The sequence below is a fragment of the Anarhichas minor genome, unplaced genomic scaffold (assembly GCF_050575085.1).
Source record: "Anarhichas minor isolate MPS153535 unplaced genomic scaffold, ASM5057508v1 ptg000003l, whole genome shotgun sequence".
Lineage (NCBI taxonomy): Eukaryota > Metazoa > Chordata > Actinopteri > Perciformes > Anarhichadidae > Anarhichas > Anarhichas minor.
Genome location: NW_027466449.1, coordinates 4,983,017 through 5,127,195, shown reverse-complemented (window position 1 = coordinate 5,127,195; position 144,179 = coordinate 4,983,017). Strand labels below are relative to the sequence as shown.

At 40.7% G+C, this 144,179-nt stretch overlaps 2 protein-coding genes across 2 annotated transcripts; one reads left to right on the top strand and one right to left on the bottom strand.

Moving 5' to 3' along the window:
• Positions 1–26,479: 26,479 nt before the first annotated feature.
• Positions 26,480–88,105, top strand: cntn3a.1 (contactin 3a, tandem duplicate 1). The gene is made up of 22 exons (XM_076102300.1): positions 26,480–26,534; positions 36,636–36,768; positions 40,357–40,532; positions 47,446–47,541; positions 55,913–56,116; positions 56,849–56,951; positions 57,287–57,471; positions 60,664–60,803; positions 65,494–65,626; positions 67,532–67,682; positions 73,520–73,647; positions 75,996–76,171; positions 79,066–79,183; positions 80,085–80,243; positions 80,444–80,593; positions 81,804–81,874; positions 82,224–82,458; positions 83,255–83,370; positions 83,622–83,808; positions 84,673–84,785; positions 85,653–85,821; positions 86,631–88,105. The coding sequence occupies exons 1-22, from the start codon at positions 26,480–26,482 to the stop codon at positions 86,720–86,722; spliced, it is 3,090 nt and encodes a 1,029-aa protein (XP_075958415.1). The 3' UTR covers positions 86,723–88,105.
• Positions 88,106–93,393: 5,288 nt separating this feature from the next.
• On the bottom strand, positions 93,394–114,163 carry LOC142960445 (band 4.1-like protein 1). The gene is made up of 23 exons (XM_076102289.1): positions 114,092–114,163; positions 113,612–113,761; positions 107,735–107,839; positions 106,611–106,653; positions 106,419–106,494; positions 105,870–106,088; positions 105,655–105,742; positions 105,409–105,561; positions 104,197–104,294; positions 103,367–103,542; positions 102,873–103,129; positions 102,549–102,587; positions 100,764–100,793; positions 99,906–100,061; positions 98,492–99,613; positions 97,277–97,327; positions 96,425–96,829; positions 95,482–95,700; positions 95,319–95,378; positions 94,996–95,085; positions 94,464–94,544; positions 93,514–93,630; positions 93,394–93,399 (listed from the first exon to the last, which is right to left on the bottom strand). Exons 1-23 carry the CDS (start codon positions 114,161–114,163, stop codon positions 93,394–93,396), a joined length of 3,813 nt encoding a protein of 1,270 aa, XP_075958404.1.
• Between the last annotated feature and the right edge of the window lie 30,016 nt (positions 114,164–144,179).

The following is a 144,179-nucleotide window of genomic DNA, read 5'->3' as shown; positions in this document are numbered from 1 at the left end:
GGGTGTGTTTTGCTGCACCCGTGGGAGTGTTTCATGATAAAATCACAGATGTCAATACAGAGAGAGAAAAAGTTCTCTGTGGGTGTCAACACCACACACAGGTGTTGCTCTATTTCGCCCTCCCGCTCTGCTGCCTTGCTTCTGACACATGAGAGAAACCAATACGTTTTAGTGGAGCGTTACAGCGAGGCATCCTGACAAACACATGATGCTTTTTGTTGTGCTTCTTATCTTCTTCGCCTCCCCTGTCCTTTCCAATTGTTCTCCCCTCTGACAACATAACTTTCACACTCCTGACCCCCCCCTGCAGTAACCCCACATGAAATGCTGCCTTATCGGGCTTTCACCCAAAACACAGTGCATTTCCATCTGCCGCTCTGCCTTGTAAAATCTCAATTCTAAAGCTGACAAACAGTGTTGAGAGGAACTGTTCATGGTTGGATGAGTGTTTTACTCCTCCATACCACCGCCAGATCCAGCCTCATCTTCTTCTTTTTTTGCAATAGTTCAGAATATTACTGTCAATTCTCACTTTCAAAGAATACAACTTCTGTTGATGAATAGAGTATTTCATTATATTTGTATTACAATAACATTTTCTCAATATTCACCATCTTGTTCATTATTGTACAATAATTTACAATGGGAAGATTTTCAATGCAAAATCTGTAAAATACAATCTACTGTACTGTCATTAATGGCATTTTCACTAAGAGTGGGAAGACAATGGAAATCAGAGAATGTAATCTTTTATCTTTTATATTGTAATAGCTGTATTTCGTTCATTGCTCGTTCTTTATTTAGTTTGGCACATTTGAGCAAATATACACTTTTGATTTCTGCTACAAAATGAAAAGAATAACCTTTTTTTTTTTTTTTAAAGCTTGATTTTGAAGCACTAACTCCCTAAAGGTTACCCTGTTATCACAACCTGGAGTACACTGCTTCATCGCAGAAGCAAGGTGACAAGTTAAACCAGTGGAAGTTAAACAAGGTTTCCAGAAGGATTTCAATTAATTTATTCAACCTGAAACTTATTTTCATAAGTTTGCTCATTGTTTGGAATTATCCTTTAATTGAAACACATGTTGCCCATTTTGCTCGAATATACAAAAGTTAAAATATAATCCTCCACCGCCTTCTGGCCCAGTCCGATGTGACTGGGCTGCCTGGGTTGGCGAGTGAATCGTGGGAGCGTAGGGCGCCTGTGTGGGAGAAGACTGACTCGTCCGCTGAACAATTGCTTCTGTTAATGTATGACCTAGTCCCTACTCATTTTTGCTAAGGGTCATTATTACTCCATGCATTTTAATAAGGGCCTGGTTGTTTGATTCATGCACTGTTGCCCTTACACACTTCAACATTTTAACCTTTGGAGTAGCTGTTTGAAAGCTGTGCTGAAAGTACACTTTATTTTTTCAATAGATAAAATATTCTAATAAAAAAATGGAGCCAAAATTCCCTCAGTAGCATTGGTTTTCAATGTCACTCTGTATATGCTCCTTAATAATATGCTGCCTTACTATTATCCCTTGTGTACAAATACAACTTTGCAGCATGAGAGAGGTACATTTGTTTTAAATGATTGTATCACAGTAGACATAACATATGCAGAAAGAGATTTCAAACAAGAAAAGGATTGATGAAATTTTACATGCAGTATGTTTTTCCAATTATCGTGGAGAGCTCGTGAACATGAAGACGTTTTTCAGATGCTAGAAGCATACAGGACAGATGATTGATACAGACACACACCGGAGCTGTTCCCCAGACTATCAACGTCTGACTTTATAGACTTGTGGAATGTTTTGAGGGTTTATACCATAGAAATCCCATTTCCCAACAGCAGACAGGAGCGCTGAGGCGGCACCTTAATGTAGTCATCGTCCACATAAATGGTCATTTAATTGGCTCTGGAGCAGGTCCAGGTTGCGATTATCCTTCATGGTTAAGTTGCACTTGATTCGATTTTTATATAAAGATGTGAGCCAGGACAATGTCAATACACCTTGTTTTGTTTCCTTCGCTACAAAGTAGCAAAGGTGAGGGGATGCGATTCGAACACTCCGACCATGTCTCATGGACACAGACGGCATTCGGTGGTTCAGTTGCGAGAGACGTGCTCTCATTGTCCTCATTATGTCACTTCTGTCATTTGCGATGCTTTTGCTAGTTTGTTTGTTGTGGGTTGTAGGAGGACTCCTCTGCTGCCACCCATGAGGGTCTATCAGTATCAAAGCAACACGTCAGGAACCTGACACACATCACAAGGCTTTCTCCAACACTGCCAGGGCTGTGCTTGGGAGTACACCGCAGTCTATGTGAAGCCGACTCTGGTGAATCATATCAGAGGGATCTAAGAGCCCTCTGCACATATACAGTGATATGGTGCAAGTGAAGATGTAGATGTGAAGGCACAAACAACTGTGTGGTGTCAGTTTATTGTCTGTTTTCAGTTTAAAGAATACAAATACAGGAGTTGGAATTTAGTTAGTATGAAGCTGATATACCCAAAGTTTTAGAAATGTCCTCAGATATTTTGGTAAGAACTTCTATTTTAAACACAAATTAATTACAATGTTTTAACTTTGGCAATATTGCTACTTTATTTAAAGTGCAATACAACTGATTGCAGGATATGTTTTACTTGAAAAGGCCACGCTTTCCAGTTTTCAGGAAGACTGCTGCTACAACAGCTGTCAGTTTTATAAAAATAAAATATTTATAGAGAGCCCTACTGTTAAAGTCTACTTTGTTATGAATGTCTACCTTGTTAAGACATCATTTTCCATTTGTGCTTAGTGTGCAAAGTCAAGAAAACATTGAAATATTACAACAACAACAAAAACTGAGTGAGGTGGAAAAGTTGGTGTATCTAAGGAGCAAAATGTGTCTCACAGTTATCCCATTGCCCCGTTGTCTCCTTCCAACTTCTTCAATATTTTCACAACAGTTGTACATTTGTTTAAAATGTATTTGCGCCACATTTGGATGGAAACTTGGGAGTGGTATACTGGCCAAATACAATTTGTATGATATCATGATGGTAGTTTGTGGTAGTACTCTGATCAGACACTTGACTGTTTTTGTACAGCTTGAAAGGTGCTTTTTAAAGCCACTATTAGGGTTAGAACCATTCTAGCCCTGTAAATAGATTTGTACTGCTATTTGAAGTATCAGCACTCAGTTATAAGGAGCATTACAGGACCATGTGGCTCCACAGCGGTTGTGACTTTGACAAATCCTAACTCTGACAGACCAAGATGACTTTTGGAACTTGCGGCGCAGTGGCATCACCTCTATGTATGGAGCAATTTAGCCATTCCAGGTTTTGTTGGAAACATCACTGCTGAGTCTCTGTAATATTGCCTATGGCTGCATGTCTGACTAATGCTTCCTTCCTTTTTTCTTTCTGTCAGTACTATAGCTTTTTTTGTGACCTGCACACAGATGCGTTCCCTGTCTTACCATCTGTCCCAGTAATCTAGGAGTCAAAATAAGCTGCTTCTGTCTCCAGAGCAGTTTCTCTAAAGGAACATAGGGAGTTATTTTTGTATGCCAGGCCCTCATCCACATGCAAGATGCCCTGCTCCTTCCAAATAGATTTTAAATTGACGTCAGCAATAAGCCTAAATTATTTCCTTGCGAAAATATAGCAAATTTAAAATGTTACGTGCTTGTATTAAAAGCAATAATTATATTTCAAGAATGGATCTTGCCTTTGTTTACTGTTTGCTTCTCTGTTTATTTGCGTTTGAGTCCTCCCCGAAGAAAACTAAAAGTACAGTCAGAAACCAAAAAGCAAATATGCAGCTATTTTATATTAGTTATTTATGTTCACGTAGAAAGTAGTGTGATGCTCGTAGTGCAGTGAAAGTAAGGGTGTGAAAGTCAAGGTGGTGGAATGGCCAATAAGCATTTACTTTCAAAGCTGGCAGCCCAATTTTAAAATTTTAAAATTTCCATTTTATACATTTTTTTTTTGAGTTGCCTAACATTATCCATGTCTTATATTTGTTTCCACATACAGATATTTAAAAATGTTGGCCATGAACATTATCTTCTTTTTCCTAAAACTCCAAAACATTTTTCTGATGAATAATAGTTTCAATTGAACATTATTTGCGGGACACGAAGCTGAAGTAGATGAGTCTGTAGAATATACCATCTGTCAACATTTGCCCTCTTATTTCTTCTGATACAAAATAATAACATACAATTCCTTCTCATTCACACACACACTTCAGATTGGCCAGACCCCATTAAGCCCCGGGAATGGCTGAAAATGTGTGATTGGACATCTTCAGCAATGGTCACACTGTCTTGAGAAGTCATTTGATTTTCTGTGTGTGTTCTGTGACCTAAAACAGTAGCAGAGGCCTCACCAATCCATCAAAAGATAGAAAACTGTAGGGAAACTAATATGTCTAAAAAAGATAAACCTAGTGTTGGCTGGGCCTCCAGACATGCAAAAATAATACAACAGTAGTTTGTCAAACCTTATGGCAGTGTTTGCTGCTGTCTTTATAGCCCAGCCCATCAGCATGTTATGCCTCAGACTTTTAAGAGGTAAATAGGACAATTGACAATTATGAACCATTTCATAAAGGAGTATTTCAATTTCTGTTGAGTAAATAACTATTTCTTGCTCACAGGAAATCACATAATTATGGTATGCTGCTTTGCTTAAAAATTAAGAAGTAATTGATACTGCAATGTTCATTTACATAGCAGCAGCATTTGCAGCACAGGTAATAAGTGCATAGCATAAATATACTGTAATCAAGACAAACACATTCAAATGCAGTATCATATATTCATTATTTAACAAACTAGCAATTGTCACTACATAATGCCACAGTATGTTGTAGTTCTATTATCGTCTCATTCCCAATTAAATGTGTTCAATGTATTCAAGTACAAATTGACTGATTTCTAATTCATTGCAAATTGCGCTCAAATATTATGAGTCAAAACACATTTATCGTAACATCCCCATTTTTAAAGCGTTGGCTACGGGTGTTTTGATAATATGGCTTTACTGGTGTAGTGTCATGGGATTGGATACATTTAAGGGAAAGATTGCTCTTAACTATAACAAGGAAACACTCAAAAAACAACATGAAAGTAGAATACGTTGTTGCCGCCTCCAGTCCCAGACTGCACCGCAGTGTGAGGAGCATTCTGGTCAAGATGAGTCAAATAAATTTCCTTTGGATCCCAGTCTGTCGAAAAGAAACAATTGTCTTTATCTGCAACTGAACACAATGAGATCTACTCACTGTGTCTACCAGTTTCACGCATGAGGATTGTTCTGCTAAATTGTTCTTGATTAAGCTGATGGTGGAGACCGACAAAGGTAAAGTCCCAGAATAACTCATTTCACCTTAACAAGTGAGCTTCACCTCATTTAGTCGACGTTAACACCCACAATTGTTGCTTGCAGAAGAACAAATGTAAATTAAAATCAAATTCCGCATTAGCCATGCTTCACTGATTTTAACCGCGCAGAGGAACAGATGGAAACTGGTGGCCACGTTGCATCGCACTGCTGTAAAGTCATTTTCCAGAGAAACACTGGTCAATCTGTGGTGAGCAGCAAAACAACATGTGTCCAACAGCTTTCCATTTGGAAACTAATGGAGCTGTTGTGTCGAGATGTTGGAGACGAGTAAACCTGAATGACACCAAAACAGCTGGTGAGGTGTGATGATGATTAACAACAAGACACGCATGCAAGCGCACGGACTCTTGGACAATAAACACACACACACACACACATATCAAACTCACTACCCTCTCAAGGGAGCACCTCCACAACCTACTGTGATGTTTTTATCATTCGGTGTTTGATCCTACTCTCCTTCTCCGTGTGTCTACCCTCAAGCCCGGCCAATTTAAGTGGCCAGGTGTAGCAACTTCAGAGTAGCTAACACAACAGCCCTCCAATCACTGCGTTCTCACCAACACCACGATCGTATGTGACAAATGATTCGGCTTTTTCGCACTCCGGGGTTGAAAACATCAAATCAGCAATCCAATTTGACCTCTTTGAAATTTTGCAACCGGCTATTGCAGCAGTTACACTGACATGCAAGAGACCTTCTCCTCGTCCTTCTCTCTGAGAACATATTTCACTGGGCTTTATACATCAGATAATTTGACACACTCGTGGAGAAACCTTTTTCGCAGCAAGCTTAGGGCGGCTGTAATCTATATTTTTTTTATAATAATGTATCAAATGTCAATGTGAAAGGGGTTGTTTGTAGTGAAGAACCTGCAGCTCCTCTTGGCTTTACGGAGCTTTATAGTGGCTGTCAGCTCATTGCTTCGCTGTCAGTTATTTCATGTGGTTTAGGTCTAACGTGTGGTCAGAGGATTTACAGTGGGTCAGAAAAAGTATTGTTCACTATGATATTGTTGGGTCAAGCCACTGACCCACAACAATGCCTTGGGGCTATACATCCCCAAGTCTGGGTTAGCCAACAGTTGATGGGACTAAATGGGGTCAAAAAGTGAGGTTATTGGGATGAACACCAAATCAAAGTCCAGCTCCGGCCTTTTGTCCGTGCTGCAGTGTGACCTGTGGCTACTTTGTGGCCGCAGCTGAACAGGAAACATAATAGGATGCGTCTGACATTTCCCACAGCTAGACACACATGCCAATCCATGCCAGTAACGACCAGTATGCCACAACATCACTGGAGTCTCCAACCAGCGCACGATACAATCACAAACAACATCTGCTTAATTGCATACCATTACATCATTAGCTGATGTTCATGTAATGAGGTCATCAGCAGAGATGTTACTGCATAATACATACCTTCTCCCACACCACACAATCACACTTCACAGCCAGCGTTGGCCGGCTCAGCGTACCACCCTATCTTATCAACCCCCGCCTCCCCATTACCCCCACCTCTCTCAGCCATTCTTCTGCTTCATTGGGTACAAAGCCACTCACGCCCCTCTTGTTCTCTACTCAAGCAGAGTCATTGGCAGTGACAAACATCATTATAATGTTCCTCAATGAGCGCTCTCTACCTTTAGCTGCATGTTGTAGCCTGCGGGGGGCTCTTCTCCTGAGTGGATCTATGTGCTGACCCGTGTTTGCATGCTCGCAGTTCAAGCGTCCACTCCAGTGAATCACACACTATTCCCTTCCCCTTCCTGCTTTTCAGAATAGTATGCATTAGCGGGAATACTTTTTTGGAGGGACTGACATCATGTAGCATCTATTTTTATTAGAAGTTAGTGAGGCTCTGGTGACACTTAAATGGAACAACATGACTTTTTTTTAATGCTGGGCAAGTTAACGCGTTAATTTCGCGTTAACGCATTCATTAATTCATTAATTCATTAATTATTTTATCGCGCGTTAACGCATTTTTTTTATTTATTATAATTTTTTATTTATTTATTTTTATTTTTTAATTGAAAGAAAGACAAGAGACAATACATAGACATAACAACAAGAGGATGACAAGAACAGTGGGATAAAAGCCAGCAAACATCCTATAGTCAGTCAGACTCCTGAAATCTAATGTTACCGTGTGTGTGTGTGTGTGTGTGTGTGTGTGTGTGTGTGTGTGTGTGTGTGTGTGTGTGTATGTCCTTGAGCCTTTTGAGATGGGAAAAAAAATTATAATAATAATTAAACTTACACTTACATTTTAGTGCTCCTACATGCTGAAATTCACGGTAAACGCATTTAAACGGCACAGATCGGGAGTGAGCGAAGGACTTTGAAAGTTAGCGAAAAGATTAACGTGAGACAACATCCGGTTTCTTCAGACGAACATCCGGTTTTCAGAATAAGATGCCAACAAAGTATGAATTATATTCACATTAAGTATAAAACATGCTACCTGCATCTCGTGAACCAAATGTTATTACCCTTTTGTTCATATAGCAGTACTTTTAAAATAAAAGTGCGCAATACACTACTTTAGAATTCATTATTGAACTTTGCCATAACAATGCGATTAATCGCGATTAATCGCAACAAATCCATGCGATTAAGCGCGATTAAATATTTTAATCGTTGCCCAGCACTACGTTTTTTTAAGTTTCTTTCCTTCTACATTTATAGAAAGGCACTGCACAGTTATTAAAACAAGTTAGAAATAGTTTACATTATACATTTACATGTAAATTTAAGATGGATGGGAGGATTGTAGGATATTGCTCAATGCTCAACTCATTCAAAGAAGGCGAATTACATGAATGAATACATATTTTTTGGGATTACACGTATTTGTCAATTGATGATGGGCATTGGCATGTCTTGCTGATTTGTATGGTGGAGACTTAATGCCAGCAGAAAAGATGATTTATTGAGTTCGCATTATATTATGTGGAGTGAAAGCTTTGATGATTTACAACACCTTGTGGAGCTGCTGCTTATTCATCTTCTCCCAATCTGGTCTCGGTATTTTTGGTGATTTGATAAACTAGTGGGTGAGCTGCCTTTTCATTATTCAAATAAAAATGAAAAATGTTTAAACATATTCTAATACCATTTTAATTCAGAGGCTATTACTACTGTATTTACATACTATGTGTGTACAGTATGTGTGTGATTATGCGAAATAAGTCCCACAAAAATTCTCTCATTTATTGGTGTTCTGCTTAATTTAAATTACAGACACTTTATAATTTAAGGGCCCTAATATGCATGAAATATTAATCCATGGTCTATTAGCGACATGCTGTCACAGAGTCTGTTGGGGGCTTAAGTGTTCATCAGGACAGAGCTGTGCTCGGAGCGAGTCTCCTGCAGACTGTTTCAAGTCTTAACGCTTCGCGTCTTTTGTGAATTTGTCATCCTACTGAGCTATCAGGAAAAATCAGACATGTGAGCAGGGTGTTTTTGTATGCTAAAACTATTATTTTCTTGGTGATTTGTAGAACCCATTACTACACGTGTAATTCTGACATCAACATTAATGTTGCTCAAATTCCGGACATGAAGTTTATATCGGTTTAAGTTTATATCTTAACACAACATGTCCTTCTTTTTGTTTGTGCATCTAACAGAGGTACGTCAGTGATATGGCTCTGGTTAGGAGGCATGTGGTGACTTTGAACTTTCCTAACCTTGGCAAGATGATGCAGTGACCAACTGTGAGGCCGGCTGTCCGTCTCTCACTGGGCCCTTTTCTTTAAGAGACAGGCCTGGAAATGTTGCCAACACATTCCTTTTTTTCTGAAAAAAGTCTAAAAAAAAAGGGAAACGCAGTCATTAAGTTATTATGACACATCTTTGTGGCCAAATTAAACCGAATGCTTTAAGAACCGCAAGAAAATTGAGACCCCTCTGTGGAAACATAATCTTCTTCATGCTGACGTTGTAACTACCTTATTAGTGCCATCGAATGTTGTGGTTCTGCTGGTCCTTTCTGGGACAGATCATGAGGAACAGATGTACCTGTTGTCAGAGAGGGGAGCCCCTCCAGGCCGGTGCTAGCTCTGTGCTCTGGGATCATGTGTCCTCTCTGTTACCAAGTCCAAGAGGTGTGTGACACATTTGTGACAGATTGGATTGCCAGGTGTCCCAGTTGGTGGCCAGGCTTTCATGTGCTCAGGCCCAGAGATGCCACATAGAGCTTGTTCAAGCAAACGCTAAAGCAGCCATTTTTAAAGTGCGGATGCAGATTTGAATGGGCCAGTGGTAACCAATGCAATGGTCTGGTTGTGTCTGTGTTTTCAGACCCCTCAGCACAATGTAGGTGCTCATTTTGGCTTTTTATCAAATTCAGCTCATTGATTTCCCTGTTTAGTGTTATTACACTAAATTACATGATATGTGATCAGTGGCATCATTTCTCTGAAATCACAAACAATATGGCGCATGTTTCCATAGTTCCTGAAAAGTAGCTGCATTGGACAATACAGTATAGCGGATTAGTAATGTGAAAACGGCTTCCCATTAGAGGCAGGGACAAACTAAGCTGCATGCAAAGTAGAAAGGTGAGATGACTCCTGAAATCTAATGTTACCGTGTGTGTGTGTGTGTGTGTGTGTGTGTGTGTGTGTGTGTGTGTGTGTGTGTGTGTGTCTGTTGGTATAGGAGACAGTACACCTGTAAGCCCAGAACTCACTGGAGCAAAGCCTATTAGAACAAGCATAAGACATATCCCTCAGACTGTGAATACACACACACACTCACGCACACACACCCTTTTCAGGCAGACAAGACATTGTACAACGCAGGCATGAATTACCATCTTGATCATACCCACAGCAGCCGCAATGTCACGCAAACGTATTGTTCTGTCTAATGCTGAGGTCACCTTCAACAAGACAACAAGTCTCTGTCTGCAACGCTGATGCTTTGTTCTAGCCACGGAAATGTATTTCTTATCCGCCGCAAATGCCTATTCATCAATTGACAGCGGGGAATCCAGTGACTGTCAAGGGTAAACTTATTTCGCCCCCTGAGGTTGTCGGGTTCGACTGTAAACACAAGGTGTGACATTCTGAAGTCCACTTAATGCAACAGCGATGCTTTTCCAAACTTTATTTCCATTCAATTCTAAAAGATTAGTCATTCCATTGACAGTCTAGCTTTTAGTATCTTGGGCTCTTTTGTGCATTTTCCAATATTTGGTGCAGATTAAATATTGATTTCTATGCATTTTGGAACACAGTGAAAAATGTTCCCTTGAGTTGGATTATATGGGGCGTTCATTTCTCTGATTCCTATATTTTGACTTGAGAGGTGAGATTATACCAAATACCACTGGTGGCCTTTAAATAGTTGAGTTATTTGAGTATTCTGCAAGCCTTTGTGAAACCCCTTGTCGTCAGCAGTGATGAAACTCCACTAACTTTCGTGCGCGCCAAGTCCTTTAAGCAATCAAGGAAAGGGGAGAAAAATAGACAATCTCCAAGAGAGTATCTCGTGCTGATTTGCTCGCCATGCTTATCCAAATAGTCTGGCTCCTTATCAAATTGAATTGGTTTATTTAAATGAGAGTGAAGTCCCTTTTGGTCAGCAGAAGATTAATATTGATTTAATCTGAAATTGTTAAATATGGGACAGATGGTGACAGTAGAAAGACCTTGAATTTTGAAACCGTTGTCTATAATATGCTGTTTTTTTTGTTGTCTGTCTTCTCTTCTGCATTGAGACGTGGTATTTGGAGACTAAAGCATGTTCTTCAGCGGACTGAGCGAGACTGTGGTGAGAAATAACCATAGTTGTACACCTCTCGCACCTCTTTACACTGTGAGACCAATGATTTGTCATGCAGCATTGGAACTGGAAAATATGTATGCTGCTCCTGCAAAATGTAGTATAATAAGATAAACTGCATGCACCCAGGGGAATACAGTAAAACGTGTACGACTTGTTGATCTAAAATGAATGTCTGTGTGAATACATGTTGTTTGCCTCACTCTAATATTTTACAAATTAATAAACCATTGCTGCTCTCATCCTCACTAATACGCTGCTATGATTGCAATAGATGTTGCACATAATCATTTCCCTCGGGTGAGTGATGTTACCGATTTGTGAAAAATGAGAATTGGTTGGTTCAACTGTAGTACAGCGGCTGTTTCAGCATCCTCGTCCGCAGCTCATTAAAAGCTCTTCTCCTTGTGCCAGTAGATAATTACAAAGGATTTACTGCAAGCCCTCGCCTTGAAATAGGGTAAGCCTCACCAGGGCCAAGTGTCGGCTACCTGTTTTGTAGGTGATCACAGCAAAGTTGACAGAGTCTCCACAGATCAGGTTCAACTGAATATCTAATTACAGATATCATAAGCACCGTGATGACGCGGCCTCTGCTTTCATCTGAGCGCCAGGTAGTGAACTCCAGAGTATCCACGAGTGCACTACAAGCTCGACGCTTGCCTTTTTGTTATTCTTTTATCCCCCTACCACACGCGCGGGAGCAGCCTTTGAGCCTCTGCAGATGCTGGTGAGAGCTAGGAAATCAATGCACTCAAACAGGGATAAGAGGGACTTGGTTTTGGATAACTCAGGATGTCTTAGTGTGCATTATTCATTAGACAGGAGAGACACAATCGCTGCCACTGCAGAGGTGTACTGGAGACAAAGAATATGAAAGCTTAACCATATCGCTCCCTAAATCTCAGAGCACAAGTGCTGCAATTCCCAGTGTTTCGCTTTCTCTCGTATCCTCTGTTGGAGCAGGTACAATACAGCCTCTGATGGTAATGTAAACCTGCATGAAATGGAAACAAGGGCAAAGGCCTTTTCCTGGGGCAGGCCTGCAGCACTTTCTGGCTTGCTGATGTGTAATTGTAACCACTGTACACATAATCTTATCAAAATACTAATTACTGCATGACTAAATGTGGACAAGGTAAAGGTGGACATGCGATCACTAGCATGATTTTCACATGAATCATTTCAAACAATTTAGTCTCCGACTTAGTCTCCCTGCATATTCATCCACGCACGCAGATTTGTTTAGATGTGTGAGGCTTCGAAGCATCTTTATGTGAGGAACTGCAGTATGCCTGACCCATCAGCAATAAACACTATATTAACTGCTTATACATTTTCCTTATCTGTGATCCGACATTACAATGTTAACGCTAGCTGAGAGAAAGGGAAGGGAAGTTGCCCTTGATGTTAGATCCATGTGCAGTTAGGCAACATGGCTGTTTTGAGGTTCTGCTGGTTCTGTGCTTACTTTCAGTCAGACGCAGAGACAAGCGTTTGAAATAATTCATGTATTTGCAGGTGCTAATATATACCCATATGTCCTCCAATATCCACATGTTCGTTGATGATTTCTCACTGATTGTAGGTGTCATCACAGCAAATTTTCAATTTGCATTTCACTCAGAGAATAACTTCTTTTCAAGCTGTGAGATGAGAGCGAGGAATCTCATGAAAAGCTGCGTATAAAAGCATATTCATTGCTGATCATCACAGCAGTAGAAGAATGCATTGTTGAATTACCCAAGCTCATTGAGTTCGGGCTAAATATATGAATGTATTAATCATGTTGCTAAACAAAATGTGCCCGCAAGTAGGTGGCCTTCGCATGCTTCAGGAGATTGACAAACATCCACAACAATATATGAAAAATACAGAATAGCAAAATAATAGCAAATCTCCCATACATCTCTCATATATACAAATTAGTGAAAACACCTCGAGGGCATGCAACACACAAATACACAACTTTTTCTGATTTTCATGCACAACAAAGGTTGTCATTTTGTCACTGTCAGTTTGTTCTTTGAAGAAGTAGCTGTCACTTCAAATTTGGAATATGTCTTAAATACCATAGTGACTAAAGGCTCCAGGGGATATGTATCATATAAATCTTTTTTGGTGTATTTCAGATCCTCCTTCAGAAGTGTGACGTGTTTCAGAAAATATTTAATTTGCATAGGCGCAAACACACACACACACATGCACACACACACACACACACACACACACACACACACACACACACACACACACACACACACACACACACACAAATCAAAATTCAGAAGGCATTTCTTCATGCAGGTTTTGCTTTGATTGTGTTACATTCAGTGGGTGATTTGCCACGTTCCTTCATCCCCTTTCACATTGCTCTCCGGTTGCATTGAGACAGCTGGATACATAGGCACTGGATCATACCCACACTTTTAGAAATACATTGACTGGCAGCAAAAGTACTTTGGATCAGGATGAGTGTGACAAATTAATTCTGCTTATTTGTCATCACATCTGCTGTGTTTGGAAAGGTGTACCATCATGATTTATTTTAATAACGCCCATGTGTTGTCTGTCCAGTGTTTTAAAATGATATGTTGGGAATTTATTGTGACACTTAACATAAAAAGCAGATTGAAATAACAAAGTTCTGATAATGACAACCTCAATAATGGCAATAATTGCTTAAACTTGAAGTAGTCTGGGTTGTAACCTCCTTTCAGAGGGACAAGTACATCCATTTCATGGTTGAAGAACTCAGCTTTTCTAAGTGAGAAGACAGATTGGCTCAAGGTTAAATGCTTTGGCTAGACAGTCATTAGTGTGCAGCAAGTGAAGGCTTGTGGAAAGAGAAAAAAACACTTGATTTTCTGTGAGATATCTCCTACACAGATAATTTGGCCCGTGGAGGCAGCAGTCGCAAGTCAATATCAAAGCCCAGATGTTGCGACTATTTCAAACTTGAGTAATTAGAAAAAAGTAGTTAAGTCTTCTTGTGTAAGTATTTCCCAGATCTTACTTTGTATAACACCTGTGTCGTTAGATAACAGGTATCTCTGTCAAAATAACGGTTTTGCTTAATTAAGCTCATGTCAGTTAAGCTGTACTTGTTAAAACTGCTACTGATTTTAGGAGATTCTTTTCTTTTTTTTTGACAACTGGCAGTAACTGATATTTCAGCAAGTAAATATTACTATGGCACACACCAAGAATGTACAGATCAACTTAATTTATTGAGTCATTTGTGCATAAATGTGTGCTAATTGTGGATTCTTCAGATATGTCTATCACGTGATCAGCTGTATGGTAGGATTGTAGAAGCTAATGTAGCTACAAAAAGTTGAATCTTATCCAAATATTATAAGCAGAATACTTGGCAGTATCAGGCGTGTAAATTACATCTTACTGACAAAATATTGGGAGGGTGGGCGAGGGAGATCTGTGTGACTCAACTCTTACTAAATTGAGGTAAATTTGCTGCAGATACAAAAAAGAGACATATTACATATTATTCTATCATAAAAATCTGTTCCCTCACTTTGACCATTAGGCTCTACAGTACTCAAGGTGTTCATATATCCATTATACGTCTCTCTTTTCATTAGCAGTTTAATGATGCTGCCTCCACTTTGGGAAGGCAAGACTCTTTTAAACCAAAACATGTTAGAGTATAGTGGCTGACCCAGATTTCTAACCCTGTCTCCTGAAAATGATGTTGAACAACAAACTTCGATCAGAAAATGTGGTTTAGAGGAAATGCACTGCCACCCAGATTACGTTTATTATTAACATAATGAGGAAACATTTGCAGTAGAACCCACATAGAAGCTGTTCACTGCTATCAAAAGATGTTCCCACTGAATGTTTCTGCAAAAAATAAATGTGTTTGTTTTCTCAACAATATCCCCTTGTTGAACTCATAATGGGAAATCGATGCAGCAGAACAAGAGATGACAACATTTGTATTCCATGTCATGCAGCCTGACAGCCGACAGTTTTGTTTGGAGATTCAGGTGTGTTAGGCTACAGTATAGGTCGCAGCGATTGTACCTCCGAGGTCTGGTGACCTCACCTCTTTATAACTCGATACCTCCAATGAACCTAAACAGCGCTTCAGCTTCCTTCAAATATATTTGGTGACGGCATAATCTACATTTCCATTTCTAATATCATGCTTTATATTCTCAGATTATCATCACCTCCGCTTTCAACACTATTATCCTGGACCTGCCACACGGCAATGTGTTGCAGCTCGACACTGCTCCCTCCATGAGTGGGTGGATATCGGACTTTGTGACAGACTGAAGGCAGCTACCTGTCAAATCCCAGGCTTCAAACACAAGTGTACTACACACACTGAACATCTGTGGTTGTATGTCCTAATGTGTCCATCAAGCTTCTTTACTTTCTGAACAACACTTGTCTTGTGAGCTTCAGCTCTTAAAATCTACCACTCAACACCCTTGAGATGAGCACACTTGTATGTAAACTGTCTAATCAGTGAGTCAATAAAATGTCGACAAACAGTGAAAAATGATCACCACAAGCTCCCAGGGCTCAAGATGATGTCTTTAGATTGCTTATGCGGTCCAACCATCAGCCCAAAACCCTCAGGCATTGAATTTACAATGCTATAAAACTGCTATAAAGCGGCAAATAACCACATTTCAGAAGATGGAACGAGCAACTAATCAATTAATCGACAAATCATTTCAGCACCCAGACCTTGGCGACATGCCTGCCCCACTTTGATATTAAATGGGTACTGTGGATGTACACATATTACTCCTGCTCCTCCTTAGTCCATTACAGGGATTCATTTTAATGTCAGCCATAAAACACGGCAGGACACCGCACTTTCAATGATGCTTTGTTGTTTCTTTTTCTTGCTTCTGACGCATTTGGTGGATAGGAATCCATCATGAGTTAAATCATGGAAATTAGTGGTTTAGTGTAAAAGTGAATCTCAATCTCGTGTTTTTTTTTTCCTGTATATATTTATATAAACAGCTTAAACCAAGTGAGGCCTTAACCAAGTCACAGTTTTACTTTTTGCTGCTGAAAAATCTAATCTCATTCCTGTCCTGGTCCGGTTCTGCAGGTCAGAAAAGTATACTGACCGCAGGCATCAGCCGCTGGTTTCACGCCACATCCTCCTGTCCTAAGGATAAGCTCCAGTGTGCTGTCTGCATTGCTGAGCAGGCTACTGAGCTGTTGACTGTCCTTCATTTGATTAAAACTGAGTGACACCATGCAGAGACAAGGGCAGAGAGGATTGCCCTAACTCAGTCAATTCACACCCAGCCTACCATCTGTGCCAAAAAAAACTTTGCTCTGACAGGCCGCTCATGTCCAGTTTATTATCCCCTTCACCTCAGTCGCTTCACACAAGCACCAATTAAACCAGTCCCACCGAAAAGGCAGAAAGAAAAATGGAAAAATGCAGAAGTAAAAACAAGGTTTTATTTAACAGGAGAATAATCTCAGATTCAACATGTTAATTCAGCTGCTATACTGTGAAGAAGCAACTAACGAGTCAAGAACCAGGTATTTGCAGGCTAGTTGGCTAAAGACAAATCCCTGCCTCCAAATAAACCTCTACAATGAAGTTATTAATGGCAACAAGGATACAGGTAATATGTCAGCAAGACTGACACTTATTCTGAAGTGAAACAGAGTTGAAAATCTAATTAAGAGATAGATAGGATTACAAATGATATATTTCTCTTATACCTATTAATTAATTTAGGATTTATAGATCTAACTTGAGCCTTTCTCAGAGGCGGATGTAAAAGGAGCTTGACATACAACGGTATGACATGAACAAGTCAGGGAAAATGTTTGAAATTAAAGGCAATATTTTATTTAAGATCATCGGTTTATTAAGTGTGTCTAACAGGGCGTGTGGCAGTGTGACACCACTGCAGAGAATAATCTGCCCTCTCTTGCACTCAGAGAGAAATGCTGGTCTTTCTGGCTCCTGGTGGCGTTGACAAGTTGCTCATTTCGGCATCTCATTTACAGCCTCGGGACAAACGTAATTCATGTATTTAAATGACATCTTCCAAACAACAATGGAAATCTCATTGTCGCACAGGGATGGTCGCTGTGCAGTCTCTGCAGAGCCGAGGAAATGAGTAAAGCTGCATGAGGTAAAATTCTATTAGTTTTTCTTTTGGTTGGAATCATCACAGTAAAATGATAAGAAAATTTCCCTCCGGTCTTAAGCGTTAAAGAATTCATGAAATGTTCGAGCCCAGTGGCAGTTATTTGTGTTTAGCATGCCTATACTAGTAAGTGTTCTGGAGCTTTGATGTGCCATTATTAGCTGTGTGTTTGGGTGACTCTACTAATTGTTCATTCAGTAAGTTAATCCAAATACTCTTTTTTCCCCCCTTTGCCTTTCCAAGGTGCAGCGGGGCATTCAGTGATTTCTGCTGTAATTATCACTCTCCCATTGGCTCAAACTGAAGTAGATTCTCTTAAATCCCACTCAACATTATGAGTGGATTATGAGCCACGGGCATAGTGCATATAACAAAGTTCTGACTGTTTAAACTTCATGAGGTGGCAGTTTTGTTGAGTAGAAGTAGAAAATGATAGAAACAAATGAACACCCATTATACAGATCTGTTTCTTCCTAATTTTGTGTTACTATGCCATACCACGTACACTTCATGATAAATTGCTGTGAATAATTTCTGCTACAAACGTACAGGTTATTTGAAGTGGAATACCTTAATCATCACTTTTTTTCTGTGACTTTCAAAGCAGCAGGAGGCAAACCAACAGAGCTGAAAAAAAAGGCTTCTGTTACCAAATGAAAATGCAACAAATAGGCTCCCAGACACAGACAATGCACAGTGTACATATTTGACATTACTGTAGAGGCTATACTGCTACTTCTGTGATGGTGATTTAGTTGCTGCAGTTTTGTCTTGTGTTTTTTGTGCAATTTTGCCCATGCATGTCTGTTACATTCTTTGACAGTGGCATGCGACTGGTAAGAACTACTGAGTACAATTCTGAGGTATACTAACTGCTGCATTTGCTTGACAGCTGCAATTAACCAGTTACTTTGCAGATTAAAGGCGCTGCATACTTACAAAGGTGTTTTTTTCAATTCCTCTGGCTAATCAAGCCTTGCCAGGTGTATGTCGTTGGGTAACCTTATGCCACGAAACTCTATGTACTGATAAGATAACTGATAACTTGGTACAGATACAGTACAACAAGGGCCAGGAGTATGTCAATCATACAGTCCTGAGAAGAGCTCCAATTAGACAACAAGTCAAAACACCTGTGTGTGGACTATGGGTGTGGAGGCAATAACTTTTAGACATTTTATAATAACATTGATGTATTTTTACTCTCCACGTGAGTTATATTTTAAATGCAAGGCTTTTACTTGTAGCATATCTATCCAAATTGGTATTTCTACTTCATGTAAAACATGTTTAATGCTTATATTTAAAATCATTAGGAAGAAAATGAAAAAATACAAACAATAGCAACACAAATTTCAGATCATGTATAGTCTTCGTGTCATCTTGAGGATGGGACATGGAGGAGAACGTGCCGTGAACCTGCAGCCCACTAGGCTGACTGTATACCAATCTCCGATGCCCCATGTGCCACTGCCGCCCCGCGCGCGCAGGCAACTACAGTCCTCATCCTGTGTGGACCAACCCGACGCTCAGACCGAACCCCTGCCGTCAACTTGACCGTGAGCACTTTCTGCTCCTAAAATGAATTCCTACACCGTCATCTAAAAAAAAAAAAAAAACCTTCACACCGCAGACCTCCTTGTCGGACGCCACAGCTGCGGGTTTGGTTCCTTTCAGCCTGGCGGCGGTGCGAGCGGGACTGCCGCGGTGCCCTACACGAATGTGCTGAGGGGGGGGGGGGGGGGGGGAGGACTGGACTGTGGAGAGCTGAGGACTCTAAAAACACCGAAGGCACTAAGAGGAGGAAAAGAGTGAACGCCTGCGTTTAGAGCAGCCTGCCTCCGAAGAGGCGAGAGGAGCAGAGAGGAGAGTTTTGGGTCCATTTCTACCAGAGCGCAATATCTGCACTTTGAAGAGACGGAACTTCACTGTCGCCGTCGACTTGACGCTGGGAGCTGCAGGGGGCTGAATGAGTAAATAGATATGCGCGGTGTAACATGGATATCCGAGGAGGGGTAAACAGCAGAAAAGACCGCAGGGAACGTAAGCCCACTCAGGTAAATATCTACAACTGTTTGCTTTCCTCTATTTTTCAGTGTAAACTGTCATTTTTTAACATTATCGCCTGTTTTCGGTCTGCGCAATCATCAGGCTGCTCTTAACCCTCAGTCTGCAGAAACTTCCACTTCTGGCATCGAGGATAAACAAGTCAAATGGTGTAAAACCGAAATATTTTAAACATTTACTGAGACGTCTCAACCCGTCATATCCTGGGATTTCCAGACTATGATCATTTATTTTTTTAATTCCCACATCCTGGACATGCTGTGTAATATGTGTGCGCTGCCTACTACTGACTGTGAAATTGCACGTCAAGGCATACACTATATGTGTCCAACCTGCCAATTAGAATACTAACACCGTTGACAGACCAATTCCCAATTAAGTTGTACAATTTCCCCACAAGCCATTAGAAATAATGACATTTTCCGTGTCCTCTAATTGCCACGACCATCGTTTACACCCATGCACGTTTTCTGTAGGAGGGCACGAATCCACCTATCCATTCTTTGTCATTTAAAAACTGTGGCAGCACTCATTTGTTGTCAGCGATCAACAGGGGATTGGACTCAGTCCAGTCTCATCATCTCTCCCTTCCTTTTGATTGCATCCTTGCCGAGCCTGATTGCAGTTCAGATTGTCTAAAGTCCTTTAGCGTGGGACTCCGTTTGAAAATAACTCCTCTTGCAATCAAGTGTCCATATGTTTGACAGGGAGCTGCCTTGCACATTAGGATTCTGCTATTAAGTAAATTAGCGGTGGCTCAGGAGGAGGTTCTTCGAACAAGTTACTACTCTCTGTGCCACAATGTTTGCAGTTTGTGCCATTTTCTCCTCGGTGTTGTGAGCACTTTCTTTTGTTTCATGTTGACATAATGCCAGCTGGATGTGCCCTGCACAGTGTTTCTACCAGAAGCTGTGGTTTAATTCCCTACGCAAACGCTATACTTTGGAGTGCACTTACTCTTCTTACCTTTTTAGTATCCGAGTGGTTTGGAATAGTAGATCTACTACAGGTCTCCTCGGGGAAGTGTGCTTCTGGCTGGACACGTTTCCCATGATGTCACTGGCTCAGAGAGAGGAGGAGGAGGAGGGTGGGACATGAAGTGCATAGTACCCCACTGAGCGGAGCCTGGTCTGCATAAGAAGTAGAAAGAGCAGCACATAGACTGACGAAGGTTGATGCGGGCAAAAACAGTTTCACTGATGGGTGAAAGTGTTTGCTGTTTCTGAACCCTTTGCTTAACTATTACCTGGAAATGTTGAAACCCTGATTTGTACTAATCAGTCTGCAGATCCTTTTCCTTGCACCAGATATCAGTCCATACTCAGGCTTTTGCTATATATGTGTTGCTGTTTTTTTTTCTTCCCATTTCTCATGCAGACCAGCTCAGTGGGGTAGTATCAAGTCTATAAAGTCCACATTCCAACCTCCTCCACTTTTTAAATCAGTGACATCTTCAGACCAGCAACAAACATCATTTTCTGCTGGAAGAGAAATATGTAAATCACAGAAAAATGATTCCCTCTCCAATTTTTCGTCGTGCTGTTGATGGACATTACAGCTGGAAGTTTCCAGGGGAAAGCACAGAAAACATGAAAGTAAGGGAATAAACATAGGAAATACATTGTTGCTTGTTACTTGTGAAGTTTTCACTTTTGAAATTGAAAGTAGCATTCTCAAGTTTGCAGTTTGATTGCTGTGCATGTCTGGAAGTATTATTTATTCATTTTTTCACCAAAAAAAAAAAAGAAAATGAATGAACTTCTTGCGTTGTAACTGCCAACATTAGAGCACATATACGATGTAGTTTTGAATCGGCCCACAGTTTGTGTTTTTCTATATCAACCTTCAGATTCCTTTGTGGTCAGCGTTCTCCCAGTTTGGCCCACAGATGCTCGATGTTTTCTTTGTCAGTAAGAGGTTCTTTCTTTCCTCACAGTAATAACAGATTAGCCTTTCTTGGTCATGGGATTAAAACTGCTTCCCATGAGAACTGCCGGCTTCCACCAACCGAAGTGTTTGACCAAAGACCTAAATCTGTGTATTTAAGGAACTATTAATTTGGCAGGCTCTAAAATCCTAATGGGATTCTTAATTAGTGCCTCAGTAAATGCAGGTGCGCTGGAATTGTCAACCACTTTGAGTCAGAGCTAGCATCAACCGTAAGACAATTTATACACAATATGTTTGCTGCAGGTGCCTCATTAGAGTGATTACAATCTAGTCCACTCCAGTCACATTTAGTTTATTTCCAATAAAATAAACGCAGTGATTCATCAGTTCACTTACATCTATTAAGACATTTACAATGAGTGCATCGCTAGAGGTTTAACCATTCAATAAATAATACTTCAGAAGCGGTAACTAAAGTTAGACGCATAGCTCTTTAACGGTCTGATAATTATTCCCATATACTGTGCTCATTGTGGTAAAACCTGGGCTTGGAGCATGCGTGCAGGCAGGGAGAACCTTTCAACGCGCTCATGGGTCGTGTCACAGGGGAGACTGGGACGAGCGCTTTCGTGGAGCGCCCCTGGTGTGGTCTGGAGAAATGAAGAAGCTGGCATGTGTTATGTTATCCCCGCGGCTTGTGTGCTCAGATCAAAACACCATTAGTCTCTTTGTCTTGTGCCACTATTTGAGGTAGAGTCTTGGCTAGGGAACACGTTGGCGCTTCCTTGACTCCCGCGGTGTGCGAGATTTGTGAGAAAAAAAAAAAAAAACTTTGGTTGGCACACATGAAAGCTTCGAGAAAGCTTTGAGCTCATCAGTTATATGCGCAGAGATTCTTGAAGAGCGAGATTGGCAGAGGGAAGTTTAAGGTTGTTTTGTGGCTTTTTCCACATCTGTGCAACTTTGAAAGTTCCGTGAGTTCAAAGTCTACGTTGAGCACGAGAAGAAGTAAGCACCTTTTTTTTTAAAAAATACCTTAAAAATACTTTATTTTTCACGTTAAAGTTGTTTTGGGTTCAGCAGATAATACCGTCAGTTTGATGGGGAAACCTTCAAGAGAAAAGCAGTATAGCCTTGGTCACTTTATATATCTCACACAGTCAAAAAATAGAATATGATTATTTTAGTTGATGGTATATTTGGTTCAATAATTGAATATTTAATGTCAAAAACTATTTGATTAGGACTCAATATCATTATCGCCGCCACTCCTCCACAGAGCTGCTCGGTGAATCTTTGATTCATGTGTGTGGTGAATCAAAGTGTGCAGGATTAGGAAGGAATTTCACGTTCCCGACTACTACGAGTCTCCACTCGAGCACCAGCAGAAAATGAATTTTAAATGACTGGAGGCACTCCGAGCCGTGAGATGAGCCTCGCATGCAGGAAAACACTGATCGAGCCGGCGTCTGCAGATCAAATGCAGTCACAGCTCAGGTGATTAAAGATGCAGCATTGTATGCTATTTGTCCTGGTCGTGTCTCGTTCCTGCAGAGTGTGAGAGTCTGGTCTCATTCATGATTCAGAGCTCGGGTGTGTGTGTGTGTGTGGGGGGGGGGGGGGGGGCTCAAGTATTTTAGAGTGAGTTTTATCTTCATCTGGATTCTTCAACCAAAGGGACCTGGAGTACCCCTCTATTAATACATTTTTGAGCCCTGAAAATTTAATGGCAGCGGAGAGATGGGGTGTAGTGGAGAGGGTTGAATCAGCTGACATCACTGTCGTCTTCTCTGGCTGACTGAACTACAATCTGTGGTTTATCAACTCCAGCTGGTGCTGTCGGAGCAGAAGAAGAAGAGGAAAAAGAGAGGTGTCACTTTGACAACACTGAAATTTGGAGGAGCGCTTTGTCTGAGGCTTCCCTCAAAGCAGCTGCGTTTCCTCAAAAGTCAAATTGTTTTTTCATATCCAAGCTTTCTGCTGTTCCAATACATGGCATTGATTGGATTTGATGAGACGAAGTCCAAGTAGTACACTGAGGAATGAACCCTGACTGCCTCTCTGACATGCAAGGAATTGTTGAGTATGAAATTTCAGAAAATGGTGAAAGAAGCACTTTGTCTGACCAACAGTCCTAAATCCTAAACGTATTCAATTTACAATAAAATAAAACCGAGAAAAGACTCAAATCCTCACATTTGACAAGCCTGAGTGAGAGAATGCTTGGCATTTTGGCCGCTTGATAAATAACCTAAATCATCAATTCATCATCAAAGTTGTTGTTGAGGAAAATGTGCTGTAATATTGATGTCTTCATATAAGCAGAGACATCATCCGGGATGTTGGTTATTATGATAGCGTGACATTTGGGCATTTTACATAATGATTGTTGTGGGAAATTTCATCCAGCGTTCATGAAGTCGGAGATGATCTGTGAGCTGCACCTGACATGTTGCAGATCTCCGCTCATCATCACGACTCGCGTCTGATCTCCCGACACCAATCACCAGCGGTCTGGCCCGTTTGAAAAAAACAACAATGTCAAAGCTGTTGAATATGGCAGAAACCATTTATATTTCCTCCAGAAATTGACAAGTTTCTTGTTGAAGTTCTTGAGCTGAGATGTCCGTTTCATAGGAATATATGTGAGGCGCTTGACAGGGATGATGCTGTATGCAGCATGCCCATCACACGGCAAGCAGCGGTTCAATCACCACATCGGAGAAAGTACATTTGTAAATGAGTGTCATTTATTGCATTGTGATCCGTCATCTGCATTTGGGGAAATGAGAGGCTGAATTCGTCGCCGTTGTGTTACATTTAAATGCAGCTGAGTTTGTGCAAATTGGGGACAGGAAATGTTTAGTCTCATTCCGTTTTTCAACTGCTGGCTTTTTCCAGAGACATGAAAGCGAGTGGAACTTGAAAGGCAAAGTTAGAACGCCAATCCCTGTCATTAACTTTCATCTCGTACAGCAAACAAATGAGAGAATCAATTTGGGATGAAAGTAAGCCATTGGCCTTGTCACTACCACTTAAGGTCACAAGGGTAATTAATTTGTGCTGAAGAGGAAGTCAAATACCGCCGCGGACACTCCCCGGCTTCCCCAGCCGCCATCTGAGTGCTGCGTTTCTTTGGATCAAAAGGCCGTCTTTTATCCCTCGCTAACCCGTCGTCTGATGTCTCGTGTCTCAGGGTTTGCTGAGTAATAGAGATCAAGAGATTGCTGTTACAGGCCAACCGATACCTGCTTTTTCTGAATGGGGGCGTCTCAGTGGTTCACATGTCCTGGTTGTGTTCGCTCGTGCTGCTGTCAAGACAGATAAATTCATTTTAGATGACCCGGTAGAGAAGGAAATAGGGAGCGCTACACTGGGTCAAGAAACTTAGTGTGGGTGATGTTGAATTAAGTAAGTTTTGGTTTTCCACATAAAGGATTTCTAACTTTCAATGGGAGTGCCAAGGACTCCCATTGAAAGCCAGCTTTACAAGCTTAGTCGATTACTTAACGCTGTTTGAAAACACAAAGCAGTGAGTGTCAAATTGCAGCAAGAGCGATCTGCAGCTTGTATTTTAGTCAAATTAAAACTTGAATTGTCTAAGTTAGTGTCATAGAAATGTTAGACATTAACCATACATTTAGATAACATGGCATACGTGTGAAGTTGGAATATAAACTCGCCTCTTTTTCTTCCGTTAAAGTCATTTTTGCAGAGTAATTTATTCAGCGCATCTCTCACAATTATTTCCTCGAAGGAGGAACACTCCAAAAATATCCAGGAGCACAAAAAGGGATTTGAAGTCACTCTTGTTTTTTTGTTTTTTTATTAAAAGCCAATGTTAACTCGTGACATTTTGCATCCTAATAACTGCAAGATAAATTGGTAACTAAGATGACACTCTAAACCCAATCTCCATGATGGGATTTATGGGGGAAAAGCGTTTCCTTTGAATGCTTTAGTACACGCAGAAGGAAGAGGAGTGTTGGCGAGCGTGTCAGTGTGCTCTGTCATGCCTTTCAGTGGTGCAAAGATAAGAGGCGTAACGATAACTGGGAAACTATGAAAGTGTAATCTCTCAGTTGTCTGCTTTCTTTTTTTCTTTTTTTTTTGCCACTTGCCTTTTGATAGACTATACTGTATGTTGTGAGTCATTTCTTCCTCATTAATTTCAGCATGCTGATGGTGTGTAGTCAGAGGAAACTGTGCCATCAGTCAGTTAAATGTACCAGAGTCAGTTTGAGCAAAGACGATGGCTAATTTCCTCTCTCCATCCTCTCATACGCAAACATCTATCTGCTGCTTTATCAGAAAGGATCATACGCTATCAACATGTCGGGGGGGGGGGGGGGGGGGGGATAAATAAATACATCACTGTTTATCAGTGACGGGAGGAATCCGCCTCATTATCATTTCACAACTTTTTTTTCCGGGACTTCATTTGAGTCTAAGCGGGGATAAATTACGCTTTAGTCCTTGAGAAAATCAATTGTGTGAGTCTCCCGGGGGACTGAAAAGGGTTTGCCCTGCCTACAGTCATCTCTTCATGTCAGAAATACATAATCCCTCCAGCTCCGATGAATTCCAGCAGCCAGGACAGTGCTTTATTACATGCCAGGGAAGTGTCTGACAAGCAGCTTGCTTTTTGTTTTGTCTCAGCAGGTTTGAGTACAAGCAATCCCTTTATGTTTCTCTCGCAGACATGATCCCTATTATGCGATGTTAAGCACACTTAAGCAAGCGCTGCTGCACTAGTGTTTTGTGAGTGCTTGGCTTGGACAAATCTTTTTTTTTTTTTTTGTTGTGTTTGCGGGAGACAGAGCGGTTTCTTGATTATTCTTACAATTATAGATTGTACCCAGACTATCAGTGTCTGCACTACAAAATAGAGCTGCTGTTGTCAACTGTCACCCTGACCCGAAAAGTGTTTGCAAAGATTAAATATTTCTTTTTTTTACCATCCTCTTGTGTTTTATATCATACAAGTCATTGCCTCGCAAGCATGGACAGGTACTGCTCATGACTGCTGTGTCTAATGCCCCCCCCCCTCTCTTTTCATTTGACAGAAGAACAGTGAAAGTGCTGGAAAAGACAAAGCCAGGATTCTACACACCTGTGATTTGATGTGAGCTTCTATTGACCCGAGACTATTAAAATGGAGTTGCTATGGAAACTTCTACTTCTGCTGTCATTGGCGGAGTGTCTGGCAGGTAAGCCGCCCAAACGTGCACTTTTTTTTCTTATGTTGTTAGCATAGGGGTTATGAATTGTTATTTATAGATTTTTATTCTGTGAGGCGTACATATCAGATGGCACTTAAAAGTAACAAGGAAAAAACGAACAGACTTTATGGCAAAGAGCGCCCAAAGCTTTCCTCCAATTCTTACAAATGGCAGGAAAGGTTCACCTTGTTGTCGGCTCAAGGCAGCAAATCAACATTCCTCCACTTCTGCATAGCAGCTACCTTTATCTTTCAGCAGCAGTGACTCCTGTTGGAAGAAGAATAAGCCAGGTTCCTATCTAGCAGCTGAGTGTGTAGTCATTCATTTTAAAGAGACCCTCAATTGTTGCTCTAATTGAGATTGCACCGGCAGCAGCGCAGAAATCTTGTCATTGATCTTGCTTTTAATGAGAGACCTGATTTTCCTCCCTTTACAAAATGTTCAGGGTCAAACGCTAGTTCTCTTCAGAATGTCAAAGTCTGAAGATGAGAACAAGATGAATACGGGCTTTGTCGCATGAGCGCAGTATCTTGAGGGATGAGTAATCTTTCATGTTGCCTTGCTCCAAATCAGCAGCCCCACCTTACAGCTGGGACCTAAAATAATTAGTGTGCGTACATGTGTGCACGTGTGTTCTTGAAACCGCCACAAATGTCTTTGTGCATGCGTGTCTCTCTGCAAACGCACAACAACACGTCGGCACCTGAATTTGCCGACATGGCAATTAGACCCACTTATCACTGAATCCGATACACATCAGTGGACGTCTAACGAGGCTTTCCTCAGGGAACTGTGACTCGCTATAGGGTTAGGAACTAAAGCATAAGTCCGGATCACATATTATGTCCAACGTAAGCATTTCTGTTACAGACAAGAGAATGTCTTCAACGTCGGTGGAATTTTTGATCTCAGACAGACGGCTTCAAGGACACAATTCAAGGCTGCAGTCTGTACCATAGATCCCAGCCACAAAACAGAAACCGCATTCAGGCTTATTTATTCAAGGCAAATTAGTGCTGAACAAAGGAGCAGAAGTTAAATGGCTTCTGAAAAGCAATGTGTTGCACAGCCCTTGCCTCACTCTTGAGGCTCACACTCGCAGTTGGTGTAACAAAGTAACTCGGCATTAATATTCAGCAAGGGGTTACATTACATATGCTCCGTTTGCAAGACAAGTATGGCGCAATACAACGATAGACCTCCATAGCCTCTGTGTTCTTGATAAGCGTTTTAGTATGCAGACCTGCAATGCTGGGGAGAGAGAGAGAGCTTGTGGGAGGAAGTTAGATAGGTGCTTCTAGGTAGTTTATTCATCCACAAGTAGGCACGTTTTCTTTCTTTTTTTCAGTGGGCATCGGCTGTGTGAGAGAGCAATGGGGCCAAGAGTAAGTCACTCCCATAGCGAGTTCATCTGAAGTTAACCAGCTCTCCCCCCATTGCTCCCAGAGGGTCTGAACGGCCCGATGCAGGGGCGTGCTCTGCTTGTATGTTTGTTAATGTGTGGGTAAGAGAGAGAGAGAGGGGGAGCAAAGAAGAGGCGTTGAGGTACAGCTGGATGTGGTTTATCCCCCTCCCCCCCCACACACACACACACACATACAGCTAACCTTCACACTGAAAGCCACTTCCAGGACTGGGTCAACAGTCTCCATCTGACAGAAGTGGTTTTGTCAACCCGGTTGTAGAACCAAGAAGGCTCCTTTTATTCTTAGAAAGTAACTCGTTGTCTGTAAGGACTGGAGACAGGAGATGGGATTTTTATTCAATTACCATACTGCAATGTTGAAAAAAGTATATATACATATCAGAGAGACCGTTTACTACAATTTGGTCGTGAAGAAAAAATAAGCCCCTGCTGTTGAGTTTGCTGTACATATTACCTTTTACTACACAACCACTTGCCAAAAAGTTTAATCATTTGATGCAAAAAACATTGATTTCAAAACATTTTACTACAAGCTGACTGAATGCACGAGCATCTGCAGGAGTGCAGTCATAGAAACATCTGTCGTTTGCATTGAAAGGCTACAATTCAGCAACACTGCGAACAGATATTGAAACAATTCCAGTAAGATTATCGCTGAGGGTCTAACCAGCAATCAAATGTTCTGTGCTTTCACAACAATTCAGAATGAATATGGGGAACATCTTCCATGGTTAGTTCAGTGAATGCCAACAGTTTCAGAGAAGTGATGCTTTTCGGTGTGATGAAAAATCAACAAAATCTTTGACTTGTCGAAAGTAGAGGGCTATGATTAGTAGATGTCCAGTGTTCAGAAGTAACCTCAGGCAGTGTTTATCGGCCAATCAGAACGAAGTATTCAACAAAGCAGTAATGAGTCACAAAAACAAAAAACAAAAAAACGCATGCTTGACGGTTTCATAGAATGATGAGTTGAGTTTGTGGTTGTGCAACTTGATTCCTGTAAGCCTTAAAGGATAAGTTCACATTTTATAATTCTACCTTAATAAAATACTGACATGTCTGCATGTACATTAAATGCCTTATTAGACACTCTTTGCTGTAAGTGTCCATACTGGTTGTGAAGATATCCTTTCCTTCGGTAATGTATATTAATGGAGGACAAAATCCTAAGTTTTTGTTCTGATTAAAATGTGTTTTGAAGCTAATATGAGCCTTCAGCAGTCTGAGTTGGTCAAATAGAGTGGGTATCTTCAAGTTGTCCGGATTTTAGTGTTTCCATTCTGAGCTGCAGGAAGACACAGTTATAGAAAAGAGTACGAACTTTGTAAGATACTTCCTTAATTTGTCCAATTGCAACTGGTGTACTCTCGAATTAGCTTTGGTTAAATGATGGGATGCATTGTGACACAGACAAGAGGACCATCACTTTGAAACACATTGAAATGTGTACTTGTGGTTGTGCAAGTACAGTTTTATGACTGATTTATAATAATGTGATGCTATCCTTTTTAATATGACACAGCCAGTGGTCACCCCAAGTAAATACTCACAATGCATGACTTTTACCACCCCACTGTTCACTGATATGAAGGGTTTCTTCTGGCCAGCATAAACATCTCCTGGAGCTACTTTGACTTTGCTTTGTGTGCATCCCAGAGACGACTTGAGTTTCAAATATTGACCACCCTCATTGATTCATCAGAACACGGCAAAACCTTTTTAAGAAGCAACGATTTAATTGCGTCTTTGAAGTTGTGTCCATGTGAAGATGAGGAATATTCCCCAGTGAATCTTCCTCCCATGGCTGGCTGTATTTTTGCTTCATCCAATTTAAATGTGTTTGTGTAGCGTGTTTATTATAGATCCATAATAATTCATCTGTACTGTGTATTTTTTCTTGTAAATACATCACTGTCAATTAAACAGCAGTATATATCGTATATTATATATCGTATTTCCTGGCATGTGTCAGTGTCTTCTGATGCTGCCGTTATTAGTCTGTAAAGATGACTCATCGTTAATGTGAACATTTTACCTGCATTATCTTAGATGTAAGCGGGATCAGGACACTCAATAATTATGCTCTCATCACAAGATTTCTATTCATCAGAAAGTGTTAAACATTTAGTGTCAGCATCACTCACTCACGGTAGCTTATTTAGAGAGTGTGAAAGTGTGTGTTGTGGTGGTTAACAAAATAAAAATGATGTTACGGATGGTATTCATGAGATTTATGTTACATTGGAGAAGAGATATTTACAGTGCGGGAACGATTAGCCGACTAATGGATCGGTCGATTGACAGAAAGTGCCAACTACTTTTGATTTATTGTTAAAGTAATTTCTCATGCAAAAATGGCAGAAAAAGCTGTTTTCAGCTGCAGATTCACTGCTTTTCTCTATTTTACATGATACTAAAATGAATAGCTTGGGGTTATTTGACTGACCAAACAAGACATTTAAAGACATCACTTTAGACATTTTTCACTATTTTTTGACATTTTATACTAATCGATTAATTGACAGATTAATACAAATATATAAATACTCGGTAGTTGCAGCCCTAGTACAGGAATTCAAACTGCACTTTCAAGAAAGGAACCACTAATGGCCAAATCAAGCATTTTGTAAGTTACTATAGTTGGAAACATGGCATAGCTCTAAACCATGATGAATGTTTCCATTAGTGCAGACCATAGCAGGAGGTAAGTGACAAACAACCTTCCAACCAATCTCGAGGAGAAAACGGTTGCAATATTACTACAATTAGATGACGAATAGCATTATCGGAAGCAATACGTTTCTGGGTTTATGTAGACATTCAACAGAGAGAACAGCAGCAAGAAATGGCTTTAATTTGCCTTTCCCCCAAATGGAGTGTGGGACCTAATCAATTCTGTGTTTCACCAGCGAACATGGCATTGGATACCTTGGATACAAGGGTGTTATTGAATTTCACATGCACTAGCTTTGATTAGCTTGAGAATGGTGTGACACGGTTGGCTATTAGTTGGGAATGTGTTGGCCGCGTTCCTCTCCTCACAGACTGTGTCGCTGAAAATGTAATTAATTTAATTAACGAGAGTCTGCAGTACAGAACAGTACACCCTAGCTGATAGTCATAGCAGTAAAGAATGTTTGACTCTTGTGCTATTTCTCTTTTATGTTTCTAATATATCTTCTCACTACTTCTTTAGTACTGCAATCACACCAATGTGTCCATCTCCAATAGTTCTTTAACATTTCCCCCAATTTTACTGATGAAATGTTTAAATATTAAGGGTTTTATTACCTATAATTGTGTGTATTACCAATGTTGGTATATTTCAAGGGCCTTGAAAAACAGGTTCGACGGATATTTCAAATATTTGGAGGAGTGTGATTGAATCTGTACTTTGCTCAAAACCACCTCAACGTTCCTCCTGCTCTGGAGTAACATTTGCTGCCCCTGAATGAGAGACCTTAAAGGTGCACCTTATCGGCCTGGACAGAGGGGAAAGATGCTTTAAAAAGCAAGATTGGCTTTTTTATTTTTTTATTTGATGCATAAAACCCTGAGCTGAAACGAATGGATTTGGGACCTCACAAACGACCGATACCTCCCCCACAGCCGACTCCCCGTGTGCCTGTTTATTCATGCTGAGGTAAGCTGGAGGAATTCATTTGCTGTCAGCTAGTATTGAATTTGAGATTAGTTTTTATTTCAGCCTCCTAAACAGCTCCCTCTGCCTTGCACTTGTGCTTCGATGCTGAGTCTTGTGTTGTCTGAAGAGCCTTCCAAAGAAAACGGCTGCATCTGGCAGCAGGTGACAGATATGAGTGTAGGCGGCCCACTTTTTTTTTTTTTTAAAGACCCTTTCATAATGACCTCCATCTCTGTCCTGCGGCATTGTGCAGTTGACTTCCTGTTAGGATTCTTGATGAGTATACTTCTGTGATAGAGCTTTTCATTATGTTGCTGCCTGTGTCCGGGGTGCTCAGTGTTGGATCCGCCATCAGATTCTGGTATGCTGGTTTCAACATCATTTCTTGATTCCCTCCAATCTGTCCAATTGGAGTGTCCATGTTGAGCTACATTTTTTTTAACGTTTACCAGATCTCTTTCCAGTATGCATCTACGATCTGGCTAGGCCAACTGGTATGCCACCAAAATTAGATCGTTCCGAAAAAGAGAAAATACCCTCGATGTCTGGTGCAGTGTGTCGCACATCTGTGTTTTGATTACCAGAAAGCAGGCTCGAAAATGATTCTGCTTTTTCCTGCTGTATCTTACATTCCCTCCTATGAAGGCAACGAAAGGGTTTCAGAGAGTTTGCATCAGTTTGAGCTGAGCCCCCAGGCACAGCCTCCAGAGCTCAATCCCTTCTCATTACACTTAGTCACCATTATTATAGGCTAACAGTTGCCATGGTGCTACCAAAGATCATATCAGTTCAGAGTATAGGCTGCAACCAAATATCTACGTTGATTACATTCGTATTACAGCCCGGGGAGAGGTTAGGTCTTCGGTCGTTTTGTGTGCCTGTGAGCACACAGCCTGTGACTGAGTGAGCGTGCGTCTTTTATGTCTGTCCACGGCTGTTCTTGCAATGTGCCGCAACAAGCTGCACAACATTTTGAATGGCCAGTTATGGCTGCATGCTCAAGGATCTCTCGTGGTTGGGTGACTCACTCTTTCTCAGAACACCTTTTTATAGCCTGTTATATATATATATATATATATATATATATATATATATATACATATATATATATACATATATATACATATATATATATATATATATATATATATATATATATATATACATATATATACATATATGTATATATATATATGTATATATATGTATGTATATATATATATGTGTATATATATATATATGTATATATGTGTATATATATATGTGTATATATATATATATGTATATATATGTATATATATATATGTATATATATGTATATATATATATGTATATATATGTATATATATATATGTATATATGTATATATATGTATATATATGTATATATATATATGTATATATATGTATATATATGTATATATGTATATATGTATATGTATATGTATATATATATGTATATGTATAGTAGTGTATATAAAACCATGTACAATCAAAAGCTCATTCACTCTAGTCTCAACAGGATCCATCAGGTGCTCGAGAAATGATGGACAGCTGAGGCATATCCAGTATATATATATATATATATATATATATATATATATATATATATATATATATGACCACCTGCTTATTCCTCACTCACCACTATCAACCGACCCCCGGCCAGTAGCGGCCGCTAGTGTTAACACAGCGCAGTGCTTCTTCGACTTTTGTGTTTTATACAATTGTATAAAGTGTTTTATACAACAACTTGGAGCCCATCGCATGTACAACATCGCCGCTTGTTTTTGAGTTTGAATGAAGTCCACTTACAGCACTGGTTGTATTCATTCAATCGCACATTACAGCAGTTGTTGCTGCAGACACACCTGGCGGAGATCTGCGCTCTACTGAGTGCACCTTTCCAGTTGAATATCGAGTTAGGTTTTTGCATTGCAGTCGTTTTTGGGATTGATTGTTCGTGCAATGCACACCAAGGCAAAATCTGTTCTGACAGACATGGTTCAGCGCTGTTAGGGTGTTTGCGTGTGGGTACAGAAGGAGTAATGCAGGTGGTTCTGTTGAGCGGTTGTTTGTGCTTCAAGAGTGGCAACAGCAGGGCGCAAGTGATGAGTGCGAGGTCCAACACATTAAATAAGCGCCATGAATCACTCACTGTTCCCAGTTTAGCCACATTCTTAATCAGGTGGTCATGAAAATAAGTTGAGGACGAGCCAGAGCAGGGCGTTTTCTTTTTACAGTTTCCACGGATTCATTTAGCTGTTGGCACACGAAACTGCTGCAGCAGCCCTGAATAAAAAAGCAACTGTTCATAAAAAAAAAAAACAGTATGGCAATCGTTTACAATTCTCTTAAATATGATAACCCCTAAGTTTTTACTCTTATAATTGCCACACTTGAACAGTAAATTTCAACAATTGTGCCATATATACAGTAACTCAAATGTGACTGAATACCTTTTTAAAGATCTCATTGGGTTTGTAACATCATCAGTCTTTGACATTATTCTCTGTAGTAAGCTCGCCCATACATGATGAATGAATCCTCTACCATTCAACAGGGTTATCCAAACTCTGGATATCAGGGAATGCAAGAGCACCTTTTATTCACGTGGGAGAACAAACACAGAAATACTGTTCTGTTTGTGTAACATTGATTAGTTATTATGATTAGTTACAAATCTATAATTCATTTGGGATATGAACGATACATTTTGAATCTCATGATTTGTCTTTGGGTTCTGACTTTTGAATTGATGCGACTTAAAGCGCTAATTAATAACTAAAGGGCTGGGTAATGTTTTGGGGCTCCCAGCTGAATTCAAGCATGTTTAAAAAAATAAAGAAAAATGATGCAGAATGCAAATGTTTGTGACTTGATAACTGCACTCATTTATCAATGTAATCGGGCACAGCGATTCATCTCGTGTTTATTTCAGGCTTTATCAGATTTGTGTTTGAGTATGGAAGAGGTGTCTTCTGGTAATCAATCATCTCTCAAAGCTGCTTCGAGGGACACGCTTCATCTAACAACGATTATAATTAGGCGGCCTTTTATTCCGCGTAACTTTCCGAGAGGTTTATCCTTGTGGAGAGGAACAATCAGCGTACAAGGTCCCTTGTCAAACATCCCCTCCCCTCTCAGAGAGTTATTTTTGAGTCTTGAGGATAAACTTGTACTCCCATGGCGCCAGAGACTTGAAAAGGATACCTGCCTCTCGTATAAATGAGTTACCCTACCTACGGAATCTTCCCACTTCTTTGTCGTTACAGAAATGCAAATGCATCCGACAAATCCAAATGAATTCTCTTCCCTCTCAGAAAGGAATGTTTACTTCTGTGAAGAGTTGACTGCCCCATGGGTCACTGTTACTGTGGGCTTTGCTTTCACAACATACGTTCACTGCTCAGCCTGGGTAATTAACAAGGAAAGAAATGTCACACTAGACATGCTGCTGTCTTTGTTGTTTCTCTTGTTTTCTTCTTACAAAGACAATTCTGTATGTCACTCACATTTAGAGTTATGGTACTAATCTATTCGCTGTGCTATATTGTATATTTAAAAGTATTGCTTCCTTGCAGAACACCACACGATGACTAATACTGATATTAATAATGTGTACACACATGGTATATATGCAGAAATACTTTTTCAGTGTCATTCAGAGGTGTTTGCAAGCTGCACTGGTGATTTATTGTATAATTGCAAACTATAACACCCATGTTTGTAATGCATTATAAACATTCTCATAATGTATTATAATCTGCTTTATTGCACTGTATAATTATAGTTGTAAATACTCAAAAATACTCTTTTATTTATAACAATAATCAAAACATATTAGAAAACATTTAATAATGACTTATTATTAGGTAAAGTATCGTAATACGTCGTAATTGCTGATCATAGTGTATTATAATTCCCATAGCTTTAATGCTTTATTATCGTTTTCACTGTTTTAATGCATTATATTGGATTAAAAGTCGTCTGATTCTTTTAAGTAGAATGAAAAAAGTTTAATTAAATCTATGCAAGAACACACAAAACAGTTTGTTTTACATTTAGCATTAAATGACCACAGTGACTTCTCATCACATTATAGCAGTGATTATAATGCATGTACAACTATGGGAAATATAATATATGATCTTTGCAACAACAACAAAAATGTCAGTGAATGCCCAGCAATCGTGAAGTTGTGCTTGTTGTGTTCTTGTTTTATGATTATAGTTATATAGCACTATGCATATTTTTTTTATTGCATTATAGACATGGACGTCATAGAAAGTGCTCCTCAAACGTGCATTATACATAATAATAATAATAATAATAATAAGTGGTTCGGATGAGATTCAGAATGAAGTCAGTTTGTTTTTTGTTCTGAGGAAGTGGAATACAAACTATTTGGAAAGAGCACAAGAATTTGGTTTTGATTTTGTACTTCAGGAAGGATAACAACCCTTCTCTCAAGTATCTTTCCTCCAATTTTGGAAATTATAGGCTTATTTCTCCATCTGAGTCACACAGGGCGCCATGTGGATGGCTCAAATGAGAGGGGCTGATTCAAAATAAGACCAAATTGCTCTCAGCATTTTATTTCAAATTTCCTATTGGATGACACCCCCTGGGAAGATGGTGATACGTTTGAAGGGTTTAAATGAAATTGTGCTGAAGCGCGGCGGCAGCGTAGTGTGATTTTGACAAGTCTGTACATTCAGATGTTTGCATTAAAGTTTTATGAAGGTTACCAGCTGATTATGCAGTTCTTGGGGGATCTCGCAGCCTTTTACGACTAATATGAAAAATGCTCATGGGCTCTGCTCGCATGGATCCACGCTATACAGAGATTTTACAGTGATTCAACCTTCTCTTGCACTGCACTGTTTTCCCACTTGCTTCCTTCCTGTCTAAGCTTGCAATATCTACTTGCCAGCAGAAAAATGTAAAAAAAAATAAAAATGTTTTTCATGCTCACCGGGACATCAAAGCTGATGCAGTTTTGTTGTTTCTCCACCCAGGAAGCGGAGTCTTGCTGAGGCCTGTGTTCACCAAACAACCCGGCAGTGTGGTCTTTCCCCTTGGAGCCGGTGAGAATCGCCGAGAGGTGGTGTTTAGCTGCGAGGCCCAGGGACACCCGCCGCCCTTCTACAGGTACTGCTTTATGCACACAGGGTTTGTTACGCAGAACTCTCTCAGAGCTTTCAAGTGCAGAATGTCTTCCTCAAAAAACCCCCGAGTGAGATTGGATTTATTGCCCTGAGAAGACTGGAGATTTGTGGACCTTATGGCTCGCTGCTGCTCACATGCCTGCAGCACTCGGCGTCCCTGTCAGTCATGGTTAATTTGAGAATGATGAATTAATTGGCCTCAGTTGTTGGTCTATTGTATATTCGCCTTGGGGGGGGGGGGGGGGGGGGCATTGATCTGCTGTAGAGCTTCCTGTCATCAGTATCACTGACCATTGCAAAGATCAAGTGACCCAAGAGAATCATGCACCAAAACTCTGCTGCTATCATGACAGAGATGGAGTGGGGAGGAAAACACCAGTGGAGTGTATTTCACATACCAGAAATGATGTGGCAGAAGATGCCCCACCATATCACCGCTTCGGGACAGCTATAGTTACATTTTGTGTGCAGCATCACTGCCCACGGCTGCGCCCACATTGCCAAAGGGCATCTGATTTTGGAGGTTATCACTACGCATGATTGAAATCACGTGACGGACGGAGGTGCGGAGGAACTGATGCTCGGCACTCTGGCCCTATGAGGTTGAGCGGGCAGTTGTGTTAGAAACGAGTTGGTACCCAGTTGCTGCTAAAATGACAACAAATGAAAACAAATGACAAACAATGATTTGCTTTAAAGTGCATCAAGTGCATAAGCTATTAATTTATAATCTATCAAATGAGGCCACATAGCTGTTGTACTCCTGTCAGTGTAATTAAATGCAAATTGCAAAGCCAAGCATTTAATGTGTAATAGGTTGAAACGATCCTTCATAATATCAGCATATGCAGCCGTTAATGTAGCTTGAAGATCCTCGGTGTTATGCCTAATGGGCACAAATTGAAATGAATGTTCAAGATCTTATCACTGGGATCGACTGGAATACTTATGAAGCAATCAGTCGCTCTTTCACCATCTGGATCGTCCTACTTTTCCAAATGAAAACCAGTTCACGAGTTCATATCTGCAAGTTCAAATTCTGAGAGCATGTCCGACTCCAAATCAAATCAAATTTGGCTTTGATGAGCTCTTTAATTACTGCAAGTGCCACCAACTGTGGCAGTTGATACAGCACATTAAGAAGTGGTTTTCAGATTAATCACAAGCTGTTATGAGTTCATACTTGTATCCCTTTTAATGATGGGCCTGATATTCAGATGGACATATTGCTGTGTCGTTAGTTCAGTCAGCATACATCATAGGGCTGTCGTCGCCTTTTGCACTTTACTTTTTCAAACCAAAGGTCACTTGTGCCAGATTTGGGAATGAGTTGAGGGTCTTTGTGAGGTTCAGCAGCAGGACACCATATGCCGAGTGGCTCTTGACTGCTGCGTATGAAGGCAGGTCTATTTCAGGGTCGCCAAGGACAAATTAATTTGCCCAAAGACTACCCAATGACTCCTACCACATAAAGCCCCCACTCCAAGTTGTCACCGTGCACCCTTGATTTGTCTCATCTGGAGCTCTTGGACCGGTTCCAGCTGCAACACCAAATCACTAAATCAATCTAATCAGCCAATCTGCCGTTGAGCACCGCTCTGCTGCATATGTCCCTCCCTTCAGCCCCGCTCTGCCGCTGTCTTTGTCTTAATCCTTCCCACTGAAGGAGGAGGAAGAAGGTCAGAAATAGAAACCCCCAGCCTCCTTTTTCTCAGAGAGCTCTGAAAATCGAATCAAGACCAAGGAGCTAACATTCAACTTAATGTGTGTCTTATTTCCTCCGATGAAAAACTTTTTCTTCAGAGTCAAGAAAGTGTCGCTCTTCTTGTTTGTCTTTGTTCACACTCTTCTTTTTTTCTGCTAATTTTCTTTCCCTTTGACTGTGATTCGGTTTGAGAACGAAAGTGCCATTTGCCATTTTCCTGGGTATAATACAGACAATTTCAACAACCTATTCAATTGATGAAATGTATCTGAATACATTTAGAAAGTTTTCTGCAAAACAGGTTTAACTCTTTAGTGTTTTTGTGTAAAGTCTGTCTTGTAGTCTATATCATCAATTGGGTGGTTAATATGATCACATGCTGCATTCGGTTGAACTGGCATCTACAACTCAGCAGGTTTTCTTAGACCATAAGCTTTAATTATGCAAAGTGAACAACATTAAATCTCCTGAATCGCGTACAGTTAAAAAGTGATTGCTGGCAATTGCATCTTTCTGTTCTCTCTCTCTCTCTCTCTCTCTCGCCCTCACACACTTGCTGGATTCCCATAATCAAAACAAGAGGTTTCATCAAAAAGCACCCTTATGCTGTGCAATATAAATATGTGTTAAGCAGTCCTTGGGACAGAAAACAAGCCTTTTCCCACACACACAGGTACTTATGAAGGAAGAATGTGCACACCATCGCGTACTTCAGAGCAGGCATCAACCAGGTTTAGCTGAGATAGCAGTGGGTGATATGAGAAGGAGGAGATTGAATATCATTTCAAAGACCCGCTCCAATATTTTTAGGTTGTTTGAACGAATTCACCGATTGTGTGATTATTTTCGCAGGCGATGCAGCATTTTGTAAAATGTCAAGCTGCATTTATAAACATTTAAAACTATTTATGAGAGCTGAATTCCATTGTTATTTTTATTTACGTTCGAGCCATCATCTCCCTGTTAATGGTCAATTCATTTTATCCTGAATTGTGAAGCAATCAGTCTGTTTCAATATGAGCGCTATGAGTGAATCATTTATCATCCGAGAAGTTTAATAATACCGATGATTGAGAATTTACGACAATGATGGTTTGCAGAAATGTGATGAATAAGCAGTATTGACGCTACAAATAGCCACAGCCGAGTGTAATAAGCTATTGGAGAAATTGCACTTTCTTTGCCGTATTTCTCATCGACAGGTCTAATATAGTGTTTCTACATCCATATATAGCTAACTGTGAGTGTGGCAATGAGGCTCGTACACCCAGTTCCACAGTGATTGAGATCTATACTGCGGAATCACGCAGCTTTCTCAATCTGACGAGAAAGAAGAATCAGAACAGAGTTTTAGTTGTGAATCTGCACAGAGTTGGATGAATCTGGCCGCTGGTGCTTGGCCCCCCCTGTCTGATAATCACTATGATTGGAGGGGCGGACTTTGATTCACGGTGAAAGGGCCTCACTCATGCGGTTGTCATTGATGGACAAACAGGCTGGAAAGACAAAGGAGATGTCAGAGGAATGTCAGAGGAATGTAGGGCATTTGCTTGGTGAGTAAGAGATGTGTTTGAAGTGAGAAAAAGCCTGAAAAGAAATGAACAGTCTTTTGAAATGACTGCTGCTGATTGCTTATCCTTTTAGTTGTATTAATTTGGGTTTCGCAGCAACACACATCAGACTGTGTTATTTCTGTCTGCTTTATCCAGAGTAGGGCTGTTTGGTCACAGCTTAGGCTACTGGCTTTTCTCTATTTGACATTAATTTGACTTTTTGCAACAGCATCAGTTCGTCTGAACAATAGGTAAGATACATTACAGGGCATCTTGACTCTCTGTATTAATGATTTTTCTGTTATATTCACAGGTGGAAGCTCAATGACTCCTTCGTCCTGCCCAGACCAGGGTCACGTTACTCTCTCATGGGAGGAAACTTACACATCAGCCGTCTGAATAAAGAGGAAGATGTTGGCATCTATCAGTGCCTGGCATCAAACTCTTTTGGCACCATCGTCAGCAGGCAGGCCAGTCTGCACATCGCATGTAAGTCCATATTATTTTTCACCAAACAATGTGTCTTATCAGAAGGATTTGCAACATGGACGTACGATCATGACCACAGGCCCAGGACACAAAGTCACCGCGGACCCCTCTCTACATATGCAAGCGGCAAGAGTTTGGTCGTATAATAGCAACATGCGACCCACAACCCCAAAGTAGCATGTATTTTACTTTGAAATTGTATATATTACTTTGACATTTTAAATTACTGTCATTTGCAGCCACGTACAAAAATGTGAAAAGACACCCTAATTTAAATAAACCACCGGCTTTCTTCTGGCCTTCTTTGAAGAAAAGTCATCGATCAAGTCGTCTTTACGTCATTACGTCATTACCAGTTAATTGGCTAATTTACAAAACATTCAAACTATTTCATAATCGTACTACATTTTCAAAATCATGTTTGCTTCATATCTTAAAAACTAAAATAATTTAAATGAAAAAAGAGATAATAATTAACTTTAAGGCCAATTAAGGGCCCCTCAAGGCCCTGGGCAAGTTTCCACTTTGCCCATGTGGTAATGCGTCTATGATTTTTAATAACCAAAAGCCGTTTTCAGTTTTGTTATTTGACTTCAGTTGGGTTTAGTTCACCTCAATTCAACTCCAGTTCCGTTGAGATCAGTTCCGTCTTTGTTTGCCTCGGAAAGTGAAAGTTTCATTAAACATCAGAAGTTCTGGTTCACTGAAAGTATAATGACCCAGTAGGATTCTTTGGAAATTGTTTGTTGTCAGACCTGATCTTCTCGAACTAAAAATAACAACCAGCAACGAGAGACACTTACAGTATGCTGATACTGTTAAAGTTACTAATGAGAAAACACAAATTAACCGGCGGTGTTCCTGTCACGCTTTTATTCTCTAACCCTGATTAAAGATTCAGCGCCGGTGTTTACTCTAGTAAACGTCTCACACCCCTGTGATGATTGTGTGCTGGGCCTTGACAGACCAGTATAGTTGATGCTTTACAGCCTTCATCCATCACATTTTATAAGACCAGAGTCTAAGGCATCTCTGATGGCAAGGTGAACTTGAGGCCTCCACTCTTGATGAGCAGCCCATATCAAATGACAGCCCTGATATCTGTGAACAGATGGTGCAGCTAGATTGAATTCTGATGTCTGTTTCTCTGCCATAGCCGACGCAGAGATGATCCTTGGCAGGGAGAGCACAGAGGTATCCATCTTGCCCCGATTTGGTGCTACTTTGTCACAAAGCAGCATTAAATCTTCGACATAAAGTGCAAATCGGTGCCCTGAGTTGCTGGCAAGCTGTTGATCATATTCACATTTCCTTTCAATTTTCGAGGCCCCGACCTGAACTGTATGTCATCGTGATTGGTCTCATCCATTGCCTGGGCCCCGACCTGGGACCCGCTGCTTTTGTCAACAGATGAGGACAAACATCAGTGCCGACGTGTCGTACGTCTTATTTATTGCTCTTGTTTAACTTAATTAAGTCTGCTCTATGATTGAGCGGGTCTCTGGTCAAGGGAATAATTCACGGAGGAGCAGCCTGTTATGAGAGTCCGTATCGTGTCATTGGTAACCGACTCTGACTCAGAGGAGCTCGGTATGGTCTTTCACACACTAAGGGGCCAAAGCAAAGGCCATTAATAAGGAAAACACAAGGATCTACAGTAACGTGTAGACGGTAATCTTATTAGGTCTGGTAGTCTAAAGCGAAGGCTTTTGGGCACTGCTGCTAAAAACAAATGTAGAACAGTGATTACAGCCTGCTCATAATCAAACACCACTATTGTGCCTTCTTTAACGGTCTTATCTATATTTGGAAGTCCTTGCTGATATGGCGACCGAGATCAATGTCTACGATTTGCACAAACTAATGATGTCACATATCATCAGATTTGTATTGCATGGCTGTGCAGTGCGTAGCCTACATGTTTAATCCTCCGGAGGATGGATGACATAACAGTGTCTGTTGCCATCTGGTAGGAGTTTAAAGCTCTAAAAGCATAAAGGTCCTTGATCCTGTTGACAATACAGACTTAAATATTTAAAAGGTTCTGCTCGCCTGCTGGAAGTGCTGGAAGGAATAATCTAGTTGGTTATCGAGCCAGATTGAATTTCCTAATCCCCAAGGGGTATTTTTGGTGTAACTAAGGATTTTCACTGACGCAAGATGCAACATTATACAACAGATCCCAAGGCCTGCAGTATTGGCAACGTGTATAGGACGCCTGACCCGAAGAGGGGACGTGCTACAGCCTGAATGCTGCGCTGCTTATAGAGCCACAAGGGTAACCACGTGTTTAATGAAGGGTGAAATAGGTGTATTTATGAAAGCAATGCAGGATGTGACTCCCTTGTATCTTGGTTCTCATGATTTCTCCTATCACATTTAGTCCTGTAATTGCACATAATTTGCATTTTTCTTTTTCTTACCGGCTCTAGTCTAACCTAACTGCCTTATCTGTGTAATTACTTTGCAAGATTTCTATCGCTTGTTGTTGTTGTTTTTTTCCCTGCCTCTCTCATTTCTATCAGCTCTGTGCTCTTTATTCATTGCTTTTTGCCTTGGGTGAACATTAAGTCTGTTTTGAGCCGGAGAGCATCTGAGGAAGGGACAATAGCGTTTATCGTCAGCACTGCCATGCTAGGTGCTCAATCTGGGCTTCAAATCCTCTTTGAGGGAGGGTGACAGTGGGCATATTCTGAATGAAGCACTTCACAACAGTGTTGTAACTGTCAGGAGACGACAGCAGCAGCGCTCTGTAAGAATTAGGCCCCTCTTGATGTTTATCACTCCTCAAATGTCTCACTGTTCACTGCATGATGCTTCTCTGACAACAGAGGAGAGGTGAGTTGAGGGAAGATGAGAAGCAGACATAGAAGAAATTATCCATTTATTTTTTTTTGGACCCTCATGATGAACACATGACAAGTTATTGATTGCAGCTTTTTGGTGACTTGCATTTTACGTTAATTATTTATGTCAGCAGTAATTGAGTTCACACAGCTTTACTTAGTGATTAGTAAGCCTTCCTACCTCACTCTACAACCACAGTCAGTTCATCCAGTAATTAAGAAAAGACTAGATACTGCATGGTAAGAATATTGACTGACCACTCTATAACTGTGTAATACGTATAGCATGGGTTAGCTGTAAATTACAGCTTTGAAGGGGTTTCAATGTAACATCACACAGATGTTGTGTACTTTATAGGAATTAGGACAATCATTTATCTTACGTTCTAATTTTTGAGGGTTTACCCATTTAGTTATTAAAGCTTGCTTCAGTGTGTTCAAGTGTTTTATTATTTTTTTTATTCTCACGTAATTACAAAAGGCTTTGACTCAGCTATTGTACTTGGCTGCATGTCAGAGTTTTCTATTAGGACTGCATGAACATTTTTTTGCTGCCCCCCCCCCCCCAAACCTACATTCTGTCTTCGATGTTAAATGTTTAATGACAAATTCAATGTGTATTTGTTTCAATGAGAAAGTAGACATTTTAGAGATAAATAAAGTTCAGCAAAATCTTTCAGCAGAATTTACATAAATCACGATCTAGCCGAATCATTTTATTTGTGCACTTTTCAAGCAAAGTGCACAAATAGCTTTCCAGTGCAGGGAGATGACATTAATATACCTGCATATAAAAACACTTTCCAAAGGTGATAAAAACTATAAACAAGCGTAAAATCCAACATAGAATCTGGTAGAAGACACAACAGTTGGACGAGAGACAATTTTCTACTAAATATTTTCTGAATATCTAAATATTTTTTTAATTAATCTTAAATATACATGTAAACAACTTATTGTATCGATGAAAGCCTAAGGGTTTGTCATTTATTATTATTATTTATTTAGCTTTGTGTATATTATATCCAAACTGGTCAGCTCACATCAGAAATACGAACTATCCCCTGAATGGAGGCAAATTATACCATAGCTAGAGTTCACATAAAACCCATTTAGGAAAGTTTTTAAAACTATTCAAGCCTTTTGTCCAATGGTTAGGTGACAAATGTAACCACATCACAAATCGCCCTCGAGCTCACACACTCCAACAGAATGGTTTCAATCTGTCTTCCCTACAATCACCTCTCATTCATTACAATGGGTCACATTGATGAAGCTAGCACAAAAATGCAAATTCACATCCAATTTCATGGATCTGAAAGCACTCAAAATAGCCTAAACCCTGCCACGGAGCAGCACATGGAGGTGCAGAGCCGTGATGGGCTTGATAAGATGATCCACGGGGTGCGGAACAGCTTGGGTTGTCAGGCATTGTTGGCTTTTAGTGTGTCTCGCTCATTTACGCTCCACCATACTCCAAAGGAATATTGATCAGGAGAGCTTCACTCTCAGTGTGAGTTGAGCAACTCTGCTACTTTCTAATGTATGAGTCTGATTTTAGAAAGGAGTTAATTGTTCCTGTATGTTGTGCCTAATGATGGACTGGGCATGGTGAGCAAAAAGGCACTCAAAATCTGGCCCTGTATTTCTCTGTATTTATGGTAACATTTTTGATTTGATACACTGTTTTTCAAACCCAATGCTCCCTACACACACACACACACACACACACGCGCGCGCACACGCACACACACAGATGCTTGTTTGGAGCAGATGGCTCATGTGAGCTGTTTAACTTAGTGGTAAAGAGTGGATAAGAGGCATGGCAATTGTGCAAAAAGTTTAATCAGAGAAGACCGTTTCATCTGTGAATGAAGCCTGTTCTTTTTTCAAAGCTGAGAACCTTCTTTAACTGTGCAGTTGGTAAACTGACATTAAATTAAAAGTCTGTTTTATTCAGGATTTTTAAATTTTTCTAACGCACGTGTAATACGTCTCCTCAGTTTGGCTGCTAAAACCGCCTCATTGATCTCCAATTGTCTGGTATTGCGAGACAAGTACTGCACATTGTTATATATTAGTTACTTCTTTATTTGATCAAACTTTTCCTTTTTCTAATAAAAACCATAAACTCTGCAGACTCCTGAAGCCAGAAGACAAACACAGACCTATTTTCTGTCAAAGGAACCACACATATTGAACACCCAAAATGCAAAACAAATTGCAGCAAACGATTCACAACATCAAACCATTCAGAAGCAGTGCTACTGCAGCTGCTGGGACATACTGACTGACTCAGCAAGTAGTGGCCCTGGCAGAGCAGCCATAGTTTAATATGTTCTCAGATAGCTTGTTTGCCTCCTCACAAAGCTAAAAGAGCATGTCGAGGCAGGGGAAAACATGGAGCTGCAGTTAATACGACGCACTCATTTGGGCTTTTTTCTCCAGCACCACATGCAGGTTAACTTTTGTGGTTTTGAGTGAAATGTCCCAACAACTATAGGCCTTTTTCACAGCAGGCATTTTGACTTGTCACAGTAAGAAAAACACCGATTTAAATATAAGATTAATGATTTTACGTTTCTGGGTGCTGGTATTTTGCATGCTAGCTAAATATGTAAGTATGATTGTTAAAGGTATTTAGGGACCCACGACAAGCAGGTAATATGGATGGGAGTTCATGCAAAATGGTTGATTGAAATTGAACAACTCACCAATATAATGAATTTTAATGAAAATAAATGAACATGACTGAAATGACTTCTGTTAGCAGGTGATACCACAATAACAGAAAGACAACGTTATCTCTGCCGCTCTGGGATTCCAATGCTGGTTGTTAATATCTGCGAGCAAGATTCAATAAAACATTTTATTGTGATTTTTAAATTTTTTTATATTGTGGTTAACGCGCTAATGTTACATTGAGACATCAAGTTGAGCATGAACATCAGCAGAGGCCTGAAAAGTATTGCTTTTACAAACATTTCCCACATACAAAGCATCAAATTACAAATTGATATTTTTGGATAAATGAATATTGAGTTATAAATGAATACATTTCTCACATTCACTTAGGAGTTTATCAGAGGGATCTGCAGTAAAGATGGGTTGCTGCTCCGGAGGGACCCTGACTGTGCTCAATCTGTTCCTCCACCGAGAGGCTCCATGCTATTGTTACCCATGGATCAGCCATAGATTTAGAACTGGCCACTGAAGCATCCGCACAATCTGTCTGCACCAAATATTAAAAGAACTTAATGATCTACTTGTTAATTTGTGAAGCCATTCAGAAGCTTTCCCGCTAAATCATTTGCGAACCCAAAAAAAAAAAATCTGCTTTTGATTTCGATAATGTACACGCTGTTCTGCTGGGTGCAGTTTTCAATTACTCAGAAGGTCTGCAAAGATCACGTTCTGTACTTAATATGCGGCGCCTCATCCTGCTGTGCTTGTAGACAGGAGGTGTCAGTTTTGCATTCTTTCTCCCCGTTTTCGCATTCAGTCTTGATTATGTCATTATATGGCAGCCGCGTATTTGGCTGCACGGCTTGCGATATCTCCAAGAGCCACAGCAGGCAAGAAAAGGCAGAATGTTCGAGGATTGCTGTCTCTATTTGCTTTTTCTCAGCAGGTTGTCAACAAGTAATTGGTCTCCATACAAATGATGTTTCAGTCTTAGTCATTTAATTGTTACTGGTCTGTGTGCAGTGGATGAAACACAGAAAGTGATAACAATTCATAGTTCCAATTAAATTCACTCATGTGTGACTTATACTTGAGGAATTGCTTTCTGCTCCAGTCAGGAGTGTTTAGGTCTTTACAGCATTTATGCAAACATATAGCGGGCTTTATGGAAATATGCAAAAGTTCTGCATCGTGTGCCACCGTTGAACTCTGGTCTGTATAGCTGTGTTCTCACCAGATATGAAATTATTGAGCAGCCACAGATATGACCCGCGGTGCATTTTTTACTTCTGTAAACAACTCTGCATGTCTTGTGTGCATATATGCTTTTGAGAATAATTCATTATTTTGCTGTATTGTTTTTTGTGTGTTGTGGTCAACAGACTTGGAGAACTTCAAGACACAGAAGAGAAGTCCAGTGAGGGTTCGTGAAGGTCAAGGAGTGGTCCTACTGTGTGGCCCACCACACCACTCCGGAGGTAAGACGGCCTTATCTCGAAGTTCTTTACCTTGTCAAGACTTTCATTTTATTTGCTACCTCACACATTCGGTCATTTGCGCTGCCGCTCAACAACAACTTAGCATCAGTGAGGACGGATCCACTCCGTGCTTATCTGGACAAAGTGGAATTCACGTGCATTTGTGCTCTCCCCCTCAGATCTTCTGCCTGTTTGTTTGTGTTGTTGGGGTCAGTGGAGTGAGTCATTTCTACTTTGGGACACTCTGGCCTGTCAGCCTGATTTTCAATGGGGGCGAGGAAAAACTCTGGCATGCAGACTGGAGAGGCTGTCTGTGGCTGGGGCCCTGCCAGGCTGAGTAATGGAGCTTCTCTCTGAAGGTGCTTTGTGTGCTTCACATCAGCCCTTTGCTTCCATGACATTATCATTGGGAGTTAGCATCCAGTGCTATTAACTCCTACACAGGGGTCTGGAGATGGGGCTTTATTCTACCAGCGAGCAGTGCTGAATGAAATTCTCCACCTTTCAGCCATTATTTCTAAAGATCAGCATATGATAGTTTAGTGATAGTGTTTTTTCAGTGGCTTAGTCCAAATTATCCTTCTAAATAGATTTTTTTGGCAATGTCTTATGTGATGTTAAAAAGGAACTGGTGTTAAAACTCATACTGGTATTTCCAGTTGACTCTTTTTAAGGCTATTATTATTCAATATTATCTTGTCACAAAGTTTGGTGGAATTCTATCATGACAATTTGATCCCATAATCTTACTCAATTATGTTGCCCAATTAATGACCGCAAGCAAAATGAGTTATTGAGGAAGGTAACAGTGCTCACAGAGCAGTGTTTTCAACTTCCAAGTAGGAACACATGAATAGCCATTATTTAAATCATTAGGTCCTAAAAGTTGTATACTGCACTAATAGCTGAATCCAGAGTTATTTTCCTTCCTCCGTTCATGTGAATGAGCCCGAGAACAAGGCTGGACAGATGGAGGTGAGGTTAAAGGAAACGCTAGTGTGTTTGCTCTATCCGGGTCATTTTATCTGAATTTTACACTTAGAAGTCTAACTTTTCGTCCAACGCTGCATCCTGTTCTCTTCATACATCATATTCAGAATGGGGTTATCAGCAGTAACCGCCGTATGAGTGCAGTGCAGAATGGCGGCGATTAGCTAGCCAGTAGGGCACCCACTGGGACTCGCATGCACTAACAGCCGGACAGGCTATGTCAACAAAGCACAGAGAAGCTTGGTTAACAACACAAACAGAGGGAGAGCGACTTCATTCTCTGCTCAAGTAGACGTTACTCCATTGTGTCTTCACATCGCAAAGAGTTGTTTGCTGCTCTATTAATGCTATGAATTTCAGATGTATCACCTTTAATGCTGTGATGTTGATTTTTGCATATGGCCCAGCCCAATAAGGGCATGCCTTAAACAATATTATACAAACTGAAAAACAAGTACTTAAAGCTTCTGCAGCTGGATGTCATTTTTAACATAAACAAAATATTGTTGGTGTCGTTTAGGGAAACTTTATTCCACTGATTCATACTGTGTGCTACTGTGCAAAACGAATGCTGTTCGTTTGACAATAGGATGAGATGCTTTTGTTTTTTTATCATTATCACACACTTACTTGCAAACCTAAGGCTCACATTTGTAATGCTTTGTTCTGTATATGTTATAATGAGACATCCCACCTTGTGTTGACAAGAGAAGCTGGGACAATGAGCCACATGCTCACTTTTGGCAGCCTCGTAGTGTAATGGCTTTTTTCTTTTTTAGACACATCCCCCGGTGGAAGGTGTCCAAATGCCAACACGCACTCCAGCCAGTTAAAAACAAAACCGCAGCATTGTCAGGAGTGTTGGGCTGTAGTAGCAGTGTCATGACGGGGTCCAAAAATATTTATTCAACGATTTTGGCAATAATAATTCAGTAGTTTCTTCGTGATTCGTAGGGAAACGGCACAAGTTCAGTCGTGGCAATGTCCCATATGCTAAATCCGGTCTCATTTCTTCTCAATGCATTGTCTGTTGTGACGGCCATTGTGCACGCACCGGGCTAATGTTTGTAATTCAGAAGAGGAAGATTGCTCCCTTTATGTGACTGCATTGACGAGGAGTGTGGCGCTCCCCGGGCCAACCTTTTTGGGGGTTTTAGCGATGAGTGCAGAAATGATTCGACATTGACTGACTTCTCCTTGGAAACATTACATGTTGCAAAATGTTTTGGGTCATTTGCACACATACACAAACAGGCCAGAAGCACTGTTTGCAAGCCAGTTTGAAGAAGTGGGAGATGTTTTGGTAACCAAGCATTCATTTATACACTTGGAGATGTAATGATGTAGTTTAATGAATGCTGAAGTCAGCGTACTATAGGGTGTACCATTTTATTCATTGCTACATACTGTATATTGTAAACATTGTTCATATATATATACTGTATATATATATATAAAAAGCGTAATCTACAAACAAAGGAAGGAAAGTCAAGCAAAGTGGAGTTACAGCTGTAAAAGCTTGGATTTTAAATATCTGCTGGTAATTGTTTCTATTCAGAGCAAAAGATTAATTTGTTCATTTTGTATTGCTATTGTGTAAGAACAAATGTGATCTAGTGAGGACATAATGGCATACTACGTTTAAGTACAGACAAGTACAACACTTTTTGTTTTTATTTGAAGATTTTGCATTGCATTGAAGAACGGGGCCAAGAGGCACTCACATTTTCCAACCTCAAGAATTATTCAGGAGTGCTGCTGCTCGGCTCTTGGAAGGACTGGAAGTGTCGAATGAGTAAAAGTCACACCTTCATTTTATAGCGTAGAAACACGTCTGATGATGAATCTGATTTTATTCAAGTTAACAGAAGGTGGGAGCTTCACCCCTGTGAGAAACATCACACCTTTGAAAATCACCTCCTCTAATCATGTAATCATTTCCATTTTTTTCCCTCTCACATATAGTGTGTTACTCCGTTAATGGCACAGCTTCTTCTTCTTTCTTTTTTTATTGGTGATGAAATGTATTGTTTAACCTTTAACTAACAGATGGCTCAACCAGCAGGGGGTGTCTATCTTTTATTGCTATACTTTCGTGCAATAAGGGGATATCAGGACATCATTTTATTGAAATTGGCATTCAAAATGTAACGTCTCTCTTTATGAACTAATTTTCACAACATTCAGGAGACTCCCCCAGCTTCTGATGTCGTACTTTGCTCAAGAACTCCAGCTGCTTTGTTTTGACTGCGATCTTGCATATTTGACAACGCCGCACTTCACAGATGTTTACTAAGATGTATGCCACAGTGTGTTTTGGTAAAGAATTTGACTAAATCATTGGAGATATGTTATCTGGGTCTTGATGTTTTCGTCTGCAGGGAAATGTTAATAGACTTCTTCAATAATTCTCTTCAATAATTCATCTTCGTCTTGTCTGTCATTTGTTACGAAAACGTGCTATTTTTATTTAGACTCCAAACTCCCTCTGGACCCTGCCTCCAACATGACACTGATCTTTTGGGACTAGAGTACTGGAGGGGGTTGTTGTCAGTAACCAACACTGTTACATTGCACCTGGCCCATATCTGTCACACCCAGTCTCATACAAAGCCTGTACCTGCTCTCAAAAAGGAATGAGAACTACGTCGACGCTAATATGAAATCTGTCGAGTTGCCAAATGTTTTGCCATCATCATTTTGAGACGATCCCAGCTGACATTGGGCAAAGGCAGAGTAAACCCTGGACTGATCGCCGGGCTGTCACAGGGCCAACACACAGAGACAGACAACCAATCACGCTCACATTCACACCAAGGGCGATCTACAGCCATCAATTGTTCTAACCTGCATATATTTGGACCGTGGGAGGAAGAAAACCTACGCTAACATGGGGAGAACATGCAAACTCCACACAGATGGGCCCGGCCAGGGGGGTTTGAGTCCCTCTCGATGTGAGGCGATAGTGCTAACTGGTACACCACTGTGCCGTAGGAGGCAACAAGCGTGACTAAGGAGGTTTTATTTACACAGTGCAACAAAACTGTGCTTAACTCAGGAAAACTTAACCCTTATTAACGAACTAAAACCATCAATATTTCTTTATATGGAGGCAGATTTTGTGCTACTAAATGTTGATCATGAATGAAGACATGCAAGACCTCTGATACCATAACATGTAGGACAAGGATGTTCAAAATCCGTTATGCAGACTGTCAACAATTTTTTTTTTTTCCGGGGGAATCGTTGATTAATTGCTAATTTTGGTTAAATTTATTCAAACTAGGTCAGTTTGCTCCCCTGCTGATTTTCTCATAACAAATAAACACATTCAGAGCATGTGCTTTTGTCTGACTGACCAGTAACGTTCAGACTGCCTTTGTTTATACCAAGCACCCCTCAAGTCCTTCTTGTGGATCATAGCTCTTCTCTGGAGACCCTGCACAGTGCTTGCAATGATCCATTTTCTGACAATATTGTTTTGCAGCTGTCCTCGTTGATTATTCTTATTGATGGAGATGTTGAGGATTCTGAGATGTGCTGTAGGATGAATTATCTCCAATTTTCTAACATCTTTGCTGAAAGGCTAGCCTGACCATATCTGCTATGGTAATAATGTAACACATGCAGTTTTAATGACATGCTCACACAATTATAAATATACCCACACACCTTATAATCACATTCTATTGTCCTAAAGCCCCTTTCTTAGAATACAACTATGAATGGTTATGCTGCACCTGGTCACTTTATATATATATATATATATATGTATGTGTAATATTGATGCAAGTATAAATGATAGGAAAGGTTTTTAAAAAGTAGGAAAATAAAATCTGAACCAGCTTCATACCTTCAAGCTCAAGTATCAACACATTTGCCTCCATATGTTTTTTTATTTTAGCATCCAAGTTTAGTCTTTTTATACATTCATAAAATAAATATGGATACATAAGAAAGTTGTGGTAAATACATGACAAATGTACTCTAATTACAGCTCTATTAATGTATTGTTGCACATTTGAAACACAGAAAAGCCTGACTGTCATTTCAATAGACTGAGAAACATGCTCTCATAAAGTAAAGTGTGACAAAATTCATGATCAGCGTGATACTGCCTTCGACAAGGATCTGCCTCATCTCCCATTTAAAGGATTTCAGTATCCCATGCATGATTCAGCAAGCCATTATTTCATTTTAACGATGCCTCAAAACCCTCAAGACAGCTGCAGGAAGTAGTTTGGTGCAGCCAGGATGCTTTGGAACTGTAAGGCAGTGTGAGGTTGCACTTAAAGACTGACCAAAATATTGTCAAGTGCGAAGAGGAGCTCCGGTGGTGTTGTTTCACTGCAGTGTACTGTATTTGCATTGGATGTCAGTCTGTGTCATGATCTGCTTTGAGAGGGTCTGAATGACTTTGGTTAGTCCAGGACCTAATGCATCTGACCTCCTTTCACTAATGGAATCGGGCCTTTTAGATTTACTCAAGGCTGAAATCACTTGTTCTCTATTTGCAGTGCATATACCTCAAAACAGAGGCTGCTCTCTGGCAAGTAACACACATAGCTTGCAGGGATTCTGCCTAAGCCATTTCATAGAGTGAACTTGTTCTGTGTTATGAATACAGATAGCTAGCCCTGGTTAATGGCTGTTACTGTCTAGGGAACAGACTTGCGAGTACAACTTTGAGACAAATTGTGCATACTCTTTTCTTTTTTTTTGACACAATACACACTCTGGATTCAGTATGTCCTTGGCCTGTCATGTTGCATTTCTCTTCCCTCCTCTCAGATCATTAAGGGGCAATTGATGCTGCCTGTTCATTATACAAGGGCTAAATGGAACCACAATGGAAATCTGCCACTCACTGTCAGTCATGATTGCATTATTCCATTACCGCCCATCCGCAGGAGGCTCTCAAGTCAAATCATCAAATACAACCATTGGTACTTTCCGCTTCCTATTTCCTGCTTCCTGTTTCTCATCATGAATCTTTAACTGACCAATTAGTAACCTCTTATTTGCTGTTGTTCCAGTTCGTCATGCCCTGCACCTTTTGGAAGATATTGTTTCAAAAACAGACATTAAATATACATGACCTTGTGATGATGGGAGCTGGGATATATTATTTAGGGGAGAGAGGATATTACAGCTGTTCTCTCTGTGGGTCGGAAGAAGTTATGATTGGTACAAATGACGGAGGCTAGTGGACTTCAAAGCAGTAGAAACCACAAGAGGTAAACATTGTAATTGAAATGCCACTCCTCTTATTACATGTCTTATATCAGTCTATGTTAGTCCTTAAAGGAAACTTTTTTGGGAAACGCATATTCGCCTTCTTGCAGAGAATCGATTGATACCACTCTCAATCTGTTAAAGCTAGGAGACTGTTAGCTTAGCATAAAGGCTGACAAACGGGGGGAAACTGCTAGCCAGGCTCTGTCCAAAGGTACAAAAAAAAAATTTAAAGAGCAACTTGACAACAACCCTCAAGGAAGTTACTGCTTCCAGCCAAAAACTGGTCCAGCAGACGTATGAAGCTAACAGCAGCGTTAGATTGTATATACCGTACAGTTGTTATACACATCACTCTCAAAATGTGCCACATTGGAAAGCAAAAAACAACATTGGCGCGAAACAGACCGACAGATGTGATTACACTGCGTGGTCCAAGTTTCAATCTCATGTTGTGTTCTTGGGATGATCACAAGGTCACCTCTTACCAGTCCAACCCACTTAAAAACACCCACTCTGTACTCTGTACTGGAGCCTTTTGAACATCTCGAGATCTCAACATTCTGTGCCACGTCGTGATTTGCAAGCTTTGCAGTGATATGTAAAAAGCCCAAACATCCTCTTGCCCCCTATAGAGCAAAAGTGAAGTACACTGAGTCAGTAGATGAGTGTCCAACTCGTGTCTCAATTATTCCCTGTACCATAGTGCCGAGTCATCGCTTAAACAAGTTTTTCACCAACGGCCAAGATTGCTTTTGGGACCGGGATGCAATATGGTCCAGAGCAATCTATCCGAGTGTCAATATGTCAAAACATCATCATTCCTTTTTAAAATGCGGCTCATTGTTAGTACAAAGCCTCTCTGACTGCACTCCATTTGGTTGATGGTACCGGGAGTCTTTCCCAGAAGTTTGTTATCAAGGATGATGAATAGTCGACCAGGTGGTACCATACTGAATAACATGATCTGTAATACATTGGTTTTATTGGGCATTATATAGTTTCTCATGCAGGATCTGCAGCTTAAGGGTTGATTTAAGGTCCTCTGCTGCTACACGACAGCCACAAAGGGAGGTGCTTGTTGTTGTTGTTTTTATGTACAACTACTGTCTCTTGTCTTTTTTAAATATATTCAAATTAGGTAACAAATCTCAAGAAGAGATAAGGAAGTAGATGAAACTAAATATATGAAATGAAATAAACAGGGCCTTATTGAACAGGGAATTATTGAATGATGCAATGCTAATACAATTACAGACATGCAATTTAAAGTTTAATTTACACTGGGTGAGTTTGCTTAGTACAAATCTAACTCTCCTCACATTTACCTGGGAATGCTCCCAGAACCACCAGAGGCTTTAGCTGTCTTCAGGTACCAGACAGACGAGAAAATATGATCCAGGAATTCTGATTTGAGAGTTAAGTGTTGGAAGGCTCACCAGATTCCAAAACACTGGAAAGTGGAAAGTCTGTTACAGCTCTGGGAAGTTATCACTGTAGCAACCTAACTTTCCTCCATTGCGATAATCGTTCATGCAATCATGTCCGTGATTGTTGACCAACAGGTAGTGGTCTCATTAGAATGAATGAGAGGACTGCTTTTGTATTTTTACTTTTTTTTTTTCACTTCGGCCGTGCGCTCAGTGTGAACATGGCATTACCCTGGATGTCACTGAGCAGCAATACTGGAACAGATGGGACTTAAATGCCTTGGACAAGGTTGACGTGTTGGTTTTAAGAAAGCGAGTGTTAGTCGTTAAATCACTACCACACTCCTCATCTTAACACAAGCGGGCCACCGCAGAAAGACCTCAACATTTCTGCAGTGGATGTAAATATGTACTTCCCTGAAAAGTCAATCATTCATATCCTCGACACCATCTCTCCAACATAGTGAACCTGTTAAACCTTTATCATATTAGGGGCATTTATCCGACAGTGAGTAAGAGTAATTGCTCTTCAATTATACATTGTGTTTTTAATCACGGAAGGCTGGCACTCAGTCCAATCCACTAATTGCTTTATCCCTGAAGGCACCCGCTCACACTGAAGTGATAAGACTGCTGATGCAGTACACATTACCTTTACACGGGTATAGATGATGCATAAATGTGTTTTTGACTCGTCGCTGTCACTTTGTCCTCAGAACTTACCTTCACGTGGATCTTCAATGAGTACCCGTCGTTTGTCATTCGGGACACACGACGATTTGTGTCCCAGAAGACAGGCAACCTCTACATCGCCAAAGTGGAATCCTCCGATGTGGGCAACTACACGTGTGTCGTCACCAATACAGTCACCAAAAGCAGTGTTCAAGGACCACCAACTCCTCTAGTGCTGCGTGTTGATGGTATGACAGTTTTACCCCACTTATTATACATAGAGTACAAGGTAGGGGAAGAGTGATACATTTATTATTATTTATTTAAATCTAAATTTGAAGCAGTGCAACTTTCAAATTGCTGGTGCAGTTGCTTGAATTAGCAATAGCCTGGCAAGTTGACAAGTTTCAGGAGGTGAGAGTTTTATTTGGCAAACATTGATTTTGCCGGCTGCTGGCCAACTGTTGCCAGCACATTTTATTATGGTGGTGTGGTTCTGTTCAATACGTCCAAAAGAGTGATGAGTCTCTTGGTGAAACAATCTAGCCGATCACACCATCAAAGCATCCTTTGAAGGAGACTTTTATCCGACTGACTGGTTTGGAAAAGAGGACTCGTGTCGACCTCACGAGGCCACCGCATCACTTCATCTGATTCTTCTCATGTTGAAACAAGATAGGCTTGTAATTATGATTTGTAGATGTTTGATGATCTGTAGACCATCACTACAGGACTGGAGTGTGATTTATAAATACAAAAAAAAGCATTGCATTGCAATGGTGATCACTGGTCGGAAAAAATCTAAATTTGATATACTTCCCTAAGCCGTTGGACACAGTTGAGAGTTTGAATTTGTTTTAGCTAAGACAGTCATGAGTGACCTAAACTTTGTTTCTGTGTGACCTTTTCTAGCCTTGAGCTGAAATAATTCCCTTCAGGCATGCTTGTCATTGTTTCTATGTTTCTCTTTGTAACTCCAGGTGTGATGGGTGAATACGAGCCAAAGATCGAAGTGCAGTTCCCTGAAGTCGTCCCTGTTGCTAAGAGCTCAACTGTCAAACTGGAATGTTTTGCACTTGGAAAGTACGTCCCACTGTGTGTTATTACACCACAGCCATGCGTTGTTTACTGTATCATTCTAAGCTGCATGCTAATGTGTGAGGACCCTCGCAAGTGATTTTGAGAGCAGAAAATTTAGCATTTTAATGAGTCCTTCTTGTACTGTACACCCACAATACACAGAAGAAACATTCACCAGTTAATGTTTCCCATGGATTAAACATCGACATGCTTTATAGATGTGTGTTCACAGGTAACACATATGTGCGTTCGCCTGGGCTAAATGTGTAGATAACACTATCGTCAGGAGTATTTTTCATTTTGTGGCCTTGCTGTGTGTTGTATTTCCATGTGTTTAGCCCAGTGCCAACCATCAGCTGGAGGAGAGTGGATGGAGCCTCTTTTGGCAGGAAGGTGGACATAAATAAAGCCAGCGGAGTATTGGAAATCCCTTACTTCCAGCAGGAGGATGCAGGAATATATGAATGTGTGGCTGAAAACAGCAGAGGAAGAAACTCTGCTAAAGGAAAGCTCTCTTTCTATGGTGAGTAGGAGGATGATTTCGCTGACTTTGATCTAAAACTGATTTTACCTCACACCTCTTGTCTTGGGAACAAATCAAATGGTATGCCTTTAACCTGTCAGTCTTCTTCCCAACATATGTGCATTCTTAGACTTCTAGCTATTGATTCATACCCTTTAAAGCTTCACTGCAACTGAGCCTGATTGAAAGTCTTGCAGAATAAGAGTGTAGCTTCGGTGTGAGTCTTACAAAAATGTTTTACTTGTTGTCATGCAATCTGTAGCTTTTATTAGAACCCATATATAACCGCATCATATAGTGCAATGTAGTAATAAATTAACCTATTACCAGTAGTTCATTTCTGACAAGCTCTCTATTGTGCCAGCGGCTAACCCAGGCCGCACACAGATTTATACTACCTTTCAGGGAGTGGGGATTTTTCCCCTCACCAACACTGGACTTATGGCCCATATTCCAAGGAAAGCTTTTAATGGCCCTTGATGAAAGATTTTTATGGTTTCTCTCTCCATTATTTTGCAGTTTACGCATTGATGATGTCTGCCCACAAGGCCCTGTAGGGATGTACTTGAGAGTGAAATCATCAAATCCAGATTTTTCTTTCCCGTGAAGAAGGGTGCCTTTGATATGATAATGCAGTAGTATGGAGTTTATTGCAGCACCTGTGGGTCTGGTGAGAAATGCTCACAGTACCTGTAGGTTGGCTCAGAATCAAACATGTTTTGCTTTAAAGGGAAGTGCCTATTCATGGAGCAGTGTAGCGTCACACCATCGCTCTTGATGACGTAGAGGCCCTACAAACAGTAAAAAATGGCATGATCACATTAAAGTCATTCTGCTAACAAGGTCATAAGTTTCCAACAACCTGTAGCTATCGCTGTCTTGGTACGGTGTTGCGTCGCCTCTGCACATTTCCTTTGCTGTAGTTGTGTGGAAGTCATGTTTCTCCGTGTAAGATTTAAGGCCTGTCTCATCTCAAAGCCTCGCAGGCTGGCCAGCCGCCAGGTGATAAAAATCTGTAATCTCATTTTAAACTCCCATAGACAGGAGCTTGTGGGACATCCATCAACTCTATAGAAGCGAAGGAGAATCAATATGGGGATGTGGTGTTTGCGACACCCAACCAATGCGGGCGCAGGAACAATAAGGGGTGGCCTCTCTTTCGATTTCCCACTTAATTGTCCTTCTGTAGATCCAGGGGATTTATGAAATTAGATCATGGTTTAGCAGATGACTGCATTTGAATGAGCTTAGACACGATCAGATTGACTTTGAATAGAAGCCGCTTGCATCATGTCTTGCCTTCCATTATGTTATCTCTGACAGTCTCATTTGTAATATTGTTAACTGGGTGTCATGCACAATAGTGTTGGTTTCTGTATAGTGATGTCTTTTCAATTCAGTAGCTTGCTCGTTTCCAAACGTATTATGTGTTTTTTTTATACAAAATATTATCTCACTTCTCATATGGGGCCGCCAAACACTTCCTCTATGTAGGCTTTTTCTCATTCACATGCTAAGAAGGGAGGAATTTGTGTTCAAAATGAAAAAGAAATGGCTGCCAGACCTTGAAGAACTTTCAAGAAGAGCCCTGGATGATGTGTTCAAGGTGTTCGAGGCGTGTCATTACCCTGCGTTTATGGGACGGTGGTGATGCATTCTTCCAACTAAAAATAATTAGTCGTCTTGCCAATAATGTTGAACAAATCTATAGCCTCTGCCTGATTTTGTAGATGGAGTAATTGCATCTTGTCAGGCGCCTCACCATAGATAGAAGTCAGAGATTTAGGATCGATATCTTTGCTGTTCATAAGTGAAACAGTTCTGAAAATGTCTGTCCAGAATTCAGTTTGTCTGTGACATGCCCAGAACATATAACTAAGGTTGACTGGCTCTTGGTTAAATGTGGGGCAAGTTGGGTCTGACCCTGGGTACGTTCTATCAACCTACTCAGAAATACAGTCTGGTCACACAGGAAAAAACACACCCAGCTCCAGACTTTGCTAATTTACCCAATCCATATGTGTAGGTGGTGAGGATGTGCCGGGTGAGGTGACTGGAGAAGGGAGAGTGTGTGTGTGTGTGTGGCGTAGTGGTCTCCAGTGCGCTCAGTCGTGTTCAGTGCAGCTGAAAATCCAAACTTTTGCGTCGGAAGCGGGAAGCGTTCGCCTCTTTCGGACCCCGTTTTGTATCCACGCAACGGTTATAAATGAAACCCCATGAATCCCCCCCCCCCCAAAACAAACTGTTGATCTCCGTCAGAAATTGACAGAGCACATCATGACTGATTTAAACAGATTCACATCTGACCAGCTACACTAGGACCTCGTGATGGGAGCGACTGTAGCATGTTCAAACCTTGTGTGTGGGTCAGTATTTTCCCTCCTAAAAAGTCCTTGACACTGAATGGACCATGGATACTGTTCCAGTTGTAACGGTACTCTCATATTCCCGCAGAGAGATGAGATTAAAGGCTATTTCAAGCAAGAAAAAAATGTTGCATATAGTAATAATACTTATCATTATTATTATTGTTATTATTATTATTACGTTATCAAAGTAACACAGCAAGCAGACAGACAGGTTCTACCTCGCCCCCCTTGACCCTGGCACGGCGTCCTGTATTTATGTGGGTGATTCACAAAGGCCATAAATCTTCTGACTCTGTCGCTAGAGATGCGGCGCTAGTCATTTATGTGCCACAGTACCTCGATCATAAATAAAGAGTCATTTTCTCTATGGATTTCAGATGTTTCAAAATACTCTGTTATTAACAGCATTGCTAAAAAATACAAGCCTTCTATTGTACTGTATGCATCACATATATTACAGTCAGTAAACCCAATTATTGTAAAAGATCTTCATCAAAATAACTTATTCAAGCTGGTTGTAGTAAATCCACTAGATATATTTTAGCTTTCAACCTTACAGTGAAGGATTTCAACTAAGCTATCGATCCTTCCACGTGTTAAGTTCATGCAGTTGTTTTAATTTATATATTTCTCAACTGGAGGTGAGCTTTGGGTTAATTGGAAGTGGATTTATGATTTGTGCCCTTGGATGCCTCTTTAATGATCTAATTGACCGCTTGGTTGGTTCATCGATTTATTCTAAAACTGCTGCATGCTGGAAATACTCAAGCATAGGTGCAGCGTGAAAGTGTTCATTTACAGTATGTGCTATGTGACCTCACAGCGGCACCTAACTTGACCGTGAAGCCTGAAGATGTTCAGATGACCATTGATGATACGCTGGTGTGGGAGTGCAAAGCCAGTGCCAAGCCCAAACCCTCCTACCGCTGGCTGAAGAACGGAGAGCCTCTGGACCCCATGGAGGTAAGTGATTTTTCTCAATCACTTTTAATGACAAAAACTCAAATATAGAGAATATGAATGTGAGAATGATCCATAGTTCACCCCCCCCCCCCCCCCCCCCACCATGCAGCACTAAACCCACAATAGTCCAACAATAGTCAAGAGCATCCCCCACGCTTTCCTATTTTAGCAACAAATAATGAAGTATGTCTGGTACAATAATCAATAAAGCATTGACTGTATTTTCAAACCAGACAACCACTTCAAATTCTGGTTGTGTAAATCACCTGCTGCCAAAGCTTCACCTCTGGGATTCTCTCCAACTTCACTGTGATACTATGTTTGAACTGCAGCCGCTACTTTGAGCTGGTGTCGACATTTCAAACATAGTTTATATGGAGGTTGTTCGTCGTTCTTATCCACATTTAAGCCAGAAGCCAGACACACGCGTACACCTTTACTACATCGTACATCTGGGTCCATGAGACCTGTGCGTGGTATAAAAACAATCGATGCAAAGTGTGTTAATTTGTGCTCTCCAAGTTTAATCAACAGCCAATCTTATGAAGATTACTAACACGTTGAAGTTGCTGAAATCTGCAAAGCTCAGTCTCACAGGCTTGTATTTATATTGTATTGTTATTGTTAACTGAGTGTCAATAATTGTTTTCATTACAACCGCCCTTAGGCAGTTGAGTGGCTGTAGATAAACATAATGTGTGAGATGATAAGATGACAGTAGAGTCGGCAGCATCTTACTAAAAGAATGTGTTACTGCACCGTTTAGCTGGATTCGTTTTGCTGATGAAACACATAATGGTCACAACTCAAAGGTTTATACTTGGCAAGAATATGCTACTTTGAAATGGCTGTATTTGCTTGGGACTAAATGTGGCATTAAAAGTGTGTGTGTGGGTGGGGGTGGGGGGGGGGGGGATTTGTATGTGTTTTGCAAAGAAGCCAAACTGATGCCATTTTCTGCCTGTCATCAACCAGGGACTCAACAATTTTGCGCTCAATACGTCCTATCTGCCTCTCTCAATTTAGTCATCAAGTCTCTTCTCTCTGGGGAGGGTGAAAATGCCTTATCGTCCAAAATACATTTCACAGTCAGGCAATTTGCCTTGTTTGGTGTTATTGTGCTGCTGTAGTGAGCGTACCTTTTGCCTAAAAAGAACGGCTCCCCGTGAATCTGATATTTTCAGTGTTTGGATTGGGCAATGAGCCCAAAACCAGACTCTTTTTGTTTGACATGTCTTGAAAGGAGGAAGGTGGGTTTAGGTTTCCTGTGACTTGAGTTGAAGGTTGAGATAATATTTGAAATTTGGGGCACTTAATTAAATTAAAGAGCTGAATCACAATTGACACGGTGAAAAAGAGTTTTGCACTCTAAATATGTTGCCATTATGCCACAGAAGTAGTTAACAACAACTCCTGTATATGCAGCAAGTGAAATTTGAATCCGTACAAATAAGCCTCATCGCCATGAACATTTCCTCTCTCTGTCATTCGTGGCTGTTGAGTGACAAAGGTCACTTCCTCTATTTGCCACACATCCTGGACCACAGGAAACCCTTATCACTCCACCTGTGCATCTCAAGTATTGATTTGTAAATAACATTGTAAAAATTCCTTTGGCGGTTGGCCAGGGTAACATTTTCTCTGTACATGTGGCTATATTAATGAGGTGGGGTGTGTTACCATTTTCAAAATGCCACCATCAACAGCGGCAAACAGTAAATCAATTTCCAAACCCAAAGGTCAGCGATGTAGAGAGAGGGAGGGAGAAGGAGAGGAAGGCCAAGGGGGCCATTTGTTATTCCTCATTAGAATGGATCAGTCCTCCTCCTCCCTGTCTCTCCCTCTCTCTCTCTATTTATCTCAACATCTCTGGTGCTCTCTTTCTCTTTCCTACGCTCTCTTTCAAGCTTTTTTTCTTTCTCGTTTCCCTCTCTCTCCAACTCATTTTGGGCCACCTCCAAGGGAATTAAATGGCGCAGAGGAGGACTGTCACTTCAAAATGTCACACCGGTGAAACAAGGACCCACTCACGCTTGTATTTTACCACCAGCTCCCCTTTCAGTTTCATACACGAGTGTGTGTGTGTTTTTGAGATTTTTGCTACCTTTGACCTCCAAAGTCAGGGAGAAATGATTTGCCTTTTCACAGCTCGACTTAAAACAGTGATGGTATCAGAGAAAAGTCGAGAATAATTAATGATGCCATAAAGCAGACAAATGCCACCATTTGTCTCCAGTGATAAAGAGATTGCGATAGAGTCACCACTGAGTCCGTGAGGGCTTTTTAGTAGGGCACTGTGTACAGAATGGCGTAGTGTGGCACCAACCCATGCACTTACACAGATCTCTTTCATCTCTTTCTCCCCCTCTGGGTCCTTGCACTGTGTAACCTGGAAAGGACCATCTATCATCTATTCAAAGACGCTCTCTCTCTCTCTCTCTCTGTCTTTCTCTCTATCATCCCATTGAACACACGTATATAAGCATCCAGTAAAAACCTAAGGACTTGTTGTGTTCCACTTGAAAACTGCTGCATACATCCCTCACACGAGACCTCCTTTGGCGGTGGGTTTAGCGCCAGGTCAGCCATGTGTCCATAGCGTGCCCGGCCCTCAGATAGAGCCCTATTTGAAGATCCTCAACAGTGTCCCTGACTGATGTTAAGGGACAGTCCTTGTCTTTTCAAGTGGCAGTGCTGTAATGATTCCAGACGACAGACAGACTGGCGGCAGGACCCTCTGGACTACTTTGTCGGTGACATTAAAAGGTCTGGCTACACTCAATGGAAAAGATCAAGGGCAAGAACAATGAGTGCTGCCACACTTAAATTGACACAACTATAAAAAGGGAGCAGAAAGCAGTGCCAAGCCTTGCAAAGGTCAAAAGAAGCAGTGGGGAGAAAAGTACTTTGCTCGGGTGTAATTATTATTTGTACTCTTTGTAGGCGTTTTCAAAATTGTATGGATTTATTTTTAAACAAACACCATCTAATGCAGAATACTTTTTTTTCCCTCTGCCACCTAAAACCCCATGAGACTTGGTGGATGGAGTATAACCAAGCAGCTTGCTGCAGCTTATTCCTAACTAATTCCTCCGAGGTTTTATTCCAACCACCGTTTGATAATGTCTTAGTGCTATGTTAAGCAGAGGGGGGTTACACTAGTCACTGCGGGGCTATTAAGACCACAGAAAATTAGCGGTGTTTCAATTATCAACACCCCTGAGGAGAGAAAAAGTGTGGCTAAAGCTTGAATTAGATCAGGTCATTCATCAGAATGAACGCAGCTGGCATCGTGGTACTTAACATGCCCATATATAGTCCTAATTGCCTACCTCAAAGGTTTTTTAGTACAGTAGTCTCCTAACACCTAGTATGTGATGCTGTTTTGTCACTAATTGCAGTGTTTTTTTTATATAAAGTTAAAGGTAAGTCTTGAAAAGAGAAAAACATGTTTATGCTGTCGCTGACTCAAGCGTACTAGATTAACCTTGGCTTTTAAATTGGTCTAAATTAAAGGTAAATGCTCCAGATGCTGTTCCAAACTAGACATATGAAAAAGTTCATGTAATACTAACCTGAGACGCAGAACCATCTGAGAAGCTGTCAGTAAAAAATGTTTGGAAAAGGACAGGCACTTTGGCATATTATTGAATAAACCATCTGTCAATCAAATTACTGCAGAGTGAAAACATCTTTTCCATCGAGAAAAGCCTTCAGGGTCGTTCTTTGCTCTTCTTTCAATGAAGAAGTACTCTTCAGTTGTGATATAACTGATGCTACTGCAGCATCTACGCTTACCTCTTCAGGAGCCACCATTGTTGTGTGTGTCGTCACACACACCAAAGCCCCGCCTGTAGCGGCCTGTATATCAGAAAACCTTTAGTATGCTTGTACTGTGTTCTGTTTATTTAATGGAAATGTTATATGAATAGGTCTCAGTCCTTTTAGCTTTGCTAAGGGATCATCCACTGAGGTCTCTCAGACAGCATTTTTAAGGGCCAGAATGGCTCATGTGAATCTGAGGCTGGTTACTGTAACCTGTTAATATGCTGCGTGGATGGAAGCTCTGAGTATTGTATCTTCCTTTTCCCACAGAGGCTGATGAAACTCCTGTCTTAGCTCCGCTAATCAATATTTCTACGATAGCAATGGATCCAATGACTGCATGTAAGGTGGATTACTGTTGTGACAAAATCCCAGAGATTTGTCATCCTCTGTACACGACCTCCGCAGCAACAGCAGACAGACACAGTTACTGACTAGCTGGTAGTAGCTTTCTAAGGAGTTAGCTAAATAGATTTTAAAAAAAGATGGTGAATATTGGAACCAGGTGGCCAGAAACATGACTCCAAATGAATGCTACAGTTGCTCTATGTTTGGTGCATTCACAAATAGGCGGTTGTTACTGACACGTTAGACATAGAACTGATTTATATGGCAATAATGTGTTGTGTGTGTGTGTTTGTGTGTGTAGATGTTTGTTCCTCTTTCTGATTGGATGTAAACCTTGGGCTGTACTTGAAGGCAACCACTCAAGCCTCCTGCTGACTCTTCAGCTTGTCTAAGCCTGTTTAGTGTTTGTTGACAGGTTAGCCCAGCAGATTACATTTTCAATCGTGGTGCTAAATGTGTCTCTCTTTGTGTGTGTGTGTGTGTGTGTGTGTGTGTGTGTGTGTGTGTGTATCTTTAGCAGGACAGGGTTCAGGCGAATAATGGAGTGCTGACGATCGGTAGCTTAAATCTGGCTGACATCGGCATGTACCAGTGTGTGGCAGAGAACAAGCATGGCCGAATCTTCACCAACGCTGAGCTCCGAGTCATAGGTAAGACCAAACACACAAGACTTTGTTGATATCTCTAAATACATTCAGTGGAGTTGACCTCATGCCATCTCTTAAATCGCTGTTAGGTGGCGCATGAAAGACACTTACATGAAAATGATTCATGTGCAAAAGATGCCAAAATAGCCTGGTGGGGGCGCTGTAATTAAAGATCCACATGTATCTTCTAAACCCACAGTCATATTGGCAGATCATTTGCTACACATGTTCTTCTTTTTGTCTGCAGTTTTTGCTGGTTGGATCACCAAGATAATTTTGCAAAAACATTTGTTCCCTTAATGCTAATTGTTTTTATAATTTTGCCAAAAAAAGGCTGTTTAGCACATCTGACGGACGAATTAAAACTGAGCAAGGTTTGTTTCTTCCAAAGCCGCTCTGTAGAGAAGACTGAGAAGAAGTGCACCCTAGTTCTACCCTCATAATTAATAAAGGAATTACTTTTTAAACATTCATCCAAATGGTTGGCAATTATTCTTCTGTCGAGCAATCAATCGACAGCTCTGCGCTTCACTATTCCTCATGATTTACTAAATGTTCACCTCCTCACAATGATATTCTGTCAGTCTACCTGCTAAAGGTTAAGACCAAAACACAGTGGTTTGTAGTGTGTTTGGGCTGCAGCTATTAAAACTTGTGAAATATGCCCATTACGATTCGTCAGAGCCCAAGGTGACATCTTGAGCAGAAGTCGTTAATCCAAAAATATAAAAATGTATAAAACATAGAAAAGCAGCAATCCCTGTCGCTTAGTTGACGTGAACAAGGGAATGTTTGGCCTAATTCTATCAATTTGAATATATTATATAGATCATGAAAATTGAAAATTAATTAATTATTTTTTTGTCGATAATCTGCTAATCCCTGAATCAAAAGTCATGAAATACATTGTCATACGACAACTTTGATGTATAGCTTTAGTGTTACTATTATTGAGTGTGTTGCTAAACTATTCTAATTTTCCATCCACCATCATATTATCTCTTTATTATACGGTAATGAAAACATAACTCAAAAAGAATATGTCGGTATAAATGTCTTACTTGGTGTACATGGCCCCCTACAGACGAGAGGATCTGTTGAAAGCTTGCCACAGTCATGTAATATACATGAGGAGGAACAGATCTTATTGAAGCTACAATTCCTCCAACTCTGCTTTAAGATATGAGTTCATATATATTCCGCTCATGTGTTATGAGAAGAGAAATGTCTGTTGTTAGAGGAAAGCACTGACATTTCACACTTGGTGTCAAGGAATAATTGTGAGATGCCATGTGTGTATGATTACATATGTATCATAGTGTGTATTGATGTGCACTTACATGCCTTGGCAGGTGCTCAGCCATGTCACTGGCGCCAGGCTCTGTGTTCACTTTAAAGAGCTTTCCGCTGAGTCGGTACGCATACAAAACAGCTCCAGACGGCGGCGCCTTAGTAATTAAGGCCTAGAGGAGCAGCAACAAAGCCTCCCTCTTGTTTTACATTCTCTCATTTCTGCCCCGGAGCACCACGTCTTAATTCTTAATGCATAATGTCCTCCTAAGGAAAATTCATGGAATTGAAAAAAAACACCACCGTCTGTCAAATAAAATGTCTTCTTAAAAATGATGTACCATGTCTGTTCTCCTGCAGTCATTTGTGGATGTCTGCGTGTGTGCAAACAAGTGCATATGTGTGTAGAAAGAAAAGGATGTGAGAGCTGACCTACCTAATGGATGGAGTGACCTGCATGTTTTTAGGATGCTCTTTCAGGCTCATTTCCTCTATAGCTCTAGCCTCTTTGCTCCTCTGTCTCCTCCGACAGTAACTTAGACCTCAGCTCTGTTGTTTTCTCCTCCTCCTGTCTCCCTCGCTATACTTACATTCATCTCTTTCAACTCTCCCTCTCAGCCATCGCTCCAGACTTCTCCCAGAACTTGTTGAAGGCCCAAACTCTGGCCCGACAGGGTGGCGACGTTCTGATCGAATGCAAGCCCAGGATGTCTCCTCGGGGTGTAATCTCTTGGAGGAAGGGGAAGGAAGCTCTGAGAGAGAGCCACAGGTACCAGGTTTCTTTGTGTATAGCAGTCAGTGCAAGTGTGTGTGGGACCACAATTGTTAAGTTTTGTCTGCTTTACTTGCAGAATCGTATTTCATCGACTTGTTATTTTATTTTTCCCTACTTTGTATTCATGGCGACAAACTGCAAAGAACAGAACCACAGTGTGACACAATACAATTTGAATTGTATAACACGTTCTGCACTCCACCACTCTCCTCCTGCTATCTACATTTCTTCCCTCAGCTCCATTGTCCTTTTCTCTCCTGGCTGTGCTCAGAGCCGGTCTCTGCGCTGTTTATTTGAGGTAATTGGCCGTTCGTAGACTGCGGCACTTCGATCAATGCACTGATCCATCAGCTCATTAGCAGCATGTAAGGCCTGGAGGGTCATTAGAGCACAAGGCAGACGATGATCCAGGCTACCATCGAGACAAGGAAGAAGCAGGTGAAAATCCCAAAAGGACTGATCAATGGCTGAACAGCATACATTCTCGTGTGATAGTGGTGGTGGCACCAAGGGAACTCGCTGGACACCTTGTTTATTTAGAAATCAGGTTAAGTGCAGATCAATGCAATGCCGCTGTGTGCTGGAGAGGAGAAGAAAAAGGAAAAAGGAATGTTAATCAGACAAGGAAAACCTACCCCCCCTCACCTCCCCCTCAAAGAACCAGCGGGATGTCAGTGATTGATCAGGATTCATACTGTTTCTTCTCACATGGCAACAATCAGAGAAATATGCAGTGATGGTAGAATGCACTTTCAAACAACATGTCCTCCGTATCTTTAGCATTACTAGAAGTGAAGTGTACATATACGCATGTTTGCTCGGCTTCAAATGCTGAGTCAACTTGCACAAACAACCAATAGACTGTATACCTATATGTCTCCATTTTCTGAAATGTCGCCATTTGATGATATTTGCACTGTTGCAGTTCTCACAAGCTCAAAACATTCAACATTTTCTGGTGCGTCATTGTATAAAACAAAGTGTTGTCTTCACAAATCACCCAATGATGCATTTCCACGTTCTGTTTGGTAACATCTTTATTTTGTGCAGGAATGTACCAGCAGGAGGCAAAGCCCACCTGCGGGCACATGTGGTGACGTAGTGGGGGTCCAGATTTCTCATTTGATTAGGGATTAATTGTTCAACTGGCTCAGCAGCTTTTCAACACCTAACCTCTGGGATATCCATCGCCAACACGGTGGGACTCCAGCAGGTTTAGTTTTGTCTCAACTCACCCTGTCAGACGGCATGTTTGGGAAACTAAAGGTGCGATCTAATTGCTAGTAAAGATTTCCAGGCCGAGACTATTTGGTTACAGCAGAGAGAGGCTTTTTTGAGGCTAGCAGCAGAATCAGCATAAAGACTTTGTGTTGCAAACGCCTGCTAAATGTTGCGCTCATCTTTCAGATTTATCCTCCTCTTAACTATTGAAAGGAAAACGCATCCAGACCGCAATGTGCAATATCAATCGCGCTCATAAAGGTGAGATTTCCCGTTTGAGATTTAACGTTACAGCCCTACCCTGAAGTGGGTGAGCTGCATACAAGACGTTAGACTTTGACATTATTGCAGCATCTCTCACAAACCTATTCCCCTGTCCCTGGCTCGTTAGCGTTTACTTTCCTCCACATCGAAATGGGGCTGCTACCAATGCTATTAAAGCGGTGGCACAACACTAATCCATCCCACTGGCTCAACTAAAATACCCATAATTCCTTCTAATCTTCCAGGGATGTTTTCAAGGATCTGGAGCAGGGGAGAACAAATCAACTAAGAACAAGGCAGGATCTGATTAGTTAATGAAATCACGTTGCGGTGATACCTATATCAGCTCATATCCCAGGCATGTATAACAAGATTGCCTCATAACAGGGTTGCTGTGCACTTATGCAGGGAGCTATGAGGTTAACGATAAAGCGCTTACCTTAATTTAATTTAGCTGCTGACCGATGCCAGCAATTGCAAAACGGATATAAGAAATAGCTCTCAGGAATATTACCTTTAGATTGAACCACTGTGTTTAAGATTGTTATGCTGAACAATATGTATTGCTTCATCATGTAATGTGAATCAATTTATAATCCTGCTACTAAAACAGCAAGCGCTTTCTGGATCTGTTGCCAATACAGAACGTGCCGTGCTAGCGAATAAAATAAACAGTTCCTGGTAATATACTGAGTTAATTATGCAATCCCTCTTATGTGGTTAAAATAATGTTTTTTCATTTACGGCCTGGCCTCTTAGGTTTTTTGTTACACCATGGAGAGGCAGAGAAGGCTTTTAGATTACAGCCAATAGCTCACTTGAACAGCGGTCAATAAGATTGAGGTAAAGTGCTTGTTTATATCACACTGCTCAAGTTTAATGTACCCCACAAATTCCCCCAATATCTTAATTGCTCCAGGGCAACCTTTTGAGAGAAAAGGGAACAAAGTAAAAGCATTTCAGACAAATAATGCACCTTACATCTTTATCTTTTTTTTTTTGCTTTGGTGAGGAGGAGGCCTGACATAGGCTACTGCACAGTTTAATGGCAAGTCTTATCCCCGTGACATCTCATATCCATAACTCTTTGTTATAGCCCATTACAAAGGAAGGCCCTTAGTTCAGTTAGGAGAATATACCCCCGGCTCCACGGGAGTATGTTTAATTCTTTCAGCCTTTAAGGCGATGTAGGTCATTTTTGATCATTGTGGGAGGTCCAAGGGCTGCCTTCAAGGGATCTTTAAGAAAAAAAGGGATCAAGTTCTACTTTCAAACCATTTATGTTTGAAACACCGGCTGAACCCTATTACACTGTTGTGCAGTTCAGAAGATGAGATGGGAGCTCCTAGGGAGGATTTGCAGGGCAAGGCATTTATCAAGTCGCTAATTATTTCTTCGGAGTCCAATGTGGTCAGGAAATTGTTTCACTGTACAACCGCGATTGACGGGCAGTATCAAAGATTGGTCAAATACAATTCGATCCACTGGCATGACTTTTCTGACCAAAGAAATTAACTGGAGATGGATTTTCTATCGTGGCTCGACTTTGTAAAAGAGGTGAAGCTCTTTGTGCTTTGCATCCATCAAAACAAAGTCGATAACACATTTATCCCACAAGCATTGAATGTTTTTACTTTGTGTTGTAGTTTCTGTCTTTGACAAATAACTCTTCAAGACAGAAATCACACGGCAATGATGGTGAACAACCTCCCTTTGTCTGGTAAACTGTGGGATCACAATGTAAGTCTGACAACTGTTTCCCATCAGGAAACATCTCTGCACATGAGGCTTGTTTGTAATAACTTTGATAACACAAGGCCAAATAAATGATTAGCTCAACAAGCAGTGGCTGTCCTGTTAGCTCCGGGGAATGTATTTGAACACTGTGATATTCCATGATCCCTGCAGAGAATTCCCTTCATGCTTCTTGGGAGATAAATAGCTGGTAAAGGCTCAGTGTTGCTTTAGGACATCTTGACTTCGTTGTGACAACTGAAGGATGAGCTCTGTAACAACTAGCCTCTCCTGCCTCTCTAATTCTTTATATCCGCTAGAGATTTACAACGTATATTATTCAGTGATGATCAGTGAGGGTGATTGGCTCCAATGTGTTGTCGGGGCACTGCTGCAAGTACACTTTAGTTCTGTACTTAAGTCATTCTATTTCTATCCCTTTAATGTTCACAGGTTTTCAGCTGTTGCACCTCAAGGGAAAGTATTTAGTAGATCTGCTTTGCCGTATCTGATACTTCCACCTGTTAGCAGGTTTTGCACATTTGAATCATCACAGAGCAATTAAAATATATTAAACTGTGACACTTGCAAAAGGTTCTATCGACACCACAAGAAGTCACACGAAATGGGAAGAGGTGTCTTACTCGTACTCGTGTTTCCTTTCTTCTGTATATGAAGACCCATTCAGGTTGACAGAGAAGACACATTAAGACACCTACCGCAGCTATAATTAGTAGAGATAATAAAGCAAATGTAGCTCGATCATGCACAATTACAGCTCACTGCTGACGCCTCTTTATCAGGACGAACATATTAAGTCAGTATTTATTTCAGGCTGTTTACTCTGAGGAACAAGATAAGGGAAAAACAATGATGACTGCCACCACAAAGCCAGATAGAAGCACCGGTAAGCTGCGAAGCAGGAGGAGAGTGTAGGATGTAAGCACAAACTTAAAGGGATGAGATAGAGCACATCCAGTAATTACAGAGACAAAAGAGAAAGAACAAGGACAATATGTTTTGTAAACTAGCACTTTGATAACAAGAAAGGCAAAATGATCAAACATGAGCAGGTATCTAAGATGAGTCATTTTGTGATACATCTCAACAAGCTAATATCATTTGTATCTGATCATTAATTGATGAAATAAGGTTTTAAAATGAATGGATCTGTTGCTTGAATAAACCCTTTCAGCTTTTAACGGCAGCATTCTGTGCAGCATGACAGCTGTGGCCAGTTTTCCACTAAAGCGAGAGAATGCTTTTAGTAAATAGAATTAATCAAACCATTTATTTTTTATTATTTGTTGCCTCGGTCACCTGTGACCCTGCCATTCATTTCCTTTTTATAAACTAAGTGTGTATGGATTTCACCAAACTACTTTCACTTAAACAATTTTTCTTCTTTTATCCTCTATCCTTGACTCTGCTCAAATTGTGCTTAAAAGGGGCAAAATTAATGTTAAGTGTTCTTTGTGCACGTTTTTTTGTACACACTGTATTCGACGCCTTGCTGATATGCTTTTAAGGATCCATCCTCCTACACATTTTCAACAGTGGCCATCATCCTTTGTGAAGTTTAGTTTTTCAGCTCAAATGTGTGATAATGTTCAAGTGAGTGAAATGAGAAAACAAACCAAGCTCATGTATGAATTTGATTGTTGCTGTGAGATGAAATAATGCTCTTCAGATGAAACCTAAACATGGAAGACAGGAAGCATACGCACTTTATTCAGGCAGTGCCTTGTTGCTGACCTATCTTTCATATTTGGCTTCACGTCACTCAAGCACCTTGTTGGCTGGTGAAGTAGAAGCAGTACTCTCTCTCTCTCTCTCTGTCGGAGGAAATCTGTCAGGCTTGACTGATGACACCAATAGATGAAATGAGAGTCTGGTGCAATCTGTACGAGTGGTTCAACTTATAACCACACAACCAGGCGGGTCGAGTCTGTTGCTCCGCTGGTGTAATTTTACTGACGTGCAAGACTCTATCAGTTAAAATCCAATAACTGTGTGGGCTGGATCTGAGGAGTAGTACTTGTCGTTTGCTGTTAACTCTTTTTTTTCTTTTCCAGGTTAGAAATGAAGAGCTTCAGACCGCTTAGTGGTCATTACATGTCATTATGTATGTGACCCAAACAATAGTATGAACTAAAAAAATCGTATTATTGCTTCTTAACAAATCTGGTTTTAATTGTCTTATTTTGGGATGCAACTCTGTTAAATGTTGTTTTAGGCACAGCCTTTTTTATTGGGTGTTATGCTGCACCGGCCTCTTTTGTTAACGGTGTATTCAGGGTAAGGTGTCTTAACCCCCTTGAACTCATAAGGAGACTTTCCTCCCGCAAAGTGAGCTTGCACTGTTCTTATCAACTCAGTGCTGAGAAATCAAACTGTAACTTCTTCACACTGAGATGTCACGCTGACGCACAGGAAGCCAATTAAAATTCACTGAGATCAATTCAGGCTAAAGTACAAATGCTTTAGGACACTGGACTCTCTCATTTAGAATAGATCAAATGACAGCACGCAAGCTTCCTTTATAAACCCAACACTGGTGCACTGGCCTAGTACGGTGATATCTATGTTTTGTTTGTTTTTTTAACCCACAGAGTTACTGTGTTGGATAATGGCAGCCTACGGATTTCCAATGTTACTAAAATGGATGCCGGACTCTACACGTGTGTAGCCAGAAACCAGTTTGGAGTAGCGAGCAGTGCTGGCAGCCTTTTGGTTAAAGGTAAAATATTATATTCTTGACTTGGCTTCACATATCAGCCCTTGTTGGTTTACTGTAAATGGCAGCTGGATATTGCTTGTTTATTGTTTGTTATCCCCAATGCTGTTTCCTTGGTTATAACTGCTCCTAAACTACACAGACAGTAAATAATACAGCAACAATCTCCATCGATTAAGACAAAATCGCTATTATACCAAACAGTACAATTACATCAACACCAAACATGTAAGATATTAAACATTAACAGCTTGTCTGCTTTTTGTCATGTATTTTAGGAATGGGATTGGTTATGTGTTAAAAAAATATATACAGTATATATATATATATATATAAAATCCATTTGAACATCAGGACTCCTGCAGGTGTTTTATTCGGCCCTTTTAATAAACTAGCACATCATTTACGTTTGTCAGTATTTTGGAGGGACACAGAACAAAAGATGTGGCAGTGTGCACAACCGTACCAGTGCTGCATTCAAGATTAACCAACGCTGACCCTCACTGCACACTTGATGAACAAACACTGTGAAGCAGAGTTGCTATAAAGACGGCCCTCTTCTTACCTGACAGATATACAGTCCAATTAGTTGATAGGCAGTGGCTGGAGGAAGCTCATTGTGTTCATGCGCCTCTATGTTTAATTCATACTTTTTGCACCGTGGCTCATAGCCATGCTCGGTTTGTTTAAGATTTCAATCCATTTAAATCACTCACTTCTGCAGAGCAATGCGTTTTTTCCAGGTCTTTCTAAAGAGCAGAGTCAACAACAGTGCTCTATTAAAATGCCTTTTGGTCATTCCACTTCACAGGTTTTTTGAATTGTAAATTGGCTCGCCTAGAAGCACAGTTTTGCTTTTTTCCACGTAAAGAGGCTTTACTGTACATTTACTGTACAGTGTATTGCTATGTGTGTCTATTAATAGTGTTGGACATAGATGAATTATATATTTATTGAAATACTGTACTTAAGTATAGATTGAAGCACATTACTTTGTAAGAAAGACTTAAAAAACATAAAGTGATCTCCTAAAATATTAGTCATTGTGAGTTTGCTCTAGCCACCATTATGTTACCTACTGCTTACATGTCAGTGTATGTTTATTATTAGCGCTGAAAGAAAACATTATTAACAATAAAAAAAGAAAAAACTAATTAGGGCTGCAACTACAGAATATTTGCATCCTTGATTACTCTGAAGATATTATTTCAAGTAATTGATAAATTGTTTAGTCTATAAAATGTCATCTAATTTTCCTACAGCCCAAGGCAACGCTTTAATCAACCAAATTATTGAATTTGATTAAACTGATTTAATGTAAATTTAAGATGAATCGGTTAAATTGTTTCATACTTTTACTTTTTTTACAATTTAATTTAAATCAAATATTTAATATGTTTCAAGTAAATGGGCATACCAACACATTTCAGCAATTCATATGCTAATTAAATTGGAAACATTAAATTCCTGCATGTATACATACGATACAAACCAAGGCCATGCTCGGAATACGCTGAAGGGAATGAGGGAGCCAATTTGTGATTGTCCTTCCAGTCATAACAGGAGATGAGCGTGACAGCTGAGCAATCGGAGGCAGAAAGTTTTACCCCTCTCGTTTTGCATCTGGTGCCAAACTTCCCTAAGACTCACCTGGAATGCACCGCCATGACCAGTCGGTTCTCCTTTGGGGGTGTGAGATAAACAAGCTGGCTTGTTTTGACAGAGCTGAATATAGACCTTTACTCCCTCTGACATGCTGCATTGGCTTTCCTGTCCATTAGTTGCTTATGACATGCATGCATAATTCACAGTGGACCAGTGTATGGGCCTCTCAGCCCGTGCTACATTCTGTGCACCGCACTGCTGTTGAATGAGACATAAAGCCGAGATGGACGCAAGATTATGTTGATGCGCACCACGCTGAGGATGAAATGGGATGGCTTTTTGTCTCGGCACAAACAGAGCCAAATTATAGACTCGGATCTGACCCGCCGTAATGGTTGAGTTTTTCTTTTTGTTTGTTTATTTCACTCTGTTGTTGTTCGGTGATACATCAGACCATACTCTGATTTATTAAACTCAAAGAAAGAGATGCAATATAAGCTCCCTGGCAGACTCAAAAGTAATTTATCTTGTTTATTTTAACATTCAGGACAGGATTTGGACAAAGGGCAGGATTTGTTTCTGAGTGTGGCATGTTATTGCAATTATTTCTCAATATTCCAGGAACATAAAGCAGTATAAAACAAGCTTGCTAAAAAAAACAATAGTGGATTACTATACATACAGAACGAAGGTATGTCGACACTGTTACATGCCCACCTTTCTAACTCGGTGCTGTCTGCTTACAGAGCCAACAGCGATCACCAGTCCAGCAGGTCATTTGGACGTGACCGTGGGGGAGAGCATCGTGCTGCCCTGCCAGGTCTCTCATGACCCCACGCTGGACCTCAAGTTTACCTGGTTCTTCAACGAGCAGCTAATCCACTTTGGAAGCCACTGGGCGTATTTTGAAAAAGTTGGTGGAGTAAGTGCAATAATGTCTTTGTGATATACAATATATGATATGTTGCAAGAGAACTGTGAGCTACAGAAATCATACACACACGTGTTGTTTAGCTTCCAGTATCTGAAGGCATGGCTTAAAGCAAAGCCATATGCAAACAGTTACATCATTAACAGAACGTCAGTATCTACATAACCACTTGCTATTAAAGATAAAATTGTAGATATATACAGTAGTTTAAATCAAAGTGATTTTAGTTCATGGCCGCATTCAGTCCAGTGTGATCTTAAGTGGGCCAGACCGGTAAAACCGTTGCATAATAACCTATAAATAACAACCCCTCCAACTTCTCTTTCTTTAAAAAAAAAAAAGAAGCAAATTCATGATTACGTTCACAAATGATAAACATTCCATTTGCAAAACAGATGATGAGCAACCTGAGATGTCTCGCTGATCTGTCAGCTTCGACTAAAAACAGCCGGCTGTTTCCTCAAACCTGACAACGATTAATCTACCTTCTCTGTACTCAAGTGTCCGCTGATAGCGGCACTGAATATTATATCGTTTGAGCATTGAAAGATGCTGTGTGTCTGAGTCCACTTTTCTCCTTTTTTGACAAAGACTATTCCCGCCGGCGGAACCTGCATGAACAGTAGCCGAGTCTGGACAGTTGTGCGTCACATAGCCTGTATGTAATCACGTGGGATCTAAAATAGCGTCTCCAGCATCAGGCCTGCTACTCTTATTACGGCGCCCAGTGGACATTGGAAATTGGAAAATTGTAATTAACATCTACTCTATATATATATATTGCTACTCTCATTCAGTGGGCCGGATTGGACCTTTTGGTGGGCTGGTTCTGGCCCTCGGGCCGTATTTTTTGACACCCCCTGGTTTAAAGTGACTCATAAGGAAATAAGCTATTTGAACTCCATTAAAATAATCGCTAACACATTTACGTCTCATTCCTCTACGGCTTAATTTCAGCTTCATCTTTTAAGGTGGCAAAGTATTGAACACTCGTTCATGATGAATCATACAGATGAGATTTCTCTTCTTGACTGAGCAAGAAGCCTCTGTTTGCCTGTTTTGCTTGTTAATATCTCTTCCTACATTGACAAAAGCAGCAACCAAGGAATTTATTACGCAATGCGTTACACTTGATCATCGAACACCACGTATTTTTTCTCTCTTAATTAGTAAAAGCAATTATGAGGTCTTTGCTTCTTTATCACCTCTTGCTTTTTTTTTTTTGCATTTGCCACAATAACGACAACAAGAGCTTTATAATTGCATTTCGCCCTGCGGTTCATCTGAAGACTTGACTCCTTTGCATCAAACCCACGCCGACGTGTTGAGGTAGAACAACCATTGAGATACTGACAGTAGAAGTTCACATCACTTAAACGTTTGTGATCTAATGGCAATTGTCATATCTGAACAGTGTTCAGATATGACTTTCACTATTTCACTATCTATCCAACTCAAGAATAGCAATGTTAAGAAGCTGAGTACCCTAATACCTTGTAATATTATCATTTTAAAGCTTCAGTAAACATCAAACAACAAACTTTAGGGCTCAGAAATAGAAACAGATTTGGAACAATTATATATTTTGGGCTTGTTATTTTCGAATTTACTATTAAAATGATGAGTAACGTTGAGAAACCCTGCAAGACCCTAATTTTAAGTCTGCTGGTAAAGAATATACTGTATCCTGCAAGTGTTGAACAACATGATAATGATATGCCTCCAGCATTTTGCGGTCCCAAATAGAGATCTGCTCCTTGCATGTTGTAGAGCTTATTGCTGCTGCCAGAGCTGCAGTCACGCTACTGCAGTGGCTGTGATTGATAAAATGATGGGACTCATGGTGTCTATTCGGAAAAAAAGGTCCATCTGGAATTGAAAGACATTTTTAAGAACAACAGTATGGAACAAACTGAAATATACTTTCCAGCTGAATATTTTTGGCGTGATATGAGATTATACTACTTAAGATGAAAGGGAGGCAAAAAGGCTGACGGAAGGATGCATTGGCAAACCCCAGTGAAACCCAGTCAGCATGTTCAGTATTTAGTTGAAAAATACTGAAATAAACTGAATGTTCCTGTACATCTATTTAATTATCATGTTTTTTTCCCATGTAACCCAACAAATCAATTATGACAAGTCAGCATTAACATAAAGCAATAGCACTGCTTTGTAGATACAGACTTTACCTGCAATGGAAAGATAAGGCCGTTTGCCTTTTTATTCTGTCTAGAAGCCACACAACATATGGTTACTTCTTACAGTCGCACTTGCTTTAATAAGCATGCTTGGAGGTTCCTTTGTTCATGCTGTATATCAAATTTGCCAGAGTGAGAGATCTGTAACCCGCTCCGTCCCCAGTTATATTATTTTAATGATGGCAGGGAGTGAATGACTTGCAGCAACCGAATTTTTATCTTTAGAAAATGTCCCTGATTATACATCAAAGTAATTATCGAGGCTCATATTGTTTCACAGTCCCATACTTTCATAGATAAGCCATCAATGTAACATTAGCTCTAACTTTAAAGTTCAAAGCTAATAATGCATTTGGCATTGAATGGTTTTCTCCAGATTCAATTGAATCAGAAGGAATAAAAGGGATGGAGCTGAAAGAAGAAAGAAGAGCTTTTTAATTTCCCACAAAGAGCTGTCCTCATAAATGATCACAAAAACCTTCACTCAGTCATTTGGTGCGTCCCTGGACTTGTGTTTTGCCTTTCTCTTCCATAACATAATAAATTGAATGCCAAAAGAAATCACTGTGACATTGCACTTGTTCCTGCAGTCCTTTTAGTTCATTTCGCAACATTTTACTGCTTTTCTACTCTACTTTCTTACTCTGTTTTGTCGTCTTTTTTTCCTAACTTGTGCACCGACAGCGCTCGGCTGGTGACATCATGATCCGGAACATTCAGCTGAGGCATGCTGGGAAATATACGTGTGCTGTTCAGACCAAGGTGGACAGTGTGTCTATTGCCACTGATGTGGTAGTCAGAGGTAAGGATGTCTCCCAAACTTAAACATGTTTAAAAAAAGATTTGTTGTTCTGGCATAATGATGGTGTTTACACGCAACATCTGCACTGTAACAAGTACTGGAGCTGACTGAATGGCAGTCGTCGCCTACTGAAACAAACAAACCTTCCCGTTAACACTGTACTGTGTATCACAAAGCGAACGAAAGAATGTGAACAAAGTCACTTTGCGATATATAGTTCCAGCACGATGTGGCCTCTACATATAGTTCCAGTGTTGGAGGCAAAGCTTGTGGGACCGGCATGCATCGCGATGCAGACGCACAGTGATATTCCACCGTGCTCTCCCACATAAACCCCCTCGCATTAGTTCCCGACCTTTTTGGTTTACATATGACCCCTCATCAAAGTTTACATATGTTCAGGAGTTGTCAATTTGTGATTTTTCCTTACAGTATCCTTAGATTGTTTTATTTTAATCTTTAGAAAATGTTAAACTATATAGTCATTCACAATAAAGCAAAGATTAGAGAACAGTAAATTATGTTCAGGTATTTTCTGTCTTTCTTCATATCCTGATAACCTTCTCTGATTAACCTTGGAAACCGCCATGTGGGGAACACTCGCTATAGGGCATGTTATGATCTTTTTGGATTTCCTTAAGTGTATTACAATAAACTGCACTTCAGAAAAACAAAAAATGTTGTTCTTTACTACTGCTAGTGTAAAAAATATCATGTTTGCACTGGTCGTAGTTCGGTGTTGCACTCACAGCTGTCCTAATACTCGCTCTCTAATCAGTTTGTAACATCTGCTCTAATTATGGCTCACCAACGATGTGTCTCCGTTCTGCCTCTTTTCTTCATTAATCTCTCCAGTATATATCTTCCCATTTAAATGAACTCTAACTAATTATCCTTCCAGGTCCCCCGGGCCCCCCTGTTGGCTGTCAGGTGACTGAGATGACAGAGACCACTGCCTCTCTGTCCTGGGGACCCGGAATGGACCATCACAGCCCCATCCACAGCTACACCATCCAGGCCAGAACGCCCTTCTCTCTCGGGTGGCAAGCTGTTACCACCGGTAGGCTGGTTTCATCTGACAGTCTGATGAGTGAATGTGTTAGTTATTAGATAAAAAAGAGGGAAGGGGGGATGTGACTGGTATCCTTTTCAAACACCACACATGAAGTGACAGTAAATAACACATCATCCGCTTGGCTAACTTTCAGAGACAGATCTTGCAGGGTTTTGATGAAAGGTTATTTCTGTGATGTCTCTCAGTTCCTGAGCTGCTCGGGGGGAAGCAGCTGTCATCCTCCGTCATTGACTTGAGTCCATGGGTGGAGTACGAGTTCAGAGTCCTGGCAACAAACAGCATAGGAACAGGAGAGCCCAGCAAACCCTCCAAAAAGGCCCGCACCAAAGAAATGCGTACGTATCAGAAGCTCCTTACATTTCCTCTGCTGCCAACAGTGGCACAAATTGTTCGCGAATTATGCCCAGGACAGCAATTAGATCCCTTCAAAGCACTTTATTGTACCAGTGTATTCCAGAGAATTCGCCGCTTCTTCAGGGCGCACAACACATGAATGAATTAAGTACACAATAAATATGTTGATGCCTGGCAGCTCTAGTCACACAGTTTCATCCATGTGTGTGTGTGGAGAGCGGGCAGTGCATAGAAAATACTAATAGATGCAGTATCTTTGGTTCAGAAACAACATGAATCAAATCTAGTCAACAGAGTGGATTAAAAAGAGATTTAAAATTATGAAATACAATTAAATTGAATCACTCACCCTGAATTTGTAATTTAGTAACCATACATAGTGTTATTGTACATACTGCAGGTGCATGCACCCACATATACAGATGCATAGATAAGTATACACATATACACCAACATGGATAAATATAAAATGATACAGCAATATATTGTCTCATAATGACCAACCCATAAAAAGACACTCTACCTGAGAGCAGAGCAGTACTTTACGGCTTCATAAGATGTTTGGATTTGAAGCTCCACTTCAAATGTAAATCCACTCTGTGCTGCACATCAAAAGGCAAATTCTGATTTTACACAAAGTCTGTGAACAGGTCTTGTGGAGTTCTACTGCATATGTTAAAACAATGTATAAACCCCGGGTCCAGAGGAGGCTGCACTATATCAAATAAATTGGCTCAAGTGATGTCACAGTACAAAATTGGTTGGGGCTAAAGACTATGAGTTTAACTTGGGGGGGGGGGGGAATGTTGGTGTGGAGTTAGGAAGAAAGAAGTGAGGAGAAATGAGCTCACCAGACCTCTGCAGCCCGCTCCTCATCTCTGCTTGAGGCAAGCAGCTCAAGGCTACATCAGCTGCTATCTGAATCTCTGACCCAATGTGGGGGCCACGTTTTGACAAAGAAGAAGAATGCATGGAATAAATACAAAATCTTTGTCCATCATGAGTCCGATGGAGCACTCTTTAAAGTCAGAATTTAAGAAAGGTCTAACTCTTGAAAATGTTGAACATGCTCAATATCTCTAACTACATGTTATTTAATAGTGAGCAGCACTATACTCCATACTGTCATTTCAAATTGCAGGTGATTGAATATACAAACTGGTCCTTCTAACACTGTGTTTGATCTGTTAGTTCCCAGGGTGACTCCGTCCAGAGTGAACGGTGGCGGTGGGGGACATTCAGAGCTGGTCATCACTTGGGAGGTAGACTTATATATATATATATATATATATATATATATATATATATATATATATATATATATATATATATATATATATATATATACACACAAACACACACACATTACGGTCATGGACTTAATGTTTGAATATTTCTTATATTCATTTATTTTTATGTTAAATTGAAACATACAGTAATGATTTAATTGAATTTTTCCTCAGTCTAAAACCACTTAACTAGACAGAGTGATAAGTTCATTCAAGGCTTGCAAGTACAGTACCACCCTAATCCGTGCATAGCTGCATTTCTTTTAGGTATTCATGTTGGATCAGTCATCTTGAGTCATCCCTCTGACTCATACCTCCTTAGACTGTTCCAGAGGAGCTGCAGAGTGGTCCGGGCTTTGGCTACGTGGTGGCTTTCCGCCCACTGGGGGCGCAGGGCTGGATGCAGGCTGCTGTCACGTCTCCGGACGCCTCTAGATATGTCTTCAAGAACGAGAGCATCCCTCCCTTTTCCCCTTACCAAGTCAAAGTCGGGGTTTACAACAACAAGGGAGAAGGCCCTTTCAGTCCAGTGACCACCATCTACTCAGCGGAGGAAGGTGTGTACTATTACAACTTTAAAGCCAACTATGTATGCCTTAGCTGGACTCGGGGAATGTACTGCACTTTTTTTTTTTTTTTTTTTTATCAGATTTTATTTTGATTGCAGTTTTAGTAATTGTCATTTTAAACACCCAGTGCCACAAAGCCATGCATGAACATCAAGTGTATTAACAACTGTCAAGTTAACACGTCAATTTCAAATAACGTTCACTAAAAGTGATCTGTACGAGGAAACATATTTTCTCATACAGATTCATAATGTGACTGAAGTGGTCCCACGTGAACACAAGACATTTCTGCCCAAGTTAGTATTTGGGTCATTTCACATTGTGTTTTTGTCTGAGCTCTTTTCACTGGTTTGAAGTGGGCTGCACTCATGGAAAAAAAGACGATGTCACACATTTTCATGCACCAATTGGGATTCACTAATATTTAAACTGACATCAAACCACACCCACACAGTCTGGAGATCAAAAGTAGATCGAATACATTTGTGGCTGGCAAACTCTTAAATGATAACTACAAATGATTTCTTCTGAACTTAAAGTTAAATTGTTAATTGTATATTTAATGTTACAGAGAAATACTAGAGATTTGGACCTCAGTTTTTAGGGGCTGTACTGTTGTATTCAGTGGACCTTCCAGGACTTAATTTTGGATCACTCACTCCTCCTCACACAGTGATATAGATAGATTGGATGGAGCTAGTGTGTTCAAAAAGCCATTCCTTAGACGTGGGTGTATTGAATCTGTGTCTTCCTCCTTATCCTGACTATCCCGTGTGCCTTTCAGAGCCCAGCAGAGCTCCAGGGAGGCTGAGGGCGAAGAGTGTATCAGCGTCCGAGGTAGAGGTCACCTGGAAGCCGCTGGCCTGGAGCAACAACCGCAGACGCATCCTGGGCTATGAGGTCAAACCAACACACGCCCACACAATAGGAATTGTATAAATGTAGTGGACAGTGCCAACAGCTAGTGGCATATCTTGGATCTGTTAGTGTCTATATGATTATTCGTGCATGAAGTCAACTACAGTACATGAGCAGCATGAAGCCCCCCAGGATTCATGCCCACACTGGTGCAGTTACAGATGAAGGTATTGAGTAACAAATCAGATGCAAGCTGTTAAAGTATAATCTGTGTATTTTGTGTGTGGTTTCAGTTGCAGTACTGGGGTGAGAGGAAGAAGCAGGACACCGCCACTGTGATCAGGACAGTGGAGAATAAAACTTCCGTACTCGTCAGGGATCTGGAGGGCAGCAGTACCTATTACATGTCCCTGCGGGCCTATAACAGCGCTGGAGTGGGTCCACAGAGCATCATAGTCAATGTCACAACCAAGAAACCACGTAAGGACTCTCAACACAGTCTGGGGACTGACTGTCTTTTTGTGCATGTTCTTTTTCCCCTCTGGCTAAAAGTGCATGGTCCATTCGGTATATATTTCATTTCAGCATTCATGTTTCACCAATTAGAGTGAAAGTAGGGAATAGTCTCCACACAAGAGCACCGTAAAGGTACCATATGGAGGATTCTTGTTTATCCACCGTTTTATTTATTTTGCTGCCTCGCCCCTTGCTGCATGTCATACGCCTCTCTCTCTCTCTCTGAAACTGAGGGACGTCATGTCGCACTCACTTGTCATTTGATAGACATGGCAAATCTTTGATGTAAGTGCCTGTTTAATCACACTGTGTGATTTGACATGCAGGCCTCGCTGGAAAATGATGTTTCATGCTGAGAGCTTTCCTATATACATTAGTTAACTCCTCTTTATATTGTTTCACACTTTCCTTTCTATAAGTCACCTGCATGTCAACCTGTGCGTCCTTGTGCGCATGCTTGCAAACAAAACAGGTCCACTGATCAAAACAATGCTTCATGGAGCCACTGGCGTTCTTGACAGGGCTCTGACAGATGAGTAAGATCATATGTTAATATAGGTTAAGGGTATAATATCACAGTTTTATTTGTTTCACACTCTTCTTCATTCTCCCCAACCTCCCCCTTCACAAACAGTCGTACACTCACTCCCACACACACGCATTCCAAGAGTCACTGCTCTCTCCTAGCAGTGGGATGATGAACTGATAATGAGAAAACTCCTTCATGCCGAGTTGATTCTGGACTTTACTGTTTATCGACCGGGGGCTTGTTGTTTTACTCCCTCCTCTTCCTCCCCTCGTCCTCTTCCTCCCCTCGTCCTCCTCCAGCGCCCAGTCAAGCCCCGGTCAAAATTATGTGGAACACTTCCAACTCCAAGGTCATCCTGAGGTGGGACCAAGTGCACGCTCTGGAGAACGAGTCAGAAGTCACAGGATACAAGGTAAGAAGTGGAGAGTCTGGTGTTGTCGATTGTAACATAACAGAGAATGACAGAAAGTCACTCGCTCAATTTATTCAATATGAGAACACTATTTTTTTTTAGTTAGTTGGGGTGGTATGATGTGTAGCTGCGTATTCATTCAATTTTGAAGATCTCCACAAATTGCCTGCTCTCCTACAATAACAATCCCTTGATAACCGCAACGCCCACATCCTATTCTTTTTTGCCACCTAATTTCAGCAACAGACAAAGATCCACAACTTTTCTGGTTGTTTCTCAAGAGGGGAGATATTGCAGGAAATGTGCTGTATACATGTTACCAGTAGATTGTCTGCCATCTTCTTAGATTGTGACATTTGACTTGTCATAGCAGTATCATATGCATAATTACATATTTTAGTCATTACTTCAGAAATTACATTTAAGGTTTGGCTGATCAATAAAAAAAGACACTAATCTGTATTCTCATAGGTTGAGAATATCAAACTATGATATCGATGTCGCTGCACATTATTCTCACTACATAAAAGGAGTCTCCTGAGTGTGGGGCTTACTGTATAGTGAAATTGGGAAGATTAATTCAAGCTGCAGCTGCCTGGATTGATGCATCTCCACATTCCCCTTATCTCGGCTGCACCCTCTACTCCGGTGGTCCATCACAGCCATGTGCAGCTGTCTGCAGTAAGATTCATCTTGTTAGTTTCAGTGGCAGCACATTGCATCTCACAGAGCCGTCTGAAAGAAACACAAGCCAGAACTTAGATTTTCTTGTCAGTGCATCAACAAGGAGACTCTGAAACCCCTCGTGTGATTCATTGTGTCTGAAGTGGTTTCATGCCATCATCTGTACCTCTCTGCCTCCTGCAGGTGATGTACAGCCAGGACAAACACAGCCATCCCAGTGTGGTGGAGACCAACACCACCTCCTTGGAGTTGTCACTACCGGTCAACCAGGACTACGTAATCCAGATTAAACCCTTCAGTGAGGGAGGGGAAGGCAGCAGCAGCCGCCAGATTACCATCCCCAAGATAGCAGGTTGGGACAGCGCTGAGACATGAAACATGAAAATCGACTCTGTGTCCGTTTGTGAGACGTCAGTTCAGTTCAGTTTTGAGTCTCATGAAAAATCGAACAGCAAACACCTGTAAACTGGTGTTTTGAGCACACAAGATATTATTTGGTGTCCTCTTTCCCTCAACTTCTTTTGTCTACCAGTTTGTAATTGTACAAATATGCACTGTGAACACAGCATGAGCTGCATTGCATTATGGTCTTTTCAGGCTGCTGTCTTTAGATGAATTGCTATCCCTGACACTTCTCTGAGGTTTTTTTTCCGCCCTATTAAATGTTGGTGCAGAATGGTGAGTCTTTAAATAAGCCTTTTCTCCCTGAAGCTAAGTATGAATGTTTTGTTTACAGTTTGTCTCAGCTGTAAAATAACAGTCTCTTATCCACAGACTGAGAAACATACATATCATCAACAACAAAATGGGCTCAGACATGCAAAGAACGTTGACAGTAGCTGGTTGTTTCAGAGTATATTTTTCCTTTTTATCAAACTTAGTCCGCTGCACGTTACTACAGCCATCTCCTTAGAAGCCATAGTTGAGCGCAGCGTACCAGTGCCATCTATGGACATATCTGTGTACTCACACAGCACTATAGTCCTTTGCTCTGAATACATTTTAGATTTTGCTTGCTGTATTTTTTTACTGTGATAATTAGACGTTCACGCCAAGAGTTCCTAGTCAAACCATGTTTAAAGAGCAACATTTGTCGACCACAGCAGACTAGCGGACACAAGACGTACACCTGTTGGATTTTGATCTGCTTGTGTATTTCAGGCTCCATAGCAACAGGAGCAGCCCCGGAGTCTTCTGCATTTCCCTTGTTCAACCTTGCAGCGGTAATCCTCACAGCCAGGACTGTACTATGACAAACATCTGCATCAACCAGGCACTCCAGCTGCTCATTACAGTAAGAGGAGAAACGGCAGGTCAGAGACAACAAGAGGCTGGCAGCCACATTCCCACCTGCTCCCCTTCCCCATCCTCCTGTCTTTCCTGTTTTTTCTACAAAGATCTCTTTGTGAGGAAGAATCTTTCCCTCCACCTTTCTAAGAGTGATTGAAAGGAACTGGCTCCTTTAGAAGTTGGCACTGAAAGGACACCGTGACTCGACTGCAGTCTCTTTGAAGAGGTTTCTTTCTTTGCTCCCCTCTAACCGGTGGATATTCTCATATGGGTTTAACCTTGGAGGCCCAGCGGTCTGTGATGCACAATAGGATGTGTATATGTTTCCTCTGCTTTGTAACGGTTTCTTTAAGCGGATATCGTATGTACCTCTGGACTTTCCTTGGATGCTGGGATCTAAACTGGGGTTGGAGACCTTACATGGCTCATATTTATGTGAGTGAAGTTATATTTATGCTCGGTTTAAGACAAGCAGTGGATGAAGTAATGTCCCTCCTCTCTGTAGACTGTAGTCTTTGGAAAGCTTCCTGATCTGTCTAAGAAAAAAAAAAAAACCTGTTCCTAATCCCTGCCCAATACAGGGAGCTCAGCCTCATTGCTTTACGACAAACCAGAATTTGGGACCTTTGTAACGTTACCTGGATTTTAATCATGCTGTTATGTTCCACCACATTACATTGAAACCTCAGAGTTGCCATTTAAACTGACTGTAACCAAAGGTTTTGAGCCAACTTGTTTCAATGCCACCTGTTGTATCATTGTGAGAAAATGCAGCGCCTACACTCCCAATATGGCTTCCATTGTAAACAGCAGCGTCGTGTTGATTAATTGATGTCTTACCTTCCTCTCTCATCCATGATAAGTCTGGCACGCTGGGCATTTTGAGCCGCATTGTTGTACACTGTATGTATGAAATCCTCAGGTCCCAAATGAGCCTTAAGTCTTATGGTTATTATCCACGTTGTTATAATTCAAGAGTTTAATTTATTTTCCTCCTCTGTTTATTTGCATTGTATTTTGGCTCACTCATGCTATAATTTATGAATAACTGACCATACTCTATGCTATGTGTTTGATTTTTCACTTTTTAGATCATATTTTTGGGCGTTTTTGGGCTCAGAGACAACATGCCTTTCTCCTAAATCTTCATGATGCGCATTGTAATACAGTACAAGTGGCAGTGATAACTGACTTTTCTAAAGTAGCTTATTACAAAGTAGGGATGGTATTTTACTATCTAGTAAAATACTGTTTAGCTGCTGTTTGGCATGAGATTGGTCAGTGTGTACGTACCTACGTTGCTTAGGATGTCTGAATGGATCAACCTGCTTTTAATAAACATAATGACATTTTCCTCATTTCTTTCTTTGCTGTCAAAAGAGGCAGAGAGGCTGAGCCTTATCAGGCCATGCTTTGTAAAGTGAAGATCTTTTGGTGCTATTTAGCAGATGGAGTTTGCTCTGGAAAGATAAGTGGGCTTTGAGGTAAGAATGAACCGTCAAAGTTTCATTGATTTGGCATAAAGATAATACTTTAAAAAGTGGTTACAGTTGATGCTGAAAATGAACATAAAAGTCAAGTAAAGTATAGTTACTTTCAGTTTGTATTACTGCACATAAAGCTGCAACAACTTCTACTAATCACAAAAGTAAAGTAAAACAAAGTCAGTGAAACTACTAATTACACGGCCTGGTTTTATTCTAGTGACTGATAACAGATCAGCTAAGTGCGATCTCAACAAGCAAATCATATGTTTTACATACCTTGGTGGAAGATTAACAAAGTATTAACAGTTTGGGGTGGGAGAAATATATATATATATATATATATAAGAAACTCTGGAGTACTGAGTTGAACCAAACATATCCTGTAGCTATGTTTCACACCTTTGTTGTACATGTATTTCTGTGCTACAGAAAATTATTTTTTTACGGAACGGAAAGCAAGGGAGGAGAAACAGCACCCACTAGGACCACTTAGAAACAGTGCCCACTCAAGCTCACAATCTCATTCCAGCTCTCCCTCCAATGATTCACAGTCACCAGACTGGGGTCAGGAGGAGAATAACAGATTATTTGAGTGTGCCTGCTGTTGAGTTATGTCCAGAGAGTGGCAGGAAGATGTGGCAACAAGTGAAATAGTCGAATAACAGTGGATGATTAAATCCAGTAGGAGGCACTATTGTAACATAAAGGATGCCAACTGATGGAAAATATCTTCAAATTAGCTAGCCATTGATGACATTGTGGATTTTTTTAGGCCTACGCGTTATTTAACTAACTTCTCCAGCTATGAATACATAAACGATCATAATCTGGCTCAAATGTCAAGGTAGGTGGTAGGCAGACATCTTGAGTCCCCAGAGGTGAATATTTATCTACACTGCTCTCCATTACACGTGTAACTCAGGCAAACTAACATTCAAATTCAAGGAAATTACTCCAACGCAAATCAAACTTATGTGTGTGTATGGCCTCACTCTTACTCTCTCCAGGAGTAAACATCCAACTGGACTACGCAGCGTGTTCAGGTAACAGGTAAGTAATCCTCACACATTACTGTACAATGCAAAAAGCAAACAAAAGAAACATTCCTACAAGAAAGAGAAACTCTCCACCAGTCCAACACAATAAATATCAGGAGATGCTGTGCAGGCCCCTCAACAGTAGTGCTGCGTGGTGGTTCTGATCAAAGGAACAAACAAATGATAATAAACAGTTGAGCAATGTTCCACCCTGCAACCTCACAAGAGGTAACTGATACGTCCTGGCTGTGTTTGCTCTAATCTACTCATCTAAGAGAGACGTGGGTTTCTCACCCACTGTGTCATTGACCTAGAAGTCAAATTCACCCGAATGATGCAAGTCAAAAAGTAATGATTATGATTAGTCCAAATAAAAAACTCTTTTTGACATACTACACTATGACTTTTTTTCTAACTTTATTATTATACTAAAATATGAATTTTTTTAAGGATTTTTTTCAACATACTTTAATTTACTTTTTCTCTTACTTTTTTGACATAACTTATTGACCTACGAAACAACTTTCTTATCACTCATTTCGACACACTATAATATTACTTTAATATAGTATACGATGACTTTTTTCGACATACTATATTTATGACATTTTTATGGGGTGTCTTCCTATGAAATTTTATAAAATTACGTTAATGACTTTTTATGACACTATTATTGGCATACTATACTATATTTATGACATTTTTATGGCTAGCACTTTTCTAATGACTTTGTTATAGCATAGCATACAATGACGTTTTTATTGCCTTTTTAAGGCACACTGCGTCATGCCGTGTTCACACCAAATTAAAGTTTTAACTAAATCCAAGCAATAGGTGGGAAATTTCAACATCCTCTCCAGAGTGGTTTTATTCTGCTCTGTTTAGCTTATGGGGTGAGTCAATATATCAATTTAATCAGGTTTTAATGGTTTCATCGTCAAAATTATGAAAACATGGTCGTGTTTTATTCTACCTTGGGTAAGTCCTTTTTGAAGATTTGTACTGTACTAATAACTGTGTCCCCACAACCTTTGAAATTAAAATTCCACCCCTGCTTGCAAACAATCTAAATTAAGCAATAAATTAGCAAAAATAACATTAAGACACATGGCATCTTAAGTGTATTGATAAATTCCTTTTCCGAAACAAAGCCGGCTGCACTTTTTCCAGATTGAAAAATACAGCAGCTGCAGTTCATCATTGGGCCTAGAGGACACCAGCTGTAATAAAAGAAACACATGTGGAAGAGATCAAACAGAGGGATTCCCTTCTCATCTCGTTCTCTGTTCTTTATTCATTTTGAAGGAATGCAAGTACAATGTACGGCAAAGACACGGCACCAAGCAACAGAGAGCAGAAGAGATGAAGCTGCTGAGGAGGGGGAGGAGGAGGGGGACTCTAGAGAGAGGAAAAGACTAGGTTTGAGGGTCAGACTTTGGCACCAGAATGTCTCCAATTAATCCCAGTCTAGTTCCTACTCGTCAGACTTCCAAGGGCAGCTCATTCCAGGACAGAGGAAGATACGTTTGACCTTACAGGTGGATCCAAGTATGATTTGTATAATTTTGCCCCTTAGTGAAGAATGGTGAGAAGGATTCCACGTGGATATGCTGTATGCTTTTGCAAAGCTCTCTTTTTTGGTAACTGGTGCCCCCTAGTGTACATCAAACCCAAGGCCATTAACTACTTTACGTCTTCACAATCCACCAAACAGCACCAACTATACAGTACAAGGTATGCATGGCTGCATTTTTTTCACCTTCCAGTTTGACACCCACATCCATGATTAATCATCACTTTAAAGGATTTAGAACCAAAGTATGAAATACTATGAGAAGTACACTACACATCTCAAAAGTTATACCTCAGTAACACCCTCATCAACCTGACATGACAGTTAAACAGTTCTTCTGAATGAATTTTGATGCTGCCCGTATTGACTTACACATGAAATATGACTTTTTGCAAGGAAAGAGAAATTATGCAGGTAATGTTAAAGACACCATAATTAAAGGGAAACCTTGCAATGTTATGCATTTGGCTCTCCGGCATCTCTGTAATTAAAAGTAGCTTGTTCATACAAATATTTCCATATAAAATCAGAGTTTATACAATTTAACTGCTACCTTAAGTGGAACACTACATGATGCCTTTGGCATCCCTCTAACATTCATGAACCAAAGAACACAAAAGTAAAAGTTCAGAGATTCTGCTCCTACTGTATATTTATTCATAACATTGTACTTCGCTTAACAGAGTTGTTGGGGAAAAAAAAAAAAAAAAGGGCTCCGATGCATAATCCCATTTCTACAGAGCATGTTGAAAGACGATGAATATGTGTTGTACCATAAATAGCTGTAAACAAATATCAGTCACCATAACTTATTGTAAGCATGAAAGGCCTACTTCATGTTTCTTTGCTGGGATATCAAATCAAAAGCAGAGTGATGTGTAGAATAAAGATACATAACAGCACCAATGGCTTGAATTAGATGAAACTGTTAAAGGGTTGTAACTGAAGGAAGAATCTGAAGCCACTGTGCTGTGATTCAATTTTGGGAATAACAAAACTGAACGTATTGTGTGCTTGATATTTCCTATTTCTTATGAATACTTTCCATTTTCTGTTAGGAAGCTTAATTTCCTTTTTGAAATGTCAAAGATCAGATTGTGAACAATTTGGCCCTATTAATATCTGGATCATCCTGATCTATACTTGTTATGAGTTAATATACATATTACTCAATTACAATCCAATGAGGTAAAAAAATGATCATGCAAACATTATCTCAGATACTAGTTTTACCGATGCAGCAACACCGTTCTGTGACTTAGTGAACAGAACGGGTTGCTGCATCGGTAAAACTAGGACAGCCTACTCTATGTTTTGATTACACAAAATGGCCAAAGTGGTATTCTATCCAGCTGAACTCTGAAAGCATATCTAAAGAGCTGGGAAAGGAGAGAAACTGGGCTCGTTCTGAAACATCAGCATGCTCAGAAACTACATCGTCATCATTTGAATAAATACAACTGGTTAAACTGCATATTAACAGCTTCTAATGTCCAGACACCTATGCAAAAAAATTCTCCAAAAAGTCCATCATGATGCAACAACTCACACATCATCGTCAAATACATTCTACAGAAGTAAAATCCTTAAGGTGGCACAGACAGAGGGAAGTATAGCGATCAGACTAGCTCTGGCTTTGGTCCGTAACAAGACACTTGAATAAACACCACCAGAGAACCTTGTTGGCTATACATGATCCGTTCTACTCGGTGCATCCTCATCAGTCAGGGTGACGGGGGCGGGACAAAGCTCATTTATTAGACTGGCTATGCAAGAGTGAAAATCCAAAGCAGGATTTGCTCTGCTCCCACTAAACCTAAGCTTCAATAGATGTGTTCTAACAGGACTGGAGCTACATGTAATGGATTATTTTTCTTATCAAGAGTAAGTACACACACACACACACACAGTAGGTTTTTTTCCAGCAGTTTTTTTCAGCACTCACAACAGGAATCTGATTATTTTTTTTTTGTTATTCAGTACAGCAGCACAGACATGTAAATGACACTCCTAGGTGCACGACCATTTTTTTTTCTATTTCCAAATAATACTTTCTGCATGGGATGGGTACCAACATTGCACAGAGCGTTGGCTTATTCCACAGTGTGAATGAGTGCACAGATTGCCCTTTGACCTTTGAGAAATACTTAAGCAAGTGGTTTAAATACAGAGGCCCTGAGAGCTTTGCAGGGAATTTAGCTGGATTCAGATCTAATATCTTTAATTGTTCCAGATGTTTGGAATTCTGGTGGCATACTGTCGACCAATCGAAGTGACGTTTATGTTTGTTTTTTTCAGCATGACTGACAAAATCACTCTACTGAAAATGTATGATTTCAATAGTAAAATGCTTGAATAACAATAAAACATAAGGGTTTGAAAGGAGTCTTGTTCCAGCTTTGCGTGTTTGTGAATATGTGCAAGGGTCTCCATTTGAGCGCCACTGGCAGTAGTCTATCAGTAGGGATGGCAGGTGGCAATTTCAGGTCGGGCACTGACACTTTCTGTCCAAACGGGGGTGCTCTCCTCTCAAGAAATCAGGACTGCAGGTGAAGAAAGAAGAGATGGTCAACCTTAAATCCCTTAATCTCAAAAGGAGGGTTGTGAGGCCAAATCCTGGCTAGATATTATCGTCTGGAGTCAAGATGGCACCATACCTCTGATGTGCCGTGCCGCTCCTCGGTGGATGATTCCGTTTCCCTGACAACAACTGCCATGGTCACCTGCATGTCTGGATGCTGCTGCTTGGCTTCCTGTATTGCAATAGCCAGAGCCTGTAAGGAAAGAGTGAACTATCGAGTGAAAAACAGGAATAAATGTATAACTTTTGTCAAGAGTTTTCTTAAATTTCTTATTCAATAATAGAATAGAACTGAAATTCACACAAAACAGGATTTCGGTTTAAGAAACGCACTGATTTTTCTACATTAGGAAAGTCAATTTTAAACATTTTATGCTTGCAAATAGAGCTAGATTTATCAAGCATATAGCTTAAAAAAATCAAATGCCAAATATTGTTTCGTTCCAGCCTCTCAAATGTGAGGATCTGATGCTTTTCTTTGTCATGTAGTATTGTAATATTATTGTAAAATAAATATGTGGTTTGTCTAGATATTGGGTTGAAACAGGCATTTCTTTCTCTTTTTTTACATTTGACATATTATTGATAATGAAAGTAATGGTTAGTGGCAGCCCTACTTGAAAAGAACGATTTTTTTGTGTGTGCTGATCTCATTCATTCACTTGTTTGTATTGTATGTTATGTCTTTGTTCCATGTCTGAAATAATGGAAATAAGCTTGTTGATCCGATCTGAGATAATGTTTACAAAAATATATGCATGGTATACTGTGTGCAAGAATCAATGACTTTTTTGGCATGGCGATGAATTAATTAAAGGATTTTAAGTGCTTCAATGAATACAGGTTAGAAACCAAATACCAAAAAATGAGAATAGACTATTAGAAATGTACAGCATTTCATACCTGAAAATTTGCAACATCTACAAATGTCCCAAAAACTACAACACCCAAAGCTAACAACCAGTAACCACAATGCACATGGCTCTTTTGATTTGACTGTGTTTTCCTAAGTTCATTTCAGCTCACCTGCTCCTGGTCTACATCATCGTCTCCTGTGATTATGATCCTCTTCTCAATCCTGGTCTCTGAATATCCTCCTTTCACCGTCTACAACACACAATGGCTTTTCTTTTAATATCCTTCAGAAGTACGGCTATTTAACTGTATTCAGACGTAAAAGATGATACCACTTTATCATAATCATACAATAAATTGTGCACTTTGTAAGTTCTTAGCGGGAAACACCACCTAAATTAAGAATGATATTTTCTATACGTTATTTCCATGGCCTAGGAAAGTTATTTAATATTTCAAGAGTCAATATTTGTGAATATGAGCTAATCTCTTTCTAAACAAGAAACCAGAGAAGTCAACCCTGTGTCATCAAGTAATCGAGTATAAAGTCTGGAGCTGCTCCAGAGACAATGACACTGGTCTGGTCCTGGTCTTGTCTTGGTCTCAATCTCTCAAAGTCTTGGTCTCGATCTCGATACACTCTGGTCCTGGTCATGACTTGGTCTCGGTGACTAGGGCCTCATTCCCCTTTAAGCTTCTCTACCTTGGTGACGTGAGTGGTTGCCGAGGTAACATTTTCAGTGAGGAGGATGGGCGACCCCGACGCCTCTCTTCCAAAACTGCTCATATGCACCTGAGAAAGCAGAACAGCTGGTGGCATTAGCAAATACATTAAACATGCATGTACAAATCATTACAGATTAGAAGTCATTATGTTTTGACATTTAAGGACATCCAGTCAGGCTTATATTCATAAATGTATTTATTTTGGTCTTTGTATAGTAAGTAGGTTTAAACCCGAGGGAGCAGAAGGGAGTGTGCTGCAGGTCGAGTTAAAATTGGAGAAGTCCCTGTGTTTGTACTCACAGGGGATACACTCTGTCTCGAAGAATAAGAACCTTCACTCAGGCCAGTGATACAGTGATCCTGGAACAGACACATTCATTGTGTGATTAGTAATACTTTAGTTCTAATTGCATCAAATATTTTTTTTCATTTACAATTTTTCTCGCTAAAATACAAAGCTAACCTGATCCGTGAACTCCACGATGGTGGTGGTGACCTCTGACCCATTGGGCTGAGTCTCTGTCCTGACGTCCGTCTTCCTCACCGTCGGTGTGGGCATGACATCACTGGCCTCCCTGCTCAGCGGTGTGACGGCAGAGATGCGGCTGGCTTCTCTGTGCGACTCTCTGTCCACTGATGACGACGCCGGCACTGACCTCTTTGGTTTTTTGGGTACTACAGGCTTAAAGACAAGTGACTGTAATGTAAAACAGGATGAACAATGCATTTTGACATCAGTGCTTAAGAGATATATTATGTATTAAAATGAAGATAAAAGAAGAAAGGAGAACATTACACTACACTGATCGATAAAGAGCCAATCACTGTGTCCTTTGTCTGCTCAAGATTTAATTTCAGTGCATTATAAGCATTAATTATATATATTCAAATCCTTTATGTTATACAGCTTTTTGACAAAACATAAAAAACCACTAAACATAGAAAAACAAGTTGAAATGTCTGACAAACACTCCAGGTGTGGTAACACACACCAGTTTGTTTTTTTCCAACCACAGGCTTGTAAACAAAACTGGCACTAACTCATCAACAGCCCACTAACAGCAGGATATGGTGGTGTTAGAGGGGGGGGGGGGGGGGGGGGGGATGGAAATCCAGTCCAACTTCATGTTGTTTTGGAAGAACACTTGCCTGAATCTTTATTTTACTTCTCATATGCTTCTTGTTAAAAAAACACATGGAGATATAGTTATAAAAACACTTTTGTGATTTGTGGCCATTTTTGGATCATTCACATTAACACGCACACTCAACTGCACTGCAGTTTGATTAAAAGGTATTTTTAGGTGCCTAAAAATAGCATGGTTCTTCTTACCTGCCAAATCAAAACAAATCAAACTAAAGTAGGAGGAGCAACAAACATACTTGATGTAAAAAAGTTGGTCTACCTGCATATCGGACCGTCTGACCTCTGGTCGGACTTCTTCAGCCTGGATGTGTTTGGCTGGAGGGCTGCTGCCGCTGGCGCCTCTGGACAGAGGGGCTGACACCAATAGAGGAGGTGGTTCAGAGGGGCCCTGGTGCTGGAGCAAGTCCATGCTAAAGCACAGACCCACATCGGGTGAACCATCCCTCTCCCCAAGCTCCGTCATGCCCTTGGAGAACTCCTCCATGCCCGTGTTTAGGTCCGTGAGGATGGTGAAATCTACTTCGGCCTCCAAGCTGGATGTAGAGCTGACCGTGATGCTGGAATATTTGCGCTCAATGCCGAGGTGGGTCTCCTTCAGGTACAGGATCTCGTGGTCCTGGTCATCCTCTGAGACGGAGCCGAGGCGTCTCTCCCACAGATCCCTCTGCAGGGAAGACTTCATTAGACCACGTAAACTACATCTACTTATAAAACCAAAGAATGTGAGCTGCAGAACAAACAAAAGCATTTTTGTGTTTTTCTTTCCAAACATTACCCATACAAACAAAATCATCAACAGAATCAGAATACGTTATAAATTAGATTTAGTTATTGTGTAATTTTAGCAGTTAAAATGGTGTGTTTTGAATTGTGGTGGTGTGATTTCCCTGTTAATTTAAATAGTAATATATCTATAAACTGTGCCTTCGACGAAACCAGAACAGTGACATTAATTCCACATTTTTGCATCCAAACACAAAGTAATGAAAATAACAAAAATTGAAGAAAATGTGTTCATAACTAAGTACAGTTCGTTTACGTATTTACAAAGAAGTGGCTAAAAAGGAGGAAAGACAAAATATGAGACCGGTGGAGCTGAGAGACGACTCACTGAAGCTTCGTTGAAAAGTTCTTCGTGAATAGCAGGTGTGGGAGGTGTGTCCTATAGAGGAAGAACAAATGGGAAGAAAACATTAACGTGAAACTAAGAAAACGTGTCAAGTCATACAAAATTACAACAACAAACCATGACACCAATCTATACTTTAGCCAATGAGTGTTATTGCATCATTAAGGAGAGAGCTGAAACAGAGCCTTTGTTTGTCACTGCATTGACATGATGTTCTGTTAGTAGCACAACACACAGCATGATCATATTTAGAGAAAATCATGTTTGCGATGTTCTTTATTCACAGCTTTTAAGCCAATTGCTTTTGTACTGGGCATAGCTCTCTGCATTATTATTTATAAATGTAAACACTTACGGTAACTCATTCACCAACTTCAGGGCTTATGTTAAACTTACACGATAAACACACATACGAGAATTCCCAGAGATTGTAAAGCTTGCTGCTACTGTCAAACGCATGCACACGGGGTATATTTCACAGGTTAACATCATCAGAAATGGCCGCAAGTGCAATGGTAATGCCATGCACTGAAAAGGTTAGATTTTTCAAAATCCCTTTCAGGAACGAGGTATTCATAACCGCACATGCAGCATATGAATGCCTGAGCGCTGAAGAGGTTTGGCAGCTCTGCAGCTTGTGTGAACATCTAAATCGCCTTTTTTTTTTCGTTTTTCTGAGGTGCCAAGGCAAAACATTTGTATTAAATGTCCTTCACAGCCATTTACCAAAAGGATTTCAAAGATGTGAAAAAGAGTTTTTTTTTCAAAGAAAAAATGGTGGAAAGGTCTCGCGCTCCTTGCAACAGCAGCCAGCTTTATTCTGTGAGGGTGTTGGAAGGAAAGACCAGGTGTGAACGTAACAAAGGGACGGCTGGAACTTAAGCATAGGGAACTTTGCTTAAAGGCCCGCGGCATTCTGAAATGGCCAAGCAGATGCATTGCTTTGCGAAGGGGAACAAGGGAAAGCGATATGCTTTCTGGGTCATGGACTTGAACTGAGTTGATCAATGATGCGATGCCAAGGAACGTGAACCTTTTGCTTTTCTCATACACAGCCACATGAGTTCTGAAGTATGTGTGATTTATTTTTTTGTTTTTAGATGGTAAAAACAAGATTTGCACGACATCGCCTGAAGCTCATGCAATGCTTTACTTTCCGATGATTGACAAACAGTTTAGGGGGCAGATGGGTTTTACCGCTTGCTTCCACTTGGCTGTTTCTTGGCCGGGCGCTCTGTAGTGGATGTGGCTGCTGTCCACGTTGCTCTGCCTGTCTCGGGACCATTGCATTTTCAGAGGGAGAGTTCGAGGGGGAGCTGTTGCAAATTTGGAGCGAGAGAGGAAATTCTCTTTAAACTCCGAGTTGTTTTGAAAATGGTCCTCATGTCCTCTCATCCGCAGACTTTGTCCTGGAGTGCCTCTGCAGTCTCTGAGCTCCGGTTGTCCAAACAACTCATTCTTAATCTGTTGATGCAGTACAGTCTGCTGTTGATATGACATTGCAGCGTCACTGTGGTATTTGGAGGCCCCCGTGTTTTCCTTGACAACATCTACAGCAGACTGCTGCAGTACAGCAGTATCATCCACTTTCCTTCCTGCCTCAGAGGAGCCGTCTTTTGATTTTGCCATCTGTACGTCACCAGTTGCACCAAAGACGCCTCTATCAGACCAACTTTGAGTGTTTACGACACCTGTGTTCTCCTTATTCAAAGACTTCTTTGATCTTTGTGGCTTGAGAGGAACTATTTTGGTGACTTCGGAGTGTGAGTTCGCTGTTTTATTGCAATCTTGCGCTACCGTGGGGCTTGGGGCTTTTTTTCCCCAAGTCTCACAATGTCTCCGGTCACTCTCATTATCGCCTCTGTTGCCTTTTGGGAGAGAATCCACAGCCACCGGAGTTTCGAAGTTCTTTGTTCTCTCTTGATGAATGTTGTGCTCATATTGACTATGCTTCATATCTCTGTTGATCATTCCACTCCTCTGTTTGTCGTGTGGAGATCCATATCCATTTTCTTGAATGGCATTCCTCGCTAATATGGAATCATGATGCCAAATTGTTGCTACTGCATTTTCCCCAGTGTTCATATCCATTCGTCCTGTCGCTCTAAAGTCCGATTCTTGTTTCGGAGATGTCCCAGGAAGACTTTTTAAAGAGTCCCTGGCTGTTTGACAGTTGTTTATCTTTGATTCAGTCCAAGGTGTCACAGACAACATGTCTCTACCCAAAGCAGAGGGCTTACTCTTTTCCACTTTAGAGTAAGTATTCACTTCTCCTTCATAAGCATCCTGCTTGTCAATCAATTTGCCATCACCGGTCGCCTATGTTGACATAGAGTAGACAGTTGCATTAGCCTAGCTAGATACACTGCTCTTCCACTTGTCATATCATTGTTACCCCACATAATTACTGTAAGTGATTAGTGAAGAAAAACAGTTAACTGGACCTCAAACTTTGATGCATTTCAAGATGCTTTCTTTGTTTTGGCTCAATGTTTTTGGCAGAGAATTGAAAGAGCTGACAAACTTGAAAACATTTAGAATATCTTAATATGTTTGACACCGATTGTAAAATAGTGAGTATTATAACTTGGTAGTAGGATCCCGTTCTTACTGCTTTCCGCTCGGGGGTTCCTCCAGGAGGAGTAGCTGAGGAGAGGCGTTTCTCCCTCTGGGCCATCTTGCTGTTGGGCTGCCTCAAAGCCCTCTTCAGCTCATTGATGCTGGCCTGGTGCTTTTGAAGAACATCTTCTGGCTTATCCAAGAATTGCTGCTTACACAGTGAAGGGCACACCAGGAAGACAAATTAACATAAATGAAAATCCTAGATCTGGATCTCGGATTTTCTGAATTTGGCGACAATCATTTCTACAGCTGATCTAAATGTGGATTTAAGTTTTCTATTTTGTAACTGTGCTGTAGGATGAATTACAGGCTGTCACACAGGGTTGGACAACAGAGGTCTTAATGTAATGACCTCATTACTGCGCACACAGATCACGATTATTGTCACAATCTGTCTCTTACCTTGCAGCATTGTAGTCAAAAAGAAATTTAATTAAATGTCTGGAGGTAATATCATAATTACAGGGGGGTCAGACTTTAACTGTATAATTTCCAAAGGTATTTTGCTGTTGCTGCACAAAATACCCTGGTATAATGCCTTCGTGAACACCTAGCAATCTTTGGAAGATTGAGCACAAAGCCCCACACATGAGGTTTGTAATTATTCACTGATCAAAGGTTGGAAAGATAACAAATACATGAACTGTAAATAGTGTTCAGAAAATATGAGACTGACATGCAATATCATCATATTGCATTTAAGAAAGTGGTGCTCCAAACGACTATGTGCACTCCATTGCTGTTGCCGATGGCTGTGTTCTAACAGTAAGTGAGAGTCACAGTTATGGATAAGACCTGGTGAGGGTCACACACACAGCACATGCCAAAAAGAGGGGACAAGCAGTACCTCCTGTTTGGGCCAATGGGTGGCCACATCCTTGCGGCCAAATCCGAGGTGGGGCAAGTGAGATGGAGTGAAGGGTTTTGAGCAAAGCAGGAGGTTGAGGATTGGTGGGGGAGAACAGATGCGTGCAGAGACAAAGAGGTAAAGTGCTGCAGGTGAGTCAAAAAGGCAAGGGGGCCAGACAGCCAGACAAACAGTTGACACCACCAGGGCTTTTGACAAAGACTGTTAAGCCATTTAAAGTTATGCCAAGAAGACAGGGACAATCCATTTCAGTGTCAGCCAATTGATAATTAATGCAGTCATATATGTGACTGAGCATAAGTGTTTGGAGAGGGGGATTATTCCCATACTTCTTCATCCAAAGATTTGGTGAGATGGCATTACAAAAACGACAAAAGAGCAGACCCTTTAGTGACAAATGCAATGGCAATATTTCCTGAAGTACTTAATAACACTAACAAACATATACCTGCAGGAATAACACCACCAGTTTAATCAAATAATGTAAGTAATATATATTAGAAAAAGCCAGTTTTGCACAACAATAACATATGTAATTAATTCTAGTTAAATTAAATAACGCATGGGTGCTGGTGAACTATTTGTTATTATTTTACCATTAACATTTTACCTTCAAAAAGTATGCTATTTCTCTCCTTACCGAACAAAAACTAGGACTTTATCAACTTTAAAAGGCAACCAGAATCTACATCTGTCAGTAAAAGAAAAAAAAGCTATTTTCATGTTAACATATGTGACTGTCTCTTATTCCGACTGCATATTGTGAAGTCGTGCACATTATGTATTCGGAGTGCACCTATGACGAGTATGAATGGTTGCATAACGGCTGTTTTTCCGATGGCAAGTTTACATACATTAATCAACTACAACTGACCACACGATCAAATGTTAGACGGACTTGATATGAGGACTGATAAGTTGACAACAAGTCCATTCACCCTACGATGGAGGAGCAACGCTGACACACAATTGGTCAATTCTCTCTTTATCGTTGCTCTTGACAGGGAACCCTGCAGAGGGTCTTCCGGCTTCACCGTTAAATTTGCAGTCGCCATAACGTGACAAACTCGCAGGCCTATCCGCTTGTGCAAACCTCAGCACCTGTTGCTAATGGTGTACAGTCAAAGGTTTCTGGGTGGAACTATTTCTTGTGGTTCCGCATTACATGTAAAATCTTTATTTGTGTGATAGGTAAGTATGATAGAACAAATGATTCACTTTTGACAGAAATCCGTCTGTAGATGGAGCTCTGCCACCCATGATAATGAGACTTTACACTTCTCAGCTGAAATACCAGGAGATTTGCCAACTGGGGATCCACTGATTCATTGAAAAATCAACAGTGCTTAAGGGCCTTCTGTTTATCCTGCTAATAACAATTAATCCCTGTAATTACACACGGGGACACTGTTGGAGATGTGTTGACAAATAGTTTTTTTCCTTCTGTTTCAGTCACTCTGGATACGAGCTTAATGCCTATGAAGAAAATCTAATATAATTTTTCCAGCGGGAAAAAAAGGCTAGAAAGAGCCTAAATAAATCCATATTAAACATTTCATGTCTATTCATCTGAAGATCGATTCATGCAGTTTTCATGGATTGTACCCAGTTGAATCCTTGAAATCATGACATGAAAAGAAATGACATTTCCCCCAGAGACAAACAAACAAGAAAAAGGATAGGTTGTGTTTAACAAACACAGAGCACACGTGCATGACCTACAACAACCAAAACCACAGACACTAAGGTCCAAGGCCAAAATACCTCTGGCTTTGAGTCTATAGGCGAGCCTTCCTCCTCACCCTGCAGGAGAGGAAGAGGTGGATGACAGGGAGGAGAGCAGAGGTCAGCAGTGTGTTAACATTACAGCCGGGAGAAGAGAAGATATGTTAGAAGCAGGATTCAGGGTTAAAGAAAAGTATCAACGGCAGCAAAGAGGTCAGGTTAGGTTAGGTTAGGTGTTGGGAAGCAGCTAAAGAAATGTAGAGGAGTCTTATAGGTCTGCAGAGGAGCAGAAAATAGAGGAAATTGGGCCAAGGAGAGAAAAAGTAGGGATGGTGATAACACTCTTAAATGAAAATCTTGTACCTTGAGCTCCAAAGTCCTGGTGGTTGTTGAGATGTGAGCACCCCAAGTTTGCCTCTGAACCTGATCTTGGTCCTGACCATCATGCTGCTCCAGCTCCTGCTCTGTGTACTGGTCCTGGTCCTGGTCCTGATAATGGTACTGATCGTGGTCCAGGTCAAGGCTGCCCTCTTGGTCCAGGTCTTCTCTGGACATGAACTGTGTGCGTTCACTGGAGCTCCGCTGGGACAGCTGGTCCATACTGTAGCCTAGAGCTGAGGCTGGTGAAGTGCAATGGGAGGGAAACATAAATCACCTGGACTCAAGTGATAAAGCTTTTACATGACATAATCTACAGCACAGTCAGTGTAGGGCCATGTGCAGCATATATCAATAGGCTGTGCTCTAACATGATACACAAGTTGAAAGATGCTTTTATTTCTGTTTTTGCCTCACAACATAATCTGGGAAATGTAGGCGACCCTCTGTGTGAACGGTGAAATCATCTGGGTTCTTACCTCCATCAATGCTTCGGGGCAGCATGTACCGCTTGCTAACAGACCGGTCAAACTGTGGGGCAGGCCGGTCAATCAGAGCACTGGCCTGTCTGGTCTGGGCTTGGGTCCTCCCGCTGTAGCGGAACTTGGAGCCAATCACCAGGAAGCCCTTGGGAGGCGGCTCTGGGGAAACCAACCTGCAGGAAGGTTCAGATTGTGTAAATCTACCACAAGTGCTCAGATTCTGCCCCTTGTAGACATCTTTTATTACACAGTTTAGAGTCTTCGACAAGGTTATTCTACTGGTAATAATCTTCTGATCATTTCCTGAGAAGAACTACAGTCTGTGTTTTGGTAGTAAAAATACAGCCAAAGATCTTAGTTTAGTTGGGCTCTGAATCTGAGGTTGCCAGCGGAGAAATGAAGGAATAATTAGTTATAGTTGGAATCTTTACACTAACTGCTGAATTGTGTGCTGGCCTGGAGACAAATTTCACGTGTTTGCAAGTTCAGCTGACCTGCTGTGCACGGACTAAGATACTCTCTAGTTTACAATAGGAAAAAATGAATTAGAAGTGTACCAACTGTTCTCTGTCCCAATTTAACCTATAATTAGTAGCAAATTACCAAGAATCAGCAACCTTCCTATGAATTTACAGTTACATATCATGTCTGTTCCATACAAGGACATTACACAGAACTGTGGGACCTGTAAAAAAAGAGGATTTACCGTAAAAAGAACTCTAATGAGTTGCAAGGATATCTTCAGTCTTAACAGTTCATGCAGGGTGCAGCGACTGCGGTGCAGAAAAAGTGTGTCTGTCTGAGTATCTGTGACTATCAGGTCCTACCTGAAGAAGGTGTGGTTCTCAATGCAGACCTTCCACAATCGCTTCGAGGCCCGATGGTTTGGCAGTTTGAAGCCTATGGTGCTCTCAAACTGTTCATACTGAGCAGTGAGGGAAAGGAGTGATGTTGTGGTGGAGGAGGAGGAGGAGGAGGAAGGCGGTGAAGAAGAAAAGGAGAGTGAAGGGAGCAAGTGCGGGGAAAGATGGAGGGATGGTGGCAGGGTGAATTGTGTTTACTCTGCAGCAATGGACAAATCAATGATGCTTTTTTGTTAACTCTTAGAAATATATTCTCACATTGCCATGTCAGGGAGATTCTCCTTCTCTAACCAACCTACAAATTAACTGTTCATGCACTCACTCCATCAGCTGTTTAGTGGTGTAAGCAGATGAAGACGCATTCAAATCAATAGGTTATTAGCAATATAACAGGTCTTTAAACATAAGGACTAGTCCAGTCACAAATAAATAAATCTGTGGGGATGGTTTAGAATAAAAGGGTTTTAGAACACAATGATAACCCTGCAGGCAAATTTAAATTGACAGCTGACTTAAGAGGATAGATCTGCAGAACAAAGTATATGCACAGAATGGCCTTGGTGTTTGCTATAAAGACGTCAATGTCAGTTTAACAGTGAATGTAAAACACACTGCAGATACCCCGAAGGCCAAAGAATGAAGGAAAAAAAAACAGCAAATTATAATAATTTTAGGAGTTGAAAACCAGAGCGAGCATAATGTGGCTCCTACATTTGCGAGTAAAATCCTTGATGAAAGTGCAAATCCTCTTGACTGGCTAATCACACTTTAAATACACCATAGCGGAAGAGAGAAGGAGGAGAGGAACAAAAACATGACCTATCAGCCTAATCTTTAAGAACAGTATCTGTGAGGGCTATAAATAATGTCCTTGACAGTTGTCACATGGTTTGCTGCAGATAAATCTCAGAAGTAACACTTTTATCAAACCATGAAATGACTATTTATGCTGTTTGGGACGAGTCAAGAGAGACAATGATGTAATTTTAACAACTGTGAAACCATGAAATAGAAATGTGGAGTTGGCGCTTTTACTAAATGATCCATCATTCCAGTTGCCTCTGCTCTTTCAGAATGACTGTCATGAGCTATTCTATTGGGAATATGTGGGCAGTTACTGCGCAGTGAACACCAAAGCAAGGTGCAAAAGACAAGATAAGGAGAGATTTGATGTACCTCTCCTGGGCGGATCTTGATGTAGAAGTTGCTTCTCTTGTAGGAGATCTTGAGGATTTTTGGCCAGGCGAATCGGTTGATCCTTAGACGGTCTCGGTAGATGAGCAGACCGTTGGCGCTCACACCGAGCATTATGTCAATTCCTTCCGAATCCTGGTTGACACAAGCATTGAGCTTAGAAAAACCTCAGACAAAAGTGTGCTGCCAGATGAACAGTCTGGGAGTACCTACGTTTTGTCTCTGTACCTTAGCATGATGCAGGTCCACTCCATACATTGAGAGCTTCTTGGCATTTTCAAGAAAGTCCACCTCTGCCTCTGCTGGACTCATTCCCCTACGACACATTATACCAAACACGATTTATCCCTTCTCTCATATTCATGTTACAAATCAAAACTACCAGCATTTGCCATTATCCTAATGGCCTTCAATTACATTAATGAAGTCATATTTTCTAGGACCTGTAGTTACGGTGCAACTCCATCACTCTCTCCTCCAGCTCACGTGTCTGGTTGGGTGCAAAGCGGAAGTCGTTGACGTAGTCTGGGCCATGTTCCTCTGGCTCGTAGTCTCCCAGCTCGGCCTGGACAGTGTAGGAGCCCAGAAGGGCGTGGGTGACAAATGAGCAGGGCAGACGACCAGACAGGATGTCGTCCCTCAGCTGCAAGCACAGGTAGTACCTAAAGAAATGAGGGAGGTGGAGGCAGAAATGCTGCTGACATTTCAAGAATCTACATCACCAGGAAACATCTGGAAGAACCACTGCTAGATTTCTCAAATTTGACTCTGTCCAATACTGGTCAATGACAAAACATATCAGCAAATCTTATGACAATCCTGTCATCCTCATGCCTCAGGATTAAGTCATTATCCTATGCATTCATTATTTTGATGATCTGGAACGTAGGACATAGATCCAGCCGATTGATCTATTGTACATAGTTCTACAAAGGTAGGTCATTTAAATAACCAAAAGGTGTATTGGTTCTATTCACACTATTCACACCTACCTGGTGATGTCCTCAATAAGCACAGACGGGTCTGGGGGGTAGAACTTGACAGAAAATCCAAAGATCCAGAAACCAACTGTGGACAAATTACCAGAAAGGTTGTTTTGCAAATGGCTGCTCTATGTATGTGTGTGTGTGTGTGTGTGTGTGTGTGTGTGTGTGTGTGTGTGTGTGTGTGTGTGTTGCAATTACCCCGAATTTGCTTCCTAATCTCTTTTGAGGGATCCAACCAATGCTGATAAAGAAAGAAAGAGACAATCCCCCTTAGAGAACTTTAACATCAGCAAAATCATCCATATTCACATTTTAAGAGCCCCTTTAAGGACTATAAATCACTGGCTGCTCTTCTCTTTTTAAATCTATTCCCTAGTTGAAAGCCAAATATATTCGTACTACAATAAACAGGATGAAGGCTTCTACAAACACTGAAAGCATCAATATTGAGGCTATGAATGGCAGTTGAGTCCAGTTGCCTACGCTTAATGTCACTAGAGCTTTCATGGTGCACCTGTGCACCATTTTTAAAAAGGCCATACGGTCTAATAACATTTTAAAAGGATAAAGGTCATGTATGCCACTCTGGAAGTGGTAAAGTACGGTTAAAAGGGCAACTGAGGACTCACTGCTTCATGACACCTGGAAAAACAGTCTGGTTAAATGGGCTGTTTGGCTAGTTGACATTTGCTCTGAAATCAGTGACCAAAAAAAAAAGTAAATAAACTATAAGCAGGTATAAAGAAACACGGCAAATTCAATGTCAACACATAGATTTGGCCTTGGACTCTACAAAGCTATTCACCACGGAGAAACCTAAATTACCCCAAATATCATGAGTCATGAGCCCAGAACAGAAGAATCTTTTGAACAAAGGATCAGAACTCAAGTCTAAAGTGACTTTATACAATGTTACACGATAAACAAGCATGCCTGCAAACCATAATGGATCACATCGTTAACAAATAAAAATGCATGCTCGATATACCCTTCTCTGCCAGAGTACTGTCCAGTAAACCACAGGATCTTTGGGTTTTATTTTATTACATTTTACGGGTAAGAACTTCATGTTATAAACACGCATGCACCTTCTCTGTGTGTATGTGAGAGGACTTTTACGAGCCACATTTGTAACTTCACACAATCCGATTCAGGATAGTTTCTAATTTGGGACAAAATTGGTGTCCCTCAAGCTACAGAAGTTTGGATCTTAGAATGATTATATTCAACTTCCTCAAGTAAGATATCTTAATGCATGCGTGTGTGTGTGTGTGTGTGTGTGTGTGTGTGTGTCTTTGTGTTTCTGTGTGTCAGCGTCTGACCTTGGCGTTGTCCGTGTCCTGGAAAGTCAGGCCAAAGTAGTCTCTCTCCAGCAGGTTCAGATGGCCACACACCATGTCCAGCAGGGTCTGGCCCCTGGCAAATTTCTGTTACAAACACACACACACACACACACACACACCAACATATAAGAACACACAGCGAGTGGGCAGGTGACACAGTGCAGGTTCAGGTTGTTTGAACATCATGTATTGTAAAAGACAACAAGAAGAGGATAGAGTGTAATAATGCAAGTTAGTAAAGATGTATAAGATTGTGTCTGATGGCCTCGTCAGTATTCAGTATAACTGCACAGTCCCTGGTTCACCTCCATTCGAGAACCTTTGTTGTATGTCATAGCCTTCTTTCTCTCCCCATATTTCCTGTCTACATCTTCCCTATTAGCAAGCCGCAAGAGGAAGAAAATAATGGTAAAATGGTTTATTCTAAACCAATATTGTATTAATTATATATGCATGTGGTAATTATCAAGTAAAATAAAGCTAGCTGTTATTTTACTACAGTCTTTAATCATATTTCATAACATAAAAGGTGTAAAAAATAAATAAATCAGTGACATAAAAATCCACCCCAAATGTGGTCTGAGAGAAGCTTCCAGTGTGTCCTCTCCCCTGTGGAGCAGGAGGAGCTACACTCGTTGCATGTCTATATAAGGGGATGAAATGCATCTCGCATCAGTGGCGTCAACAGACCACACCTATTCTCTATCCAGCCCTTCAGGGCTGAAAACAAGGCCTCCGTGGGATGCACCGACGGCCTTGGCAAAATGCTATCTCCACAGAGACATGCACAGACACACACACGGCCAGATTAATCTCCTAGGGAAACCTGGCTCCTATGGCGACAAAGCAACCAAGCAGCTGTTACCATGGAAACAGAAGTAATAGGTCCCTTCTGTATGTGCGTGCGCCCTCTCACTTTCTCCATCTCTGGCTACTACCAGGCCACAGCAGAGCTTTGTTCATCTGTTGTAGGAGAAGCCTGCAGTACAGTCAGCATACCGTCTAAATATTTCACACTAATTAATTAACCATTATAAAGGGATCCGTCTTTCAGTCATATTAATAACGTGTATATCCTGCTGCACTGAGGCTGCCACGGGTGAAGCAGTGAGAGAATAATGCTGATTAACAGGCAGGGGCAGATTCAGGGATTTCTTTCGGGGAGCAGCGCATATATTTGATTTTCTTACAAAATTGAATTGTAACGCACATCTCAGGTGGTTCCCCAAGCATGGCAACCAGTTGACGCATTGGAGCTGCTGATGATATTTCTTTGTCACTCCGATTGGCTCCAATCACATTTATTTAGCTATTTCTGTGGGTTGATTATGTTTGCAGCCATTTGGTGTAATCCTAGAAATCCATTTTGCTGATCGCCTCGCCCATGAAAACAAGATGAGGAGAGACAGTGTGTGCGTGCGTGAATGGGTTAATGGCTGACCGAGGGGAAAGTAAATCTGTCGAACTAAGTCGCTTTAAGTAATGTAAGCGGAGGGAAAACACTGGAATCAAATAACTAAAGAAAAACTGTAAAGATGAGTCGGTGTTGCTGCTATTACGCAACGGCTTTGTTCTTAGCTACAGTGATTAACTTTACTATTAGGTTATTATGTAAAACGAATGACAAACAATCCCACCGCAGAACAATTTCAGCGGTAAGAGGAGTATAGTGATGTAGAAAGGCACTTTCACAAAATGGACTTGTTTGATGAAGACAGTTTTTTTCTTAAATGGTTTTTCTTAGATATCCTGAATTTCAGTCCCCATCATGGGTAAAGCTCACAAAATGCAGGAACCCATATATTAGATATCATCTTTCAAATCCAACACCTTCAGTTTTTATTACAGGTTTTCTATCATGAATTTGAAGCCTGAAAACCCAGCGCTCAGACCACCCTGATGACATCACCGGGGCTATTTCTTTCAGAATTCAGAAAGCTCCCTCCAGAGCCACAAAATACGTCCGACAACTTTATTCACGGGACATCTCTCCTTGTCATGAGTAAACTGAGCTTTATGTGTGAAATAGGTGGAATGCCCTTTAATAAACTTTGCATTTCACAATCACACTATTTTACATTTCAGTTGAAGTAAACAAACAGTGTTGCAGACCTCACACTGGCTACATGAAGCAGCATTACATCCAAGGCTATCGTGGTGGAAAAACATGTGAACGCAATAAACATTCAAATTGCAATACTTGAAGTCAGAGGGACAAAACATATACTGGTTCCAGAGTAATTTTATTAAAAGCTTCAATGACTCGTTCACCAAGGTTGGTTCATGACCACTTTGAAAAGAAAGCCTCAAAAATATATTAAATTGGTTTTGAAGTTCCTAAACAATAAAAGTCTTGTTCGCTCGAAGCATAGCGGATACGAGCTGGCTCTAAGAAAGGCTGCCCTTCAACCAGACAGTTTGTGCTCCAGCATTGTCAGTTACGCCATTTAAGCGAGAGAGCTATATGCTGCAGGGAAACATGTTAGATGGGTGCTACTAAATGGGAAGAAATTACACTGAATATACTGAAGATAAAGTGATGTTGTTATTCTTTAAAGAGGCCGAGCTTAGTCCCAGTGTCATGAATCTTTTATTTGGTTTTAACTCGTTAACCACAAGAACTTCCCATTTATGGAGCTAGTGGTTTTCTCCCACTTTGAATGTAAGAATGTTGAGCACTCTGGACTGTATAGGTTTAATGCTTTTATTCTGTGCTTAGAGAGATGTATCTGTGGTCCCACTATTTACTGCATGATTATTGCTACTTCTGCATCCCAAGGGAAAAGCTAATTATTTGGGTTGGGTCACAGATATTACAGGTTTGTATTACAATTCAGATGTGAAAAAGAACCACATTCTACCAGTGCCAGTACAACATAGATATTATTTCCATCACAAGAAAGGTATAAATAGCTTAGCTGGTCAACATCAGCAGCTGAGCTCTTAAATATCGTTGGCACGGAATGCTTTGCAGACCCCAAACAGCAATGCCTCTCCAATAAAGTGGAATCACTGTTATGTGGTTAACCGGCAGAAATGAATGAAGAGTGGAAATGAGCAGTAGTATTTTATGGACCTGCAGAGAAGATTCTGTTCAGCCAAAGTTTAAGTAGTTCAAATATTTGGTACAATGGTCTCCTCAGGATTTTATTAAAATGCCGGATGTTTCATTAAAGGGAAAAGTAATAGCTTAAGATCTTTCTGGCATTAGGTTAAGGACTGGACAAATGCACTGAGCTCGATCAATATCTATAATGTTGTGAGCCAAGCATCAATAGGAGGCTCCGGCTGTGTCTCTTTGTTTTTATCATCAGTGCACGCTCGCTCAGTGGACATCATGACCGTCATTATATCAATGATTTCACTGCATTCATCAATGTGTCCCCGCTTGCCTTTTCTCCATTGCAGACACAGTCATATACACGAGCAAGCACTCCATCTTTCTCTCTTCCTCCTCCCCCACTTTCTTCATCTTTTCCTCCTCCTATTTCCTTCTCCCATTCTATTTTCTCCCCGGTCAGACATAAGAGCACTCATCTGTCAACCCTATGGATTTCCTGTCAAAGCCCAATACCTCCAGTGTCACTGGCCAGGTGACATGAAGAAATGTGTGCGTGTATGCACGCACATAATCAAGACAGCGGGAGAAGAGATGGGGGGGGGGGGGGGGGGGGGGGGGTTGAGCTGAAGGAGAATGTGCGTGTGATGCCTCGGTCACTACTCAGGACATATTTCTCCACTCAGAAGTAAAATATGTGAGGTCATGTGAGCGGCAGTAAGCCATAAAAGGAATAGTGACATGAATGAGGTTGAGCCAACAAGATCATTCCCGTCACACATCACACTCCATCATCAGCAGCAGTCAATGGGGCTTCAGTGCTGGTTTTAATGTGATTCACCGCTGCTCTGTAAGTCCTGGCCAGGATATCCCTCTACGTGAAACATCCCCTTCGACATCCCTCGCTCTACCAGTCGTTTCGCCCCACATGAATTCTCTGAGATGTACGATTGTGATGAGCGTTTGGGCTGTTGTGAAATTCAAATAAACCAAAAGCTAAGCCCGTCTGTTTACAAACACAAAAGGCTACAGAGTCACGATTTATGGAAGCCGGGGATTGCTCATCTGAGCCTTTCCATCCCCCACAATGCAGAGCTTGTTTTACCTCGCTCCACCCGTCAGAGCTGCATTTCCAGTAGCATGTATTACCGAGGGAGACTAAATCCCACTAAGGTGTACCGTGGTGTGCTGAGTCAAGGGCTGTGTTTAAATGGGGGAAATGTACAACAGCTTCTTAAAACGCTATATTCCTGGTCAGCCTGTACAGCGCGAGATATGAAATTTAAGCCGGTGTGCATTTTAGTGAGGAGAAACAGCTAAACTGTGTTTTAATAGCACTGCAAAACAACATTATTATTATTTGTAATTATGTTTGCAGAATTCAATCTTGATATTTTTTCCCCAGCTTATAGGTTGCTGAGAAAGATTTCCTACCATCCTGTATTTTCAACATTATTCCCCGGAACACATTTTCCAAGCAGATCAGTGCTGGTCAAAGTTTCAGGACATAGTCATGCAGGACCGTAAAGCATGCTAGTATACAATCCTGAGTCAGGGTTACAAGTAAACAGTTTAGCTAGATCATCTAAACCGTTTTATCTGGAGGTAAACGTTTAAGTAGTGAAGTTTCCATCAATTTGCAAAAAAAAGCAAATTAAAGCATTTCCATCGTCTACTTTATGATAATATTAGGAGCTGTGTCAAGATAAACAATTGGTGAACTCATTTTCTATTGATAAATGCACTGTACTTGTAGAGCGCTTTTCTAGTTTACGACCACTCAAAGCGCTTTAACACTACATGTCATCATTCACCCATTCACACACTGATGGCAGGGGCTACTATGCAAGGTACCACCTTCAGGACTATGTAATCATTCACACCCATTCATACGCAGCAGGCACAGCCTGCGGGAGCAATCTGGGGTTAAGTGTCTTGCCCAAGGACACATTGACATGGACTAGCAGAGACAGAGATCGAACCGCCGATGCTCTGATTGAAGAACGACCCTGCTCTACCGCTGAGCCACGGTTGCCCCTAATTAACCCGATGTAGAAGAAGGGGGCTCAACAAAATCACACAATTAAAGAGCGCAAGAGCAACCAGTAAATACAATGTAGAAAACATGATGGAAATATGGTGCGTCAGTGTGTTTCATGTGTTAATTTGATGAATGTTACAGTCTCAATTTTCATCCTTTGCTATTTTTCATCTCTTTGATAAAGGGAAAGCTTGAGTGATGCAGGCTTTTTTTTGACGTCATGATACATCAACTAAGTCTGTTTCCATTTTTAAGTCAGCATTTTCTTCAATCAACTATTCCACCTGAGCCAAGTGCAAAAATAGTTTGCAATATTGTAATTTATTTTGAAATTTCTGGCGTTTCCACTCAGGATTTCTGATGCAACAATTGAAAATGTGCACAAAAACAGGTGCTTATAAGTATTATAAGGATCTAAAAATATTATAATTATCCCTCACTGCACATGAATGCTGTGTGCGAGCACAACTGTGGCTGGTAAGTAAGTCAAAGTTGGACAAAGAAGTCAGTCTGTAAAACATTTGGGTAGCATTTCTATTGTTTACCTGTTGTTTTGGTTCAAACCTCTGTGATTGTCTGACTGCTCATGCCTTGCCTGTCTCAGATCTCAAACAAATAATTTGATAAGTAAAATGTTAATATTACTGCTAGAAATTATATTAATGAACATAAGGCCTGTGTTAATAATAGTAATCTTTTCTCATGGATTGATCAGCCATATTCCCCATCCTTTGCTGATGAAAAGCAAGTAGCGTACCTCAACTCCAGCCTCGTAGTCTGATCCGTCAAGTAGAGTGACTTTGACCGGGACGGTCTTGGGCCGTTTGGTGCTTTTCTGGGGGGATTTGGAGGCTTTGCTGGGGGTCTTCTCTGAGCTATCATCCATGTCGTCCTGGTCCTCTGGAACCTTGGAGAGAGAAAATCCTTCCTCTAAGTGTGTGAACTTCAAATCTCCGTGCTTTGACTTTTATTTAAATGTCTGAATTCTGAGTCTCAACGGCTATTATGTGCTTGTCTTCCAAAGTGATTTAAATCCCAAATCTTTGATTATGTGAGGCAATCATCAAATGCATGATGTAGTATGAGCTGCTGCTCTAAGATGTTGAGATGTTAAGTTGCTGGCACAGGCGGACGGGGCTAGCTGCCTTGCATATCAAACATGCCGGAAGGCCCCTGAGTGATTGAAAGGCCTGAGTAAAATGATCTACAGCTGCTGTGAGTTTAACAGCACTCCCACCTGATTGGTTCTCATGGCGTCAACTTCCATTGCGCTCTTCAGTTCCCCAGCCAAAGCCGTCTCTGTTGTCATAGAAATGGATTGCAGTCCTGCAACATAAACATATTCAGTCCACATCAACAATTTTCTTGTCAAAAAAAACAACTGTTGGGTGTTTACTGCTGCCATAAGTCCAGTCTAACGATGGATTCCTGATACAGACTCAGGAAACATGAGCAAAACACTTTCCCATCTATACACAGCATACAAAATATTCACTTCAAGGAATACTTCACCCAAAGAAAAAAACATTTGTTTATCAATTACTCAACTTGTTACCTTGAATATTTGAAGAAAAGGATGCGTTTAACAACAGCATAATATCAACAGGACAATAGCATGCTTGCTCAAGCATGAGACTGTTTATGTAGAAGTGTTTTGAATAGTGAGGTTTTAGTAAAAATGCACATGTTCGGGATAGGGGTTGGCGATATGACCTGTTAACATCACCTTTTATGCAAAACAAAAGTTTTGTTCAAGAATTCAAGGTAACACGGGGTGAGTCATTTACAAATATAAGATCATGTTGTGGCTGAAGTATTCCTTTATTAAACTGACTTTGGGTATAATTAATGACCACAGAACAGATACCTGCAGCGGGACATCACATGCAATATGGCTTTGCAGCTGACAGCTGCTATGTGGAATCTGTAATTATACTGTACTGCCATGCAGATTGAGTGTCTTCTTCACACGCATGGTAATTGCACTGTGCATGGGGAGATGGTGAAAGAGAGGAAGAGGGTAGCTCAGCCAGTGCTGGCTCACAGACTCCCACAGGAGCACTCTGCATGAAGAGTGCTGGCTTCATGACGCTCTCCTCTCACACTAGCAAAGTAGATAGCATAAATTACATCAGTCAGAGAGCCCTGCGGCATGGCACAAGACAGCAGACACACCGAGGTAGAGAGAGAGAGAGAGAGAGAGAGAGAGAGAGAGAGAGAGAGAGAGAGAGGGGTGGGGGGGTAAAGGAAAGAGTAGCACTGAATTAAAGGCAGAGGTTATGAGGAGAGAGACACACCAGGGAAAGGAGATAGTGGCTGGAGAGTGAGACATGAAACAAAGCTGATATAGTATCTGGATGAACCTTGACCTTGAGGTAACCACCACTAATACTCGAGCTGGACTCCTCCTTTGCTCTTTCTGCAGGTGACAGTACAATAGCAGATATTCAGATTAGGTGGTACAGCTCAGAGAAACAAATTATCCGAGAGTCAATCTGTAGCTTTAGTTTGAGAAGTGAGCACAGGGTCACAGGTTTAATATTCCTTATATGTCAGCTGAATTTTATATTTATATGATATTAATTTGAATTTTTGAGAAGGACTGGATTGTGACTAGTTGGTAAGGGTTCAGAGTTGTATGTGTGCTTTATTTTCCTAGTATAAGGTGCAATAGCCAACTTATGAAGTTGTTCCTTTCCTCAAGTATATTGTTTATACCTACATTTTTCAGCCTCAAGTGAAATGTTGCGTGCAACAAGTGCAAACTCTACAGTATAATGTAACAATTCCTTCTTAAGTAACTCCAGGAAATGTGTCAGCCTAAGGCATGTGTAATATTGTTTAAAGCCTACTTCATTAATGACTAACTATATGTAAAATGTCTTAAAAGCCATAAAGAGCTTTTCACTTCAAAGTAAAATGTCATCTAATATTTAACTACTCTCTAAAATTGTTGATTTAAACATGAGAAAATATCAACTCCTCTAAATATGTACCTTATCACACACACTTACTGTGACGGTGTTTGTAATATAAACCTCAAAGCCTGACGATAAGACATGCGAAAACAGCATAAAATAAGGCAAGAAGTTAATGAGAGGAAGGGATTAGTGAGGAGGGGACATGGGAAGCTCTAATAAATAAAAATAAAAAGCTTCCAGGGAAAACTGTCATTAGGGAGGAGCAAAACAGAAGCTTAATTTGTTCTAATAACGGCCAGTGAAGTGTTTGTAAACCAGGAAGAGATATAATGGTATTTTTCCCCAAAGAAGAGGTCCTAATTATCTTATTTTTTTCTCAACCAGCTATTTGACTACATATCTGTGTTTACACTTTTGGAAGCTGGAACGCAGCACATCTCTGCTTTCATGATAGGTCAGCCTCCCTCTGCATAAGGAAGCTGGATCAAAGAGGCGAGCTGTCTGGCACCAGTAAGGCTGCAGATGTCACACTCGCACTGTGCAGTGTTCCTCCACAACTTTGAAGGGCCTGGGGGTTGTTTGATTCATCTAATTAATGAATAATAACGTAGTTGATTTCAAAAGATATTCTCATTATGACAGTATATTATATGCACCAACAGCATTGTGTGTTTCAGGTTTAAGTGGGAAAAATAAAATGAAGGTTTATATATTTTCCAAAGCGGATTTCTGTGTGTATCTTTGTCTCATGCAACTCATGTTTATGCAGTGAGACGATGTCAAAGTCAGAAAAGGGCCGCAGCCAATTTACATGAATGCATATAAGGTACTGAAGAGGCAGAAAAGCTGTGAAAGTAAACTTTAAAGCTGCATGGAGCTTACCGATGAGTTAGCCTGCTCAGGTATCGCTTCAAGAATGTCAGCTCGTCCAAAGATATCTCAAAGTCACGGTGTCAATTCACGAGCTCAATACGAACAATAATGAAACTGCATATTTCATTAGAACTGGGAAAATATGAAATATTATCATATATCGACGTTTGGTGTATTGCTTTGAAAACTTAATGGTATTGTTTTATAAAATTATGTTTTCCCAATACCTTATTAAAGGGAAATCAAGTAGTATGGCTCTATATTGGCAAAGTCGGGTGGACCACCACTTTGGTCTAAACCAAAAGGATAACATAAAGTTTATAACAAAACTTAAAGGTATATAATATTTTAATGATTTAATTCAACTCGATCACGTTTTTGCCACCGATTGCAGATCGTCAATGAGCCATATCGGCAGATAAACGGACGTTTTGTCACAACAGCTTGTACAAACAAAATTTTACAAGAATGCATTATAACTCATCATGATAACGTCATAATTGTCCTTCGGCCAATGCTAATTTTTAATGAGTATAGCTTGGTTTATTTAGCCAAGCAGTGGGCTATTTCACAAAAACAGATAAAGCTGGTTATTACAGTTATTACATGTGCTTATATATGTACTTTGCCTTATTTTTATCAACCAGCATTAAAATGCCACAGGTATATGGGATCAACCTTGTGATCTGTTGACGAAAGCTGTGAACGTGCATGTAACTGAATTACTTACACCTGGCTTAACCTAGTTGCAAATCTTAACCTGGCTTGACCAACGTTGATACTAAAAACATACAAAAGCTCAATTCATACACTCTGTTACATACCAAGGAACACAATAAAGATTACCTACCCCCCCCCCCCCAATGAAGCAGCTGTCCGAACAATGCATCAGTGAATCACAAGCAAACTTGAGAAGAATCCTAATAGATCAATGTCAGAGACTTTAGGCCGCTCTTTTCACACACCTCATAGTGAGGCCGATCAATTCTTTCATTTGGGTCAATTTGATTCAATCACTCCTGCTTCACATCAGTTCTGGTCTCCGCACACCTAATCATCTGTGTGAGGGAGATGATGGAGACTAAGAAGTATGAGGTACTGCGGCTGCTTACACTCAACATTCAGTCACTGTCTTCAAACAGACTCCCATTAAAGGTCTTTCTCCTTTGGTTCTTGAACTTCAAAGAGCAAACGTTAAGGAAAGTCTCTGTGAAGTATGACAGCATCGGGGTGGGTGATGCTCTGAAAACAATGTGCAGGGTTGAAGGCCTTCGAAAATAGTTGCATGAGTTGGCTTAACTTTACTTAAATAAGACAGAAATACATTTTTATTAATACTTTTTATTTATACTTCAGAAGTGTATGGCCCAAATGAAAACAGTGTCAGACTAGATTTGAGAATACGCCTATATAGTGGATGGTTATCTATTTGGTGTATATCACAACACTCGACAAAACTGTGATACTGTACAACAGGTTTGAACATTTAATTAAGTCATAAATGACCAAAATAATCCCAGACACCTTCCTGTCTACTTCTATTTTTAGCTATGAATCTCAAACTGTGTGGGCATTGTGCTTTACGTGTGTGTGTGTGTGTGTGTGTGTGTGTGTGTCTGGTGAGCTTTAAATGTGTTTCTGTTCTGTTGAAAATGAATTGCATTTACAACCAAAGGTCGCGTCAGTCCCAAACTATCAATGATGGTAATTGCATAAGACATGAAGACACAGAAGTCGATGTGATATTGATAGAAAAACAGGGGAAGCTTTGCAGCCCATTCTCACTGTTTGAATGAACATTACTCACTATGTTAAAGGTCCCGAAAAAAAACCTATTCAACTAAAGTCACAAGAATTTTAACCATTTCACATCATGTATCTTGCTGTCTTTGCTAGAAGTTCAGAAGTGGGCGGGGTACTGTTGGAAAGAGGTGGGAGCAACATCATTATTATCTTAAATTCTTCAGTGATAAATCCAAATAAATGAAATTGTGCGGGGGTATTGACATGAATACCTGCAATACATAATGCCTCTGAACACCCACACAGGCTGATCAGATGTCTGCTTAGGTTAATGGCTGGCCTCACCTTTGATGGGAATTTTTGAGGTCACAAATCTCCATCTACCAATAAGACTGATACAGTTGTAGGTTGTCCTGCCCTTACAGGTGCAACAAAGCCAACAGGAGACTCAGGAGGATGTCAATAAATTAGTCTCTACCCACACTGTCCTGAGAAGATGTCTCATCAGCCAGATTAATTGAAAACACCTGTGTGAGAGTTCAGAGGCTTAAAGGCTTCTAAAGTATGATTTTATCTCGACTGGGTCAGTTGTCTCATACTGCATTGCACCTCACAAGTCACCACTGAGGTGAATACATTCTTTGTCTAAATACAGTCTACACATTAGTGTGTGCTGTGTGAGTTCTACCCAAAAAAGCTTTGTCAGTTTGTCACTGTTGTCTGTTTGTGCCAGGGGTGAAGCCAAGATTTTTGAAGTACCATGTCCTTCCATTGCAACCCCGCCTCCTCGAAAATATGACCAGACATAGAAAAACATCATTCATTCCTTTAGTTAACTGTTCAGCTTTTAGGTCTCACCATGTGTATCTTTGACTTGCAGAATGAAACCCCAGCTCCCACTGGTCCCCCTGAGGTAGAGAGGAAACAACCTGATCATCTTCGCTGCATCTTAACATTCAGCAAATTCACCTGCATAAACCCTGCAATTTATCCTTTATGGGAGGGAGCAATGAGTCATTCACTCCTCCTGGGCTGACTGTCAAAGCATAGAAGAGTGTACAGATGGTCCAATACTGAATATGAGACATTTGTAAACTTGTATTTTTCTGCGACAAAGTATTTGCCTCCATAATTCTAAAACATGTTCACATCGCACTTTGTTTCAAATATTTACCGTCAAAGATGATAAATCTAATGTCTATGATGTATCTCTGACTGTCAAAAAGAACAGATTGTATCTTCAAATCAAATGAATGTGCTTTGTTTCCATAAGAAGTGTTGCCTCTTCAAGTGTGTTACAAAACACTGCAGGCATCAAAAAGATAAGCTCTGCTTAACTGATCTGCTAGTGAACATCTTTTAAGATAAGACACAGATATACAAGATTCAGTTCCTCTATTGTATGAAACACACATACAGGTGCACATAGACTTCCCAATCACTGAGTCGGCTCATTCAGGTCTCTATCACCCTTGCCATGTCACAATCTCTGGAGATGATTTTCTCTGCTCTCTGCATTTCAGAGTCCGTCCAGATACACAGTAATCATTACTGAGCATCCCTGCTGTCCTGATGTAAGCATGGATCAACTGCAAGATTTTGAAACCGCAGTCACTGAAGAGGAAAGAGGTTTCAAACTGCAGAACGTCAACGCCTCTACAACAAAAGGAAGCCAAATGCAGACCATGTCTCCCCTGAAAACACGCATGGTCTGCAGCGGGGCAGCTCAGATATATTGCCAGATAGTAAAAGACACATGGCTGATCATCTAGGGCAGACTGATGCCCACCATGCACCATTCATTGCAAAGGTGCGTCTTCAGGCAGGCGTCAGTTGCCAACAGGCCAACACAGTATGCTGTCAAGTAATTGTGTATGTATGTATGTATGTATGTATGTTTGTATGTATGTACGTGTGTGTGTGTTTGTATGTTTGTCCTTCGGTTTTTCAACAACAGTTCATCCGATCAACTACACACTGGGTAGGTGTACTGCTCAAGACCCAGGGAAGTGCAGTGTTGAGTGTGAGGTTGTTTGGATGAGAGGTTCTCGACAAAGCTGCAATCCGCCTGTTCAGACCAGGCATGTTTTGAACTGGCACTGCCCTAGCCTACTGGAGACAAATGGGAGTCTGGTTTACTGTGAGGGAGCAGAACAATGACGAAAGCAGGAGTCACAGTGTCATCAGCACGTCCTCTGGTCACAATGTCAAAAGCTTTGGAAGAAAAGTGGTTTAGAATTTCACAAAAAGAGGAAAATCTGGAAAGTCTAGACCATTCTGTAATCTGAAGTAACAATGTTTAGTGGTTTTAAACAAAACAATACATCACAGGAAATCCCCATTCTAACCCAGCCTAATTGGAGGTAGAAAACCTGTGTTATCTCTAAATAAAAACCCACTGAGATTTTAAAAACATCTCTCAAACATTTTGTGTCCGGTTTTAGAGCTCTCATCAGCTACACCTCCCCCCTCACGGTGGAAGTCACAGATTGCTATATTGTACAGCTTTTAGATCAAAGTGCAGCTTTTAACTCCACAGATGAGACCTGATTTCTTCAATGAGACCTATTTGTACTCTTCCTTTCTTGACAGCTAGCTGCTGTTGTAAGAAAAGCCTCAAGCATTTCTCACAACATCCCCTGAGAGTTATAGTTGCCATACTGCACTGCATTATTACTTCTATTTCCACTTGGTAAACTTATTTGCAAATGCAATACGCGTTTTCATACAAACCAGTGATTCTGGCCCAGGATCTGGCTACACAGGAACTGGAAGGCTAGATGCCATGAGGGTTGTTGTGATGTTTTTATACTGTTGTTTTTAGCTAAGTGACCTTGTAATGAAGACACTGATTTGTTCAGCTTGTTAGATTTTAAGTCCACTACATTTCTGGGCTTTTTACATAAAGGTGCATCCGTTTATGGATCGATTCACTTACAAAATTAGGATGTGGGTTATAATAACACATTTAATACACATTTAATGCTCATTTTTACAGAAAAGCTTTCATAAAATATATATTTATCATCAATATTTGCTCATTCAAGCTTTTTCTTTCTTTTTATTTAGTGCTAAATTATCATCAATCTTGTAACAAAAGTAAAAGCAAAGTAGTGATAGTAGTAGTAGTATAATCTACGTGTAATCTGCTGCAGACAGCAACACACAGATAATGTGCTTACTGTGATCTCCGGGAAGTGTTCTTCCTTTACCAGAACGTCTTTTGAGAGTACATCATTCACAAAAATTAACTGAGCATGCTCCAAACTGTACTCCTGTTAATTAGGTTGTTCATTAATTTGGAGATTTAAAGGGATATTACTTTGCCCTAGAAACAAAGGCGGTTTGCTCCAACCAAACCATCTGTCTGTTTTCAGAACGCTTGAAGAGATAATTCTCATCAACAATAAATATGGATCGAGGCCTCCTCATTTTGTGCCAAGTGTAAAAGTATCCTTGATCTTTTGCAGGGTGTTAACTGAACAGGTTGGCCGCACAAATTGATTTATAGCACTTATTGGAGGTTAATCCCTCTCCATGGTGCCTTTGACATGCAAAAATTGATAAATTGATTTTAATGTCTAAGAATCCCCCTTAAGGAGAATGTTTTATATGACCCATCATTTTGTATGTTTTGTAGCCACACTAGCTCTAAGGATTGCAATACTGGTTGTCTGGTTCAACCACAAATATTCCATGGACTATTAGAGGGATTGTTATAACATTCATGTTCTAGCAGAAGATGAATCCTATTGATTTTGGCGATCCCTATAGACGTTTCCTCTACCATCACTATACGATTTACTTTTTTAATGCAATATCTTGACATCTATCGACTGGATTACCATGAAATTAGGTACAAACATCCACAGTGCCCACAGCCCAAAGGACATTAGCATGTTAGCATGCTGACATTACCACGAAACACCCTAGTGTTCAAGTAACATATTACATGTAGGCCTACTATATTTCAATCAGGAGAGACGAGTCAGATGAAGAAAAAGATAATTGTTTATAATTAACAGATGATATGTGCTGATAAAGTCTTGACAGAGTCTTTGGCGCTTGGACTCTACAGGGAGATTTGTAATCGAGGGGCGTCTGCTCTGAGCAGCAGCAAGATAAATCCCCCCGTGGAGTCCAGACACTGGTGGCTGATGAGGCTGATAGAATGATGAAGTTGATGAAGTTGATGAAGCTGATGAATCTGCGAAGATTGGGCGGCGATGGGAAAGTGGAGGGGCGCGTAACAGCAACATGAACGTACTGAAGGTAGAGAGACAATTGTATTTAAAAAGAGAAGGCAGCAAGATGATAGGCCAACGATGTCATTGTGTCGTTGTGCAATAGGATAGAAAAGACCAGCTGATCAGAACATCTGATATCGTGATTGACAGCCCCAAACAATGACAGCAAGGAAATTATGAGTGAACATGCATTAGAGGAGTAAATGACAGACGTATGAGAAATAAACAACAGGCCCAGGTCTGATAGAGTAAAGTCTTCCTGTCTGAACTCACACTAGAGTTTTATATGACATACACGCCACCCACTGCATTAGCCAATCACTGAACATTTCTCAATGAGCATTTTATCATGCAGCTCCTTCCATATCTCAGCTTTATAATCAGTGCTCCCTTCTAATGGAATACACAGCCTGTCCATCAATCCTTGCTGGGCAGAGGCTGGCTCTTGGAAATCAGGTACAGGACTGTGGGGGGTTGGGGGAAGTGGCAGGATGTCCTTGTTTAGGGTAAACCACATACACACATTCTCCAAACCTTTGGCACTCAGCAGTCTTAGAAGCAGATTGCATATAGCACGGCTGTTAAGTCTGCTGCAAATCATGTCACCCCACAACAGAGATAAATGGTACGACTTGGGAACCAATGAGGCTGCAAGTTCATCCTCCCCAAGAGAAAGCAAGCCCAGAGGAAGTTATGCTTCCTGCGTCGACATAGTACAAGCACTGTCTCGTGGGAAGGGTCTGCACTACAGCAGGGGATATTGCAGGGGGTAGGATAGTTTCTGCACTTCAACATCTGCAGTACTAAGTTCCCCTTCTTGAGCTGATATGAAAAGACAGACTGTGTGATTGCAAACTGTGTCTGCTTCATTATGGCTTGGAGCCATAGAAGGCGGAAAATGTGCATATCAGAATTATTAGAGCAGGAGGGGGGGGGGGGGGTCATTGTAGAGTTAATCCTCACTGATTAAAACAAATCAGGCAGTGAAATCTCTCAAAATGAGCTGTCAGCATGCATCGTTTGATTTATGAGATGAATATCTTAAATATGAACCAGTTTACACAAGCGGAAAAGCCAACCTCCTCCATTCTACACCAAAAAGTAATTTTACATCCATTTACTGAAGGGGTCATGTCAGGATATGTAACAAGGCATGGGAACATTGCATTAAAGGTCAAAAGCAATTTGAATTCCTAGAACATGATTGGTATGCTTAGATTGCATATTTAGATTTGTTTTTCTTTCAAAAATAGGATTATTCTAACAACCATCACTGTACAGATACAAGTGTCGATGACACTGATTCTGAGACATGTTGACATGTTGATACACTCAGCGACAAACAAAGTCCAGACCGACAAACATGCTGCAGCACCTCATAAACAATAAGACAGAGCAAGGCAGACTGTAGACTTTACATATCGTACCATTTCTTTTAACACAACAGTCTATAATGTGTGTGTGCAGTGTACAACTTCTCAACCTTAACACTGAACCATAGAGTGGAATCAGCACCTCTTTGGCACAACAGAATCTGAAGATTATGAGCTTCTCTTTCAGTGCTATTTCCTGTATTGCGTTACATCATATAGGTACAATTGTTTTAGTCTATTTATGCAGGCATGGTAATCATCATGACTTCAGCTGGACGGAGTACAGAAGAAAGTATCGGAAGTACCTAAATGTACATTGTCCATGTTTCTCGTTAATTATGAGGAACACAATACAATACATTGCATAAATTAGGATTGAATAATGAATTGGCTAGGAAAATAAATCTATCAAGCAGAATTCATCCATGAACATGTAGCCCTACAACTCCCAGATTATTACACTTTATCACAAGAGTCACGCTCAATTAAATCGAGGGCAACCACTTTCTCCAATCCCCACAGTAAAAGCATCTCCTCCATGCTCACAGTGTACACTCTGAAGATTCCTCCACTTCCCTCTTTGCTTTCAGAGTCAAATAGAAGAAAAACAAAACATAGCTTCTGCCTTCACCACAATGACAGGAAAATGACAGGCACCACATTGTGCCTGCAGCTCAGTTCATTTTTTTTTTTCATCAATTTCACCAAAGAGAGGAGTGTCACTACACTAACGACGGTTAACAAAGAGACATCAGGCGTGCCTGTTCAAAATTCAGTTACCATGGGAACCCTCGCCTAACATATTCTGCCAAGCATATCGAAAATAAGATGAAGAAAAAGACAAAAGAAGATAGAGAGAGAGAACGGCATGTAGGAATTATTTTGCTAGTTGACACATATCACACACGTATGATTAAAGAAGAGGTGAACAATCACATGGTGTCACTGTACCGAAGAACGTGACAGTTCATGTGGAGGTGGGCACACTGAAGGGACCCGGTGGAGACGCTGGTGGTGGGTGGAAGGGGATGACCAACAGCTTCAAGGAGGATGTCAGCTCAGTCTGATCTAAAATGGTTTGCCATGAACATATTTCATTCAAACTAAGCAGGTAACTACAGTTTAAGGCAAACTTAAGGTATTCATATGTGTTATAATACTCTCAGCAATCACAGTAATTCTCTTCAGAAAATGCACTTTTTCTTTGTCTCAATTTATGATTGCAATTGATTTGTGGTTTAGGATTTCATGAGGCCAATAGAATATACCTATGGCATCAAACTGTGTTACCAGTCATAACTTTAATACGATGTTAGATCGCCAGAATATGGGATGTCTTGCTGAGTTAGGCATTGCATCCCACAACACATCATTTGTGATGATAATACGGGTGACAGTGTATTCAATGCCATTATCTTTAATACGCCTTTGAAAGCTGCTCTCACAAGCGACGGAAGTTTATGTTGTGGAGAATTCCAATTTGGCTGTGAACAGACCACTGGCCCCGCTTCAATGAGCTATTACAAATCGAACACAGGATGACTTGAAATAGGACTCCAGGGAGAATTGTATCTAAGTGTGCTACCTTAAACAAGCAAGCACGCTGAATTGACGTGCACAGATACGCACGCATGAAAGTGCATCCTGCAGCCGTACAACATGGGACTTGACCTTTACCCTCATGGCACATGCATCGGTGACAGATTGCACAGAGGTTACACATTGACCGGAAAGTGATGGAGTCGCCGCCTGCAAACACCATGTTTATCCGCCGTATAACCTTGCTAGTCCCTTCTTGTTTTAACTGAAGAGTTTGCGTGACTGTCTGTTACATCTTAGCTGTCATGGTTAGACGCAAATTGCTCCGTTGGAAATGTCGCCTGCAATTCCATTATTGTATTACCTCCAGTGAGACTCCTTGAACCACCTTGACAACAGCCTCGAAAACAGGTATTCAATAATTATTCCTAAAGGTGTTTAACACAGCATGCATCCACAGTAAGAGACTCTGCTCTTTGATGTGAACAAGCAAAGAGGCGTAACAGAGGGGCACACACTGCTTGTGGTTGCACCATTGTAACGCACACCAGGGAGGCTGGAAGTGGAGCAGGTGAAAGAAAGGAAAATGAGACTGGAGGATGCATGGAGGGACTGAGGCACGGATGGACAGATGGATGCATTTTAGATCTAATTTGCCCCCTCCCTGACTCTGCCTCCACAAATTCAGAGTCTTGGAGTTAGCCTGTGGCGTGGCTGCAAAGGAGCCAGATACAGAGTAGGCTACTGACAGTCTGTGTGAGTAGGATGAGGGGGGACAGAAGGATGCATTACTGATAATTGCAACTTCTACAGTCTGACTTGTCTGAAGTTGACGAAATAAAACTTGCCGAATGGTGCAGTTATAAACTCTCTTGGTTGTTTCATTCTTTGCAGAACTTTTACTGTGAGTTCTTTCTTTCTGTCCCCAAAATGTGGGAGTATGCTTCATAGTTTTGTCTCTTGCAGACTACTGTATCTGCCATAACTGCAAAATCTAATATAATATTTGTAACTCAAAGTGTGTATCATTTCAAGAAAATATTGTCCAATATGTTGCACAGAGGGCATATGGCACTTAGAGAAAAATAATTATATCCCGAAATGACCCCATGTGACTGTGAGTTTTGAGTTACAGCCTTTAATATTGAGGATATTTCAAACCCATTGCAGAAATGTGATTTTTTTATGAACAGACATTTACCTACACCTATTTCCTAATAAACATTTATCTGGAAAAAAAAAGAAATACAGTAGGAAAGCAATCTGATAGGCTAGATCAAGGTCAGTTTGTCCCCCTTTCTTTAAATAATTCAGATAAATGTCAAGTTTATTTTCTAAATGAACTCCTCTAATTCTAGTTTCAGAGCAATTCCAGAGCAATAGCCCACTTTCCCACACTGCAATTCCCACATAAAGCAGACCTTCCGATTGCTGATGCGCCCACGCCTGCCCCCTCTGCCACACCCGCGACAACACACTCCGTCTTCAATTAGCTCATTATCTTGAGCATCAGCTGTTAGCCTATAGCTCCACATAGAGAAATCACAATCCTTACACACACACACTGGCGTGTCCAAGAATAGCTCTCAATAATTGTATGTGGGTTTCATGCGGAAAGAAACAGGGCTGATCGGGCGCTATGTGATCCAGTAGACGATTAAAAAAAAAGGTGCACCTGCTGACTCTTTCTGCCATACTGGGCCTTGATATGCATGGACAAAAAGGATGCCCTGATTCTATGCAGCCTATTAAACCAGCCTGCCGACCATATTGCTCAGATTAAAAAGCTCTGTGGCAAACACTCCCAATCCGTCCGCGACACTTGAGGCACAAAGCGGTGTCTCTGCAGAGCATGCAGAGCACGGTTTTCTCTCAAATCCTTGTCACCGGTAAGATGCTCCCCGTCCCTCGCCTACAATGTCATTTCCCAACAACCGGCAAATGCAGCATGCACCTGTTCCGCTGTCACTGTGTCAGACAAACAAATACAACGCATGTACCTGTCCTGTCAGGTTCCGGCTGTCAAGCTTCAGTCCACAATCTGATCATTGAGATCGCAGGAAACTGGAAGACGGACGCCGCCACCGCCCCGGAGCGCCTTTCCTCTGCCACGAGAGGTGTACCCTTGCAGGCTTGGGACAGCAGACAGGCTCAAGCCGGCAGGGATGCTTACGGTCGGGAAGGGCTAGTAGGAGAATAGAGGGGCGTTTTCACCGTAACGCGAGGGAACTCCTAACGTCGTGCGTGATATGCGAGGACCGCTCCGCTTATGCCACGCAGCGCCTCTCACCACTTGCCTTACTGATTTTCCGGTCATCTTTTTTCACCGTAAAGCACGATGTTGAGGGCTTTTGGCATACCGCGTGCAAAAAAAAAAAGAGATGCTCTAACGCACATAGAGACTTATAGCATTGTTTCACTGTCAGCTGAATAAGGCCTGTTGCAATTTCATTAAGACCGAATTTGAGAAATTGAATAGGTCATATTTCATAAATATTCTCCCTTGAATTATTTTTCTGCATTAGTAAGAAGGATTCCCGATTGTCAATTTCATGTCGAATTGTATATTCAAATTCAATAAGCCTACCCCACCTCTTTAAAATGAAGAGGGGAGGACACCTGCTGAGTTCCTGCTCCAGAGCTTTTAGAAAAAGTACAATAGACTACTGCTGCCTATTTGTGTTAGAGCGCCCTCGGATGCCATTGATGCACCTGGCAGTTTCTAAAAGTCCAGATTTGATGTGCATTATACATAATTAATTGCAAATCAATGCTCTTGGCTGTCCGTGAAACTAATGTAGAGTGTTATTGATAGTTGTTGACAGGATGGATTTGGCCAGAGGAGCAAGAAGATGTCAAATAAAACGTTTGTCTTACTTTGATCACAACTGAGAAAAATACATTATGTTAAAGGAATGTATACTTTAGTATATAATATGTGAGATCAGTATTGTTTTTTATGATACATGTCGTCTATCCGGTTCCATTTTGCTAGAAAATCGAGAAAACTATATAGACTAAGTTATGAGTATCACACATCCGACAAGCTTTAACCCCATTCAGAAGCCTATATCTTTAACTCACATTAAGTATAAAACAGTGATACCGTTATAGTGCAGCATGTTGGATGAAGGTTAAGTGGGTGATGTATTGCATTGTTGAGTCACAGGACACTTTCTGTGCTGAACGCCCTCTTTGGCTCTCGTGCACAAGTGTTCTGTTCAAATGCAAATATGCATACAGGAAAATCCATTCCAGTCACGCTTCAGTGAGTCTCCTTCAGTTGCTCACAGGATGCAAAAATCAGCAGCCAAATGACTTCATTGCCATATGGGGAAGATTTGTGGAACTGAAACTAAGCTAATGCTACATGGGATATATCTTAAACTATTGTCCTATGAATGAGGTTAATATTGAATAAACTGGATATATAGCCAGACACCCTTATTAAAATCAATTAGGATATAAATATTACATTTTCTTGTTAACATAAGAATTTGGCTTCTTAAGTTGTAAGGAGATTTCTCCACATGGTGGCGGTCAGACACCACCATCACAACCATGTGGACAGTGTAGAATGTACCATACAGCCTGCACATGCATCACCCTCACAATAGTTTCCGATCAGCATTTCATTTGCTTTGCTTGTGCATTTTCATCTAATAACACATATATGCTAGTTACAGCACTTTTACTGACATACATGGATCATGCTAAGCTTTGTCTCACATGTACACTATCATCATTTGTGCAGTACTTCTGCACATAAATTTACTACTGAGAGTTGATATAGCCCATTGAATTTAATCTAAATAAACTTTATTAGCATATTTGCAGACTTCCAGCATGCACTGTTTGAGAGTTTAAACTCTCCAAAGACCCTTCTTTTTGTAATTTGAAGACAACAGATGTGATGGAAACTTGCTGTGTGACTTTAATACAAATTAAGCCATGGTTATTTCCCCTGAATGAAAACATTGTGAACCATGGTTAATAAGATTAAGTTCCTACTTCAGTATACTAATTAATTTAACAATGTCACAAGAAAGTGTGTAGTTGTGTTGCATTTGTACAAATTCTGAAACAAAATTGTAAGATATTGTGTCCACTTATAATTGGAAAGTCAGATGTCTTGACAGTGAGATGCTTTATTTATCCCAACCTTACACGTGTGTAAAGAAACATGCATTCACACTGTTTTCCCTCTTTTAAACGTGTTGGTCGTCATGACCCACAACATGTTCTTGTTTCCAGACCACCAACCAGCTAATGTGTGCATTTTGAAATTACAATGTGCTGTACGTGGCTTCCTACTGTAGAATGTGGGGCTTGTATAGCTGGAAGGCGTCAGCTCTCAAGAATTTTAGCCATTCACCATAAACTGAGCTAAATGGATGAAAACAGAAAGTATTTTTATTGATGAGAATAATTAAATTAAACCAGAAGTCTGGGATTGTATGTTGGCCAGATCTAGTCAGTCGACCACTTTGGTCGTGACCATATGGCGGAATGTTACATTTATTCAAGTATTATATTTAACTATGAGATTGAGGTATTTATACTTGAGTATTTTCAATTAATGCAACTTTGTACTTCAACTGCACAACAGTTAAGAGAGAGAGATATTGTACTTTGTACTCCACTACATTAACAGCTATAGTAGTTACATTCCTGATTTTACATACCAAATATATGATAATTTTATATTGTTAGATAAAAACATATAGCTCCACACTTCAAAATGCTGCTTACACGTCAATGCCATAATAATATTCATCCTGGATGGCGCTATTTTACAAATTTAGTTACTTTTGATACTTTCAGAACATTTTGTTGCTTCCTATGTACTTTTAAAGGTACAAGATCCGAGATTGGGAGCATTTAGGTTGCCTATCAATGGCTCCTAACGTGTCAACAAAGCTATGGTGAAAGTGCTGCAGAGCTAACAGTGTTTACCTGAGGGGGAACCGGAGGATGGGGGCTTTGCTTCAGTTTTATGACCAAACAGCAGCAAGACTGATGACATCCCCACCAGCCTCAGCTGTACTTTGTGTTTAGTGCTAAATAGAAAATGTCAGCATGCTAAAATGCGAATGTAAGATGTTAGCATTGTCATCGGGAGCATGTCAGAATGCTAACATTGGCATTTAAGTTTGTTCAAGGGTGGCAATATAAATTCAGACAAAAACATCTAGACAACAAGCAAATAAACTGATCACACCAGGAAATTGTCATGCACCAACACATAGTTTGATCTGTGTTTACCTCCCCAGGTTTCGCAGAAGCTGTCTCAATTGATATTACAGAATGAGACTTCAGTTCTGAGATTTATTTGATGCATGATGTTTAGTTTAGTTTATATGGACATCACAGTATAGCATTACAACACATTCCAAATTCTCAAAGTTATTGAAAGGAGAAATAATAATAGTAATAGTACTGTACAGTCCATATACTTCATACTGCTCTCAAGTTGTATTGGGACATATATAATCAGTAGCCGACATCCTTTCACTGTCACGCACAGAAAAAAAAAAACCCTGGCCTGCAATCTTTTCTCAATTCCAACAATAACATTAACATTTAACATTTTCCCCCAAAATTTTACCAAATTTTACCAATCTGAAAATGGAGATCTGACTACAGCCACATCCTAAACATTAATTAATTGGCCCGCAATGTGTCTACCTGTTATTAACTCTCCCTGTCAACAAACAATTTGTATCAGCCAGCCATCTTTTGGAAGACAAGCCTCTGCCCCATAATCTCAGAGTATTTCTCATGATCTAGAACTTTTTTAAACAGGCACAATTCCTCAAGTGTGGAAGACGGCTCATATTTTACCTTTGGGAGAAAACTGTTTGAAGCTTGATTCCTTCCTATGTCTTGCAGAGAAAAGATTGTGGAGGCAATCTTTTGATTAGTGGTAGATCATGATTTACAGACATGCGGCAACGTCCACCCTCAAGCCTCAAAATGTTGTCTACCATTCAGCCCTGAGATTTATAACTGGAGACATAGCTATGGCACACGTCACTGTACTCCTTTGACATGAGTTATTGGCTGATGAGTTGGAACATATAACCTACAATTAACTCTGATCTAAAGGCTGACCTGAGATTCTTTGCACCATATACCTTTGGAATGAATTGCAGTGTACTTTGAAGCTTGATAATCGGCAGCTGTACTGGTCCTGCTTGTTGGTCTCACTAACACTCAAACAACTTTTACAGGCTCTGGTTAACAATGTCCTTAGAGACCTGCTCAATTTCTTAGTGTTTGTCTACCTCAACAATATCCTCATGCTCAACATATACAGTGTTTTTCAGAGGCCTATGGAGCCAAGGAGTGTGCATTCCACCTTTCAGAGGTGTCAAGCCTGGGACTCAGGTAATATCAATTATATTTGTGTTGCTCAATTTCACATATGACAAACATGCCTCAAGGGGCTTAACAATCTGTGCAGTTTATCACCCCCTCTGTCTTTAGACCCCTAATTCAGATGAGGAAAACCTCCCTCCAAAAAACTTTAACAAGGAAAAATGGAAGATACCAGAGGAACGAGAGATGGGTATCATTAGGATTTTACTACTACTCTTGTTGGTACTCGTTATCGGTTCAGTTCTTTATCAATACTCTTACTAAATAATTGTTTTTGAAAAAACATATTAAAAAATGTATTAATTCATAACAGAATTTGAATATATCTATATTTCCAATATAACTAAATGTAGTTTCCAGAGCAGCGAGTGAAGTCTAAAACAGAGACATCTGTCAGTATCATTCCTCCTGTCCGCCTCCCTCTGCTTGATGTAAATCACTGCGGCTGGTGGAGGAAGGAGGCGCTGCTTTGTCTCAGCCAACAGATGAGGATACGTGGCACACTAAGCTAATCAGTTAGACTACAGACAGCTTGTTTCCGCTTGTTTGTAACAAATCGCTATTGTGAGAGCTATAGGGCACTGTGCTCGCGTAAACATAGAGGCGGTGGAAGAGAGACTGCGGATAGGGCAGATTGAAATATCACTTCTCTACATATTTACATTTTTATACTTATAACAGGTATAATGATAAAGTATTAGCTTTTTACTTGCAAAGGTTTTATCGCAACAAGCGTGGATGTAGTTAACTTGAGGTTAATCTTTGAGTTCTTCACATCCCCTGGTTCAGTTCTCTGTCTCCATGCAAACTCTCTGCTCTGCTGTTCCATCTGTATCCATCCCTTAGAGCAGCATAGGAAGGATTCCTCTCTTTGGATGGACAAACATGCGACAGATGTAGTGTGTATAGAATAACCAACATTATAATATTACAGTATAAACAATCAGGATGACAAAATTATAGATAGATTGCCTCCAACTGGCTAAAACATGCTATATTTTAATGTTTTGTTTTTATTTGATTTCCTTTTTTCTTACACACCACCCCTTCTGGTCTATGCCACCAGTGATAAATATATACTTTCCCTTTTTAAGGGAAACCCAGCCCGTAATATATCTCTATGGGCTTTGCGACATTTACATACATCATGGAAAAAGTCAGTTTATGCGATCCGAGAACCAACAAGAGATTAAAAAAAGGAGGAACACAAGGAGAGCCTCTGCTTTGATAGCCACAAGACCGAAGAGGACATTATGCATGCAGGATACATGCAAGAAGTCCAGACTGGTGGAACAGATTCATAAGTGGGACATTCACTGACAATCAATGGCTAGCTAATCTTCACATGCAACGTCACACATTTGATTTAATTTGTGGGAAACTGTGACCTCTGCTACACAAAAGAAGTACACATTTGCGCGAGGCCATACAACAGGAAAAGGGGATAGCTGTGGCAATTTGGTACCTTGCATCGGGTACAGACTCCAAAACACTCTCCGAGCTGTTTGGTATTGGCAAATCAACAGTGTCCAATATGTTTGGGAGGTTGTCATACTATATGCACACTTCAGCTTCAAGTTCCACCATTGGGGGGGGGGGGGGGGGGGGGTGTCGATGGCTCTTACATCCCCATCACTGCCCCCTCCAAGAATGCCAAGGATAACTTAAATCACAAAGGAAGTCATTCCTTCATCCTACAAGCTGAGTAACACACAGGCCAAGACTCGCTTCTTTTAAAATACTGTACATCTTTTGAGGTAACATTATACTGAGTTTGTACTGTAATGTATGAAATGATGTAAACAGTTGTGTATTTGTTTGCCTGCCTCATATAATCAAAGTAGGCCATCAAAGCTTTTCTGTTTCCTGTTTCTTTTCCATCAACAGATTATCAACGTTGGATGGGATTGCTGAGAAACTTCACACTGTTTGATCTCTCTGAGAGTGACAACCTGTTTTACCGGTGAGGCATAATCTTGTAATGTTCTCCAGATGGCCTGCTCATTCATTTGTACTTGCATTAACTGCAAAAAACATAATTATTAACCCCAAGAGTGACTGTTTTTTGCTTTTATAATTAAGGACACACGATAAATGGGAGTTTTACAGTTGCCCATCATGCTCTTGGGAGACCCTGCATACCCTCTCTTGAGCTGGCTAATGAATTCCCTGACAATGGACAGCTCCCCAAAGAGCAAAGGCATTTCAATTACAGACTGAGTTGTGCGTGCATGACTGTGGAATGTGCTTTTGGAAGGCTTAAAGGGAGATTTCAGTGTTTATTTAAGATTTAAGATGGATGTCAGCATCTCAAGAGTCCCACCCAGAGGCATAAATACAGACACTGCATGTAGTGCAGATGCACTGGGGCCATTGTGATAGTGGGACCCTTAGAGAGAGCGGTCCCCTTCAATATCTTATTGGATGGAACATGGGTGTTAAAATAATTAAAAAGCTATGAAAATGATTCAATTCAATGAATAATTTCTTATATTTGTGTTTTTGTCATATGCAGATATGCAGTAAAGATTGCTGTCAATGTTTGATGATGATCAGTGATATGTTTGTGTGTGTGTGTGTGTGTGTGTGTGTGTGTGTGTGTGCGCGCTTCATAATTAGTAATTAGCGTGCACTAGGGCCCGTCACAACCTTACAGCAATGTTCCCACCATTGTCAGCAGCTCATAGAGAGGAGATGAATTTTGGGGGGGTGAAGGGAGGAATTGCATGAGCCAGCAGAATTAAGGGAACCAGACATTCCAGTACCTCATGTTTGAACAGCAGAGAATGTTGGACGGGTACTTGCAAAATTTTTCACTGTAAGAACTGTGGTCACCCATTAAGCACCAGAAATACATGTTGTTTGTCACCATTCAACAATTAAGATAACGTAGTAAAAACTGTTTGCAGTTATTGTTGAGGAATAAAAAATGTGTCAAGAATTTTAAAATGCAGTTAAATGTTTTTAACAGCAGAATGCTGGTAAACTGTAAATTACCAGCATAACATAAATGATACCAATATTTTTTTATCAGCAGTTGCAATACTTATATAATATAGTAACTTTACAGTATTAAGGTTTCTATTTTCCAGTTGAAACACTATTGTCGTACCTAAAATCACAGTACCTGGAAATTACTGTGGTTTATTTTACTGTCAAAAAGGCTACTGATGTAACCAAACATATATTACCTATAAATGACTGTGTTTTGTTGTACAGTTAGAATACATTTATTGTAAACAAATGTCAATTGACAATTAATTACTGGGAATTTCACTGAGTTTTTTACTCTCCAGTTTGTTTCTCAAAAGGGGTACATACTATCACTATGGTCGGAGTCAAGTTCGGATTCAAACGTCACTTTCACCAGTACAGAATGCAGGTCGGCCTCTGAGCACTCGTTCTTGGTTTTTCTGAAAGCTTTCCTGAGGTGTTTGACTTTAGTTGGCCTTGTTGCTATGATTGACTGTAACTCCATTTCTCTGAAAACTCCTCCTAAATCACCGGGTTGCGATATGAATCATCCAGTTTTCGTTGTGCTGACTCTTTGGCACAATTGAAAATCAGACACCGTGTCACTGTGTGTGCTCTATCCATAAGAATCCCTTTTGCGTGGTGTTCTTCTTTTTCTTCTTGTCCTTCTTCTTGTTGCCCTATTGTAGCACTTTAATATGATGCCGTTGCCACGCAAATATAGTATGTACTTCCACTTATGCAGAAGATGTCAGTTGAGTAGGCGGCCTTTCAATATGACCCAGGGCACATTCGCGTATCACTGCGAAAAGAATGTGGTCATATGCGGCCCAGACCACCTCCAAATGGGGTCTGAGCGAACAAGATTATCTATTTTCTGAGCTGTTGGAATATGTAATTCCTTAAAAATTGTGAATTGTCCTGCTAAAGTGAAATGGAACAAAAGACAGTACTGTAGGTGTTAGGCAGACAGCACAATACGTAAGTAGAGCTGTTAGAGGCAAACATTAATCAATTCCAAAGGCCAACAAATCAGTAATCCATGGTATTCAATTCTTTCATGAATCTTCACACATGAATATATGTGTACTTGCAGCAGGTGAGGTGCTACAACATGCACTGATACACTTCTCAATTCCCTGTGGGCATCAACAAAGGCTGTGACAGACAAGCCTATTCAGATAAATATGAGTGTAGTCATCATCCAGAACAGCCTTATTTATACAAGTATAAACCTATTTATTGCAGCTATTAAAGATGTTTTCGCTTTAGGTTTTAATGATGCTCTTACTTCTCTCACAACTTTACCACACTCAAATCTTCCACATACCAGACTTTATAATTTCCTCATAACTTAATAATATGTGGAAATAAATTAATTCAATAACAGGGTGCAAACCAACATTCAATCTTCTTTTAAATGCCCTGGAAACAAAGTTTAGAAATATCTTAACATATGATTTATTCAAGGTTTAACACTCAAAAAACACAACTAATCTGCTTTGTCAGGACTGACTGGGTGTGGTTTTATCAGTGTTGATTGACAATGACAAACCCTCCTACTGTCATCAGGTTATGTTAGAACTGTTGCAGAAAATTGTGTACTCATGTATGATCCCATCGCTCATGGTAAGAAGATGAGTTACAAAATAAGTTTGAGGTCACTGAGTGTGAAGAAACAACTCAAACATGAACACTCCTCACATTCCGCACCTGAATGAACCAGTGTTCGCATGTTACTCCTTTCCTTGAGGTGAGATTGTCAGCTGCTTAACAACTCGAATGTTTTGGAAGACTTGGCACTATATGATTTACCTTCGTAGTGAGTCCAACAGCTTCATGCCCTGGGCCAGCAATCTCAAATTTTCTGAAACAAACCTCATCCTTCATGCAGCCAGGAAGTTTGTGCTTGAGCATGTACCCTGTAATAAAGATACTAAATTGCAAATGCCAGGTGCAGTGTGTGGTCAATTTACTTCCAATCATAAGCCTTTAACTGGAAAGGTGCACTCAGTAGAGTGGAGATCTGCAACGACTACTGCTGTACAGTGGGATTGAATGAATACAATGTCTAACACCCTGTTTAGACCGGCCAAGGGCCGGTTAAGGGTGGCGAGTGAGGAGTCCGCAGGCAGTTAAAACAGGCAATAAAGGGTGTTTTGAGAAAGTGTGAGTCTCCTCAACCATTAGAGATCCTAAATCATGTAGCAAATGCAGTCTTCTGCAGCGGAATGCAAGATTAGCTGTGGGCAACACAGAGGTCCACACTTCCTCACTCACTCACTCACACGCGGATGGACAGACGGGCAGACGCACGCGAGCGAGTGATTGCATCTTCTGGCTAAGGTAATAACCTTTCCTCAATCATGCCTCTCATCTGCACCAGACCCCTAACCTTCATGTTGAGATGGAAATTAGTTGAGGCAGACGCACTACCCGGGGAGCCACGAGGAGAAAACAACATCTGTGCTGCTGCTCTTGAGCCAAGGAGGCCAAAACTGAAGTTGTGGATTCTTCAAAACAAGCCTGCGCTTCAGATTCCAGAAACGCTCCACGGGTTGATAGGGCGAATGTGCTTCAAACGCTGCATTATTATTACCGTGTAAGTTAATAAGGGGGTCATAATGGATTCATCACGACGAGCGACACTTTCACATTCAAGTATGTTCATGTTGATAAAAATTCATTGACTGTAGCCTTTAACAATTTAAAGCATTTTATGTGATTTCTGTCAATGTAGTCAACGCGTTCAACTGTAAGCACGACTCTAAATAATCAACCAACAACATAACAATATTGAAAGGTGATAATATGTAAAGGATGCGTGTCTGTTGGCTGTCTGCAGCAATGGAATGTTTCTTAGAGACAGATCTCAAGGTATTTTGTTTGTCTATGTATTGTTTCAAGTCCAAACATAAGCCTTTGTTGAAAAGACCATCTATGTGACTGACAATTACCCTAAACAATATTCTGTTGCATGTTATGCAACAAGATCATGAGTCAGACATCCTAACCAGCCCTGATGCCTGAGCAACTTGACAGGCCATTTGAGTTTTATGAGGGGGCACACAAAACCACAATGGCAGGTGCATCCACTCAAGCACTATAATATGACCAACACCAAATTACTGATATTGTTATTTATTGTGACATAATTACAATGTATTATTGTAATTGTTAACTTTGCATTATCATTATTATCATCATAAACAATAGCATTGTGTGCAAGTTGACAACTATCTATTTGGTAGGAGGCTAAGTGTATCTAGTGTTGAAATGGCACTAGACAGCTTGCTCTCCACCTATCAATTGAATTGAAATATCGACTCAAACAAGACAAGGCTGTGATAGCTGTGAAATTACATTAATCACAATTACAATATATTTTATTCAATTTAATTAACATGAACAAATTTTTAATTGAATCGTTCAGCAGGAGTGATTTTGTATGCTATAAATATTTTTTACATTTGAGGTTGTACAAACCGCCAGCAGGCAAGGAGTTTGAATGAGCAGGCACAGCCCATTCTGGCTTGCCCCTAATGCCAGCTTTGAACAAAAACAGAGTACCAGCTGCAGGCTGTTGTAATACACAACCATTACATTGATTTAATATTTTCTCCAAATTCAACAAATTGCTTTCACCCTTGAAAAATACAATATCACAACCAATATCACATCATACTAATATCACGAGTAAAGTAACTAATTACTTTTAATACAAGGTATGTTTGTATTACTTTTTAAATGGGTAATACATAAAAAGTAATTCTATACACTTCCTGAGTAACATGCCTGATATTGCAAACCAGACACATGTCTGACTAACACACCTGCCTTATGGAACAACAGTCCAACACCATCTGCACACTTGTACTGTGTGACAAATGTAATTGTGGATTGATAGCTACAGTTAACTTGCACTCAGCTATTACACTGTACGTAAGATTTTGTTTTTCCAACTTCACATGTCAAACAATTGTGTTCCACATGTGTCAGTGTGTAGCACACGACGGCAGGAAAATTAAAAATACCATGCACAAAAATATACTATACTATATTAGCTACTAAAACTAAACATTATACATGTATTTGTTCCTTTGCTTCTGCTAAATGTAATGAGTCTAAGGAGCAGAGCGGGATAGTTGTCAGACCCTGGTCAGAGGTGGCCGATGCTGCGCTATGATTAGTCAGACCGCATTCAAGGTTGGTACGTAGCGAAATGATCAAATTAGTCCACGGGTTCAGAGGCTATCTGGGTACAGTTACAGGCGATAATTGGAGGAAAGGTGTGACTGTTTGCATAATGGTTTATGTTGAAGAATGTCATCTGTGGAGCTCCATTGGTACCCACTTCAGAACTTCTTTATAGTTGAAAAATAGAGCTATATTTTGTTCAATGTAAATGCCTCAAACTTGCAGCAGTTTGCTATTGCGATTTACTATTGCCATACTTTTACAAAGAGAGTGTCAACTAGTGGGTCTACTCCCTGTAGAGTGATACTATACAAGGTATCACTCAAAACACGTCTTACTCAAACATTTTTTAATCATTCATATTGGCCCCAATCTAGTGGTCCAGTTAATCACAAATCACAGGTCGGGGGCTACTTGAGCTTTAAACTTTCAGTTGTTTTCGAACACTTAAACATGTGGTCCAGACTTTTTACATTACGTGAGTGTTTCATTGGACAACTGATGTATTCATCACAAAATGAGAAAAATGAAAAGCAAAAGTGCAGAACTCCAAGATGAATCAGACACTACAGACAACATCAATACAGTATGTAAACACAACACAATTGTTTCACATGCACATTATTTGAAAATAAAGCTTAGATGCTCAAAACACAAGAGACTTTAATGCAGCTTTAAATCCTAATTGCATTTATCTCTGTGCACAGGATAACACAATGCTTTTAGAATGAATTAGGGTAAATGCTACATGTTTGATACACCAACTCAAAAACAGAATACACACTTTGCCAAATATCAACAGGATGTTATTGTGTCTGGAAATGCTTATGTGACCGAGGCAGGGGTTGTCTTTTAATTGTCAGAAACCAGCAAAAGTCCACTGCAAGGTGCCTTCTCTGCCTTCTCATTTAATGAACCAGAATATAAACAACAAACTGTAAGCCATGGTAGGAGTCCTGAACCTGCCATTGCATGGTCAGGATGTCTGCACAGAAATATTTCCCAGGGTGAGCTGTGGGAATGAGGGCTTCCTCTCTGAGCAATATTATTGGTGCACACTGCAGAAGGTTTATACTGAGGCTCCAGGGGAAGCTTATTTAGGGCAGACTCAGCGCGACATTCCAGGATAATAGGTGGCATTACGGCCTCAAAGGGTCAAGTTGGTCTCACGTTGTCTTATGAGGGAAATAGTGTTCGTATGGCAAAAATGCAGCTCTGTGACGTGAAATATATTCTCTCACTTACAATAAAATAAGTAATGTACAAAAAACAACAAAGACAAAAAAAAATTAATTAGCATTGCAATTCTTTTGCAAATCCTGCTATATCAAGTTAGATATGGCGGACGTGGGGGTGAAACCAGGATGGTGTGGCCCCTTTACCCGTCTCTGTGACAAACAGGGGGTCTTGCGGAGAACTCCGGCTGGCTGATCTTGAGCTTTTGTAGTCGCGGATGGGTTCATAAGGACTTAGATATGAGTCTAGTCGGAAGAGGTAGATAGGCTGAGGTGAACCGGACTGGTTGGTATTGCTGTGTGTGAGGTGGTAGACGATGGTGTAAGGAGGATGGTTGAAGATGTCGGACATGGTTGCATGTTGTGATAGATGGTAGTCAGAGTTTGAAGCAGTGAACTCTGAGCAGCGCAGGAAGCTGAAGAAAGCCAGCAAGAACATGGACTCTAATACTTTGTCCATAAAGGGAGACAGGTAGACTGAGCAGAGTGTATGGATGCAGCGGGTAAGGAGGTCCGAAGTGAGGGGCAGACGTTTAGGTGTAGGGTGTGGTTTGACTTTATGGAGACCTTTGAGTAGCATAGTGATGTGTGAGTGGGTCAAGGCTGGACAAGGGTTGTGAAGAGGTTAATTTGGGCGGCCATTTGGCTGAACCACTGTAGAAGCCGGCAAAGCCGATGGAGGGGGCTGCGTCTGTAACTAAATGTGTTCCGGCTTGGTGAAGTGGTCATAGAAGAAAGAGATGCCGTTCCAAGAGCAGAGGAACTAGTGCCACAGGTTTAGTTCCGTTTTGCATGCTTCATCGAGTGTGACGTGGTCATGGAGATTTGTAACGGAGGCAGCAACTGACAGGAGGTGTGACAAGAAGGATCGACCTTGGGGAATGATGAGGATAGTTGAGGTGGCCTAACACCGTTAACAGTTGGTGTTTAGTGTATTTGAGGGCCAGGAGGAAATTTGAGATCAGTAATGATATCCGATTGATTTCTTTCGACAGGTAGGGATGCTTGGAGTGAGATGGAGTTGAGGGTGATGCCAAGAAATTCCAAGGGACGTGCTGGGACCTGCAGAAAGAGGAGGAAAGAGGAACATAGAGTTCCTGGAACGCAAAAGTGAGTGTGGAGGCCGTGTGGTGAGGGTGAGGCAGACGGTGGAGAAGTCATCTAAGAGGTTGATGACGTATGGAGTTTATGGATGTTTGTCAGGATCCAGCAGAGTGCTTCGGATAAACAATCAAAAATAAAGCAAATGAACTGTTGGTCTGGGTTGTTCTTTAATGCGGAAGCTAGAGCATGGACAATAATTGGTGTATTGAGATACTTACACAGGCTGTGGTTGGTTGGGTTGTGGGGACAGGTTGGTATTGTGTGGGCCCCTCCGCAGAAGCAGCAGGTGTGGAGGAATCAGCAGCGGGAGGTGTTGCATCCTAGGTCGTTGAATTTATCACAGACCATCCTCCTGTCCTGGTAGATGACTGGTCTACCTCTCCTGTCTACACATTTGGGGGAGGGCTGGGGGTGGTTGGCTGGTTTAGGGGTGATTGATGGTGGGGATACTGCGGGAGGCAGGCTGCGGTAAACGGTGGGGCTTCGTTTACCAGAAGCTGACTTGAAAGGCAGAGGGGGTGTGAGGTGCTGTGAGGGCTGTGATGTGGTGGCCAGAAGGGAAGGTGCGCAGCAAAGCTTTCAATTAAGGGAAGAGTGAGCTGCAAAAACGCTACAATATAATTCTGGGTCGAGTGTTCCCCAGTACGTTCCCTGATTAACTAAACTGCTGCCCTCTAAAAGGGCTGATGTGGATGGCTGGGCTTCACCGGCCATGGCATGCATTGTGAAGTCATCGGCTGACGCGGCGCTGGGAATCCAGAAGTGCTTTGGAGCGAGAGTGGTGTTGTGCTGAGAGTCCGTGTACAGTTTGTAAAGTTTTGCTTTTCTATCGGACTGATGGAAGGGGATATTGCGCTGGGTGAGTGAGTTCTACAGTCGGGAGACTGTTCACACGGAAGTTTGGGATGTGTAAGGACTGTCGGAGCGTCGGCATGGTGAAGAAGGGTTGCGGTGGTTTCGAGCATCATTCGGGCGCCTGGATCTCGGACGCCGGTGTCGGGATCTCCCCTTAATTAAAATCAATGATTTAATGCACCACCCGGCAAGCACGCCAAGTTACCTAAAGTCAACACACCCACAATGCTGAATCACTAACAGGTGCATTCTGGATCTGGCCAACATGCTAAATACTAACATGTTCATGGTGGATCCTCCAGCGATAGCTTCTGCGTACACTGAGGACATTTTACCTTCAGTGAGTTTGTGTCAATAATAACTGATGTGATTGCAGGGCTTGATTAAGCTCAAATTGTTAAAAAAAAATCTGAGGAGCACAGTGGGACAGAGAGGCTGAGTGGACTGTATATGCTTTAGGAATGAACAAATATTCTGGTTAATTCTAGTGCAACCTCAGCGACAAAGGAAGGTGATTGTATAAATATAATTGATGATCATGGATATGCTAAGGCTGCAAAGTGCCGTCTATAGAAATTAAATTGTTGGTTTGGACATGGGCTCATGTTGCTGACATTGTTCCAGTAATGTATATGTTGACATTAAATTGCAATATATTTTATATCATTTTTAATTAAACAGTAGTATCATATATAATCATAACCCCCATTTTGCACAGAAAATATAGGAAGAAAAATATGTAAAATATGATGTTTTGTTATAAATTAAACCACCCAACAGTATACACAAGTACATTTAAAACAATTTTTCAAAAAAGAATCAGCAGATTAGTCCATAATGAAAATAATAGTTAATTGCAGAGAAATGTTAGCTCCACCTCAAACAACTACAACACTAAACTTATGATTCTACATTAATGCATGAGTGTAATAATCTAATGATGTAATATATAACAATACAGACACGGAGACATTTTGCATTAAGTACATTTACATTTAATACTTTAAGTATATTTTCCTGATTATACTTACATACTTTTACTTTAATTGCATTTCCAAGATAGGACTTTTACTTGTAAGATTATTTTTCATCATTTTTTAGGGCTCGGCACAGGGTATCAGATACACAAGGCTTTGACTGCACAGGCAATCCTTGCTAATAGAAACAATTCATTGCTGGTTTTGGTCTTTTCATGGGATTTGTTGAAAATGAAAAAAGTACATCATAAGGTTACTTTTTAACATAAAAGTATTCCACAGTTCAGTGCAACGGCTTTAATGATAGGATGTCTGCATGCTTTTTTATTACATTACAACATGGAAGTTTTTGGACTAATTTGGGCAGGACACAACAATGGATGGCTCATTATAAAGTTTACTACAGCTAAAGCTGTCATACAGTTTCCATAGAGTACCAGTGGTAAAACCAAAACAAATATGACTCATAGTTTGCTTGCAAAGAGCACAACTTATATATTATTGCTGAAAGTGTGTTGAGACAGAATATGTCAGGGTGTGAACGCTTTCCAGACTTGACTGTAAATAGTCTCATAAATCAAAGCTCAGTAATATGCCGCACAGCACAGGAAGCCAAAAGATTTCCCCTTTTTTGTTCACATGTTTCGATATTCTTATGGCAAGATATCACAATATCATCCCTTGCACCTACTTTACATGGCTCCTTGTGGCACTTTTTGTTTTCCAACATTGCCATAGAAATGCCTTTGTTGTCCCTTATAGGTTGATACAAGCTTTCAACAAGTGTTGTATTCAACACTACCAGGTGTGAACACAAGGATTTGTCTGATCAAGTCAATGGTTACTATTTCAGGGTGGAAGTAATCCTCATGCTGCACTCAGGAGGGAACAAAAAAGGGATAGCCTC

Bases quoted from the DNA above. Each gene is read 5' to 3' on its own strand.
- cntn3a.1 (XM_076102300.1), top strand. From the start codon at position 26,480: ATGGAGTTGCTATGGAAACTTCTACTTCTGCTGTCATTGGCGGAGTGT. The intron at 82,459-83,254 runs GTGTGTACTATT...TGTGCCTTTCAG, and splicing joins CATCTACTCAGCGGAGGAAG to AGCCCAGCAGAGCTCCAGGG. The intron at 85,822-86,630 runs GTTGGGACAGCG...TGTGTATTTCAG, and splicing joins TACCATCCCCAAGATAGCAG to GCTCCATAGCAACAGGAGCA.
- LOC142960445 (XM_076102289.1), bottom strand. From the start codon at position 114,163: ATGACAACAGAGACGGCTTTGGCTGGGGAACTGAAGAGCGCAATGGAA. The intron at 113,762-114,091 runs GTGGGAGTGCTG...TCTCTCTCCAAG, and splicing joins ACGCCATGAGAACCAATCAG to GTTCCAGAGGACCAGGACGA. The intron at 100,062-100,763 runs GTACTGCTTGTC...CTGTGTAAGCAG, and splicing joins CCCATTGGCCCAAACAGGAG to CAATTCTTGGATAAGCCAGA.